Genomic DNA, 140,409 nt, shown 5'->3' with positions numbered 1-140,409 from the left:
TTGAACAGGCAAAGCTTTGTTTGGGGAGGATGAGTGGTATTTCTTTACTCCTAGGGACAGGAAGTATCCCAATGGAGTGAGGCCTAATAGACCAGATGCTTCTGGTTATTGGAAGGCTACTGTGAATGACAAACCCATTTTCACTTCCTGTGGGATGAAGAGCATTGCAGTGAAGAAGGCCCTTGTGTTCTACAAGGGTCGTCCGCCAAAAGGATCTAAAACAGACTGGATCATGCATGAGTATAGGTTGCATGATTCTATGATCTCGAATTCAAGGCAGAGAGGGTCCATGAGAGTAGGTCAATTGCATCATTCCAATTTTTCAATGTGGTGGTTTTTTGTGACCAATAGAGTAAATTATTGAGGGAATTCTCAATTGCATTTCATTGACACTGTATTGTACCTTAGTACATTTATAGAGTCTATTTACAACTGATCGATAAGAGATCAGATCTATCTTAATCAAAACTAAGTTGCAACAAATAGATAAGACCTACATTTAAATTACAGGATCAACTAATAGATAAGATACTAGTACATAAGATTAAGATTACAGCATCATGCTGATCCATTAGAGTGATAGTATGTAAGTTTTGACAATATCTTGTTTTTATTTGTCCCTTTGCATCAGCTGGATGAGTGGGTGTTGTGCCGAGTTCGACAAAAGACTATCAGCCCAAAAAGCATTTTGGAAGACTCAAATGAACCTATTTATGAACCAACAAGCCACTTTCAACAAATGAGTGTGAACTCAAATCCTGAAGCAGTTAAAAACTCTGCACAGTGAATATCCAATGTTGCCTTATATTCTGGCTTCTAAGAGTGCTCTGCCTAATTCTATTGGCATGACCTCGAGCTCGGGCTTTGGTTGTAATGATGATTTAGAAACATATGCTTCATTGCATGATGACAACTTAAATAAGATAATAATAGGAGCACAGTTCATGGCACCTGTAGCTGAGGACTTGTTTAATCCACTGAAGAGAAGAAACATTGAAGAGAACGAGTTGGACTTGTATGCTCCCCTCAATAAAAAACCAAGGGAAGTTGTTGATTTGGGGAAACAAAGACTTGAGAAAGATGTCAACAAAGGCTACAATTTCAATAACTTTGACCAGTGGACTTCCATCATGCAACCCCAAGAGCTTAATAGCTTGGCCTTTACCAAATATGCATGAATAGTTTAGGTGCATGTACATGCTTGTTTGTGTGAATACGTAGAACCTGTGGAGCTCTTTCTGCATGAGATGGAGAGATAGTGAATTCTATATATCGAAATAAGAAAGAATGCAGTTGGTTTTTGTTCGTGCAGTGTGTGTGATTATTCTTTTCAGTAAGCAGAAATAATGTATAAAGGTGAAATGGTAAGGCATTTGCTATACTTAGTTATAGGATATTATTTCATCTGTTTGCTTAGCAGTATAGGTGATGTATGAGAGGTAGAATAAAGTTCCATGCAACTGAGTTGGTGATTGTATCATGCTTTGAGATTAATTTATGGAATGAAGTATTTCTTGCAAATCCTTTCTTATTTTATGACCGGTAAAAACGTTATTTGTGAAAAGTGAAAATTTCCTGTACTAGAAAACTAGCGTTTTGAAAAATCATTATGTGACGGCTTTTTGGATCTGTCGCTAAGTTACCGAATCAAACTAGCACAATGTCTTGCGGAATGTAATTAAAATTACGCCTCCGCTTGAATACTTAAAATTAATTCCACTTTAAGAATATCATTGTAGTGAGGTCTGGGAATTGGAATTATTACTTACTTGTTAGCTTTTTGCTAATTTGTTAGCTTTTTGTTAGCAGGAAGATTCGAATCCACAACAGATTCATCTCTCTCCCTTCATCATTTGTCACCAAATTAATTTTATATTTTTCAATTTTTTAAATAGGTAATTTGTCCTTTATTCTTTCTCTTTAAAACACATCCTTAAATACCTTAATGATTAACCACGACGCCACCTTCGAACGGAAGATTTAATGGTTTGATAAGATATTATTATCAACAAACCATGAAACTACGAGAGGACCTGACAATAGTTACTTATTTTAAAATAGGACTATTGCTTCCTACACTTTCCAGTTGCTTCCTGCTCTCCCTTTTTGTCTTTTGGAATGACCAATCTAGAATGTAAAATTCCATTCTGAAATGCACTCCCTTTTTTACTTTTCACGATGTCCAATCAAGAAGGTTAAAAAAACATTCCAAAAAGAATGCAGAAAGAAACTTGGGGGATGCAAGAATCAACGGCCTTAAAATAGATTTAAACTACATCTTAACCATTCAAGATTGGGCTCTATGTTAAGCTCAATAAAGTAATGGGCCAATACTAGATTTTGAAGTGAAAGGGAGGACTAAAGTGGTAGTCTGGTAGAGAGTGATTGACCCATTTAGGTTACTTTTTTTAAAAAAAAAATTATTGGTTCATTTTAAAATAAATTATTCACATGAGTATGTTTTTGACTCAAAAAAAAGATAAAATAACTATTTTGACTTGCTGTTCTTTTTTTTACTAAAAAATTGAGAAAGACTTCCACGTAAATCATATTTTACAATTGTTGGTTCAAGAACAACAACTTTGTCATGTCCCATCAATGCAAAAACAATAAATTTATTTTGATGGTTACCATGTGTTGTTTCCTCGCACCAGGCCATGTCTGGTTGATGGAGAAACAACAAAGTTAACGAAGTAGCAATTTGAAATTGTTGGTTTGTCACGTCAGTGTTCAACAATTTGAAATTGCTAGTTCGTTGATACAGCAACCCGCAACTGCTAGTTCGTGTGCGTGCATCTCGAGTTTGGGATAAAAAATTGTAAAAACAACAATTTGCATTAACATGATTTGTAACTATAAATATAGCTTTCTTTCAGTCTTCTTCACACATTCAACAGATACATCAAAGGCTTGAGTATTTTCTTATCAATTCATTTTTTATATGTTAAGAGATAGATGTTATGCATTTGTATAATTAGATGAATATGTAATATATGTTTTTCAAATTAGCACTTATAACTCAATTAGCACCATAAAAATGTTTCATGTGAAAAAAAAATTTAAAAGTAATGTTTCAAATAAGAATAATGTAAGAACTACAAAACATGTACTTGACTTTCTAAAATCGCCAAACTTGATGATTGGTACAAAGAGAACCCACCTATTCTAAAATATCTCAAAGTATCAAACCACAAAAGAAGAAAGTTAAACAATAAAGTGAAAACAACACAATTGGTTCTCATTATTTAACATGTAAAAATTATTATTTTAACTTGCGGAATCAATATTTTATATTTGTTGGATCAAAGTTATTTTTATGGGACCTTCTGCATTGATGGAACACAACAAGTGACCTCAAGGCAATAATAACAAGACTACACAATTTTTAACGCATGAATTTAATTTCTATTCAGTTTAAGTTTTTAAGAAAAAAAATTAGTAGAGAAAATTACAAAAGATCAACTTATGAAAAAAAAATTAGGTACAAAAAAATTATTTTAGTAGTGAAAATAAATTTCAAATTTTAAAAAATGAATTTTTTTAACTACACATACTAAAATCACTTATAACTGTTGAGGGGCCTAGCTCAATTAGTTAAGTAGAATGCGTGAGTTGTTGTAAACTCCCTAACACTTCTCACACATACAAAAATCACTTATAATTCAATTAGCACCATAACAATGTTCCACGAGTGAAACAACACAATTGAATCTCATTATTTAACATGAGTAAAAATTATTTTAACTTGGAGAGTCAGCATTTTCCATTTAATGGATCAAATTCAAGAGCATTCTGCATCGACAAGACATGATCTGCTACGATGAGACAACACATGGTGACCAACAAAACATATTTATTTTTACTTAATCAACAGTTAAATATTTTTGTTCTTGAACCATCAATTCTAATAGTTGTTTTGTCATTTTTTAGTCAAAACAGACCCATATCAATCATTTGTTTTAGAATTAACCCATAATAAAATTATAAAAATGACCCAAATAGATCAATCACTCCAGGTAGAGAATTTATCAACCCATTTGACCCGAATGAGTGATAATTCCTTAAAATAGATGATGAGGTTTGTAAACCACACATTATTTATTTCAATGCCTGAATTGTTAGTTTATCACTACTAAATTCATATATAAACACGAGTTTTTTTTGCTACATATGAACATGATAGAAATGACAATGTGAATACATGATTTTTAATCAATATACATAGAAATGTGCAATGGAATTGTCCACACAGATCACACGATTTTACGTTAGAAAAGTAATGATCAGGACGAACAAATGACAGTAAAATTAATGCCAATCGATTTATCCTTTTTTAGCCTCATCGTGATTTTAGCCCGTTAATTTCAATTTTCATTCCACCTCTGGAATCCCCTTCTGTCTTCCGCTCTAAATGAAAATAGATTACTTGAAATATCCTCAAGGCAAACATTGAATTAGTATATTACACAAGTATAAATACAAATCTACACTGTTTGACATAATACGGCGACATATAGATCTGTTGATAAAGGACAAGTGCATCTCTCAAGTTGCAGGAACAAGTCCAAAAATATTGTTTTAAAAAGAAGCAGACACGAGTCACACCACGATATTACCAAGAAAATACAAGAAATACTGATAAGCCATACAAATTGATCTAATGGTCTTCTATGCCGTATCATTTCTTTAGCACGCTGCAATAAAAGAACGGCAAGTAAGAGAAGGTATCTCAAGAAGCATAAAGAAACACACAAGACAAGTAAAAGTCATCTCAATTCAAACTCATGCTATGATATTAAAGATCTCGACGATGCTATCAGGAAAGAAACAGGAAACAATGAATCTGTTTGATAATAATATATTTATTTTATTATATGATAACTATGAAATTTGAGTTAATTCGATAGTCAATCTTTGTTAAGAATGATTGCAATTTCTTTATTTTATTATTATTTTTAATGAAATAATAAATAAATTAATATATTTTCAGTTTTTTATTAGGAGAAGTTAAAAGAAGAAGATTTCAAGTGCTTTAGAGAAAAATTGATGCAAAAATTGAAAGAATTGAATAATCCGCTTAGCGTGCAATCCAGGCTTAGCGCACACCTTAGAACTCAGGCTTAACGTAAAAAAGAAAGACTCACGAGGAAGTCCTAAGACGCACTTAATGCGAGAGCCTGTGCAAGGTCGCATGGAAATTAAGCTACCTTAGACCTACAAAAGGAGTATCAAGCAAAGGAGCAAGAAACTCAGGGCTCTCTAGTGAATACATCCTAAATCTGAGTCTCTCTAATAGAGGAAATCCTCTTTCTATGTCTGTTATTCCCTTTTCTTCCTCTATCCATCCCTCTTCTTCTATCTACATCAATTCCTAAAATATAAAGTCTCCCATGACAATGAGAGGCTAAACTCACTTAGTTAGGGCCTGACAAGTCTAAAAAGTCAAAAAATGTATTATATGTTTCATATCTATCAATTCAAACAGGTGTTTTATTTCCTATTATCCTTTCTTATTTTAATTTCATGTATCATTCATCATTGCATCATCTTTAGGGGTTAGACCCTCAAAAGAGGATAATCCTTAATACAAATACAAAGAAGGTCTTATAGGCATCAATTTTAGGAATTAGTCGCTCAAAAGAAGGTAATTTCTAATAGAACTCAAAGGAAGGGATATCTTACTAAAATCATTGTTAGACATAGAGTGATTGCATTATGCCCATGCATTAAAGCAAACATCTAAAATTAAAACTTCATGAATTTTATCTATTAAGTATTTGCAAAGACATTTGAGAGATAGATAGATAAGATAGACTTCTCATCGTGAGACATCAAGGGCAATGTCATCGTGAGACATCAAGGACAAGTATATTCTAAAATAATACATATTAGACAAATAAGACATGCTAGGTCTCAATAGTATCAGATTCTGAATTTATCTTTTTATCATTGTATTTATCTTTTAATTTTCTTATCTTTTACATTAAAATTTATGATCTATTTTATCTTCTACTTTTTTTATCTTTATCATCTTTTGATTTAAATCTTTTATTATCTATTTTATCTTCTACTTTTTTTATCTTTAAATCTCATATCTTTTCTTTTAAATCTTTATCTTATCTCCTACCTCTCTTTATCTTCTATCTTAAATTCTTTATCTCTTGCTTGTAAATTGGACTTGCATCAATCTAAGTACAAACAAAGTCCCTGTGGATTCGACACTCGGAACTCCGAATACTTTATTATTTGTGACAAATTGGTACACTTGTCAACGAGTTAAAGTATAGATGTGACACTATATTTCAACAACACTGCATTTGAAAAATGATTCATACTGTAGTTTTTATTTTTATATTCAAAATAGAGAATATAAGTGAATAAATGGAAAATAAATACATCACCCCAAGGTTAACAAATCAAAAGATAACATGAATATGATCCCTGCACATGTAGTTAAGCTTTTTTATCTGTCGGTATCATTACTAACTTCTCAGAAGTCAGAAATTCATTTGGTCGGAAGGTTGCTAATAACCATTTCAAATTTTAGTTTTGGTAGATAAATTCTTATGCAGTAAGCCAGCAATGGAAATGAAACAATCGCACAAGTATATGATAGACTATTTATTATTAACTAGATCACCATCAAATAGGGTTAGAGAAACATTTATCAACAAAAACATATCATCAAAGCACTTATGTAGCTACGTAAAACTTTGAGCTTCTCCCCTCGGATGTATAAAATAAAGCCTTGCATAAACATGTATTGTACTCCTCTAATTTCAAAGAATGCCCAATCAAACTTAAAGCAGACCATAACTTCCCCCCAATTAAAGGAAAGAATTCTAGTAGAGTAAGGGAAACATTATTTTTTATTATGGCAGAGATAAGGGATATCTTGATATGGATCAAAAAGAAAAAAGATAAGTGAGAATTGAATTTCAGAAAACTAAGCAAAGGGGTAGTACTAGGAAGGGAATATAATGAGAATAATTTATACAGTGAAGGCTACATTGTCATGACATGAATACAGGTTGCGGAATAGATATTCCTTTGTTTGATCTAAGTTTAGAAAAAATTTATTCCCTGGTATAAGTCAGTCTCGGGAAAACTAAAAATAGGTTTCCAAGTGGCAATGGATTTTCATTCCCATGCGATAGGTCTTCAAAGATGCATTCCCATGTGTAGTAGAGAGAATAAAACTTTTATTCAAGAAGACGCACACAAGGCAGTCCTAGAATATGAACTGAGATATAAATCCACACAAGAAAAGAGAAGGAACTAGCATATATTTTAATCTGTAGAAAAGAGATAAGAACCTTACTTGTACAAATAAGCAGCAATTCCCAAAATTATAATCAACAAAACAATATCAATACAAAAGTTTCGACTGGATCGAAGCTGAACGAGAACCAAAAAACCATATAAGATTCAATATAAAATCTGTCACTGATGCAACTGAAAATTGATGAGAATCTAAGACTAAGAGTTGCAGATAAAAAACCTGGTTCACTGTATCTCTAAGTCTAACATTGGTATTTTTAAGGTCAGAAGATGCCCTGTCCACCTGTAAAGACAACAAAAAACAGTGCCCTATTAACTTCAACTTACTAATTCCAGTTTTGAAGACTTTGATTTCCTTTCCATGTATTTCGGCTTAAGGGTACAGGAAGAAATTGACAAATCTCACCTTAGTATCAATCTCGTCCATCAGTGGAACTTGTCTATCCAGTTCCTGTATTTGGTACATAAATAATGAACTTAAATGTGTGTGTGGGGGGGGGGAACACAAAAAGAAAGAGAAAGACAAACACAACAGGAATCTGACCTCATTCATATCATGTGCCATGTTTTTCAAAGTATCCAATCCTTCTGCGATCATATCCAAACCTTGATCCTAAAGATAGTTCATATAATTAGATTTGAAACCATGTCTAGAACAACATTCAACATATATATATATATATATATATATATATACACATCATGCAAAAGATGATAGCAAAAACTGTCAGTCTTTCTGGTTGCAACTGCTAAAAGTTACTTGCCTGTTTCATTTTACGCATTTCGTACTCTTTCCTGAATCCACTTGATTCTTCAGTTTGTTGGAAGTATTCATCATCGAATTTCCCATCTGGAATTGACAAGAGACACAAAAATGAATGGATGACCATCAATTAAAAAGTCTTCCATTGATAAACTTCTATGAGACATGGATAACTTCAATTACCTGTATCAAATTTAATTCCAGGACGTGAGGCTGAAGCTGCCCAACTTCCAGTTTGTTTGGATGCTGCAGGGGTCCCATCTGGGATAGCTTGAATCCTATCCGGCAATGCAAGAGCCAAATCATTACGGGCAGCAAATTCTTGTGATGAAAGCCCCTTTACCTGCAATAATACATTGTACCATGCATTGGACAAAGGTATAACCCCATTAATTTTGAACATTTGCATGCCAGTGCCATTAAGTCATTAATTGTTAAAAAAGACAATCAAGCTATTGAGAGAACATACATGCCAAATAAAATAAGTCAACAATTTCTGGAAATAGTCAGAACTACATACAGAATCAACAACAAATCCACTCCATTCCTAGATGGATAGGTGCAATTGTAAAACTCGAAGTTGAATTTATTTTTTTAACTTGTCTTCTCATTGCCAAATTTTATCATAAAACTCAACAAAAGTAAATAAATAATCTTTTCAGATAACATGTTATTAGCTAGATATCTCTATTACTTCAAAAATCATGAACTTTCTCTTCACTTCAGTTGAAAATGCCAGCTACAGGATTTTTTGACAATTCACAATCACAATACTTTACGAATTCAATCAACCAGAGCTAAGACAGATATCATATGCAATGACTGCAATTCATAGTTCCAACCTTTTTCATAGCCAATTTCTGCAACTTGGGAACCTCCTCCAACAACCTAGCCTTGGTTCGACGAATCTCGGCATTGATCGCCACAGTGGATGCCTTACTTTTCTCCTTGGAAGCGGTATCTGCTTTCTGCACAAAATTGACTCCACATACTATCACACATGTTTGGGAGATGAATAAAAAAAATCGATAATTCTCACGAATTAGGGCACAAATTCCCTCATTTAGTAATGAATTTGAAAAAAAAAAAGTGAAGGGAAGTGTGACCTGAAGTAAGGCCTCAATGTCGGCGTCGACGGAGGCGTAGAGTTTGGCGAATGCATCGTCGGAGGAGAGATTGGAGTCCCTTTGGCTTTGGACGTCGTATTTGTCGTACTTTTTGCAAATGGAATCAACTCTGGTGAGAATGTCGATGACGCTCATGGTGTGGTGTGGTCTTGTTAATGTTCTGAATATTGTTGTTGTCTTGTCGAGTCCACCACGGTTACAGATCAGTGGACAGCTTGATCCATTTGTTAAACTGAACACACACACAGACACAGACTGTTACACCGTCCAGCCTGTAACAACTATGTCTATGAACACCAACTTCTTTCTTCCTTGTTGCTTCATCATGATCGTGTTTTTTTTTCAAAATTACTGGATTGTTTAATTTTTTTTTAATGGTGAATTAATTCTCTAAATTTATGTTTTACTGTCATTTTAGTATATTTAAAATTTTAAAAAATAATAAGTCTTTGAAATATTTTAAGATTTCATTCAATCTTTGAAATTAACTTTTTTTTAAAATTTTAATCCCTAAACTTATATTATTATTATCCCTCTAAATTTTTCAATTAGGAATCAAAATGAGAAAAATAAATTATTTTCAAGGCTTAAATGAAATTTTTAAAAAAATTAAGGAATTAAGTAAGTTTTCTTTGATTTGAAGAAATAAGGGCCATTTGTTTCACAAATAAATTTTTTAGTTTTGGGAATATTTTTTCCTGAAAATATAATATGAGAATGTTATTTCTGAGTATTATTAAAAAAATATATGATTAATTGTTAAAATTGATTGTGATTCTTTTTTATATTTTTAAGAATGATTAAAACATATGTTTAGTTGAGTTATTTTTTTATGGGAATATATATTACTTAAATATCTTTATTACAAAAGCTATTGTTATACTCCTTGTTTCCTCTCCTATGTCTTGACAAATATGATAATTGAGGTAACATAAATTAAACTAAGTTATTTACATGAACATTAATGGAGATGCTCTAAAATAAAGAAAAATATATAAATACAAAGATACTTAAAAAAATATGAGTATGTTTTTTAGTTGACTTTAAATTTAAATAAACAGACAATAAGAAATTAACTTTTTTTTAATCTTTGAAATTAACTTCTGCTGACTTAAAACAATTGAATAAGCCTTTGAAATATTTTAAGATTTCATTTAATCTTTAAAATCAACTCTCTTTTTTCATTTTAGTCTCTAAACTTAAATTATTATTATCGCTTAAGTTTTTGAATTAGGAATCAATGAGAAAAACTAATTATTTTTAAGGACTTAAATGGAAATTAAAAAAAAATCAAAGGTACCTAAATTTCTTATAGTATGATTTGAAGTACCTTCAAAACAGACTCATATCCGTCAAGCAAGTGCACAGAACAATGCAGAAGGAAATGACTAGGAACAAGAGGCTTATTAATTAATAAGCAGGCATAAATACTAGGATCCAACCAAATATATGTACTAGAATTCAAGTTTGCAACTTCTTGCTAGCAATCACTCCCTCTCAACTGTCACCTTAAAACTAAAGTCTAAACACCAAAGTCATTTGAAGACCGGAAACAGGTAGCGTAACCATTCATTGGCATAGGATTCCGTAACAAAAGGCACAACAATTGTTTTTCCAACAAGAAAGGCATCCACAAGTTGAATAACAAGTCATATAGCAATTAGCAACCAACCACCCCCTCTCCCTTACAATAATAATCAAGATTAAGAGATTTATCTAACTCATAATAGCATTCACCTATATAACACTACCAAGTCCAATGGTGGAGGGACCCTTCTCCCATTGATCGTGCAGCAATTTCTCGTGATCTTGTTTTTACCCTACCCTCTTTATGGTCATGATCTTGTACCAATCTCTTCTTGTCCTATCACCATACCACATCAACTCGAAGGTCCACCAAATAGTATTCATGAAAGGGATTAGAAATTGAATTAGTACTGTGTGTTTATCTCAAACAACCGTCGTTCAAGCAAAAATAATAAATTGTTACTTCTCACAAAATAACACTTCGAAATTCATGAAACATAAACCTAATGGGTTCACAAACATGCCCTTATTGTTGAGAAAAGAAACTCTTGAACGTTCCCAGGAAAACGTGTACGAGCCGTTCATGATTATCATTGCACCACATAGTCAGAAATGGTGTCACAATTAATAGTTTCTACAAATTAACATTTCAGACAAAATTTACATGTACGATCTATGCTAAAATAATACCATCAAACCTTATTTTATTTTTAAACTTTTTGAGTTGTAAATTTAGAACAAACAATATATATACTAATAATATAAATATTTTTGTACCATCGTCGAATCAAAGGATCGTTGGATATGATAAATTTTTTTATTTTTATAATAATTAACTTAAAAGTTATATTAATAATAATTTTTAATTGATTGAAGGTATGAAAAAAATTATGTTTATAGTCAATAAAAAGTAAAAACTTAAGTTTATTGAATTCAATATTATAATTAAGCAATCATTATAACATTACACTTTTATTAAATAATATGATTAATTCATTCAATTTATCTTGCAATATGGAAAGTAAGAACCAAACTTTAGAAGGACAACAATATCATTATTAACTTACCAAATACTTCTATGCAAAGTCAATAGATTCAAAGTTTCACAACTAATCAATGTCAAGTCTTAATTATAACAGAATTATATATATATATATATATTTCAATTTGGTTCTAATTATAAATCAGCATAAAAACATACATTACAAGAAAGACAAAATTTTCAATTGCTTTGTGAATTGCCCAACAAAATCATCTCAATAATATTTTCGCAAGTAGACACATTTTTTAAACTTTACAACGAGACAGTATATAAAACACACAATGGACATTAAATAACACAAAATTGCATAATTAATCAACTTCACACATTAATTTAATTCTAAGTGTTTAGGCTTAACCTATACTATGATCCAACACAAATATTATACACACGAGTTCCCAACACGAGAGAAAAAAATACAAAAATATAGAAGAGTGTATTAAGAAAGAAGATGGTGTAAAAGAAGTTATTGTCACTTCTAAAACCGAATAAGTCACTCATAAAACAAAGTCCAACGATTTTCATGAATTTGGCATTATAAAAATTTCTAATAATTAATTAATGCTGATTCATTTAATAAATCGATCTAACATTAATCAATCTAACAGTGGACCTAAATTAAAGCACTACTGCATATGCTCTCGTTGTATTGTTCTTTGTGAATTAGGTCCACTGTCAGCACACATGTATGGCCCTTTGTTTCTGTCTTTTCCTTGCAGTGCAATAGTGCATCATATATTATTTATTTACCACATGCTAACATTTTTGTCGATTTTTATCAATGTTAAAGCAACTTTTGCGTTTCTTCTGCTTTCCTTTATATTATTAAGTATTAACAAAAAAGAGAGGATTTTACTTTATTGAGTTAAATGCTTTAAATTTTTTCTTAATAAGAGATAAAGCGTTATGTCCACATGCCATGGCCATAATATTGCTACTAAAGAACGTGTCGATCATTGTTAGGGAAGGTAGACACACACTAATTAAACTAAAAAATTTAATGTCTATATATTAAGAGTGTTAATTTTATATTGTTATTTATTTAAAAATTACTATTTAATTTTTAAAAAAAATTAATAAATTTATCATGCATAATTTTGATTAAATGTGTCTATAAATTTTTTTACAATGTATAACCCTTCTTCTCCAAATTAAAACCCACAAGAATAAACTTTCACCCGCGACTCGTTCCCGTCAATTATATCAATAGGGCCTTGAACTTTTCTTTTGTTAAAGTCAACCAGATATAATTCGGAAGATACATTTATATTTTTTTATTATGGGAAAGATACATAAATATTGAACACGAGGACCATGTGCTGAATGTATCTTCATCTCCGTGTTTTTATTGCTCAAAATCACAATTTAGTGAGCATGTATTGTTAATGTAAAAGTAAAAGTTTTATGTTGTTAATTAATAAGAATATTTTTTGACAGCAAATTTTTAATGTACTTTACATGTAGATATTATAAAAATTAATAAATAAATTTATTATAAATAATAATTTGTAATTAAATAACTTAAACTGACAGTGCATGTATTGTTATTTTTAATCATGCAGACTTTATACTATAACATTATACTTGACATGTAAGAGTGGTGCGTTAATTGTTTACCTAAAAGCAAGCTTGCATGCATGGATTACTTATTACTTATTAGGTGAATGTAATTTTATCCATCCCTTTGATCCGGCTCAGTTAGAAGTAGATTTTAACATGTTTGAGTTTTGAAATTAGATTTGTATTTTTAAGCAGGTTCAAATTATATTTTAGGTCATTATTTTGGGTACATTTTTTTAAACAAATATTTCAGGTCATTTTAATTCACTTTAGTATTTAATTGCACTGTAAAACAATTTTTCACACTGTTATCCAATAACCACTTTTTAAATTATTTTAGTTAATAAATTTATAATACATGATAATAAGTCATAATTAGATGATTGTTTAAAATTTTTTTATATTATTAATGTATAACATTTTTTTCATTTTTATATGTTTTTTTTTAATATAAGTTTTATCAACGATAGCGTATCTTATCTTAATCTTGATATACAATAGCAACAAGTTTTTTTTTTTTAAAAAAAAAATCTACCTAAAACGAGGATAATTAAGTAATTGTTGGATAACCATTAATTATTTAATTGGTTTTATTATTTTCATATTGTTGTTTCACGTTTTGTTTAGTGCTCAAGAGAAGTACTAACAATACATTTTTTTACTCACTCTTTTAAGCACCTACTTTTTTTTATTATTAGCAACCTCTAAATTAACCCAGTATTTATAGTCATAATTTATATATTTGTGTACTACTTCAATTTTAGCATGAGTAATATGCTTATTATTTTATATTCTAAGCCAAATTCACTTATATTTTTTATGAGCTAAAAAGTACATTTCACAATTTCACATATTGCATGAAGTACTGCAAACTATTTATAGGTTTTTTTCTTCTTCTATTATCAGCATATTTAGTTAATTACAAACATTTAATTTCTTTAGTTTACCTCTCTTTAATGTCATAATTCATTTTGTTTCGGTCATAATTCATTTTGCCAATGATTTATTAATTTTGATTATGTTATTTATATATCTATTTATTATATATATATATATATATATATATATATATATATATATATTTAACATAAGTGTGTATTGAATTTTTTTATTCATATTTAATATATATTAAATTTATTCACTTTTATGTTAATTATCTCAATAGTCATACCAATAATATTTTTTATAGATTAATAATGATATTTTTTTACACTAACAGTAGGTACAAATTAATCTCTTGAAACATTTATTGAAAGCTTAAGACTTAATGGCATATTTTACGATCAAATTTTTATAATTTTATAAATTTTTTCATTTAAGTTTCAATTTTGCAAATTTTACCATTCCCTTAAAAATTTTCCACCATTTCTACTTAAGACTTCTCTTCTTTCTTGTCAAATCATACTTCTCCATTTTTTTATTATATTTAGTGGAATTCTTTCTCCTTTGTTGTGAAACATAATGTTCTTCTCCATTATTGTTATCCTTCGTTGTCCTTGTCAAAGGTTTTAAATCCCAAAATCATTTTTTCCTCATAAAACTTGTTTAAATCTTTTTTTACAGATATTTTAATTAGAGTATTGCTGTCTTAATAAAATTTTATAGATTCTATCATAATTTTCCAGAAATTGAGTTCACTCTAACATCAAACACGAACAAAAGATAATGCGACAGGTAATTTTCATATAATTATGACAAAAAAATTGTAATTATTATCTAAAATTTGTAAAATTGACTCAACGCCTATACCAAATAAACGAGTTTGTAACCATTTTCATGATTTAATACTTAATTACCTACAGTTTTTGACATAAACTCGATGGAGTGGTAAAATTTAAGAAAATTGAATAATACAACAAAATTCACAAAATTGAAACATCGGTGGAAAATTCACAAAATTATAAAATTTGTAATTAAGTCAAAGCTAAATCAATAAAGTTAAGACATGATATAAGAAAAAAATTCATAAAAAACAATTAAGTAATAAAGAAACTACGATAAATTATTTAAACTCAAGTTTTTTTTTCTTAAACAAGTTAAACTTAAACTTTCAATTAAACTTGTTTCAATAAATAAGTTAAACTTAAATAATCTACTAGTATTATTTCTAATAGCCAAATCTAAACAACAAATATTCGACTCATATAGTCAGTGAGTGGAGTTAAAGGAAAAGCATAAGCAATTAAAAATGGAAGCATTAATTATTATGATGAATGGAGTAGTTTAATAAAGAGGAACTGAAAATACAAAAACTAATTTTTAACATGAATGAATGAAAAGAGTTAATATAACATACGAATTGCATCGGTAAGCGGTAAGAACGTGGGAAGGGAATTTCTTCTCCTCCCCTCCTCTTGTTTTTTTCATTTCTTATTGCCGCTTTATTTCATTGTCTCCTTCTCACAACAAACAAACACCGTTCTTCTTCTTCTCTTCTTCCTCTGCAACTCTCTCTCTCTCATCTTACGTGTTTATCATCGTCACTCAAACGACGCCGTCTCCTCTCCGATTCCTAAGCCACGTTTATCAGGTTGATTCTCCTCCTTTATCAAATCCGTATTCTTATGTTTATTCATTTCCTTGCTTCTGTTGACGATCACACGCTTTCTCTTTCTTTGGTTTTCTGTATGCACTCGCTTCATCACTCTCGCTCTTTCTTCTGATCCTTCTCGCGTGTTGTTGATTTGCTTCTGATGCATCCTCAAGCCGATTTTGCAGTTTTTTAAAGTTTTATTTTCTCGCGTGTGTGCTGTTGTTTGTTTTTGCCACGTGTTTGTTCATCCTTGGATTGTTTGTTTGCTTGAGAGTTTTAGATTTCCTTTGGCAAAATTCTATGGTTTATCGGTTTTTTTTTTTTTTGATAAAAGAGTTGGATTAGTTTTTTTTTTTTTGTGTGTTTGCCGTTCCTTGGTGAGAATGGTAGAAAACCCCGTGAATCCACTTATGTTTCATCTTAACATTGATGTATCCACTTCTTATCTTATATTGTATATAAGAGGAAAAAAAAAAGTGTATATCGTTGAATGTGGTGGCATAACATAACTATTGTTTTGCAGGTGTATCCATGCATGCTCTCTTGTTTTAGGAAGTCATGTGATTCTGAACCCATCCTAAAGGAATCTTATCGTTGTAGTAGAATCTTTCATTGTTGATGTTTTTGTGTGCTGTTGCATTAAGTTATGTTTAGCCTATTTGAAGTTCCCCTAAAGCCCTGTTTGGATCAACTTATGTACTTAACTTTTATAAAAGTTCTCTCATCTAACTTCTCCAAAAGTTGAGGTGCATGAATTGATTTTAACTTATGGGAGAAGTTTAATTCATTCTTCCTTTCTTTCTTATTTTCTTCTCTTACAAGTGCTTATGAAGAAGTTAGTCTAAACCGGGCGTAAATCACCCTTTTTACCTGATTTTGCCGCTTGATGATGGATAGATGTCGCAGAAAGCTTTCTTACAAAATATCTCTTTGTACCAGAAGGGAAAAACAATGAATTGTTGATATTTGCTTGTATCACATGATGTTCATAATTTTTTCTTTTGCATGTGTTCATATCTTGATTTTTAGTTAGGATTTCCTCCCCTGCCTTGTGTAAGAAAGGGAAAATCTTATCCCAATGCGTTTGTCTCATGTTTGGTTGTCTGTATATGTGCATCATAGGGGGTGCAGTGCAGTTCTTGTCTTCCAGTATATTGGTTATATCTTATATTTTTTATATATTTTTTGATATTTGTCTTTGCAACTTAAGCTAACTTGCTGAATACTAATTGCCTGTCAAGAATTATAGTTTTTTTTATACTGGATGCTTTGGCAGATATTGTTGTTGATCTGGTTTTTATCAGATTTCTTAAGAATCAATTGGGTTTTGATGGTTTTTTATTATGCAGGTTTCTTGGTGCTGTTTGTGCATTGTACATTATTATTTCTACATGTTCTGGTGAGATGTGCTTCAATTGGAAATTCTCCTTCATTCCCTCTCTTTCCTACTTTGTTAAATAATAATTTACTCTTCATAGATCTTTTCAAAAATGGTTTATTTATATACGCACTTATACCTGTGGGTTTAAAATTTAAATTTATTATTATTGGCAAAAATTGGAATTGCCTTTGCATTTGCATTATGCAGGTTACGGAAGTGGGTGATTTCTTCTTTAATTGGTCTATTCCATTACATTGTCTGAATTGCAGATGGTGTTGTAGGTGCTTTCCAATCTTGGATTAATGGGGAGACAATAGAACTGATGAGTGACGACTTTGCATGTTCTGTTTTCTCAGGATGTATTAGCATGATATGCCGCAATTATGGAGTGTTGTTAAGCCATAATATAGGAGGAAGGTATATTGTGCCAAAGAATCTCTGTTAATTGGAAGAGTTGTATAGGCCTTGTTCAGCTGCATTGTGTCCTTTAGATCATGGTCATCCTTCTTCTGGGATTGGATGGTTGTTTGGCGTGAGATGGCTTAGCAATTGTTCTGAGGGTACTGTGGCAATAGACTGGTCACATCCAATGTTTAGTGATGCGAGATGTCATTGTGAGCTGTTACAGGAAATTTAGGGAGGGTCATGAAACTTTTCACATACCATTGTTATAGTTCTAATCGGTGCTCTGAGGTGCTAAAATGTGGATGTTGGTAAACCTCAGTACTAACTTCCTGTAACTTCTAAATTTTCTTGTCAAAAGCTTGTTCTCTTAAATATGGAATCTTCCATGGAAGTGGTGCTGTTTAGTAGGGGCTGGTATCATGAGTTTAGGAGTACAATTTCCATAGAGCATTCACAATACATTAACATGCAGTATGCAGACTTCCATTTTGAACCATTAGGGCATACCATAGATGAAGGAGGCTGCTGTAGTGGTATGCATCCTCTCTTAAATGACATAGGTTGCCCTCTATGTCAGTTCAGCTTCTGGTTCAGCAAACAGTTGGTTTCTCCAATAATGCAACAATTCATAGCTAGGATTGGTGTAATGCTAATGATTCTTTATTTTGATGTGAGCCTATGAGTTCGTTGACATGGAAGCTGTTTGATAGGCATGAGTTGGTTATATCATCTTCCCTCATGGTTCTAAATGAGGAATGAAATGAAACTAATGTCAAGGTGTTGATAGCCTAACCAGATTGCAGGCATTCTTCCTTTGGTTTACCTTTTTATTGGGGATGGAAAATATTATACATCCATGTTCAAGCCTGTACATCCTAATTTAATTGTCATGCCTTACTGGGGGCAATGGATGGTCTTAACAAGACAAACAATTATGTTTGATTGTGAACAAAATTGATTAGAATTGGATATGGCAACATGTTTCAATTGTTAATGTTTTGGTAAACCGAAAATTTCTATTTGGAGATAGCCATAAAGCTTCTGTACTTATTTGAAATTTTCCATTTTTTTAAGTAAAGCCAATATACCCCATGATTATAGCTTGGAAGAAGAACATAAATAGGAATTTGTTTGGTAGAAATAAAATATCTTGTGAAATATTATTTAACATACTTTGAAAGATTGTCTGTTTTGATGTTTGGATATCATTTAGTATTTGGATTTTAGAGAAGTCTGAAACCAAAGTTTAATATTAAGTGAGGCCTGTCTAATATATTATTTTCTGGTGTTTAATGTCTTCAATAATTATTAGTTTAATAATACTTCTCCATTGAGTTTTTATCATTTTTGTAGTGTGTTTGGATTTATCTCACTTTGTGTTAACAAAAGCTTATAATAAAAAATTCTCAAGACAGAGCTTTTCACTGAAAAACTATTTTTTCGTAAAAATTAAGCACAACCAAACATGTCAGAACAATGACATATAATTAAAATTATAAATATGCATTCTGATATTCAGCTGCCCAAGCTATTTTTAAACAAGTTTATTTGATTTATCATGGTTTATTAAAGGTAACAAATTTTGTGAAGCCTTCTCTGCTTTCCCTGAGGAAGCTAGGTTTTGATTCTTTTAAATTTCTGCTTATAAGATAATTTTCTATTTTGTATTTAATATAATAAAAATTAATGCTAGCGTTTACAGCTGTGCCTATGTAATATTCTCTTCTATGATATTTCTTGTTGTAAAAATACCGGCTAGTAGTAAACAGTTTTTTTCAGACTGTTTTATATGCTCTCATCAATGCTTTCATCTACCTTTTCTCCCAAGGTATTAGATATACATCTCTCTCTATGTCTCTTTTGCTCTCTCTCTCTCCACCGTCTCTACTAGAAACAATATTTTTTTTTTTGTTCTTCCAGCAAATTTCACTATAAATTGTTTAATATTTTTTCCCATCAAAAAGTTGTGGAGTGAAATATCCTGTATTTTTTAGGGGGTTCCTAGGATTTACTTTTTTTTTTTGCTTCTTTGGTCTTTGTCTTGATTGATTAGAGGGCAGAGCTAGGAGTATTCCCCCCTATGTTCTCAATGTGCATAGTTGATTATTATTTTCAAGTGCAGGAAAAGATTAGAAAATGCTAACACCTTCTAATACTTGCTAAAACTTATCCAGGTAATATCTGATACGTTAGTCATCCTATTTTCCAATCCTTCCTGTTTTTATTAAGTCAATCCTAACTCTTGCTGCCATTCATGAAAAGCTAGAGTGTGGATCCATCAACTAACTTATATCTCAGCGATGTCATTCTTTTTTCTTCCTTGTGTTTATTTTTTTCCATCCTCTTTGTTTTCTTGCCTCAGACTAGAAGGTGCTCTTTCTGTATCAGTGGATAGAGGCATGGGTAAATGGCTTCAAGTGAGTGGACTTATTTGGGGAAGTTGGTAATTTATTACAGTTAAGGAGACCATGAGTGCCAAGTATTTAGTGTTTACTGGACAATTCTTTTGGTTGATTATGAATTCCTTCCCTCCTGAAATAATTGCTTGTGGTGTTTCTCCTCTTTGGTCAAATTTGAATGGCCGTTTTTTATGATTCAATTTTCATGCATGCCTTTGGGTTGCATTTTAACTCACCCAGCTTATAACCTTCATCTTTCATGCAATTTTTGGCAGTGTCAATAGATTGGTATCGTAGATATTAGTACATGTTGTGACTTGTGAGCATTGTCTTCTTAGCTGATTAAACACATCATCTTGAATCTTTGTATCAAATAAGCATATATAAACTAGTTATTTGTTTGTTCAAGAAAATTAAATTGTCCAGCTGGAGATCATTTTGTAAGCCTAGAAAGTATTGAATGGAAAATGGTGAAACCTGATGAATAATATATGAGAAATTGATGGAATTTTTTTTTAATGATGTGGAAGTGGTTGTATTATTGTATATTCTGGAAATGGAAAAAGAAAGTCTGGCTAGATGTAATAGTAGTGTAGTACACTTTTTCTATTAGGAAGGTCAAGGATTCTGATCACACACATCTAACATCAACTCTAGGTATTGTTCCCTGCTGTGCTTGTCAGTAGCTACTCTTCCCAGTCATGTCGCCCTTGACATGCTACTTGCAGTTCACGATAATGAGAGCTAGTATTAACTTTTACTTCAAAAAGAAAGAACCTGTGGGAGTTGTGACTTCTGACCCTTCTCTCTTTCACATTCCTCATCCAAATATCTCCAAATGATTAAAATCATGTTTGGTTTCATGATGAAACCACCCTAAACCTTGCTTGTGTGCAAAAAGAAAACCTCAAAATGGTGCAATCCTGTTTGGCACAGTTTCAGGTAAAATTAAGTTTGTTCTCAAATGTAGTTTTGACTCCTTAAATGCTGAAGCAACATTTTTGCATTTGGGGAAAAAATGTTCATTTATGTTTTTGACAAAAATACTTTTACTATTTAGTATTATATCACCCCATTAATATTTTATTATAAGATTCATATCTTTTTTTGTTATTACAAATTCCAAAGTGATTTTGATTTATATCATCATCCTAACAACATTTGTTTTGGCAAATTCACACCTGAGATAAAAGTATCTAAATATAAATCATGTTACTCCAAACACAATTCTGACCAAAATAAAATTTGCAAACTTTATCCAAACGTGTACTGATAAATTATTTTAAACTGTGCTTGATTCAACATATCTGCTATTTGTTATGGTTCTACAATATATGGGTTGTGCCAGCAGTGTCTGCATTGAATTTGGCATCTAGTCAAGTCTTGGGATTTTCCTTTACATTATTATTTTGAATAGGTTTGTATAAGTGATATGTATGGTACATATTAATAAGACAATGCAAGGCTGACAAGCTCAATTGAGCATTTTTAACCAGACGCCACTCTGTATTATTAACAGTTATGTTTTTGTTTTAATATTATTGCATACACTGCAATCATGATAAAGCTTTAGTCTCTTGCAAATGTTTTCTTGGATTGGAAGCAGCTTTGCTTGATTGTTAATTTTTATTTTTATTTTTTTTATATTGAGTTTCTTCAGTTCAGATGTTATTTTGCCTTGCAGGTTGTGAATTATTTGCAGATCTGATTCAACTACAGTGTCTATTTTGACACCCAAGATTGCAAGTGGCAGTTATGGGGCATAGACAGTTCCATAACACATCTTCATTGTTCGAGGGTGAGCCTGACCAGAACTGGAATCATATGCATACTGATCAACAATGTGTGCACCTTGGTAATGTTAATATATATGCCTCACTTCTTTTATTTCGGTTCATTAGTCCTTTTATTTTTGTTTAGTTATAACCAACTTAGAGGGCGAGCCCTGGTGCAGCGGTAAAGTTGTGCCTTGGTGACTTGTTGGTCATGGGTTCGAATCCGGAAACAGCCTCTTTGCATATGCAAGGGTAAGGCTGCATACAACATCCCTCCCCCATACCTTCGCATAGCGAAGAGCCTCCGGGCAATGGGGTACGAAGTTTTTTTTTTTTATAACCAACTTAGTTGATTGCATCAGCACCATATATTACTTATATTAGACAGGCCTCTATTGCAGGTAGGACTAGCACTTCAGAGAATGGTTCATTTATTTATCCTGCTGAAAATATGTCCATAGATAACATGTCTTTCCCTTCTCATTGGAATTCTTCCACAAGGTCAAATGGATATGCATCCTCTAGTAACAACATTGATGTACCTCCTCACCAGTCAGATGCATCAGGAACTTATAATGATCATTTTGTGGATTTGTCTAGTGCTGGACCATCATTGTTTATACCGTTGGAAAATTATGCACACCAACCTTCTTCCTCCAATTATGACAGACAAACATTTCATGTTGATGGTGGTTTTATTGATCTTACAATGGGAAGTGGACAAGGGCATCACAAGCGTAAGAGCCCTGGAATTCCTTCAGTCTATGAGGCAGGCAGTACTAGTAGATACTTTAATGCTGGGAGTTCAACTGATCTTCCTATATCTTCAGAATTGTGGCAGGAGAAGCCAAATATTGATTGTCAATATATTCCCTGGGATCATTATTGTACTATGACACCCACATTGAGAGGTACTGGCCTTTCAATAAAGGGTGAGGGTTCTTTGCGGAATGTGAGGAGCCGATCTACACTTGATTTGGATTCCAATCTGGCTAGGACCCATTCATCAAGTAATCATTCACACAATTCCTACCCTACTGTCCCACCAGTTGACCATTCTAGCACGGTGGATCTTTCTGGTCAGACTTCTGTTACATTGACAAGGGATTGGAGCCAAATGAACATATCTCCAGCTAATGGAAGGGTGTTATTATCAGGTTAGTTTTCTGTTCATAAATATTAGTATCAATACACATTCCATTCTCTTTGCCTTTATACGTAAAAAATCTGACATAAATTGCAGATACAGGTGCTTTTGGTCTTGAAACAAGTCACTTCCTTGTTGGAAGTGGTGCTACTGCTAGCAATGCTGCTTCTGTAGATGTTGGGGGATTCCATCATGAATTTGGTACAAGCAGAAATCCTACTGCTCCTCAAAGTTTTCATAATACTCAAACTCAGACTGCTAGGGGAATTAGAAGCAACTATTCTCAGAGATCCACACCAACTTTTAGGGCTTCTTCAAGCTTGCGCTTGGGACAAGTGACATCTGATGATGGATTGCCTATGGTAGCTGAAAGTTACTCTTCTAGACTTCCAAGGCCATTGAGCACCATTGGCAGGAGGAATGGTGATAGAAATGGGAGGTCAAGAATTTCTAGTGAAAGATATCGATCATTGGCTGAGAGTGGTCTGCATGATCGTTTTTCCTCTGAGGTATCTTTGCCAGTATATCAAGGAACTCTATTTTTGTGTCAGTATTAATGGAAGGATATATCTGTGTAACTTCTGGAATTTGAACACCTGTTTTCCTTTTTTTGATTGTAAACCATAGTTAACCAAAATAGGGATGCTTTGTTTATTTGCAAAATCTAAGCAAATTACTTACAATATATTCTTTTGAACTAGTTGCGCTGTTCATTAAGAACATCAAAATTGTTCTTTCTGGCATTACTACCACTGGCTGAGACTCATTTACTTTTTTTCTTTGTATTTTTTGTTGGCTTTCAGGGTTTCATGGTTGTTGAGCGTGCATCAGTGTATGGTTCCAGGAACATGCTAGATCAGCATCGAGACATGAGGATGGACGTAGATAACATGAGTTATGAGGTGATTATTAATTTATTACTGTTTCTAGCGTTGCAATTAATATTATGCACTCAGATTTTTTAATTATTTTGATGACTGGTTTGACCAGGAACTACTTGCACTTGGTGAGAGGATTGGCTATGTGAACACAGGAATCTCTGAGGATTCGCTTAACAAATGTTTGACGGAAACAATATATTGTTCATCTGAGCAAAGTCAAGACGAAGGAAACTGCGTAATATGTCTGGTATGTATTTATTCTTCCATACATAATAAATATTTTAGATGTCTTTGGACAACATTAATCGGGTGCTTACGAGTTTTTGTTGAAATTACAGGAAGAGTACAAGAACATGGACGATGTTGGAACACTTAAAACATGTGGGCATGACTACCATGTGAGCTGCATTAAAAAATGGTTATCTTTGAGGAAATTATGTCCTATCTGCAAAGTATCTGCTTTGCCTGAGGATACGAAGGATAAATAACTACTCTAGTATAAAATTAATCTCATTTTGTGTTTATATTTGAACATCCCTCAAAATTGAGGAAACATATTGCTTTTGGAAATGTTGTAACAGGAATACTGCTTTATGTCAATGAATTTGTTTCCGGCTTCGATCTCAATTACGCGAGCCTTGAAATTATGTGGGTTTTTTTTTTAATGGATTTGATTTACTCATTTCATACGAGAAAATGTTTAGTTTTTTTTTTAATTTTTTTATAAATAACTATAGTTATAGAAATGTTAAATTTTTTTTGTCATTTTCCTTACTTTAAAAATGTTATTTTTATAATTTTATATAAAAATGATGTGATAGTTTTTATAATTATTTGTAAAAATATTTTTTTTCTGTCTAATTAAGCATTTAAATAACAAAGAGAAGCAATGCGAGAAAAGATATAGATTTAAATACATTAGTGGGAACTTATATTTCATTTTTGATGCTTTTTTTTCTTCGGCTCAATTTACACCAATTTATGATTTTTATATTAAGAATATTAGTGGGAACTTATATTGCATATTTTAATCTCTAAAATTTATATCATTTTTAATTTACCCTCTAATCTATATATCTATATTTATATTTTATATTGTTAAAAATAGATCAAATAAAAATAAAAAATGTAAATTTTCATCATAAAAAGGACTAGATATTTTTAAATTAAAACACCGTAGAATAAAGAATAGTTTTTCCTTTACAATATGTATTAACCATTAGAAAATTGATGGAAAATATAACAAAGCTGCTGGTTATGTGATATAGGTGTAACTGTGTAAGGTACAGGAAGGTAAAATGTCTATTTTTATAATACAGACAAGAGATAAACTATTTTGAAATCAGAACACGAAGAAGATATTAAGTGTACTTTACCTAATCAATTATTAATATCGTGAACAAAAGCAGTGTCTTATAAATGGGTGTACAAGTCAATTAATTGGACTGGAGGGGCCTGAAGGCCCATATAAACAAAACCCTAGCAAGAACGCCTTTATAATGACTACCACAAGCGTAGTCGAGTGGAACAATGTTGTTGTGTCTCTGCTTTTCGTTGTTTGATTCTACATTTTTTCTTTCTAAACTATAAAGATTTTTGTACAAAGCAAGATCAGCTTCTTGATTGGACCTCGATGACTCCACGGTTCAGTCAATTATATTGTTAACCTTGTGATATCGTTTTTTATTTTTGCAGTGTCACTCGTCTGAATTTGATTTTTTGTGATATTTCAGGCCCTTTATCACTGCAACATTTCCCCTTTTTTATTGCTTTTGTCTTGGTCTCAATTTTAAATTTGGTATTTAAATAAGTTTGTTAATTTGATTTGAGCAAACGTACTCTATCCCCAAAACCGTGTGTCACTAATGTTTTGAGGAAATTTCTTTTTTACGACATTGTTGGGTTACAATTTCGAATTATCTCGTTCTTGAATGTTTCAAGGATGTTCAATCTCCCACAGTGTAAACTTATAGTTGTGAATCATCTAAAAGATGGATTCTTTTTTCATTATTTGAAAATTGAGACGGTTGGTATGGTTGTGGCTTGATAAGACCCTAAAATCCCAAAGATGAATTTGCAATTTCATTGTTAAAAATGTCCAAGAACGTTCAATATTATTCAGACCTTGTATTGTTGATTTGAACCCTGCAAACTTAATATTGCAAGCAAAAAATCTCCATATTCCTACTCCAGATATGTATATGTTTCTCCCTAGACTTATGGAACCATGGAATCTTTTCTTAGACAAAAAATTCATATTGTTCCAAAAGTTGTTCGAGTATAGAAAAGTTATATAGAATCAATGTTTTTTAAGGTTATCTGAATATCATGCAAACAAACTTCGATCTTATTTTTTCTAGCAAAAATATTATCCAAAACATTTTCATTTTAAACTAAGGAGTCCCCATGATTTTTTTGTTAGTAAAAATTATTTTTTATTTTATTATCATATTTATTATTTTATCAAATTATTAATTTGACAAATCCATTAAAATTAGATGTTTGTTATCATAATAGAGATTATCATATTGAAAATAAGTTTTTTTATAATTTTAATCTAAATTTTTCTTTTCGAATAGATCAATGTATATGTAATGATCTTTTTTAGTTGACAATAATACTATAGAGCTAACTTTAAGCTCTAAATGATAGAAGAAAATATTACATTATTTTTACATTATACAAAAGAAAATAATTCATTTGATAATTAAATTAGAGAATTTAATTTATTTATCAATTTTGAATTGGAGCAGTTATGGATATGTTTTGAGTTTAGATATTCCAAAAAGATAAAATTGTACTTATTTGATTATCGAAAATACAATAAATATAAGAGAGTTTTTTGAAATTCTTAGAGTGATAAGATTTATAAGCACAAATATGTGACTTATGAGACGAAATTCTACTTATTTGATGCTTGAAAGTACAATCAAATATGATAAATGGTTCATCTTATTCGATTTCAAACTTATATTTTATGTAAGTTTATTTGGCATCATAGAAGATAATTGTTGAATGAATATGACATTTTAGGAAATGTATTTGGAATATGAATGAGAGTTTGATAAATATTAGATGAAGTATAGTGGTGTTGGGTTAAACTAAAATGTTACGGGTACTTAAAGTATGCTGCTTGTATAGTATTGATGGGGAGGCAATAGACTTGTTAAGTAAACTTGATTGTGCCATCAAAAAATTTCCTGGGTTACCTTTGGAGTTATTCACGATTGAAGGATGAATTTATAAAGTATTGCTATACCAAACTTGATATTTGAATACAAGGCTTCGAATGTGATAGAAAAGTTTAAGATATTGTATGGAGAATATGCAAATAATTTTTTGATTCGTTTCTCTTTTTCAATCATCTAATGAATCCATCTAGTTATCTGATTCATGTGCAAAAGAGAGTAAGCCTACAAAATCAAAGGTTATTAATGTATTAAGAAATATTAGAATAGTACTAGTAGAGAGGATGAGTGAGAGGGAGAGCGGCGAATACACCTAGGAGAGAGGAAGGGATCGGGAAACCAATACTGATAACTAAGGTGAGGGATAGGAATCAGGAAAATGGAAGAATTACATCTTTTTTCTTCTCTATATTTCCTGGAACTTTCAATGAAGAACATTTGCGGAACATATCTCAGAAATATAACACGGTGTGGGGGGTTTACATAGCTAACAGAAGAGGTAAATGGGATAATCAATTTGGATTTGTGCGCTTCATTGGTGTCCAGAATGCGAAAAGTCTGGAGAGACAGCTTCATCAAATACGTATAGGGAATACAAAAATGAATGGCAATCTTCCTGAGTAATGGAAGTGGAGGCGAAAACAGTAGGAGGATGATGAGAAACAGTGAGAAGCCACAAAACATACCTAACCAGAACACGGTGCTGAATCGCGGGAAAGGGAAGATGGAAGAAGCATTGTATGTCCAAATGGTGAAAAAACCGAAACTGATACATGGAGGACTATGGGTGAAGAAACAAGGTCTGGACAGGGCGGAAAAGGAAACAAATCACTGTGACAGAAAATAACTTGCAGTGGTTGCAGAGGTGCTGGGTGGGAAGACTGAGAGATTTGACTTTGTTTGACAGAATGGAGGATGTGTTCATCTCAAACGAAAAGTATTTAGCCGATGACATGGTGCTAATAGCTGGCATCCTCAGATTTAACAACTTTATTAGTGGGAGGGTGTGGTGAGAGGTGTGGATGATGGAGATGATGAGATGGATGAGTTCAACAACTTTATTCATATGATGGGTTGGAAGATTTACCTTTGGTTGGAAGTTAAAAGAAAATATTCAAGTTCAAGATATATTATACCTTTGATAACTTAATCTTATGGTGTCTGCAAAACCATTGCAATCTGAATTGAACTTGAGGGGTATTTATTATATAATTAAATATAATCTTTGATTATTGAAGAAAAACATAGCGAAAGGTGGAGTATCTTGACTATCCATTCCAGTCCCCAATATTTGAAGGAAACAAATTTATAATTAGAAAAAATAACTGCTTTGTGTAACAACTCACATAGAACATAGAGCAAAATTATATACCTAAACATATGAGATGGTATGAATTGGGTTTAGTTTGCAAACTTTGAGTTGGAGGTTTTTTTGGAGTCATTATTTTTGTCTCTACCCTCAATCCTTCTTGGATTCCTTCACTTCCTTTGGCTTTACTGTCGCTTTCTCTGCATAGAGGAGGGATGATACAATACATAGGTCAAACAACATATCAAACCTCTTGAAAGAGGAAGAGGAAAAACCCTAATGAGTGGTCCCTTCATCTCATGATGAGTAAGTTGACAACATCATAACTTATTATCTACAAGGCAACACCTATTTATTTTTTTTTTGGGGGGGGGGTCTTTTTTTTTATTTATCAAATACACCTATTTTTGAAGACATTGACAAATATACAATTGGGACAAACAAATCTCTCACAGACTCACACCATGTCTCGTTTACTAGTGAAGACTATCAAAAGTCTATAATCACATGGATGATTAACCGAATGAAAACATTTGAATAATCATGTACAACATGTGTTTAAATGAAATATATTTCACTTTGTATATATAAAGTTGCAATTCATAACTGAAATCCAAATTATAGAACTAGGTCAAACTATTCTCTTCGTATATAAAAGAACAATCATACCTTCAAATGAAGAGACAAATGGAGCCACAACAAGAGCTTCATGTCTACCACTTTTGGCTACTGAAGCTAAACAACCTTTAGAAGTAATGCATCAAGGCTCCCTAGCGGGAGTGATTGAGAATAACTTTCAGAATTAGTGTGATAAGAGTTTAAGACTTATTTTTGCTTCTCTCTTTTTCATTTTAAGTTTTTTCAAAATAATAATAATAATGTTGAATCAATAAAAAATGTCACAAAGGCGTGTGTTGGGTGGGGGTACATTACTATAAGGGTGTATGTGTATCACTTCTCTCTCTCTCTCTCTCTCTCTATATATATATATATATATATATATTAGTTAATTAAAAAACATTATTAATGTAAGTTTTTATAGGATTAAATATAATTTTGATTTTCCTATTTTGTCCAATCTATAATTTTGGTCAATTTATTTTAGATATTTGTTGCTTTTATTTTAAAAATTTATAATTTCGATCCAATTCTTAACTTTGCCTAGGTTTTATTTCTTTTATTTTGTTTAAATTAAACTCTAGATCTAACATATTCATTTTAGATACCATCAATAAATGATTTAATTAATTAACATATAAAAACAAAATAAATAAATGTGGACAAAATTAAAAATTGAACCAAAATGTTATATTTTCTAAAATATGGGACCAGAGATCTCTCTTTTGAAATCGAAGAACAAAATTATGTATTTGATAAAATATGAAAACCAAAATTATATTTAAATTTTTTTATACTTAGGGTTTCATTTTTTTTGTTTAGATAATTATTAATATATTATACATTGCAGGATTTTAAAATCTATGAAAATGAAACTAAATCTATCATTGACAAAGGGTGAAATAGATATTTATTTGAATGAATCAACAATAAATGATGATGACGTGGAGGAATTTAATGTACTTCAATATCATAGGACTAAATTTTTTTTTAACAAATTGTCTATAATGACACGAGACATGCTTAATATTCCCATTACTATAGTGAAATTAGAGTCAGCTTTTAGTATGGTGTGTACTTACCAAATAACCTCCACTCTCCCTTAACAAGTTAATATAAACAAATGTTAATTTGCACTCATAAAAGCCCCCTTCCTACTCCATAAGGATCTTTGCGACAAAGTAGTCAAGGGAATAAAATATTTTTAGAACTTAAAGCTACTAATTAAAGTACACCTTCAAATTTATCCAGGTAACTAAGAAATTATAAATGTTAATCATATTAATCCTTAAACATTAGATGCATTAATTTTAAAGATTACCACGGCTGATATTTATGATTCCTTAAAAATCGATGCAGAATTTTTACCTTCTCAATAATTAAATATGTTGGCCACCAAATTTGATCGAAACGGATCCAATGGGCTGAGTCTTAATGTCGTTTATGACCGTGTCTCTTGCGATTCCTTTCGGAACGGAAATTCATGATTGATATTGTAGTCAATCTACTCGTCCTGATCTGTTTGTCTTAATGCTCAGTTGTATATTGTAGTTAGATGTTATGTTCATGCTCATTTCTATCCTATTGCCTAGCTAGAACAAAGACTGGTAAAATCTTCTATCAGTTTTGCAAGATTGAATATTGTAGTTAGATGTGATTATCAACATAATTGGATGTTATGTAACTTATGTTAGTGTTTGCCCTCCCTTTTTAAAAAAAGCACATAAACTTTTCTTCTTTTTTGTTTTATTAATTTTTGTCTTCTGGTAAAAAGTGTTACTCAAGTAATTTTCTTTTATTTGTGAGTAAATTACAGGGTACATTCTGTATTTTTTTTCAAACTGCATTTGATATCTCTTCTTTTTTGCACCCTAAAAAATATTCATTAATTATTTAACTCACGTTATAATCTTCCCTCCTAAATAAAGTTCAATAATTTAATAGAAAATAGACATATGAATCCAATTTTTTTTTACGTAAATCACCTTGTTGCTACACATGTGTTAATATCCTTCATTCTTTTTTTTCTTTTTTTTAGTTCAATTTTGTTAGTAGATGTTGAGTCGTTTGATTGCTGTGTTTTTGTTGAGCGTGTTCCCAACAATGCCTATTGATTGAATATGATCATTTGCTTTAAATTTTAGTGTTTTGTTCCTGCATTTGTTTTAAACTCATTTCTTTGACATGTTTATTTTTTTATGGTTAGGTATTTGATATAATATCTCAATCAAGAACTACAACAATGAAATAAGAGTCAAATATTAAAGGAAAATTGTTATTGGCTTAAGAAAGATCCATTCACATGGTCAATTGTTATTTTGTTATTGAGTATTTAACAAAAATGTTAAGACAATTTTATTTGTTCACATATTTCAATTGATGTTAGTTAACAACGTTAAAAGAAGGAAAGTAAAAGTAATATAAAAAAGGAGGAGTATCATGTGTAATTTGAAAAAAACATAGGGCTGTGAGTATAATAAAGATATTAGAATAATTTCGTTAGGATAATTTCGTCTGCTTACATATTTGAATTGACATTAGTTAAAATGTTAATAGAAAAGTGTAAAAATAATATAAAAAAATGGAGAAATATTAAGTGTAATATGAGAAAAAATACAAGAGGTACATGTATAATTTATTCTTTATTTTTTAATTTCTCCGCCACGACGATGGGAAATTGGAAATTAAGTACTTAAAAAGGAAGAAGCTGAATAAAGATTTTTGTTCTTGATTTAGCACATCTATCATCTGTGTATTATTATTATAGAAAGCAGAATGCTTAAGCTAAGTATTATTATATAAAATTGTGTTTACTGAATTAGAAGTATATAACAGCATTAATTGTTGAAGTAGTCTATACATATAAAATAATATAAAAAGATATATTTATATATATTTTTTACATAAACTATATTTTTATATTATAATTTGAGCCATTTTTATAAATTTGAGCATTCTAATTTCTGATTTAAATATTGGTTTGCGATTAGAACTTTTAGAAAAGCGCATGTTCTTTCCTACATGTTAAAGCATGCCATAGTTTCTTTTAGATTTTGGTAGAAACAATTTCTTATGACATAACTGTCTGTAGCACTCGGAGTTTACGTGAGGAGTTATAAGTGCACATGTAATGTTTTAATTTTTTATGTGCGTTATATATTTATGAAAAATTGTATGTGAATTTATGTATTTTTATTAGTGAAGATCGAGCAAAGATCAATTAATACGATGTTGTTTGACATATAGGATGTTGAGCTGTGTGTTGGTAATTTAAAAAAATAGTCTATCTGTAGATATAGATATATTTATTAATCAATTTTAAGATGCTAAAACATTACATTTAAGAATTATTGTGATAAATGATTTAAAAATAGTCTAGTAGTTCATAAGTGATATATAATGTATATTTTACTAAAGACTATTTGAGTGGTGGGGTGGGGGTTTAAATTCCACCTCTACCACTTTGTGAATTTTTTTAAATTTTTTATTTGTCATGTTAACACGTTAGTCGGTTATTATATCAATATATATATATATATATATATATATATATATATATATATATATATATATATATATATATATATATATATATATATAAAAGTCAGCATTACATGATGTTGATGTCAGCAAAATTTAGTAGTTCAATTAATGAAGAAAATTTGAGTGGCAGTGTGATGGTTTTCACCATTTTGTATATTTCCTCAATTTTTGCTCATAACTTTAGCATGCCCAATCGACCATGTCGGCATGTGTCAAGCAAACACATAAGTGATGACTTTATGATTGTTTCAGTAAAGTCTATTAAATGTTTAACAAATAATGAACAAAAGAACTTGATTATAAATCTTTAACATCATACCTCTGCAAAATTCTCAAATTTTGCTAATTATATCAACACGTCCAATGAATTATTATGTTAACATATGGGTGTTGCATCATTATATCAACTGTCACCTGTGAGTTACCATGCACGTTAGTAAAATCTATTAAATATAAATTATTGATGAAAGAACTTGATGTAAATAGGAGGATAATTGGGAGACTCAATTTTTACTTTTGTTATAACTGAAGATGACTGAAGAACCAAAGTGCAATTAAATCTAGTTCTTTTATAAGGAAAAATATTTTTTCAATAGAAGAGGGATTTTTGAGATTTGTATAGATTGAAAAATAAGGAAAATAAAAAAAATGTATACTACACAAATAATTAAATATAAATGCGGCAATAATAATATAATATTTAAATAATAGAACTACTTTTTAAAATATTGGTTTTGCCTTTTGGTATAGCTCTGGGCAATTATTATAGCTTTCGCGTTGAATTGGACTTGAAAGATTTATTGTTGAAAATTTGTCTTTTACAAGCAGAAAGTTCCTTCCAATTAGTTTCCTCTGTTGACAGGAGTCTTGAACTGAACCGTGTTAAGGTGTTTCCATGGAAAAATTCTCAGAGAATGACAAAACGGACAGGAATTAAAAAAAAGGCAAAAAGTCACGTATACACATCACTTAATGATTTTAGATATCGACAACATTAATTATTCAGGAAAAGACTTGAGTGGCGCATATTAAGTAGCATGTGGGTAGATGGAAAATTTGTCCACCCTTGAAAACTAAGGAGAGTGATATATATGAGAGAGACAGAATCATGGTCCCTTAAAATAATTTTATATATAGTTTCAACTGTACGAATGAAACAACAAAAACGAGAACTAACTAGGTGAACATGGCAGCAGGGTACGCATCCGGTTATTCTCTAGAACACACTCCAACATGGGCAATTGCCCTAGTTTCTTTCATTCTTATCTCCGTCTCAATCATCTTGGAGCATCTCATTCATCTAATAATCAAAGTCAGAACCTTATATAATGTTCCTTATACTAATTACCTTTGCTTTGTTACGTTATAATCTGATTATTTTTTTCATATACAGTTAGCTAATATCTATCTATCTATCTATATGCTTGTAGTGGTTAAAGAAACATCGGAGGAGCGATTTGGTTGAAGCAATTGAGAGGCTTAAATCAGGTTAATAGAGGAATAATGATTTATCATTTATTTGTCTAAATGGGTATTATGATATATGAATAAGGTTTCCCTGCTTTGTTTGCTGCAGAGTTGATGATCTTAGGATTCATGTCGCTTTTGTTGACAGTAACTCAAGACGCTATAATAGAAATCTGCATACCAGTGATGGCTGCAGATACTATGCTTCCATGTCGTAAACGAACTAACAATGCTACTTCAATTTTGGATTCTTGCAGTGCCAAAAATGTATGTGTATATATAATTAATTAATTACGTACGTGATCAATTAATCATTTAAAACCTAAAGTAAGAAATGTATAAAAAATAAAAAATGATAAATACTGTGATGAGTCGAACCGATTTTCTTGTCTCTTTGATCAAAGTGAACTTGGTTTGCCTGCAGGCCAGTAAAGTTGCTTTAGTATCAAAACATGGAATCCATCAACTTCACATGTTCATTTTTGTCCTAGCTCTCATGCAAATTGTGTACAGTTTTCTCACCGTGTCTCTGGCAAGGGCTAAGGTAAGTAAGAATCACGGACACCAAGTTCCTGAGTTCTGATGAGTTCTTAGTTTCTTGTATGCTTTCTGAAGGTTTTTACGTCTTCTTAAGTCTTAACAAATAGTAACTAATATTTTCCGAGACTAGGGGTGACTGTGGAATGGGTTAGAATGAGTTCATTTTTGTCTCAATATAACTAGAAATTTTGTTAAAGTCATTAATTTGAACTTCAACTCAAATTCAATTCGATTAACACTCGAAATATTTAGAATAAAACTAGGTTAATCCGTTGTAAATAACGTATACCAATATTAACATTTGTATAGTTAAATCATATCATATGTGCGTGAAAGATGGTGGATGCTTCCAAGCAGCAAAAGGAATTTCAGTGAGAAGGAAAACCTGTAATCAGATGCACCCAGACACTCCAATAGTTAGAATGTGTAAAGATGTATACTTAGATAGATATATAAAATATCTAATACATCAGTATTTGACAAGTGAAGTAGTTAGATAGTTGTTTTGGGTCAAGGATCCATGTGAAAGCTCAAAAAGGAGATCCAAAACAACTGGGAGCCTAAGTCGATATTGCTTTAATTAAACAATATCAACTTAAAAAGTCTAGAAGTGGATATATCTTTTAGAATAGTTATCTTCAAGCTGATTGTTTTGGTTTAAGCAATATCAACTTAAGTCTAAAAGTGAATATATCTTCCGAATTAGTATATATAACTAATTAGTATATATAACTAAGATATATTTAGTAATATATTTTAGGTTTAAATATATTTAAGATTTTTTATAAATGATCAAATTTTGTTGTTGGTGTTAATATCTAATATATTAAAACTTTTATTTTGAATTTTTATTGTCAATTAAATGATGATGTAACACTATCACAACCGTTGATGGCATTGGAAAAATCAATTTATAAAGTGATATGTTATCTCTTAATTGATGGTAGAAACTTAATTAAAACAAAACTTTTAATATTTTAGGGATTTAAAAACAAAAAATTATTAAGAGCTCAATACAAAATTTGTTCATTTATCACAGACTTTAAACATATTTATCTTATATTTCAAGATAAATAATATCTTTAATTCAAAAGATTGACAGAATAATATAAGGTCTCGTTGTGTTCACATAAATAATAACAATTTATTTAACGGGAGAGAATCTATGTTTGATTCTCGTCAGATACAAATTTTCTTTGACTAACAACAATCATGTATCACGAGTAAAGTTAATATTTGATCTAAATACACATCCCTGGTCTCTAGAAAAAAAAGATAAATAATATCTTTAACAATAATAAATAAGATATCCCTATTTCATCTTCACTTCTATTTTAAGGCTTTTTAATCCTTTAACTGCTATTAAAAATTGCTCCACTATTTTCAACCTCACACATTAGTTAAATTGATAAAAAAAAAAAAATCCGCACCAATTACCTATACACTATGCAGCAAATCCAATTCAAAAAAAAAAAATGCGAATACGCATGCACAATATCAATAATGTCTGTCTTTCCGCTTGTCAATTTAAATATAATAACATGGCATATAAAATATTATTTATTAAGTAAAAAATACTAAATAGTATTATTAATATATAACTATTTTAAAAATATACTTTTAAAAGAATATTAAATTTTGGACTGTATTTGGATGACTGAAAAGATAACACAAAATTAATCTAAAAATACATTGAATCAAATTTTTAAACTCGAACTCGTCAAAATTACCAGAGTTGTGTCTTTGAGATAGATCAATGGGATTGCTTGAGTCGTGAACATCTCTAAACTACACTTTCTGATCATTTACTTGAAATATAATAAATAATTTTTGCATGAATATTTAAATTAAATGAATTGTGTCGGACATTTATTAGTAAGATATAAAGTATTTGTTGTTTTCACTCAACGACAACGTAACTTAGAGATTAATTACTGTCTATCCGTTCTTTAATTTAAATAAAACTTAATGCGTGTTAGTCATAAAATTATTTATGTGTTCTTACTTAAACTTAAGCTTATGGGATAGTTTGTTGATGAAAATATTCACATAAAATCAAACTGTAATTCATAAATATCCATATTTTTGTATCTGCCAATTAATTCATCTACTACTTTCCAATATCATTTGAATGATCGTGCAGATGAGGCACTGGAAAGCTTGGGATGAAGAGACTCAAACAGTTGAATATGAAATTGCCAACGGTAAAGTTGTTTTTGAACAAATAACCTAGTTAAATATTCATTTAATAAGATCATATTACATGAGAGTTTGTGACTTGTTTTGATAATCTTTATCATGAAAATATTAATATAAGTTTTAAAAAAAATTATATTCATATATAGACTTAAACCAAGTAATTGCTTTACTAAAGAAATTTAGTTCAATTAGTTAAAAAAATGTATAAGTTTTTTTATAAATTCTTTAATATTCATCGTCATTCTTGCCAATAAAAAAATCAAATACTTATTTTTTAGGTATATATGAACTCCCCCCAACTTATATAGCATTCTACATTTGGTTTTAGCAGCCTTGATTTAGCTCCTTAACTATTTTGATGATCATACTAGTTATGAATTTTGATGCTTAACATTTTACTTTGGGGGTGCAATGCCTGATCATGAGCCAATCAAATTAATTAGTTTTTTTAATATGATTCTGAATAACTTAACGTACACACTTATTCGTTATTGATTGGAAAGATAAATAAATATTGATTTTTATAATAGGAAAAAACATTTTTTTTTGCTTGAGCTGTGCATTCTTTCCAAACGGTTTCTCATGAATATCAAAATACTAGTATTATTTCCTAAAAACTTATTATTGACATACAAAATTATTATTAAATTTTTAGTTATTTCATTTTTAGTATAAATTTTTAATAAAGATTCTGTAAAAAAAATTATTATATACATATTCACTTAAAATAGTAGTAATGCGGTAATAATTTATTCAAAATTTAATTAAAATGATATATTGAAAATATATAATATAAAATATATTTATTTATTAATTAAGAAATTTATAATTAATCAAATATATAAAGGGGTCCCCAATTTAATAATTATGAGTGAAAGGCTCTAACTTCGCTGAATTTGTCTTTGCTACGTGTTTGGGGCCTAGTCCCTTTTCTTCACCAAAAAAATTGTCATTACTAAGTACAATTCCATATTTTGATTTTCATTGCTTAGAAACAACAAATGTAAGTTGAATGGATTTATTACCAAAGTTCCGTCATTATTTTTCATATTTAATTTAATCCTCTCCTCCTATTCTTTTTTTTTCTCTTTTATGTTGTGTTTTTTAGTCAAATTTCTTTTATAATTTTATCTTCAAGTGTAACAAAAAATATTATCTCCAAATGCCGTAATAGATGCGTTGAAACTTGAAAGTACTTATGAAATTACCTATGGACCAAAGGTTTTAATGGCTCTGACTCGTTGAGACGCTCTTTTTTCAGAATTCCCACTAATACGTTGTTGTCAAGAGTTGACGTTGAATGAGTGATGATAGGGATACTGATTGCTTTGCATCAGGATAATCATCCCAACAGAATAATTGAATATTAACTAGTCATAAAAATGTTATAAGGACGGATGATAAAAGAAGGGAGGGAAAAAAAAGAGTCACAGATTTGATTTTTTATTAAAAAAATTAATAATTAAATAACTAATATTTATTGATAAATAAAAAAATAAAAAATATTATCAACACTTCTTTTTAATACTTTTTTCTCATGGATCTCACTAGAATAAAGCATGTTTTAAAAAGTTGACTTGAGATTTCACCCATAAATCAAAGAATTATTAAGTTCCGCTAGCATTCTTAAAATCAACTTTCAGTTACGTCTTCCAATTTGTGATTTGTTTCTACTATTATGTTCATGTTGTGAATGTATGTCCAGGATTCCATTTCCTTTCCGGTAATGCTGACTATATTTGATTTGCAGTATAGAATAGACAACGTGCTATGACGTTTTTGGTTGGAAAATTGACCCTTTTAAAGTTTATGGTTCACGATTTCAGACCCTAATAGATTCAGATATACAAGGCAAACAACATTCGGTAGACGGCACATATCTACTAGTACGCCATCACCAGTATATGTTTGGATTGTAAGCCTTTTTTCTTCTTCTTCTTCTTTTTCATGCTACAATAAAAAAACAAGCTTCTGATTAGACACATTTGCACCATTTCTATAATTCTCCAATTATATCAGCGGTCCTTAAATTAAATGTGACGAGGAAATCACTAACTTGGTTGCTTTGGTTTCAAATAAATAATTGATAAAATCAAGGATATGGAGCATAGTTTTTTATAGCTAACGTTGTTCATTAATTTGTGAAAATGGGACAGAAATGTTTTTTCAGACAGTTCTTTCACTCAGTAGAAAAAGTTGATTATCTCACCCTGAGGCATGGTTTCATATCAGTTGAGTAAACATAGCATATAATCTCCTATTTCCATAACGTCAAACTCTATTATTATTATTATTATTATTATCATAGCTAAACCTTTCATTAAGATGTTCCATATGCACCTCTCAGGCTCACTTTTCAGCTAGGAACAACGACTTCGATTTCCAAAACTACATTGAACAGTCACTTGAGGAAGATTTCAGAATCATAGTGAGCATTAGGTTGTTACTTGCTTACTCAATTATGCATGTGTTTTATCAATTAAGACACTTTACTCACCTAATCACATGTTATGTGTGTTCCCTGGCAGCCCTGTGATGTGGTTCACTGTTGTTATTTTTCTGCTGGTGGACGTACACGGTTAGAAGAATGTTGCCCTCTTTCATTTCCATTCTTTAAAAAGTTTTTCTATGTCTAAGTCACTGGTTATTTTTCTCTGTGTGAACTATATTAGGTTGGCATGTGTATCTCTGGTTATCCTATGTTCCCCTCTTGGTTAGTAATAAACACGTTGCAGTTTCTTTCGTTTGTCTTAATGAATATGCATGAGCATGGCTTCTAATTCAGCTTTCCCTGCATTTTAATTACAGCTGGTTCTGGTTGTGGGAACTAAACTTGAAGTCATTGTCGACCAAATGGCTCTTAAAATGAAAGATGTCAATAATGTGACCAAGGGGACCCCACTTGTTTGTCCAAGTGACGAATTCTTCTGGTTTGGCCATCCCGGATTTGTGTTAACACTCCTACATTACACTTTATTCGTGGTAAACCTTTTATGTACATGAAATATGACAAGAATAATGTTTGTGATTTCCAATTATCCATGATGACATAATTAATCACTTATTAAACTAATTTGATCCTGACAGAATGCATTCGAGCTTGCCTTCTTTATATGGGTATCAGTAAGTTGTCTTTCTATTTGCTTCCTTTTCTTAAAAAAAAAAAAATTAACATTAGAAATATTGATCCAATATATGTATTACCTTAACACGCTTCTCTTTATTTCTATATTGTTTTTTTGATTGCCAGACACAGTTTGGAATAAATTCTTGCTACCACGAACACAGAACATTTACAATCATAAGGGTGGTGATAGCGTAATGACAAGCATACAGTTTATTATAAATTTTTTAGGCATATTGATTTTCCTGGGGTGAATTTTCTTTTTAATCCTCGGTGACATTTTGATTTACTATTTCTTCAGGGTGGCAGTTCAAGTCCTGTGCAGCTATGTTACTCTCCCCCTCTATGCACTAGTGGCACAGGTAAACTCTATTTAGACATTGATGTATTTGTGTGTTACTCTGTGATGGGTGAGCATTTATAAAATTGATTTTGAAATGAAGTGATTTTTATTTATATACTTTTATCCTAAAAGCAAGTTTATTGTAAAACTTAAGTGTAAATTTTTCAATTTAATGCAAAAGTCACTTTTTATTACTTCTAGACATACTAAGATTTGGAAACAAAATTAATTTTAACTAACAATAACTGTACATCTGTATCCTTACTGAAATCACGTTTGATAGAAAGCAAAATCAACTTTGATACTTTCCATTGTGAAACCAAACAGACACTTAGCACTTCCTATGTCATGTGGGAGTGTCTTGACATTGGATTGTTACAGATGGGTTCAGAAGTGAAGTGCAAAGCATTGGCTAAAATGCTGAAGCAGTGGCATGTTGAGGTGAGGGAGAGAAGGAAGAACCGAGAACAACTCAAGTCTTTTAGTTTTAGGCACACAAACATGTCCTCAGAATGGAGCCAAGTAAATAAGACTGCCCCTGATTTTTCTTCCACACTATGTGAAAGCATTCGTTCTTCTGATGAAGGAGAAATTGTAGAAGAATTGGAGCATATGGATAAAACAAAGGCGTGCTCATCAAGTGATCCACCTGGTGTTGTGTAATTAGTCAAGTGATCCACCTGGCTTTGTGTAATTAGTATTGCCAAATATGAGGGGTACATAATGAATTAGAACTTCAATTAGTATTGATTCTATTCGACGTCTTCATATTCATTTTGGGTATATAATTAATAACTTCCGATTTTAGTAGTGTAAGTTGCGTTAATGTTTCAATCTCTTGCATCCATGCATTAATTTGTACTGCTTATATAGTAAAATCTGATGTGACTACAATCGTACAATATTATTTTTTTTAATTACTATAATTGGATATGTGCATCCTGCATGAATTTTTTAGATATTTTTATAAGTTTTGATTTTTTTTTTACATAAGTTATGAAACTAATTTTTTATTTGAGATTTAATCATACTTAAATTTATTATTTTTCTTTAAATATATGTGAAAATTAAACTTAAATCCTCTTTTATAAGCTCAAATGTGTGTTTTCAATTAAATGGCACTGATAAGATAGAAAACAACTTATATTATCCCGTCTCAAAACCATAACTCTAGTTGAAAATTAAACAATAACCAAACCTTATTCCCTTAAACGTTTTTCTTTTCTTTCTTTCTTTATTCTTTATTTTGTTGAAGGGGATTTTAAAAGCATATAAACAGGAAAATCCTCTTGTAAAGTTAATTTACTTGTGTCGTATCTGGTGAGGACAGGGAGTCATCATATGCAAGGATATCGATGAATTTACTTAATAGCTTCCAAAGATCAATAAGCATTCACCTGAGCACATCCAGAATGAGAAGACTGTTGCAAGTGGTAATAAAACAATTTTCTTTTTTGTCACTATTACTTGACTAAGGTCTTAACCCCATAAGTGGTGTCTCTGGGGTGAAACCAATCATGCAAAATTAGTAGTACTTTTTCCATGTCGGTATACCCCATCCTCACTCTATATTGAACTTAACCAGCTTGCATATCGGATTTTGTTGGTGTGACAACTGTAATGTTAAGATGCCCGAATCCATATTTGGATCGATTATTCCCTTCATGTATTTGCTCTTTTTTACAAACTTTAAGAAACTTTTGGATTTGCTGACAATAAACAATTTATTTGGGGTCCTTGGCTTTGCGTTAGTCTCTTGCTTGCTAGTGATTATTTTTTTATCCCCAAAAGTTAGTTATTATTATTAGTTCTTGGGAGCGTGAAGATTTGAAACCGCCACATTTCTTTCTTTTTCTTCTTCATTCATCACTACACCAATCTTATACCCTTTCTTGTTTGCTAGTGATGAATCATGAACCCACTCTACTTGGTTAGATCTAACTTGTTCTAGCATATGATTTGACATGCAAGTATAGAGCATTGTATTCTCCTTTTGAAGCATGGACATAAGAGTCATTTTATGAGCACTGAAGATGTGGAGTTTAGAATCCATGTCCATGGTGACCACACATCCTTAATTAGTTGTATAAGGTTGTCCCACACACTTCTCCACGTTCATTTGCCTTCACTCGCTTCTCTACTTCTCTTACTTTTCACCACCACCACACCTGCCGACAGGCCTCTACTACTCCCTTCAGCCACCAAGTGTTAAGAAAATCATTCTCTGTCTCTCTCTCACACACACAAAAGAAATGGCAAACAAAAACTTTCTATGCATTATAGAAGAAATGGATAGGCTTTGGTTTCACCATGCTATTCTTTTCTCAGAACCAACAGCATCATTTCTTTCATTACCATCTCCACCAGATGAAGAAAAACCTATTCCCACATCAGAATCTGTGTCTTGCTCATCATCCATTCTTTCTTCACCACCTCCACCAGATGAAGAAACTTCAACGGATGAATCACCCTCTTCAGAGAAACAACTCTCATCAGAGTCAATATCAGTGCCTCTTCAGGTATATAAATTCAAAAGCAGTTATTTTTATTCCTTCTATCAACATTCTATCTATTCTATTTATGTGCTCAATTTTATGCCATGACCATTCTTTCTTCTTCTTTTGCTTATGTTATTTTTTACTGCCACAAAGGATGGTTCAATCAACAATGAAGAGGAAACGAAGGAAGGGTTGACTAGAATGAACCAATCGGATAACAGAACTCGTTCACATTCATCCTCACCATCAACTCAAAACCGTCACAGAAAATTGAGGAAACCAGCTACTACTACTTGTGCAAGGAAACTGCAGAAATCCATAAGCTGCAGAACACTTGGGGAGCTAGAACTTGACGAAGTAAAGGGTTTTATGGATCTTGGTTTCACGTTCAAGAAAGAATATCTTAGTCCAAGAATGATGAGCGTTGTCCCAGGCTTGCAGAGACTTGGTGTAGTGGATGCCAGAGAAACGGTTGAAGGAAATCATATTGAAGCAGAGGAACAAAAGAGAGACATCATGAGACCATATTTATCGGAGGCATGGCTTATAAAGAGACCCGATTCACCGCTACTAAATTTGAAAATTCCCAAATGTTGTTCATCTTCCAACATGAAGAAACATCTTCGGTTCTGGGCTAAAACAGTGGCCTCAGAAATCCACCAAGAATGAGTTATGGCCATTGGTCAATACTCAAAAATAGTCACAATTCACAAACTTAAGGGAAAAGCTCTATAGTAATAGTTCATAATAGGTTTTTTTAATTGCGTGAGTTGGGTCCAAGGACTCACTAGACCAAGACAAATTTTAAGGTTCAAGAATGCTTATAAAGATACTTACAAATTATCCAGCAACAAAGTTCTTAAATCAGTTGCAAAAATTGAATTCACATTTTTTTTTAGATATAAATTCGTTTTTTATCAACTTGACCATTGTTTATTGGCAACAGCTGATAATATGTGACCAGCAGCCACGTGATATAGTATATGCCATGGCTGAATAATTGTATGTTAATAAAATCAAGCATAATGATAGAGGTAGCTAGCTAGGTGGTGCAATGAAAATGTGATTTCTGAATTCTCCCGTTTCCTTTTTGTCTGGTAGGCAACAAAAGGGAAGAGTTAGGAAGGTTCTTATTGGAAGCAAATATGGAGGCTTAGTTAATGAGTCTTGTTGTCGTGAGGAATACGTTAGGTAGATAAGGCAGCAAAAAGATAAACACACACAACACAACTGAAAGGAGGGGGACCCTACTGTGATGTGTGTTGCCTCACAAGTGGGGTTTCGGCATTGCACAAGCAATCGATAGCCCCATCAGACTGTTCCATTGTTTTTTGTTCGCACATATGACCGGAGAAATCGTTATTCCTGTCATGTCTGGCTTCTTTGTTCTTATTACATGAATAGAGCAATGATTTTGCACCTACTTCAATCCTATTCTGTCCTATCTATATTTAGCTTCTCCACACACTACGTTTGGAAACAAAAGTAAAAACAAGTTATGAATAAGAAAATTAACCGTTTAATATTTCTTACATGTAAATAATAATCAGTAAATTATACTCATCACTTTTGAGGTCTCCTTAAATTACACAAATTCTTCATATATTTTTTTTTACATTTATCCTAATCTCTATATTTTTTCAAAAATTAAGGAGAATTAACGTAAAAGAAGATAAAAGAAAGAAAAGTTTGTATAATTTTACAAAATTTAAGAAGTAATTATAATTTACTCAATAATGAATCATCAACCACTTGACATGTAAAACAATTCTCACGGATTATTCTAGTCTAGTTAATTATCTAAAATTTGATCATTGAATTTACGATATTGAGAGAGAGTGAAAGAAAAATTTGTTCTTCATAATAATTTTATTTGACTTAAATATAATTATTTCTGATAGAAAAAACATGTGATCTTCTATAAATAAAAATAAATAAATAATTTGCTAAAATCAACAACACACTTTTAAGGAAAGACAAATGACTTGAACTGAAAAATTAGTCACCAGATGAATAAAGTTTGGATAAAATATTACTATACTTCTTATATTCAGGATTTAAAAAAGTTTAAATGAGTTACGTCTTACTTTATTATATTTAGAATAAGTCTTAATTAAGAGTAAAAAATACTTAAATAAACTCTTTTTTTTTTTAAAAATATAGGCTGGTTTCTTATTATTTGGATCAACTTTTGTTGTTAGGAATGAAAATTGAGAAACTAAATTCTTTTAAAATAAACAAAAACGCGCCTAAAATCAAACCTAAATTTAAGGTATCTCATGTGCACCTTTAAATTTGATGACACTTGTTTTTTCAGAAACACTAACCTTAGAACAAATTTGTCAAGCTTTTGCATATTCGAGAATTAATGAGTTGAACTCGATCAACATTAACAAATGATCCTAAATGTGGCCAAGATCAAATAGTTCCATAAGTTGGCCCATAGTCACAGGCTCACAGCAAGTCCATGACCTTGGTTGAATGACTCTACACCAACATCCACTGGTTACCCACTCACCCCAGCTATATTATCACCATCACCATTTACCCAGAAATATATATTATAAGTACTGCAACACTGTCGTTTTCTGGGCTATAAATATCTTCCATGATCGCATGGTTAAAATAGATATCAATAGTACCATTTTTGTCTCTCCTCCAAGGTGAGTGATACTTCAAAAACAAATTAAATTAAATGTGTGTTTGAATTGATGATGATAAAATTAATTTTACAAAATTGATTATTGTAAGAATTGATTATGAAATAATGTGATTTTTGTTTACATATTTTTAATTAATGTTGATTTTGAGGTTATAATGATCAAAATGACTTTTAATAATTGTATACAGTTTTATCTATAATTAGATTTACTATATTTTAAATAAATAAATAATAAACATATGTAGGAAGGCATTGATGTGAGGCCGTGAGAGCTAAATTAGATAAAATATTTTTTAATATGATTTATCACAATATTAAGGGTATGAATGTGATAATAAATTAGATAAAATGAATTCAAAATTAAATAAATATTGCCAGACTTTTAATTATATTTTTATTTTTTCAGATTTAATTATATTTTTAAATCAATAAATAAATAGTAAACATATAATGAGGGTATTTAAGTGAGGGTAAATTATTCAAAATTAAGGTAGAATTGATTTTGGTAAAAGTAAAAGCTATTTCTACTTGTTTTAATTTTATTATGATTTTTTTTCATCAAAATTGATTCTATAATAATTTTGAAAACAATTCAAACATGTAAAATTTAATCAAAAATAAATTTAACTCACCTCACAATAGTCTATCATGATGTTTGAGGTTATCCAAATACCCACTAAATTAGTCTTCCAATTTTTAAAAATTTATAAATTTTAGTTCAATTTTTATTTTTTTTTATTTTTTTTCTTTTTCTTACATTTTAATCAATTGAATTATTTTTTTATGATACCTTAAATAAATATATTAGAAATAGAATCAATTGGACCAAAATAAAATAAAAATTAAAAAAATGTATAGAAATTTAAAAATTGAAGTAAATTATTAATTTTTTAAAAATGATGACTAAATATATTTATTTTAAAAAGAAGGAATCAAAATTGAGAATTAAAGAAAATAGATGGAACAAAGTTTTATTTCACCTTATTTATTAGTATTGTAAAAAAACTGAAATTTGAAACACATTTAAGGATTGGAGAAATAGATGGAGCAACATTAAAATTTTCTAAAAACACGTCTTCACACATAAGATGGTTTGTCCCAACTTAAAAATATATGTACTATGAACACTCGATTATATTTGGATAACTAAAAATAATAATGAATAAAAAGTTATTATTATATTAACTGTAAAATTAAATAATTAAAAAGAAGGGGCATTTATTTAATAAAAATATAATTATCCATATATATATATTTTAACTCTTTATACAAACGTGAGGCCGCAGTAGTATATTTTTTTCAACTAAAAAAAAGGCACTGCGTATGGATTTGGTTTAGGGTTTAGGGTAAATCCGTGGCTGGTTTCTGGAACTTTTGCATCCGAATCTCCATTTGTTTTGGCAGAAGCACAGGTTCTCCGCGTCAGCCATGGCCGATGACTTCGACTTCGCGGATAAAGTTCCTCCTTCATTCGATCGCGTGGTACACTTACAAATTCCATTGCAAACCTTTTATTCTATTATCGTTTATTACTTAGATCTGATCTTAATCAATTCCTGCACAATGTTAAATGCTCCTCCTTCCACGTTTTTCATGAATTAATTAGGTCTTGGAGTTATGGATCGAACCTTGCATGTGCTCCTGCCGTGTTTTATTTTCAGATCCTTGGAATCATTAACAAATTTTGCTTCTTTTTTTCTTCTTCTATCTTCCTGATGAACATCCGTCCGAGTTTTTCAATGTTACAAATTCTTAGCGATTCTAATGTTATGGATTCGGTGAAAATCAACTTAGCAATCCTCTTTTATTTTTTAATTTACTGTTCAGCTTTAAAGCTAGGATTTTGATCTGGTAAAGGTTCATGTTCAGATTTAACGATTCAATTATGATTATTGAATTGTTTATTTTTATGGCTATTATATTAGGCAACTTAATTGTTTGTTGCATTACTATTGTGAACCGATGGAGCAATGGTTCGTAGTGTCAAGCCTTGTTGTGTAGGTTAAAATTTATTATTTTTATTCAATGCATATGCTGATGCCAATCCATGTTTTGGATTTTAGATGATAGCGATACTACAGAACTAATGGTTTGTGGTTAGGTTCAACTTCAAACAACACATAAGAAGACGAAATGGTTTTAATGATTTACACACCCACTCATAAGTTCATTTTAGATATTTTGTTTTGGTCTCAGATCTCAATGAAATGGGATTTTCACACCCACTGATAACTCCAATCATTTGATTGTTCTTTGAGCAATAATTCTATTAAGATCAAAAGAAGTTGCACATTGTAGTCAGTCTTCAATTGTTCAAATGAATGGATTGGAGACTCACCCTTGAAGATTGATGTTATTGTGTAGGATGACTGACTCTGAGTACAATTGCTATTGGTGATGAATTGCATTTATATTTTCCTCTAAGTGCATTTTTGTTGTTTTTTCCAATTCCTTTTTTGCCAAGTGCTTCCTGATATGGCCATATTTAAGTGCCTTTTTTTTGTACTCAGGGAAATGTGATCAAGGATTCTGGATCCAAAGGGTTCAATCCAGGATTAATTGTCCTCCTGGTTGTTGGTGGATTGTTGTTGACATTCCTCATTGGAAATTATGTGCTCTACAGTTATGCACAGAAGACCCTCCCTCCTAGAAAAAAGAAGCCTGTTTCAAAGAAGAAGATGAAAAAGGAGAGACTGAAGCAAGGTGTCTCTGCACCTGGAGAGTAGACTTTGTACTCAGTTTTTGTTCTATGTTTAAATTGTACTATTTAGATTAACTTTCTTGTTCTGTAGTGGTGTGTGCATTACGTTGATTTTCATCGGTTTATACTGTGTATTACTGATAGAAAGCTTAGCCACATAAATTAGTGCTTTGGTAATATATGGGACGGGCTATTTAATGGTTAAATCATTATTTTGCTTCCCCACTGATTATTCTTACATGATGTTTGGATGACGAGCAATTGAGAAAGTGAAAGGAAGTGAAGGGAAGGAAAACACGTTTCCTTATTTGGAACTTCGGAGGTTTAATAAAAATAAGAAAATGCCAGATGTTACTAATTGAAATTTATTAAAAATTATAAAATTATTTAAAAAATACAAAATTACAAGAACTTTATCTCATTTAATGAGTCTTTATTATTTTATAATTTTTAATAAATTTTAATCAATAACACAGTATTAGAAGAAGAAGAAGAATGGCTTCTTCGAGATTGTGTTAATAAATGAGAGTATTAGAGTATTTAGCTAACACATAGTTTCTTATCTACATTTTATATTCCAGTTTGATTTTTTATGTTTAGAAAGTTGCATTTAATTTCCTTACAGTTTTTGTTAAACCAAAATAGTTATTTTGTCTAGATAAAGGAGATATTTAAGCTTCAATAAATACTGACGTTTTAATCCATGGAAAAATAAAAACTATTGGTCAGGCTTGTCGCACATTTAAAATGGTTATATACCAAATAACGGTTAAAAAATATATATTTTATCATTTGAAAACCATTTTCAAAGAGAGGAACCACCGGGCTCTCACGTCAAAATTGGTTCCACCTAAAATTGAATGGAATGTGAAAGAAGAGAAGGATATTTTTAACTAAAAGACAGAATTGTGTAATATGTCCCTCCTTGGACCACCGGCTCCTTACTCTCACATCCATTTGCATTCTCTTCGGATGCTTTCTTCTCATCTACATTAAATTCTTGTGTTGCTTTTTAAGAGAATTGCATTCTTGACATGTATATTATGAACTCAAATTAAGATTTGCTTAAAAAAATTATGTTCACATATTTTGAAATATGGGACAAAATCAATTGAGATCAGATGCCAAACTTTCACATTTACACCAAACTTTTCATATAAAATACGAGTTTAATTAATTTAACCATTGAATTATTTAATGTTATCTTTTTTTTATTATATATATCAAATATCATGTAAATGAGACATTTGTTGGGTATATTATTTACTTATATTTTAAATAATATATTACTCATCAAAATAAGGTGGTGCGTTTAAATAACAATTAGTTTTTATTTATATAAAATTTTAAAACTTAATCTACATTGTAAGACCATTAAATAATATTTTTTGAAAACCTCTTCATCTGTTTAGAAACTTTATTCAATGTTATTTCTCCTTGAAATAAACTTATCTTTCAATTTTTGAAAGATAAAATGGAAATTTATCACCTTTCATTTATTTTTATTTTATTTTATTTTCTGCTTTTTTATTTATTTTATATTTAATTTTATTGGATATTGACATTATTTCATTGTATTGTGTTAAGTATATAGTGATAAACAATAAATATAATTAATAAAAAAATTCATTGTATTGTTTTATATCTTTCTTTTATTCTGTAAAAGAAAATATATCAAAAAAATTATTTATGTACTCACAAAAAACTTCTAAATATATTTTTTACTGAAAAGATTAATTGCATTCCATTCCATAGTATTTGTCATTTTACATACATGCTTTTTTTCCTTCCTTTTTCTTTCTACACAATCAATTAAGAAAGAAAAATTTAAACTTTCTTTTCATTTTCACTCCTACCAAAAAAATCATCTCACTTTTCACTTTTTTCCTTCCACTTTCCTCTCCCAAACTAAGCACAGCCTAAAAGTAAACCACTAATTCTCCTGAGATTGATGACCACAGCCGGTACATGTGTAGAAAGTAGTTTGCCCTTCATCTGCTGATCTCATCTGAAATTAGAATATTTAAAATAAATAAATTTAGGCTATTAAATAAGCTTCAAATTGAATTGGCAAACCTACGTGATAAAGTCTAAAGATACCTGTCTAGTATAATAGGTAGCTTCACCATGGCCACATTTTTCACATTTCTTGCTGACCTGTCAAGAAACAATAACATTTAAACATACAAAAATCAGCAAAAAAACAAGCTACTTTTACATAGTATTGCAGGATGCATTACCTTAGAATATTCCATCACCGCATGTTCCTCAATTATTTCCATTCCAAGCTCTCTTCTGATATCCTGCCAAGCACAAGGTTACATAAGGAACAATTGCAAATAGTCTACATAAAGTGAAATATGTTCATGATAATGATGAAATCACAAATTTGGCTTATTAAAGTAACTAGTTCATATTATATCAACTAGAATCTGTCAAACACACTCGAGCTGGTCAGCTAAGCTGTTGCAACTATAATGTATCTGTGATCCTATTTGAACGATATTAATTAATTTTCATAAATATTCAGAAACAAAAAACACTCAAATTATTAAGTTCTCCCGCTTGATTTTTTCTCACTTTCTCATTCAGCTCTGCTTTCTATCTTTGCTACATTGATATTATAATTCTAAACCCAGGTCCAAAATTCAAAATGGCTAAACTACTCAAACTCTCATAAGGGTGTTTTCCTCACCAATTCCCACCTGGACAGAGAGTAAGTGTGCGTTTGGATTGGCTTTGATTATGCACATTCAACTATGAATTGACGTCAACTCTTCAAAACTCTTCAAAAAGGACGCAGAAGCTACTTTAAAATACATCAAAGTGACGTGCGTCTTCTCCTTTCAATGCATAACCAAACGGGCATTAAATTAAGGTAGGTCTAAGAGCATGTATGAAAACAATTGTTTCTAAGGAAACAATCACCTATTTTTCGAAAGCTCTCTTAGGATTTAGGAAGTGGGCAAAAATAAGTGATTCTCTCTTCAAAATGAGCCAAACCAAACACACACTAAACCTGTCATTTACTTACACTAAAGCTATCAGTTTATCAAGGATTTGTGATTCTTGTGTCAAAGTTATAGTGGAAGTAGGCATATTCATGTTTCTTTGATAAAACATTAAACATAAGAACATGAAACAGAACATTGTTATATATGCATAATCATATATATTAGGTGACAGAAGTAAAACATACCTCATCAGAAATTGTGAAACTTATTTCCTTATCACAAATATCTGAAGACAAAGATATTCCGTTACAACACATAAAACATCAAAAGAAGAATGTTATATTTATGTACCCATACATAATATAAAAGTAAATATCAGTAAATATGAAATCAAGTTATCAATGAAAAAAACAAGCATGCGAAATAATTTGAAAATAATAAGAAGAGGGTTTGACCTTGTATGTCTCGGCGAGTTTTGCACAGTGGGCATTGTGCGTACTCAGTGGAAGGGACAGTGAGCATTGTCCCACACAAATTACAGAACAAGAAATCGAGCCGAGAAGAAGCCATCGATTTTTGTGGTTAAAAAACGCACAGTTTAGTGTGTAGTGCAGGAGATGAAGCAGCAACTGCAAAAACCCTAACTAATGTGAAGAAGGAAGAAGCATTTTTTTTCTTTTCAATAATGGACCTAAAAACTAACAGCTCGTAAATGGGCTAATCCGGCAAAGCCCATAAGGTGGGGTTAAAAAATCACTCTAATTTTGCTAAACTTAACCCCCGCCCCCTTTTCTCAACTAATACTTGAACTAAACAAATTATAATAGTAAAATATTCTATAAGATACTCCTTTAAATATATAATTATTATTAGTTATTATAAAATTATGAGTAAAACTTATAAATAAGAAATGAATTCTACAAAATTTTGTAATATCTAAAAAAAATTAATCAATAATAAAAAGTGTGTTTAAGAGTGTCGCGTTAACATTTTTTAATCAAACTTTTATACTTTTATGCACAAAAGCTAGCCTAAAGATACTGAAACAAGCCTAATAAGAAGAATACTTAATTTTTTTTTAATGTCTATGGCGTTTTTCACTTTTAGATACTATAAGATTTGTTTTTATTTTTTTCCCTGTAAGTTCTAAACATTTCATTTTAAAGTTCTGAACACTTTTAGATGCTATTCCAATTCCCAGTATAGCAGTAAGAGATTTGCTGTTATGGAAGCACACTGAAAATGGTGAGTATAATGTGAAATCAGGCTACTATGTGGCTTTGGAAAATATGTGAGCAGGTTAGGAGCATCTGATTTCATCCCCCTTGTCTATCGAATTGATCTTTTGGTAACAAATTTCGCAGAATGGATCAACTCCTGGTTATTTTCAAAGGAGGAGGAGGAGGCAACAGGTATGATTTTTTTTTTTTCAATACTCTCTGGGCTATCTGGAAAAGAAAAAATCTATGGATTTTTTAAAATAAGAAGCAACAACTAACAAGGATCAACCTCCTTCCCCAACCCGCGAAAACAATGTGCAGTAACAAAGAGGAGTGGTCATGGCCAAGTTATACTTCTCCATCTCCACTTACCCAACATGTATTACAAATTTCTCTATTTCTTTTCGTCTCATTTTTTTATTATCAATCTAAACAACACATTTTTGCCGTAATCTTCAATTTTTATACTTTTTTTCTTCATTTATTTAGCTTTTAATCCGAAAAAAAGCATTAGTAATTAAAATGTTGCGATCTATTCATAATTTCTCATATGATATACATGATTTTATTTTCATGAGACAAGTTATACTCATTTTTTTGGTGTAAGACTCTTAATAGTTAAAAGTCATTTTAGAAGACGACTGATCAAAAATTCAAAATTGAGTCGATAGGTAAGTAATAAAGTTTCTAACACTTTTTATTCATGATATTCAAACACGAGATATTACACAGAAACTCAAGTTATTTTCACTTGATTGTCCTCAATAATTAGTGATAAAATGTCACAGTCACCAATAGAGTTCGCTAATGTTTCGTTAAAAACAGAATTAAGAAAGGAGGTAGTTAGGAGAAAGCAGAAGAGACCGTCAAGTAATGACTGTTACTTTTTAGCTGTCTAATTTTAAAAGAAAAATCCATTTCTTTTTATCTATTCATTTAAAAGTTCAAGATAATATTAATTACAAAATTTTCATAATTGAAAGAGAAATAAAATTGTAAGTTATATAAGGAATGTAATTACGCATAGACACTAGGAGAAAAATTTCTCCAATATCATTTCAAATCCATATATGATACAAAACAGTAGGGAAGCAAACAGAAATTATGATGATGTTTGATGTTCTTATTTATATAAAAAAAAAAAATAATAAAGGGCCCTCTTTTAATAAAGTCATCACACGGTTCGACAACATCAAGTTATATAATATAGAGCAAGACAACGGTAATATACGCACGAATAGCACTTCCAAGATGAAGGAGAAAATTTTCAAGCCTCACGTCCCATGGTCTGCTCTCCTGGGGGAATCATAACCAGTACTGGTTGAGCATTAAAGCCAGGATGAGGTAACCTACGACGGAGCTCACGACCTTCTTGACAAAGAGCACATACATGACAGAAGACATGAGTTGCCAAGTCACATGCTGACTCACAATGTTCACGCTGCACCTCATCTTCCAAAATGCTTCCGCAGCACCCGCATGATCTATTAAGTGCTTCGCAACTTCCCTGAAACCCAAGGACAATAAATAATTCATACAAAGATTTGATTTTTTTTTCATAACATGGGAATGTGATTTTTGTGTTTGAGGGAGTGGCAGATTCTAAGCAAAGGCAAATCTCACTTACACATACGCAGGCTTTTCATTTATCAAGCATGGCATCATATATGAAATACTATAAACCAAGTAATTTTCAGCAATACAAAGTTGATATTGAATACACCAGAAGTTAAATTGAACAAAACTTCAGGCATAGTAGCATATAATTTGGCTGACTATCAACTCCCTACAAAATTTACATACAGAATACCGAAGAGGTTTAAAGTGCACAGGTTGATCAATTAATAACCATGCCACCTAACCCCATTCTTGGGACCAGGAGAGTCACATTATCCAATCTAAAATACTTGTGATATAAACGGATCGGATCACACAGAAAAAAGGTACGAACTGTAACATCTCATCATAATCCCTGGTGTCAGTGTCATATTAGCAGAAACATAGATAGATCTACAATGGGTTACAAGACTGAACAGAAGGAAAAAAGATACAGTAGCATAGGGTGTTTGAGATACACCCTCATCTCTCCTATGCACTCCTTGGTCACTACTTCCTTACCTCCCCTCTCTACTCTGCTCTCGTTTTATTTTACTGTAGCTTTCTACAAAATTTCCCTCCGATTTCCCCCAACATCCACGCTGGCAGTTAATTACCCCCAGTCATGCTGCCCAATTAGGACTGTGATCGCCTACAATTCTTCTTTCTCGCATACACCCTCACAAATAGGAGGTTTCTAAACACATCACTAGATTATAAGGAGCATAGAATAAGAAAGTAACATACCTCTAAATTGAACCTGCGACGAATAGCCGTCCGGCTAGGATAGGAAAACCAGGGTGCAAGGAAATTCCAACCAAAGCAGGAATTTCCAATTATATACATTCCAGAATAAGGCAAGCAGTGATTGGCAAATGTCCCACGAGCAGATCCAAGTCTCTCAACATTGCTTCCATACAGCACACAAGGAGCCACACTCCCAAGAAGACCTATCCCATGACATCAGTTCAAGTATAAGAAAAGTGAATAAACTTTCTATGGATCCAAATCGAAAACACATCAAAAGGGGAACGGGAGGCTTATAATCCACAAGCAATTTTTCTTTATAATTATAGCACTTGTTTTGTTTTTTTGTTTCTTCCTGATTTAAAATTTAAAAACAACCCGATACAAGGTAATAACACATGATTTCACCGGTCATATACTCATATCATAAAGATTTAGTTAAGAGAAAATTACAATCTAGATTCAACTAAACAAACTACTCATAGCTGATTCTGATGTTTCCGCAGCTGAGCTCACATACACACACACACACAAAATCCTAAATTCCAATTCTAAGGGAACCAAATGGAAACCTAACACGTGCCATTGAAACATTCATCCGAATCAATCCTAAATTCCAATTCTAAGGGAACCAATGTAGACTCTAACTAATTAGGTATTTTTTGTTTCGCTCAGGATTCAATTGCACAAGGTGAAGAATGAAAAGAGGAAAAATAATAGAGAATGGAAATGGAGCATAAGTTAGGTCAAAACAGGAATGTGAGATGAGAGATGGAAGGACTGACAAACTTCGAGATCGCTGCTGCAGAAGTGATCGTTTTGGCCGAGACAGGCGCAGATGGAGGAGTTCCAAGGGGCGCGGCCCATGGGCTGGCCCACGACACTGGCGTGGGCCAGAGGGAGCCCATCAGCGGTCCAGCCGAGGAGAAACTCGGGAGTCTCAGGTGGCGTTGGTGGTTCGGATTTGGGTTGGGGATGGGGCTGGTGGAGAAGAGGACTTGCCTCCTCGTTATTCGGTTGCTCATTATCGGCCATTGAGATTTTGAGATTGAGCTGAACGGAACGGATTGGAATGGGATCACAGGATTTGGAAGAGAAGGGATGTCGGTGGAGACCGGAGATTCCCCGCGTCGTCGTCTCCTCCTTTTATTGCCAAACACTCCAACACGCGTCAAGCTACTATTTCTCACTTCCTTTAATAAGATACCAACACACAACCGTTGGCTTGGATTCAGATCATGACGTGGAGTCCTCCACCTCTTCTATCAGATACTATTATATAATGTATATTTGTTCCCTATATTTTTAGTCAATTTTAGTTTTAATTTCTATATTTTTAAAAATATCAATTTGATACTTATACTTTTAAAAAAATACATATTTAATCGTTGAACATTAAAAAAAAACTAAATCCATTTATTTTCTTAATATTCAAGGACTAAATTCATCTATTTTTTAAAATATAGAAATTAAATCCACCAATTTTTTTAAATGATAAGAGTCAAAAAATTGATTTGACAACTATAAGAAATAAAACAAAAATTATTTAAAAGTACATCATGAAACATATTTATCCTTAAAAAATATATCATCTTGGCTTCATTCATACTCATAATAAATGTAGAGTTATTCCAAGAAAAAATATATAAGTTTTTTTTCTCGTATTCTATGTTTACTAGAGTTTAATAGTTTATACATGATGGTGGTGTAAAAAAATTATGCCATTAATCAATTAAAATTATTATTAGTTAAATAATTATTATAAAAATTAATAAATTTATTATACATGATAATTTGTGGTTTGATGTTAGTATAAAATTATTTTATATTATTAGTGTATGATTTATTATCTCTGTTTATTATTCCCATTTTAATGAAAACAATTCATTTTTAAATATTTTTTATAATTTAGTAAAATAAAGATATTACTTCTAAAATGTCTATTTTGAATTAAACCAACATCTTCTTTCCTCAAACCCATTCCCGATTAGATTGTCTGCCTCAGTCACGGAAGGGGCGGGCCACTATGCAGATTAAATCTAAGGGTTTGGGCTGATGCATTTTTTGGGACTCATGAGTCATGACTAACTTTATTATTTTTTGAACATGAGAATTGCTATTAGCATCCTACAACTGAAATTTTAACCCCCAAGTTTCCATTTTTATTTTTTATTTATCAAAAATACCCTCGATAAAAACCAGTTCATGTTGTGTTAGTAGGGAGGTGAATTCAAAATGCATAATAGAAACAAGTTTTTGTCCTATTAAACTTTTTGAAAAAAAATAGTTGTGTTAACATTTTATGAAAAATTATCATAACAATATTTTTTCCATTATGTTAAATTTAATCAATGAAACATGTTTTTGCCAGTCAAAATACCAAAAGGATGTTTTTGTCTTCTTCACTTTGGTTGGGAATTTTAGATGGTAACTTGGGGATGCCAATAGCAGAACACTTTTAACAATTTTAATTTTTTTAAAGCTTGAGTACTTCATAGTTATAGAATTCGGACATTAAAAGTTTTAATTCCAATGACCCAAAAGCCTAATTACAAGATTTAAATATATTTTAAATTTTTTATAAATTACCAAATTTTATTTTGAGTCTCTAATTAAAAAAAAACTTTTGCGTTGAGTCTTTAATAAAATAAAATAAAATATTTTATCCTTATTATTTTATTTTATTCTTTTTAATATGTCTATTTTTTTGTTTTTCTCCCTAAAATACGTAGACCATTTGTCTTTAGTATCTATCAAAATATTTTTAAAAGAGACTAATACAAAATAAATAAAATATTATAAGAACTCAAATGAAAAAATAGGTAAATTGAAAATGACTAAAACAAAATAACAAGCATAAAAAATAAATAAATTGTTTTATTAGGAACTAAGACAGAAAAAAATTATCAGGGACTTAAAGAAAAAATTATTAATTTATAACTTATTAGAGATCTAAAATATATTTAAGTCATATTTTAATTAATTTTAAATTTAGAATCTCATGCTCTGGTAGCTTATTTGTGAGATATTTTATTTTATTTAATTGGTCACTGGTTGTAAATTAATTGGCACTCAGGATCATCACTGAAGTCACTTTAGGGTGAATAAGGCCTTTTCTTTTTTTCTTTTTTTGACGGAATAAGGCCTTTTCTAAATTATACAATTTGAGCTTATTTGAATAAACTTTTCCAATAAGTACTTTTAGAAAGAAAAAAAAATGAAATAGTGACTCTATAAGCTAAAAATGAAAAAAGTTTCACCCCACATAAAATAGAAACCGTATCAAGACATTTTGTCCTGAAATGAAATTGCCATTTATCCACAGTAACTCACATTGGCGGTTTCTTTGTATTTTTTTTCCTTGGCGTTTTGATCAGCTGATCGCTGGTGCTAGAAGGTTTTAGATATTAAGTGGTCCCAAATCCGAGATTAGTACATACCCTTCTGGGACCAATCTCCTTGATCATGACATTTCTGTTTGACAATATATGCAAATACAATCTTCCAATACCTTCCCAAAATCTGTGAAGTTGCAATTCACTGCACCCATTACGCTTATAACCATAGTACAACCTTGCTGAAGGTTTGAAAGCTGTACAATAATTGCTTTCAGGAACAATTTTGTTAGATTTTATCTTAAAACTAATTGGCATTAAGTGAAGTTGCCCAACAGATATATAAGCTGCACTCCAAGGATTGAGGCAGCCGATGTGAGACTTAGGTATTTTCCAATACACCCCCTTCACGCCCAGCACTTATTGGGCTTGGTACGTGAACCACAAATGATGGATGTTCGTCGCAACGGAAGGGAAGGCGAGGTCCCAGGTCAGAGCCTGGGATCATCCCAACTCACAATTTCTTAAATCAGATGAACGTCGTTCCTAACTAGATAGCGTCGTGCCATCGTGGGGAATGGCCCATGGGGTATCAGGATAAAGTAGTCACCTCTAGTTTTTCCATGAGCTCACATAAAGTTGAGGAATAAAATGTGTACAATAAATTTTGCTTTCATTTTTTTTACAATCTTTCTTCATTGTTTCTGTAACAAAAGTAGTAAAATGGAAAAATACTCTCTATTTCAGTATAGATTTTCTCTTGGGTTTGAGGCAACCCTGTCAGAACATTAATTAAGTGTACTCTACTTATTTTTCTAGTCTCATTAGGTCTTTCTTTTTCATTATTAGAGTTGGGAGTTAGTTTTTACAATTATGGACAGAAAATCAATGAGTCTCTAAGATTCTATTATATAAGTAGCATTTCTCAAGTTATTAGAACAACTTTCAATCACATAGCGAAATCTGACATCATACTTTAACATAAAATTCTAAGACGGGTTTATGAATTTTCTCCTCATTTATATGATATTTAACTTTTTCACTTTTATTCGATGTGAGACTTCACTCACACACTTGTACTCCAACAACAGAATGAATTTTTGTGCAAAAACTCTCTCTCCCTAAAAGCAAAACAACAAAACACCGGAGAAAAATAGAGACCAAAAAATCGGACAGAAGGAGATGAAGAAGAAGAAAGTAAAATATAAACAAAAAGTAGATGTACTGGCGTAAGGGGGTCGTGACGGAGAAGGGGGAAGCGGGTGAGATGCGGAAGAGGAAAAGGAGATGGAGGCAGAAGAAGAAGAAAGAAAGAAAGAAGCACCTGTGAGGAGAGAAGGAAAAAAAAAGGCAACATGAAAGGAAATGGAGGATAAAAAAATATTTAAATTTTTTTAATGAATATTTAATTTAATAAATATTTAAATAAAATATTTAAAAGTGAGATACACGTGAGATTATAAAAAATTATTTAAAATCTCAAAATAAGATTTATCATTAAATAAAAAATAAAAAAAATATTAAAAAATCTTCAATTCTAGATAATGTTGTATGATCTATTATAAAATAGTCTAAGATTTCAATTTGAAATCTAGTAGTAAAGTTACTCTTACCCTTTATTCTAGTTCCTTAACCCTTATGTGCTCGTGCGTAATCAATTAACGATTGCTTATTTTCCATTTTACCTTTGAAAATTCGCCCTACGCGTTAAAGAGAAGAATATACTATCATGATTTTTGCACATTATATTTCTGGACGTCCAGAGGAAAAACCATCCTAATTTCATAATTGTATCGGAGAAGATAACATCTTAGAAGCATATCTCTCACACTCTGTAAGATAATAATACGTGAGGGAATGTCTACATCTTTGAAGGGAACATGAATGATGACATATTTCACATCTAGCCATTCATTTTTCTTAAAGAAATGCAACATCATGCATATGGATCAAGGCCACAAAACACATCACAGACAAGCTTCAACGAAAATAAACAATCAAGGTTAGAAAGTACATCGACTGTTGGGGTTAGATTTAAACAAGAGAATCTAAACTTATGAAATTTAAAAATAATCGATTTTACATTTTTAAATTTATTGGGGTGTGATAAGGTACAGTTGTATGGTTATTGTTTTGCAAATCATTATATTTTAGTTATTAGAATGAATTTTGCAATTGCAATATTCTTATTAATGCTTTTCATTTTTTTTCGTCAACAAGTGCCATGTTAACTTTAGAGCAATTGTTAACAAGACTTGATTAATAATCAAATCCACAAATTTTAGCCCAATAAATAGTTTTGCTAAGAATATAAATCAATTCAGTAAATTTACTTTTGAATTTATTGCTTGCTTCATCTAAAAGTACTTCTTTGAATTTCAACAAGGCTTCGTTAGGTTCAAATATTCCGTTAACTATGCCATCATAATACTAGAAATGAACGAGATTTTAATGCAGTAACAACAGAAGCAGGGACAAAGATGGACCACTCGTTGTCAACTAGTAATTATCAAGTTTGCTGTCACTTCATCTTATTATAAATGCTCTTCTGAAGAGTCACATGCCATTAACAAACGGAAAAATTCGACAACAATTTAATGTAACTGAATCACTGTCACATACGCATTTTACTTCTGTGGACCGCGGAATATAGTATATGCCTCCAGCAGAAAATAACAACTGTGTGCATTTGAGTTTGTGAAAAAAGATGTACATTGTACAGGTGAATCTTAGGTTCAAAATACCCTTACACATCCATTTTGATTTTCTTTTCGTTCTATATATGAATATTGAAATCACTTCGAACAATAAAAATGTAATACATTTTTCGTAACGGTTTTAGTTTACATGTGCCGTTAGCAGACTAACAAACCCATTCCCATTGTGACAGTATCCTCCTAAAATCTGAGTTGGAAATTTTAGAGGGAAACAATTCAAACAAGTTATGGAATTTGGTTGAACTAAGTAGTAACTAGTAAACCATTTGTGAGCTGGGACGCCTAAGATGCGTGTTCAAACCTGATTAGAACTACCATCTTCGAAGTATTCTTCCCCATTACATTTATTCTTTAAGAAATAAAAATCCATCATATAATTTTCGTGTAAAAATGTGAATGGTGTGAAAGTTGTTTAGTGGCTATGACTATGTTTGCCTGTATTTTTTTAGCAAATTTGAAATGATAAAGGTCATAATAATAGTTGCAGACCAAAGATTATAGTAAAAATATTTTTTATCAGAGAATTTATACTTGTTTTATCATAGAATTTCAATATAATAATGCACAGATCTAAAAAAATAAGTGTTAAATGACCAATATTACGTATATATAACATGAAAAGTATTGAAAAATGTACTAAATAATTATTTATTCAAACAGAGCAGAGACCATGTGTGTATTTTTTTTATGGCCAAAGAACAAAAACAAAATTGATATTTGTTTCAGGATTAAAATAAGGAAACACAGCTATGGGTACTAGAGTTGTAGTGGTTGTTTTATTAGTATTATTTCTAGCGCTTAGTAATTAAAAAAAATACATGTTTTAATAAATATTTATAACCAATATTAATTGTTAAGCACATGTCAATTTTCTAATGAGTTTAAATAATTTAAAGTTAATTCTATCTAAATCAAATTTATACAATTTAAAACAAATGAGCAATCGTTGAAGTTAGGTAGTGTGCGCTCCCATTGCACATTTCAAGGCTCATTGCAGTATACTTTGTGAAGGAATTCTGGTACTAGCTGCTATTTATCCAATAAATTAGCGTTCTCTGTGCTTATTAAAAATAAATATTAGAAACAAGATGGGGCTCACGGCAGAGTCCTAAATAGTAAAGATACAGAGTTCCAATCCAAATTAACTTTCCACTTTGCACTTTCCACCCAGTTGGAAAGTTGGTCAGAGAATCCAACGATAATCTAAATAGTTAAAATTAAATTGAACAACGTTGGGATGAGTGTTATGCTGTTTTTGATGGCAGCTTTAAAAAATAACTTCAAAATCTTACTCCAAACAGTATCTGCGCATTCATTAGCGTAAATTAATTTAGAAACAAAGGCGAAATTATTAAGAAGAAAATTACGCCTAAACCCCATTTTCACCTTTTCTTTAATATTATTTTTGAGATTAATTAATGAACTCCGCGAAGTTCGATAAGTGAAAGAAACAAAAAAAGCAGCACATGAAAGCAAATTGCAGAAAGCAGCGAGTTCAGGTTCTTAACATGGTTGGCAGAGAAAAAAGAAATTCAGACTTCAGGCTTGTGTAATGTAATGACAAGAAATGCATTAACTACTGAGAGGACCGAAAACAAGTACCTGAACTCACTTCTATACTTTCCTCTTCCTTCGTTCTATTTACAATTACTACACGCTCACACCACCTTTTTATGTTACCAACGAGCCCCACCGATTAACGCGTACACTCCAGGTGTCAAAGACTCAAACATATTCAATTCAATTAAATAATTACATATAAGAAAATAAACAAATAAGACTATATTCAAATGAGTAGTAGTAGTAGGAAGGAAGGAAGCAAAATATGGAGATAAGATAATAATTAAAAATAATGGATTAATGATTAATCAAATTCCAACCTTCTTTTATTCAACAAATTCCTAGTATTATTTACCAGAGGGTCAAGAAGTCTGTGTCCGGTTCTCGCCGGTTCCGATTTGCACCTAGTGAGTACAGTAGGACGTGATGATGCAGACTCTGTTTCTGTTTCAACTTCCTCAACCTTTTCCGGTTCGGTGAGTGAAGCAATTTTTTCTCTGAGAAAACCTAATTCGGGTTCCGTTTGGGGTTCCTCGGAAGTGTGTTGTTGTTCCGTCGTGTTCGGAATTGGAAACTCCGTTTCTTGGTCCTTAACGGGAGAACTCCAGAACCTACTAGCCAAAGAGGAAGATCTGTACGGCGCGGATCTACAGCGAGTTAAAAGCAAAGCGTTTCTCGGGGGCGTGCTTGAATTGGAAGCAAAATCACTATCCTTATCGACATTCACTCTCTCATGGAACGGTAATTCTGATTCTTGGTCGTGAAAATTGCGCTCGGGCTCGGAGTGATGTTTGAGCGTGGTGGGCTTTCGGCGGAAGAAGCTGGGCCAGTTGGGCCAGAGGGGTTTGCAGCGGCAGGGGTGGTTGTTGGGGCTTCGGATCCAACAGCAGTAGCAGCGGCAGCGGCAGCGCGGGGGAGCTAAGTCACGTGTGGTGGTGGCGGCTTGTTTGACTCGGACCTGGCCCATGCACGTGACCTTGGGGGAAGAGGGTTCCTGGGTTTGGGTTTCGATGGCGGTGGTGTTTTTTTTCCTTACGAACATTGGGCTTGATTTGGACCTTCTGGTGCTTCTGCTGGCAGCATTGCTTCTGAGAAACCTCATGAGTGGGGGAGGGAACTTGTCTGTGCGACCCGGACTCGAAATGGGTTTGGCTGATAGCTTCATGGTTTGTGGAGAAGAAAGGAATTTGAGTGCTGCTACTACTCACTTGTTGTCAAACGCAAACCAGATTATGGGGTGTGTCTGGGGCAGCTTTGCTTTCTGCAAAATGCTTTTCCCATTTTTGTTTTTTTGCTGTGGACTTTTTAAATTATATTGCATCTTCGCACGGATGGCTGAATCCGCTTTACTGTCAAGATCTTTTTTTATATATTATTATTATTTCCAGGTCCTCAGCTTCTCTTTCTCCTTCCTCTTTTTTATTTTTTATATTTTAAATATTGTTTTAAACTGTAAAAAATATTATAAACGATACAAAATAATTTTATTTTGTAATTTTAAGAATGAAAAATAAAATAAACACATTTTATAAAAATTTAAATAAAAAAAGTTATAAACAAAAATGAAAAAAAAAATCCTAAACAAGAACAAAAATATATCTAAGTTTTTTCTTACATTTGTTATGTCAATGTTGTTTTCATACTCTTTATGCTATAATATAGCTTTAGTCATTAACTTTATTTCCTCTTTAAAAACATAATAATAATATTATTGAAACGTTACTTCATAAATGGTAACATTTTGTATCAGTATATGGGCAAAATTACATTATCATATGGCTATAACAACCAATCTTATTTAAGGCCTCCTCATCAATTTGAGCCAATCGTTGTCTTTTGATCTCCCTCAAAGCGTGCGTGTTACATTTGTGTTCCGAAAAATGAATTAAATATAAGATAAGCGGTTATTTTTATCTTTAGATGTGCAATTATATGATATAGAGGATGAATTTGTCATTACGCCACAATCTTTATTTATCAATATAGAAATATATTTATCATATAATATTTTGTTAATTTTTTTATCATCTCTAATTATCAATATAATGACATATTTGTTATATAATATTTTTTTAACTTTTTATCTTCCCACTCCCTAGAAATATGGGTAAATAGTCACTTTTATCCCTAAATGTGTAATTCGCTATTAAATGTATCTTTAAAGAATGAAAACACAAAATTTAGTCTTCGAAAGTGTAAAAAATATGAAAAATATATTTGGCTGTTAACTTTTGTTCATTACCTTTAATAAAATAGTTAAGATTCGAATAAATAAAATATGAGATATATTTATCTTTTAGGGTAATTTGAAAAAATTTGTAATGATTGATATTTATCTTGGATAATTTTTATTGTGACAGATAAATTATGATTGATAATCAATATTATCGTTATTATTATATTTGTTTTAAATTATGTTTGTCAATATATTTTTTAAAGTAGTTGTGTGTAATGTTATGTTTGTAGTGATAAAAAATGATAAAAATTTATCTTAAAATTATATTTTACCCTTAAGTGAAACGAAATTTTGGGTCTATCAAATCAAATTAGTCCAATAGAAACATATTGATATTTAGGTTCAATAAAAAATTAATGACATTTTCGTTCAATAATAGTAACTTATTAACATTTTTTGTCCAATGAAATGTACTAACATTTAGGTAAAAAAAATACTGACAATTTCCTTTAATAAAAAATATTGACATTTTCGTCTAACAAAAAATTATTGATATTTATGTCAAAAAATAATATTTTATTGGCATTTTTGTTCAATTTAGTCAACATGATCACATTGACATTCATTTCAATAAATTTGTCTTTTTATGTCATGTAAACTATTTTATTAATAGTGACATAAAAGTTAATGATCGAATATATTTATCGTACTTTTTACACTTTTAGAGACTAATTTTATATTTTTATCTTTCAAAAATACATTTATCAACGAATTACATGTTTAGGAAAAAAATGACTATTTATTCTTAAATATATTTCTTTTATTATGCAATTCAATTGTTTTACTGAACTTCATAACCAATGTCTGTTGCATGAGAACAAAACTGATGTTGGGGGTGTTAACTAAGGAGAGTATACGCAAGCATTATTATTGTCACTTTTAAAACATGTTTGGATTAATTTTTTTCTCTACTTTTGTGAACTGAACTTCTCAATACACATAAATATAATGTCTTTGTTGAGAGCAATCCTATAGACAATAGAGTTGAGATTGGATCAATCTTCAAAGTTGAGTTTGTAAGGAGACAAGAAAATAGTGACCTTTCATGGTTGCTCATAAGCTAGCACATGCATGCAACTATATATATAGTTTCTATTTTCTACAAAATAATCTTTTTTGTTTAGCTTGGTGCACACATATATTATGGCTCAATATATTTTAGTCAGTAAACATCTATATCTATATAGATATAAATATAAATATAAGTATATAGATATCAATTAACATATATTAGCATCTATTAAATATTAAAAAAATTAAGAACCATAATTCAAATTCTGTATAATATTTATGTTTATGGCGTGTGATAAAAAATACTACGTACATAGAACTAAATATATATTGATTTACCTATTTCTATTGAAATGAAAATAGTTTTTTCTAGTAATATAATGTATTATATTATTATTAACTCGTAATATACTTATATTAATAGATTTTTTTATTTTCAAATTAGATAAAATCATTATAAACAATAAAATTATTCCTCTTTCTTTTTCTGAATATCTAACGTAATTATGGGCATGTCACAATAACTCAAGATAATTTGTTAAATTGAAATTACTCCACCCCATTTGATAGCTAAGTAGATAATAGAAATCAATCTAAAATTAAATCATTAGTTATACGACATTTTTTATACTATATTGTATATTCACGATACCTGTTATCAGTCACCTTGTAAGACTTTAATTAAGCCGTTTTTATGATGATAAAATATTTTAAAACTACCCTTACGATTATGACCTGATATTAAAGATGCTAAAAAAGATTGCAGAGCATAAATTTTATGTGATTTTTTAAAACTTTAAAGCAAAGAAATAATTAGGGTTTGCTTAGTGGCATAGTGGTAAGAGGTCTAGGTAGCATAAACTAGATCATTAATTCTAATTTTAGTTTCTGCAAAAAAAAAGGAAGTTATAATTTGAGTACAACTTTTTTATACCAAAAAAATCATGATATATTTATCTCAGCATTTTAAATTAACCCCTAAAAAGCACTCTTAATTAGTTAGTTTATTGTTTTCTTTATGATTACTATTTGTCCTGTTACGATTACGATTACGAGGCAACTATTCTGGACTTGAGACACACGGTTTGCTTTGATAGGTGTAGATTGATGGATGAATATTATCTTGTAAAATACGTGCATTATGCAATGGGACAGTCGGGATCCAGGAAAAAAACTAGAAAGTTATAAGAAAGAAAGAAAGTAGTAAAAACAGAAGGAACAAGGCAAGTGTTTCAGACAATCCAGTCCACTCAGTCAATCAAAATAAATTTATTATTGGATTGCTTCTTATGCTTTTCATTTTTTAAACTTGTTTAATTTTGGAGAGCTATTACTCATGGACAGGGGTGTGAAAAAAATGGATTGAATCGTACTCTAACTTTGAATCTAAATCAAATTAATTTTTTTAACTAATTTAAAAATTTGAGTATACTATTTTATAAAATAAATTCCATAATTTTTTTTATAAAATCAGCTCGATTAATTAAATTGATTTTTATTTAAATATATTTTCATTTAAAAAATAGTTTAAAAATAAATTTAAAATTAATTCGACTCTTGTTTAAAATAAATTAGAAATTAATTTATTTTAATTTAATTTTAAACCAATTTTTAAATTGAATTGATTATTTGGATATAACCCTGAACAGATTAAAATACTTTAAAATTAATTTGATTTAATTTTTTTACCGAACTAATTTCTCTTACCCTAACGAACGAGAAAGCTCCTACACTAATCAGATTATCATCCAAGAAAAATTATAGACATGATGTTTCGTGCTCCCACCTCCTTCGTCAATCTCCCCGTATATAGGATGAATATGAATAGGGCCAGTTTCCAAGATTTTGTAGTAGGCAGCACAGTGAAATTCCTGTATGTATAATTTTTTTCTATTTACAAAATTTAAACTTTAAATTTTATTTAAAAAATCCAAACTCAGTACTTATAATATATATATATATATATATATTGTGTGATAATTTATTAGAGTACAAGAGAATATTTTAAAATTTAATTAATAATAATAAAGTTTAATTTTTGTGTATTAATAATGTAAAGAATTTTTATACTATCAATTAATTAGAATTCAGGGTAAATATGGTGTTTAAATAATTTTTATAAAAATTAATAAATTTATTATTTATCATAAATTTATATTTAATAATCATATAAAAATTCTTTACAATAATATACAGACAATTTTCTCACGAAAATATATATTTCTTATTCCCCTCACAAACCTTTAATAGTATGAAATATGGTGGAATGATATTGAATTATTGATAGAAAATCAATACTATCAAGTAAGGTGGAATGATATTTTCTCATGAAAATGCTAAATATTTTTATAAGTTAGAATTTCTTCAAAATAAATTGATTTTGGTATTGACTCTTGGATGCACGAGTGATTGACCTCACTTTAGTTTATTTATTAACCTTCTTAAATTTTAAAAAAATCCTGAATAATTTTTTTTAAAATGTGTAGCAATATCATATCAATTCGTTTGCAACAAGAAAAATATATTTTTTTTCACGGTGATTATTTTGTTTGCTATTGGACTATAGGTTGTACCATGTACGCCAAAAGAAAACAATGCCAGTGTGTTATGGACTCATGGAGTTGTTTGTTTAAGTTTTTTTTTTATATAATAAATAGTATATTTTTTTAATGTGTTTCTCTAAATATTTAAAAAAAAACACTTTTTTGAGAAGCAACTGTTATTTATTTATGAAAAAAAAATATTTTTTTTCTTAAAAAATTTAAATAAACTGGCCTTGTTCTCCAAAAAATAGTGTTTTTAGAAGTGAGAAGTTGACAAGTTGAAAGCCGAAGCCTTCTCAAACGCCATTTCCAACATCGTGGAACCATAGTTTGTCGTGATTTTCTTTTGTTCAAAACATGTCCTTTTCATGAAACACATCTTAAGAAAAATACTTATTCCGTACTTTAGTCCTGCTTCTATTCGGGCATTGCCTCTTCAGATTAAAATACATTCATCAGAACGTGAATGTCAAATGTTTTGCTAGCCCTGGGAAGACAACGAATAGCCATCTGCGGCATTTTTTAATCAAAACCACTTATCATTTAAGGAAAGGGGACAAAAGGGGTGGTGAAAAGTGCTTGCAAAAATTTGAACAAGCATCAGTGATTGGTTATGGGTTGCCATGAATTATTTTTTCTTATAAGAGAAAAAAAACGCAATCCTCTAATGCATGCTGGCCCCCAATACCATGTTCTCACGCCTTTCCGTGCTGTCTCTCACAACATAGTGAGTCAACCCACACTATGTTCAAGATTCCGTCAATAATTTCTTTACAATCCTATTCTTATGTGGATGCAATTTAGTTCACAGAACCACACAAAATGTGGATGCAATTTGGTGATTTCAGTGTTTATATCTCCCAACAAGAGAGCATAGAAAGTCAAAAGTATTTCAGTTTCAGCAGCCTCAGTTCCTTGTGCGACTCGTGAAGATAGCTTGTGAATCAAAAAGCAATGGCATTATTATGTTATGGCCCCCGAGACAAGAGCAAATCTGAGATCAGTCTATGGAAAATAGACGTTGAAATATGAAATCCTCAAAGATCAATTACAATATTCACATGTCCATACTGCAAAGTACATCACTACATGGGTTGCAACTTGCATGTATTAAAATTTAAAAATATGAATATGGGTCATCTTGAGATCTGCTACCTGTAGAATTAAATGATACATCTAACACAGTAACTTTATAAGCAGTTGTTCTATCAGATTTTAATTTTATCAACTTGCATGTGTTAGATGTATCATTTAATTTTGTGAATGTACTTTGTATGCTCATATACATCAACACTAGGTTCAGAATATATAGGTGTTTTCACATCACCAACTGATAGCAGTGACTTAGAGTCCAGAGTGTTACAGTCCCAATCGCTGGTTCCCTTGTGAGCCTCAGTTTCATGATCTGAGAACAATAACCGATATTAGAGATACAGTTTTTTTTGCTAATAAAGCATAGTAATGCAAAATGAATGAAATAAAGATGCAGTTTCAACCAAACAAAGCAATCATTATGAACCTTGCCCGAAACTGTGGATAGAGGGAGTTCGGAAAGGAGTGTGATGCAGTTCTTTAGTGCCTGGAGTTCAGCTTCCTTTTCTTGGAGTTTAGATTGAGCCACGTTAAGTTCAGATTCCAATTCCGCAATCTGGTTTTTCTGTTGTTCTATCAGCAATTGAGATCATGAGTAAAATCAGATATATGGTGTGGCTACAAATGGGACTATATGTCATATACTTGATCACAACATTCAGGCAGTAAGCAGATTTATAAATTTGATCAGAGAAGACAAGAATAAGAGAATTCTTGTTACAAACAGAGGACAAAGCTAGCTATGCTAAACTACACTAATGATTACCTTCATAATTATTCCTTCCTTCTTATTTCATCACTGTCATATTTATAATGATTTCAACAAAAGATAATATATAACATTCCAAATGGCCATAACAGAAAGGAAAATATCCTAATAACAACCGAATGAGATGAAGTTTGTTATAACAAAAAGATATTTTGGGGCAATAACAGAATTAGTGGAGTTAGTGGTGGAATATCCTAAAACGGGTGCCCATGCTGTTTTGTTAGAAAATAAAATAAAAGAAAGAAAATAAATACGAAGAAGATGCACAGTCTTGAATTAAATAACAAAATAACAGTAACGAAATAAATTTAATTGACAACACATGAAATTAGGGAAAGAAAGATATAGCCTGGGTTGAAGCGCATAAACGCTATCCTTAGAGAGAAAACGCTCCCACGGGTAAGAAATTCTTTGATTGCGCTCCTCTCCCAAGATACGACAACCCGTTGATTCCGATCGTGTGCAGCGAAAGGATTCCTTATGAACACCAATGCTCTTACTCTCAAGAAATAAATTATTTTATAAGAGAAGAAATATAAAATTTTGAAAGAAAGGAATGAGACGGTAGCTCTGTTAGTATTCTCTCCCTAGAGAGGAAGAAAGATATATATTGGAAAATATGTCGTTAGATAACAACTTAGAGGTATCAAAACAACCTTAACAAATTATTGACTCATTAAAACAAAATCTTAAGAAAATCTAAAATAAATATTTTATTTTATAAAATAGAATTAATATAATTAATATATATTTATAAATTTTAAATTAAAACACAAATATTTATCAACATGTTTATCCTACACTTCAGTCATTGCTATCAATTCTGCTGCACAAAAACAAATCTAGGAAGACAAACCACCAATTATCTAAAGAAAATAGAATATTCTACATGCAACTTGAGTTTAGACTAAAGTATATTAAGTTATAAACAACTTGAATGCCCACTTTGGAAACAATAGAAATAAATAGGAATATGGGATGATACTAATTGAATTGTCACGCCTCAAAAAGAAAAGGCCAAAATAGTATTAAAAAATGCGATAACTGAAGAAAAAAAGATGAAAATTTTCTCGTACAAACAAAAGAGAAGATACTCATGAAGTTCATCTCGTCTAATTTAGGCCTTATTTCTTCATGGAAATTAGTGTCTACAGGATGCCCAAGAAGCTTTTGGAGTTGATCAAACTCAAGTTCTGCTTCCAGTTGATCCATTTCCAGTACCAGCGGATCCGAGTCTTCTGTAAGAGCACTAGTTTCACATTCACCATTATCATTTACTGGGAGATTCCAAAATTTGACATTATTGTCTCTGAGTTCACTCTTCGTCTGCTTGAGCATTATTTCATCTTCCCTGCCACTCATTTTGCAACACTCCATACCAATATTGCCAACATAATCCAAAACTTGATGAGCACGTGATGATTTTCTTATGATGAGCTCAGATTTTAGTTCCTCAACGGTTTTTGCCATTTTGTCCATGGTGTTATTGTTGGGAAACTCGAACATTCTCGCTTTGTGAAGTTAAGATAGACACTTAGTAATTAAAGGTAGTAATGAAAACACACGATTATAATTCTTCAATATGAAGATTTTTCCACTATAAAAAAATAATAGTAGGGTTATAAAGATGTATTTACAAAATTGACTCACAATTTTTTATGGGGGTAGTAACAAACTGACACCTTGACAACAATTTTTTCCTCGAGGACATCTCGGATCCAATGATACCTTATGTCAATGTGGAGGAGAGTAAACATCGAATAGATTTACATCGATGGACCACGAGTCACCATAGAAAGGAACTTGACACCACACTTTAACCCAAAATCTTAAAGCTCAGATTTATAGGTCTTTCTCACTTATATGGTGCTCCACTTTTACATTTTTACCCGACGTAAGACTTCATCTCATACTTGTAACCCAACACTTGATTAGTTCATTCATCTCAACTTTTCCGGCCATCATACACATCATTCCAAATCTAACTCCCGAATCAAATAAGGCGCTATCTGAAAAAATATATATGATGTTAAAATTTATTTTTTGCAAAGAACAAGGAAAATTCAACTTAACAGAAGTCCTTATCTTGAGGTTGAATTATGTTATAGACTAGAAGACATATTATGTTTGAAGCAAATTACTAATTTAGCTGTCATGTTGTTATGTAAAATGATACATTATCACATGGTGCGGATTGCAGAATCTACAGTTCCTTTGACTAGTATAGTCAAAAGAACAGTGAAAAATTTAAAATGAAGTAGCACAAAATTATACACTGAAAATTAATAACATTGTGACTTAAAACACTGAAAACTGCGCAGTTTAAGTCCATTAAGCACTGCCTTCCAGATATCCTTAAGCGAAGCCATTTGCAAGATCATTAATGATTAAACACGTGAGGTATAGCATCTTAAACATTTTATAAACATCAAATAATAACAATTACAGAATAATTGGATCAATCCCATAAATTGTTGCTAATTGAAAATTAAAATAACCAAATTAATTTTTTATTTGACTAAATCAGGTTTTAAGTTTAATTTTTTAAACTGATTTAATTCAATCCAAACTAATTTTTTCTACATATATATAATATATTTTTTCGTAAAATTAGCATATTATTATACTTTTATAAGTATATATTTATAAAATTACAAGATTTCTTTTTTCTTTTTATGGTTTTATTCTCTAGATTATATTTTATTATTTTAATGTATTTATACTTTTTTTTTTAGATTTTTGATAAATTAAAAATGTGTTACTGTCATTTAAATTATATCTTAATATAGAATTGAAATATTTTCCTTCTTTCAAAAATCTGATCCAATTCACACATATATCCAAACAATCCAATTTCTCTCCATTTCTATCTAGCACAAAATTGTTATCCATAAGATTCATTAGTTCCATACGTTATTTTGCACCAGCAATGTGTCAAATATGATATATTTGCTACAAAGGTTACTAACCATTTGAAAGCAATCTTGTTTCAAATTTGAAGTTGAGAAGGGGAGAAAAACTGTTAACCTTTGAGAGGAAACGATTAAATGTTTATTTGATTCCTACATACGTTCTTATGAGTACATGTTGGGCCTTGTTGTTATTGTATTTCTTACTTGAGTGAGTGTTATATGTAAAAAATATTTGTAAGGGATGGGAAAAAGAGAATATTTGTAAGAACAGAAGACAAGTAAGTATAAGTGTGGCCTTTGGAAGAACAGAATGCAGTATTCCCAGGTATATTCTTGATGGGTTTTCTCCTCTTGAAAGATAAAGATGCAGTTTTGCCAGGTATATTCTTGACGGTGGCGAAACACGTGGATCCTACTGCTACAACAGGCCACATTGAGAGTGAGACAAAGCAATGATGATGCAAACAGAACTACCAAATCAAATCAAAATGTGCATTCAGACAAGAAGAAGCTAAATCTCATGAGATTACTTCCTGCTGATTCTATCTTGGAGAGGAAGGCATGGTAATTTTTATCGTGTAATTCCTTTTTATCGGGTCATCTCGGTCTTTCATTTTTTTTCTTCTTTGTTTCATTTTTCACAAATCAGATGAAAACTAATTTTGTAATCTAAAATTTAGATTATAGGAACTAATTTCCATAATATATTTAGTTGTACTAGGTTACACTTTTCTAAAATTATATTTAAAAATGGAAAGAGTATGTTTTATCAAAAGAGTTAAAAAGAAAAAGAATAAAACTAGCACAAGTATGAAGAGGAAAAGGGAAATGTGGTAGCCACTCCTTGGAGGGTTGAAGGGAGCTATGCAAGGCCCAAATATAAGGTATGGGCCGAAAAAATGTTTTTTCTTTTTTTTTTTATAAAAAAAACACTTTGTCTAGTTGGGTTTGGTTGCCTTCCTTGAAAAGTTGCAGAACACAGTGGCCGGCCGCCGCGAACAAACGAAGAGTGCAAGTGTCCGCAAAGCCGTTACTCTTACTCATCACATGAACCCCTAAATCCTAATTGCTTTGTTTTCCCCCAATTCCCAATGGCGAACGACTCGTCGTTTTTGTTCGCCGGCATTCGTTTCGATAGAAAGAAGTTCGGCGCCGATATTGCCAGGTTCCAGGTACCAATCTCTTTTCCTCTTCGTCCAATTTACTCATTCATCTATCCACTCTTGTGCCACATGCTAACAACTGTTATTTTTCCATTAAATTTGAAAAGAAAAAAGACAGTGATACTGATTCGGCGATGATTTTGAGCGCCGCCGAAGACGAAGGCGAGAAAACAATAGAACCTCTGGAAGAAGAGAAAGTCGCGGCGTCAACGACGAAGAAGAGGAAGCGCAAGGGAACCTCTTCCGGTAATTCAGATTCTCTTACTACACTATGCTATCTCTTGCATTCAACGTGATGCATCTCACTTTTGCTTCATTTTCGTAAACGCACAAAAGAAACGGTCGAAGGATTCAATGTGTTCAGAAGTTCGACGTCTGTGGCGCAGTCGAATGATGAAGTCCGAGTCATTGAGGAGTCCGTTGAGCTGTATAATAATAATAAGAAGGAACAAAATAAGCAACTCGAGGTTCCTTTTCTGTTTTGTGCAATACGCGTAATTCTCAGTGTTTATGCAATGGCTTCATATTTTGATCTGTTTTCAGCGGGACGCAATATTCAGAAAGCAACACAAAATTCATGTCTCTGGTTATAACGTGCCGTCTCCGCTTCAAAGCTTTGATGAGTTGAAATCAAGGTATCTTCCATAAGAATATTATGTTATCTCATTTCTGAGAACCACCTTGTATTCCGTTTGCTTCTCATTCTGCTCATTTTGTTTACAAGAAAGGGACTATTCTCAATCTTAATAAATTGTTTGCAGATATAACTGTCCTTCATATTTGTTGCGCAATCTGAAGGAACTTGGATTTAGAGAACCAACACCTATCCAAAGGCAGGCTATACCAGTACTTTTACAAGTATGGATTTTCTGTCTGTGCTATAATTGTTCTGCTTTTAATTTTTTAGTCTTGAGAAAGTTGTTACTGTAGTTTGATCATGATTTTATATGCAAATTATGTTGTCCTTGAGTTAGGCATTAAACATAATATTGTTTTCGCTGTTGTATTTCTTCAATTATTTGGATAGGGTCGTGAATGCTTTGCTTGTGCACCAACTGGCTCTGGGAAAACCCTTGCGTTTGTGTGGCCAATGCTTATGAAGCTTAAGGTATTGCTCATTTTCTCCAACTGTGTTTGCAGTTCCCAACTTCGGTGTCCTTGGTTCAAATAATCAACTGTGTTTTACAGGATCCGGAAAAAGGCAGCATTCGAGCTGTGATCCTTTGTCATACTCGTGAATTATCTGTTCAAACATATCGAGAGTGCAAAAAGCTTGCTAAAAGAAAAAAAATTCGCATTAAGTTGATGACTAAGAATCTTTTAAGAAATGCTGATTTTTCAAAATTTCCATGTGATGTACTAATATCCACACCACTTCGATTACGCTTGGCTATCAAGAGGAAGAAGATTGATCTCAGCAGGTGTGTGATGATGAATTTTGTCTCATTTTAAATTTTAAATTTTAAATTACTAATCATGCAATCATTAGAGTGCATGCATTTTTTATCCACCAGGAATACTTTGATTGCAGTTTTCTGATCATAAATAATTGATTGAACTATACTTTGTTCATTATCAATCAATTGCATACTTGATATTAAATTGTTTCCTGGGATGGCAGGTATGATAAACTTGATGGACATTTTTCCTTTTAGTATTTATTCCCTTGCTGTTTTGTTACGCAACATTTCTTATTTTAAGCAACTTGTATAAGCAATTGCGTTGTAGATGCTCTCATTTGGTGTTGGTTTTGCCCCTCAATTAGTTATTATATGTAAGTAATGTAATGTAATGTCAACTGCAGTAGGTGTAGCTTCACTTTATAGATCAACTACTTATAATGCTTTGCACATTATACACTTTTGCTGGATGCTTTTAGATGTATGATTTATTACATAGTTCAATGCATTGATTTTTTTTCCAATTATTTTGGGTGCTTCAGAGTTGAGTATCTTGTCCTGGATGAATCGGATAAGCTATTTGAGCCTGAATTATTCAAGCAGATTGATTCTGTTATCAAGGCATGCTCAAATCCCTCAATAATACGCTCACTGTTCAGTGCTACTTTACCTGATTTTGTTGAAGATCGAGCTCGAGAACTTATGCATGATGCTGTTCGTGTAATTGTTGGCAGAAAGTAAGTTTGTTGCAAAACATTTACAAACATGGTGCTCCTAAGCATTTTGTTAGTTAATACAGTTTTCTTCACATTATTTAGTTGATGTCTAATTCTTTTATGTGCATCAGGAATATGGCTTCTGAAACAATAAAGCAAAACTTGGTTTTTACTGGAAGTGAAGAAGGAAAACTTCTAGCAATTCGTCAAAGCTTTGCCGAGGTAAATTGCTAATAATAATGCTTCTGATAAATAACACCAGTCTCAGTCCAATTTTCTGTCAGTATATCTGTTTGAAAAGAAATTAGAATTGTCACTGCAATTAACTATTAATATGTATTTCCTATTTTGAAGCCTGATGTTTGTTTTACTGATTATGTGCTGCATATACTATATATAATTAAACATTCTGCTTATTCTGGGTTTGGTGTTAGATAATGTGTCATGTACATGATATAAAAAATGACTTGGAATGCTTATTGCTGTATCACTTTTGGCTTCACTTTGGAACTTGCGGAAAGCCTATAATGTTGTATTCCCTCCTGAGTCATTCCTATTAGTATTTTTAAGTTTGTTTCCTTTTTTGACCTTTTTATTTACTGCAACATCTTGTAGAGTCTAAATCCTCCGGTATTGGTTTTCCTCCAAAGCAAGGAGCGTGCCAAGGAGCTGTGCAGTGAACTTGCATTTGACAGCATTAGAGTTGATGTTATCCATTCTGATTTGTCTCAAGCAGAGGTAGTTCTCAATCCATTTGAACAGCATAAGATATTTATTGGAAAATAAGAAGAAAATATGAAACGTTTCCCCTCACCTCCAAAAAAACACCAAAATAAAAAAGAGATAAGGTATTTGACTAAGAAATGTCAAATTATGATATTCCTTTTGACCTCTGTTCTTTCATACTGCTTACTCTGATTATAATTATTATGCTTAATGTCTTTTAATCATCACCAATAGGTACTCTAATGCTAAAGCATACTTGTTAAATTAGCAGTTTTTGTGGTTTCCTTAATTCTGATCTCTTGCATTGTGTATAGCGAGAAAATGCTGTTGATAACTTCAGAGCTGGAAAAACATGGGTTTTGATTGCTACTGATGTAGTTGCCCGGGGCATGGATTTCAAAGGTGTGAACTGTGTGATCAATTATGATTTCCCTGATTCTGCTGCTGCATATGTCCACAGAATTGGTACGTGCAGTTATATTAATGTTGTTTTAGATTTCAGAAAAGATATTTATGGGATTATAATTTGTATTATTCTCTCATGGAGCCTCTTGATTGCTAGATTAATGAATTATTATTACTATTATTATTTGCTAATAGAAAATGTTGATTTTTCATTAGGTCGTTCTGGCAGAGCAGGGAGGACTGGAGAAGCGATTACTTTTTACACGGAAGATGACATTCCATTCCTTCGGAATGTTGCTAATCTTATGGCAGCATCAGGCTGTGAGGTTCCTTCCTATCTCATGAAGTTGCGCAAAAAGAAGTGGAAGAAGCACCGACCCAAAAGAGATTCAATCTCCACAAAACCAGACCTATAGCCCTGTAATAGCATAGAATGACAACATGCTTTTAACCTTGAAATTTCCAGTGGTGTTTAGTATTTCTTAAATAGGCCGGGCAGCCTAGTGTCATGATTGCCCATTCCCAAAAATGCAACACGATGGAAAGGGAAGGGTGAGGCTAGGCAATTGCGACCAAGAGAGAATTACGTTTTATAGCTAATGCAAGGCAGTGTTGCCTAAATTTAAACCATGATTGTCGTCATATACTCCTCAGCCCTCACTGTAAGCCCCCTAAAGTGTAATCTCATGTGAAATGGGAATTTTTGTGCCTCTAGAAACTAGAATGTTTATTTGAACAACATTTAGAAATTTTTGTGCCCCCAAAACCATTATTTTTATATGCTTATTCAGCCCTCTCTACTGTGTTGGCTTTCCTCGCTGTACAATGATGATTGTCCAAATGCTAGGGCATACATTGCTATTAGAGTGGAAATGAGTCGAGCGGTAAAAGCTAACCAAACTTGTATGTCTGAAAAAGAAAACAAATGGGAACCAAGAATGGTGCTAATTGAAGGATGGGAGGATAACGGTGACGCCCTGGCAACTAGTGGATGTTTACCAGAATGGAATATTAAACAAAAAGGCATAAAACCAATTTATCAGACCTACAATTAGTGCCTTAGTGGAATCAAGACCTAAGTGGCAACAACTACAATGCATTACACAGGATAAATCACATTTTGAATTGAATGATGGGAGGAGATTCCCTTATTCTTAAAGTTACTTGTGATGCTTATCATTCATTTTCTTAATATCAAATGGTTGTAACAAGTAATTAATCTTAACCATTAGATCTCAAGAAAATGAATGATGAGAATAAAAAATATTTTAAAAGAGTTACTCTTGAAGTAAGTAAATTCTCCTCTTGAATTATTTTCAATTCATATATTATCTTCTTCCTATATATGTTTTAGCTTTCTATTTTTTTTTCAAAACAATTGATGTTTTAGAATTTAAAAGTCTAATTAATGTTTTCCCCCTCAAATATACCCTTATTTAATGCCTAGGGATACAATTATTAAAGGGTAAAGTATTAAATGAGTGTATTTTAGTCTAAGTATATCAATTTTTAGTTTTATTAAATGTTTCTTAATGTATGTGTAATAAGCTTAAACACCAAAAGATATGGGAAGGAGGTAATACACGTTTGTTCCGTATTTTTTTTAAAAAAAATACATGTTTGTTACGATGTGGGGGAGGCAGAGAGATTAGAGTTTACCTTGCCTTAGGGTAAGTAACATTCAATACAGTATTAAATGCATTATTCTGCTGTTTACGCCTCCAATACAAAGCTCATTAGCACATAGACACACTTTTCTCCTCACTTCAAAAGCCACATTTGTTATCCTAAGCAAAAAATAAAACTAAAACGATCAGTTATGAATCGGGTTTTAAAGCTCAGAATAAAAGTATAAGAAATGATTATTAATAGATAAATCACACACAAAAAAACAGCGCCAATTACTATTACATAAAATGGGAATAATGATAACATTTTACATTTTAAAATTAACAACGTCAATAACCCTTGAGATCTGTCAAAACAAAAACTTGTATTTCTGCATCAAAACTATCTAGACTCTAGAGGTAGTTCATAATCAATATAGACTTCGAAAGGGATATAACATAACCATTGGTTACTGCCTACCAAATGCTAATGTCTAACCTCTGACAAGGATCATAACCATCATCCAGCATCTGCAACCACAAATCTTCAAGCATTGTGTAAATGTCGCCCCTCTGTTGATGGGAATTATCTTCTGAGAAGAACACATGGATCTGATCCTTAACTGCTATCCAACTTTGACCAGGAACCTTCTGTACACCCATTTGTTTCATCAAGTTCCTTAATCGGGCAACTTCTTTCCAATTGCCCACAGAAGCATGTATATTAGAAAGTAGCACCAGAGCAGCAGAATTGGAAGGATCAAGTTTAAGTATATTCTCTGCAGCCCGCTCTGCAATGTCAACATTACCATGAGTTTTACAAGAAGCAAGTAGAGTTTTCCACATAGTAATGTCTGGGTTAAAACCCATCTTCTTAATAAAATTCTCAGCTTCATACAAGCATCCAGCACGAGCAAGCAAATCAACCATGCAAGAAACATGCTCTCTTGTTGGTGGAATCCCTAGTTCTATTTCCATGGTGTTATAAAAGTGCCAGCCTTCCTCCACCAATCCAATGTGACTGCATGCACTGAGAACCCCCAGATATGTGACCTCATTAGGCTGGACACCAAGATTCTTCATCATTCTAAAGAGATTAAGAGCTTCATGCCCAAGTCCAAACTGAGCATAACCAACAATTAAACTACTCCATGAGACAATATCTGGGTTCTGGGTTGAACCAAAAACATCTCGAGCATGTTTAAGTGAACCACACTTTGCATACATGTCGATCAATCTATTGCTGACAGAAACATCAACTACCAGTCCACTTTTAACACTAAAGCAATGGACTTGATTGCCAACTTCTAGAGATGCCAATTCTGCACAAGTTCCTAATATGGTAGTAATGGTGATATTGTCAGGCTTATTTTCAGAAAAAAGCATTAGCTTAAATAGTCTGAAAACCTCTCCTGCCTGTTTGTGCTGCAAGCATGCTGATAGAATTGCATTCCAAGAAACTAAATTGGCATTTTCACTTACATCTTTGAAAACATTGAATGCATCATGTAGGTTTGAACACTTTGTGTACATGGTCAGCAAAGAGTTACATACAGCTGCTTCCTTATCCAAACCTATTTTGATTATATAAGAATGTATTTGTGTGCCTTGGTTGATTGTCACTGGGCTCCCACAAGCACAAAGTAAGGAGAGAAAAGTAATGCCATCTGGCATCAACCCCGTATGCATCATCTGACAAAAAAAATATATGGCTTCATTAACATCACCACTGTCAGAAAATGCTGCAATAATTGCATTCCATGACACTAAATCAGGGCTTTCAATTTGATAAAAGGCCCTTATTGCTGAAGGTAAGAATCCAAATTTTGCATACATGTCACAGAGGGAGCACCCAGCAAAAACATTCCTCCCTAAACCAAATTTAGCACACATTCCATGTATTTGCCTTCCAAATTCTGGTTCGAGAAGGCTTCTGCAAGCACTGAATACACTGCCAAATATAAACTCATTTGGTTGATAAAAACCTTGCCTGAACATATCTCTGAAAAGATATAAAGCTTCTATCTCATAACCAAGTTGGGTAAACCCCGTGATCATGGAAGCCCAGGATATTAAATCCTTTGTAGAAATCATAGTAAACACATCTGAGGCATGTACAATTTGTCCAAACCTTGTATACATTGAAATAAGAGCATTTTGTGCAATCAAGTGATGATCATACCCTGATTTAATGACATGACCATGCAGCTGCCTACCTAAATCTATATCCCCCGCAATGCAGCAAGCCTTAATTATGCTTCCAAAGGTTAACGGATCTGGGAAATAACCTGATTGCAGCATTTGAATATACATAATGATGGCATCATTCTCTTGACCATTCTGCGAGTATCCAGAGATCATTATAGTCCAAGAGACCACATTTCGCAGCTGCATTGTGTCAAAAGCTTTTCTAGCATCTTTCAAAGAACCACATTTTCCATACATATTAAGAATATGATTTTGGAGAACAAGGTCTGGTTGACAGTTGGACTTTAAAATATGATCATGAATTTTTTTGCCATATTTAAGAGATCTAATGCTGGTGCAGGCCAAGATTAAATTCCCATAGGTGCTTGATTCTAGCTGGATACTTGAATTCTTAGGATGGAAATTGAATGTATCAAGCGCTTCTCTGTAATGCCGTTGCTTGCACATCAAGTTGATGTAACTGTTGGTTGATAACTCTCTACTGAGACAGGAGACGATTCTTGTTGGTAAAATAGGTCTTACACAATTATATATACATCGAATTTGGCTTTGAATGGTCATGGACAAGGAATATTTAGAAAGCAAGTGAAGTAAAACTCTTGTTATAGTTGAGAACCTTGTTGGGTGATATGGTGTCAGGACAGTAAAGTGGTCACAAATGAGTGTTTTTGATTAATGAAACAAAAAATCAATAATTGGATGAACCCATTGAGAGTACTTCTGTAAAGCCAGGTATTAACTGTAACTTAAGAAACTGCATAATTATGAAGTAGTACCCTTGGCTAAAACCTCCTTCTTGATCTACCATCTCTATCTATATGAATTAAGGAGGTAAAAGCCACCAGCCAGCCAGCCACTGGAGTTTCATGTTCTCTTGTCAGAAATTCATTGCTGACAACAATGATATAAAAAAATACTATAGGGAATCCATGAATCCGAGAACATCATCCATGAGTCAAGCCACACCGATAGTCAAAGATGTTACCTATGTTGTTTGATTAGACAGACAAACTGACATGGGATTTCGTCCAATCCATCACTAAAACCAAGTGGAGAGATTCTCCCTGCAGGAACCAAACAAAAGCATAAGATTATTCTACTTAGACATTGTTACATAAAAATCAGAGACCCGTCAATCTAAAACGGTCAATTAGCTAATGTACCTCGTTAAATTTCTGCAACTAACCAAACTATAAACTTCTCAAATGTTAATGCGTGAAAGATGGAAATGAGCCATGTAATAGACTCTGCAAAAATATCTTCCTAGCAGCTCTTGGTGACCATTTTTCGAACAGTTGGTATGCAAAAAAATTGCATTCTCAAATTCGAAATCAAGGAGTTTGGAAAAGCGTGTATGCGCACAAGTGATACTAACACAGATGAAAATAGTTTAATAAAAAAAACATAGAGAAAATTCATCTTCCAAGTTTAATTTTCCTACAACAAAACAGTATAATGGAAAATAACGTACCTCGAAACAAAAATCTCCAGTCTCTGTATACAGACAGAGTAATAAGCAACTCTTCAGAGTGCACTCAAACGTTAATTTATTTCTTCTTCTTTTATTCCTGAAAAAGGAATTCTTGACATTAGTAAAATTAAGGGGGAATATTAGATTCGGATTTTAAAGAATTTTAACGAATTCTAGTCAATGTTTATTATTGCACCTCATTTAAACATGTTGTTAGATTTACCATGAAATAATTATAGTAATTTAAACATGTTGTTAGATTATAACCCCAAAAGTAAAAATGAGAAGATATTATTATAAGAAATATTAGCATATGAGAATATAAAATTATAATTAATATATCTATTAAAAGATTAAAAAAAATATTGATTTTACTTTTTTTTTATTTAAATCTCATCATTTCTTATTATTTTTCTACTTACTCTTGTACTTTTGAATGCGTTTTTAAAAATTCACATAATACTTTTAAATCTTATAAATTTACAAATTACTTTCAAATCTTTTAAATACTTAAAATATAAATCCATTAAAATCAAAACTATCACAAAAATTTTGAAAAAAATATATGATAAATCATAATATTTTTATATAATCTTTAAAATTCAAAAGACTTTTTTATGTTAAATTAATCTTTTAAAATCCTAATTCAATACACCCTTAAATGATATCAATTAATTTTATTAATTAGTATAAAATTAGTTTTTTTTATTTATATATGAGTATAAAAGTAATATATTTTAATATTTTTTGTCAAGTTGAGTTAGCAATGCTCTCATGCAAATATTGTAATGGGCCTAAGTGAAAGATGATCCTCAACATGTACTGCGTCAGTAGCCCAAAGTATGATTTTGTGGAAAAAACACAATATTTCTAGATATTAGGTAACAATGCCCACAGGTTTGAGGCATTCATATTCCACACCTCCAAAAGACTCCAACAGATTAAATTACTCCTTTGCCAACTATTTTCATTCCGAAACAATTATTTCATAATATGAAAAATTATATTTTAAAATATTTATTCTGAAATATGAAAACTTATATTTTGAAATAATTATTCTAAAATAAAAAATTATATTTAAAAATATGATACATTTTAAAATAATTATTCTGGAAACATATTTCGGAATTTTGTATTAGAATAATATTCTAAAAACATATTTTGGAATAGTCTGGAATAGGTGGCAGAACCCCCGCATGGTTTGGGCCACGGGGGAGTTCACCAGCACCTGCAAGGCCTGGCTGCGATTCAGCTTCTCCAGGTCCTCAAAAACGGTGTCGTTCTGGCAGAACAAGGTTTGGGAATTGGGAGTGAGAGGGCACGGAGTGGAGGACGCGTGACTCTGTCTAGAGGAACTTCACGTATTTTTAAGCTTCTTCCAGAAGCATCGCTTGGTCCATTTTCTTGTCCCACGGCATCAGCTTCTGGAGACACCGTCTTTTCTCGCTTAGCTTCTGACGACGTTGGCGAGCCAGGTTGCTCTGCGGGATCACCGGAGGTCATTACGACTCCACGCGCTGCCACTTCTGCTCCGGCTAGCAGAGGGGAGGGAGGCGGAGGTGTATCTCATTAAGGGTATTTTTGACTTTCAGAAAGAAATGACAGGTGCAAGATACACTATAGGGAGTGTAGGATTCAAAACCCCAAGTTTGAAGGATCCAAATCCACCCACTATAAAGGTTACTTTTCACCCACCCAATTACATTAATTTTATAACTAACTACCAAAAGATTCATTATGCTCATAATAATTATTTTTATAATCCATAATTTTTGTCCAAAATCACAATTATTCTGACAAGAGATTCCAAAGTTTATTGTTAATTTTTTTTTCTTTAGATTCCTTATATTGGACTAGTCAACCTCAGATTAAAAATTAAACTCCTAACACCACGAGCATGATTCCTAGTATTAGTTAAATGGCCTGGTACAACACATTCTTTATAGATGGATGTGTGCCATCCCACCTGCTATTTGGTGTTAGATAACAACTCATGGTCTCACACTAGCTTTTCCTTATGTTTATTTTTATTATATTACTTTTACTTCAAGGTGCAACCAAGTGAAGCCACCCTCCTATGAAATGCCTTCAAACGAAAAAGCTAAGCAGTCAGTTTGGCAGTACCAATCATAATAGGCTCAAATAGTTGCAACATTTTCCTTAACAAAAATGTGGTACCCTTAAAGCATCTAAGTTTAGTTTATATTACATTAATTTCACAACCCCTCCACTTCATTCTGTGCCTCCAACTTGTCATTCAATTCCACCCTGAAGATTGTGCTTCAGGTGGTTCAAAGAAGATGGGCTCACTAGAAAGATCAAAGAAGAAAGTCCTTCTATGGAAGAAGGCCATGCTCCATTTTTCTCTATGTTTTGTGATGGGGGTTTTCACAGGCTTGGCTCCAACAGGTAAATCTTCTCTCTTTTCCACCACAGTTAGTGTCTCAAATAGAACAGAATTTGCACCACAACCCAGTGAAATGTTACACCTCACAACAAATGTCAATAGAAGTTGGATAGCTCCAACCCCAGATTCCATGCCCGTGAAGCCTAGAATCCTTGAAAATGAAAAGAAAACAACAACAAAAAAGTTGCATGTAAAAGCACAGCCCCAGTTGAAGCCTAGAAGACTCCTAATCATTGTAACTCCAACAAGCACAAAACTACCCCACCAAGCAGTGTTTTTGAGAAGGTTGGCAAATACTATAAAGCTGGTTCCTCAACCGTTGCTGTGGATTGTTGTGGAAGCTAAAACCAATTCCACAGAACTGCCAGAGATACTAAGGAAAACTGGCATCATGTATAGGCATGTGGTTTTCAAGGAAAATTTCACGGAATTAGAAGCTGAACTCAATCACCAGAGGAATCTTGCGCTTAAGCACATTGAGCACCACAGGCTCAATGGCATTGTACACTTTGCTGGCCTTTCCAATGTTTATGATCTCCAATTCTTCCATCAGCTTAGAGATATTGAGTATGATTTTCCCCCCTTTCTGTTTGCTATACTAATTTTAGTAAACTATTATTTGCATTATTTCTTTGGGGGCCAATTTTTAGGGGCGGAGAGAATGTGCTAGTGTCTAGTCACCACTCACTAGTGCTTATTCTACATTTTCTACTTCTATGTAGTAGATGGTAGTTTTAAACATAAACAATTTTGAGGGCAAGTGGATTTCATCTTTTGGCATACCAAACATGGGTGGTAATAACAATCATGCATCATTTTTCACCCCTCCAAGGTGGTTTTTCTAACTGGCATTTCCCCTTCTTAATTATGGATTCATTTAGGGTCTTTGGAACATGGCCAACAGCTTTGTTAGCTGCACACAGGAAGAAAGTGAAAATCGAAGGACCTGTATGTGATTCATCACAAGTCATTGGTTGGCATCTTAGGAATATGAACAATGAAACTGATACTATCACTCCCCCAATTCATATTTCAAGTTTTGCTTTTAATAGCTCCATCCTTTGGGACTCTGAGAGATGGGGTCGCACTTCCTCTGTTCAAGACACTTCTCAGGTAAACATTATAATTTTATACGTTATGAGTGTCCAATACTGTTTAAGAAATATTAGTTACTTGACTTGCCTAAGTAATTGTCCCATTTTAAGTTTTACTTTCTACAGAAATTTCTATAACCTTAATATTACTGCTAGAAAGTTTTTGTGCAAGCTTTAGTGTTTTACACTATTAAAAAGTTATCTCTAATGTTAACATTAGGCACACAACTTATTTGTACGTGCAGGCACTAAAATTTGAGAAAAGATTACCATTTTCTTTTTTCTTCATTTCTTCTATCAGATAAACTTTTTGAAAAAAATAAATAAAATAGAGATGATACCACTTTATGAAGAGTGACATTTATTTTCTCAAAAGCTTAATAATTAAAAAATAAAGAAAAAAGAAAATAAAGAGGATATGTTCTCCTCAAATTTAAAATGGAGACAAATATAAGAATCAAGTAAATAGTTTAACAAAAAATTATATTTTCTTTTAATTACTTTAAGTTTAAAAATGCATTTTATATTTTTTTTAGCATAATCAATATTTTAATTTTTTATTTATTTACATCAGTATACTAATAATGTGTTAACATTCCCCTAATCATTTTCACCCGTAAAAAACTAGCTCCCACTAGATTCCTTACCGTAATGCTTGAGTACATATAAAATTGGATTAGGTATCTTCGATATAAAGATTTTGCTATGTTACTTAACGTTTGGCCAACCTCCAACTACTTCAGAAAGAACAAATCAAAGGAAAAAAGAGAGTAAAATATTAGGTAATATAATGACACCTTGATTGACTAGTTGAACTAATCAAAATACTAATTATGTATTGTTTTCTACTCCGGCATAATACCATTGATAATGCATGATGCTTCCTTATATTCCAAGATAGAATCCACTTTAAAGTTTCAATGTTATCTCAATTAGAAAACGTGGTCCATTTGAAATACTAACTGACAAGATATATGCATCATTATCACCTAGAAATAATCTCTAACAAGGAGTTTTGTTGCTTTTAATTTTTGTCCTTATTATTGTGCCTTTCTTTTGTGGTTCTACTAGAATTCGATCAAGTTCGTGAAGCAAGTAGTTCTAGAGGATGAGGCTAAATTAAAGGGAATTCCACCAGAGGATTGCTCCAAAATCTTGCTCTGGCGTTTCAATTTTCGTGCCAGAACTCATTAATTTCTAGATTTTAGTCCAAGGCAAAGGGGAAAGACATAAAATAACGAGTGATGAAGCAATATAGAAATTGGCAGTACAGAAATTACTTTCCTACTACTATATAGAATTTATTCATTTTTTTTTCTCTTTTTCAAATTTATCTTATGTTTAATTGTTTATAGTTTTATTGGTTCTTCCTGTTTTCAAATTTTTGTTAGCTTATGTAAGTGAGAGGGTCTTCTGCTAAGAAGCAAAAACATTTAAAGCATATATGAACTTTTTCAAAAAAAGCTTCCCGAGTTTATGGCATTTTTTTCTTAATTGGAGAAAAAAATTGTTGTATTAATTGTGTACATGCTAATGATTTGTTCATGAAACAACTGGATCAAGGTTGAGTTTGGGCCTCCACTTATGGACCTGATTAGAAGTAAGATTATATGATGAAGCCCGAGAGAGGACAAAGCTTTCCCTTCATTCCTGTTTTGGGTGAAAGTATGTAGCTAACTTTTTGGGTGATGGTGTTATTGATTTGAAATATCATCAAGAACTTAATTAATTATTTTTAGTCAAATTTTTTCTTTCAAACATATTTTTTTTTATCTGTAAGACTCACACAATATCTTATTTAAAGATTTCAAGTCCAATACACTTGCACTAATGACTTGTGACATATAAATCATTTATCTTGCGGATAATACTAATAATCTTCTAATAGAAAAAAATAGTGTCTTTTTCTACGGTGAAGGTTTGAAACAAATGGGCCAAATGCCTAAAGACAGAAAAATAATGTAAACAATATTTGGGTACTACTCTGGACATAAAGCTTCATACTCAAAAGTAGCACGGAAAATTTGTCCCAAGAAAATTAATAAGCCTGGAATAGGCGAAAAGCCAATCACTGGAACATGCAACTCCTCGAAGATCAAGGTCAAATTTCCTGTGAAAGGAATTTGAGTTTTATTTTTGAAGAAGTGTGACTATGATCCGGTATAGATTCTGGGACGAATTTGAGTTTTTGTTTCTATAATTTTTGTTACAAGTGTAAATTACTTGAGCTGAACAAGACTTTGATTATCTCAACTCAAAGTAAACTTATTTATTAATAATATACTTCACCGAAAAAACAAAATTAATATACAAGTGGTGTTAGATCATTTGAAAGTTTTTATTCACGTAAATTAAGTTTTTCCAGTGAAAAGAAATTAAGAGAGAAGAGAAAATGTTGAAATTTAAATTAGAAAGAAAGTAAAATAAATAAATAATTTTTTTTATTTCTAGAGATTGTTGGTCTTTCTTCTTCTTGTTTACTGTCTTTTTTCATCATAACTTTTACTTTCTGGCTAATCAAACAAAGAAAATATGTTTTGTAAAAAAACATGTTTTCTTTCTTTTATATTTTTTCGCCTCTCAGCCAAAAATACCAACAAAGTCCTCATGATTTGAGATATTTATATCGTATCCGAATATTATAACCAATATCTTCACATGATTCTGTTTAAAGAATTTTATATTTTCTCGTATTCGGTCCTATTTAAAATATCGTCTATCCAAAAATATCATAATGGTCGTTGCTGTGGGGTATGATTATTGTTCACTATCATCAATATGTGAGTGGAAAACTTTCTAATAATCTGATATATTGAGAAATATTCATATCTGTTCGAATTTCCATATGCAAACTTCTGTCTATTTATAATTTAATGTACTGAATACTCATATTTTAAAAACATAATTTTTTTAACAAAAACGGAATATGGATAAAAGTCAAAGATAGTCGCATATAAATAATTGAATTTAATGATTGTATAAAATAATTTATCATTTATTTTTTTAAAATAATTTTGTAAATTCTTATAAAAAATTATAAAAATCAATAGATTTATCATAAATAAATAATGAGTTGTAATTGGATGATAATATAAAATTATTTTGCATACTTAATATATAACTTTTTTTTCTCTACATAATTACTATTATTATGCTTCTTTTTTCCTTTTCTGGTGAATACATTATGATGCTGAGTTAGTGAACGATTAATTAGCTAGTTGTTAACCAATCGAAGGTTCTATCTCGTTGATTTTAACATCATACATAAGTTGTTGTAAATATATTTTTGCTTCTGGAACTTGCTATAAACATATGATATTATGATATTTGTGTTCGATATCTAGGATTAAAAAAATAGCTATATAGCTGTTACGTAAAAAAAAAAACCAGTGATGGTTACCGTTGAGGGGTATAGTTCAGTGTGGCGTTGCCTAGTGGATGGGTATGATGTATTGGGATGTTCATGTATGATATGCAATATGCATAAATAAATAGTAAATGAAGTTACCGAATAAAAAAAATGAAAGAGAACTGAAATACGAGCATAGCTTTCTAGTGGTCGTTCACGTGACTACATATTGACCTTATAATGCGATTCACATGTGCTTAGCCTGAAATTTTTTTTATCAATTCCCTTAATAGTGTACATTATTATTTTTTACGATTTTTGCAGATTATATTATTGTTATTATTAACCTAGATGAATAGTGGAAAACATGGTTGGGTTAAATAATAATAAGAATAATAAAGATCTAGGACTCTAGGTTAAACATATATATATGTTGAGCGGGAAAGCATACTTGCAAGCGTGTTCAAGAACTCGTTAGCGGTGACATGCAGCTTGTTGTTGCTAAGCCAACAAGGTTTGTCTTAAGTCAAACTAATTAAAATTCACAAATACAAAATTTGCCCACAATTTCTTACCTACTCCAATAATAATAGATTGTTAGATGCAAGTACTTTGAAAACGAATATTGGACGTGAAGGGCACCGAATTTGGTCACATGGATGTTCTTATATCTTCCCATATGTTTTTTATTTTATTTTTCTTTAGATATTTTTTCTTATGGGTATTTAGATAATTGTCAGTCTTTTAGTTAAGTTCTAACACAGATTATGAGTCCGTCGTGTTTCACACTACTTTGTTAATTGACACGGTTTTTAAAATCAGATTAGTCATTAAATAGATTAAGAAGATAAATTATAGTTTAGTAGTCTAGTAGTAGTTGAATTAATCATAATTAAATGATACTATTTTAATTTTTAATATAATATATTAAACAAAAACAATACAATATTTTAATTTCGTAATATTAATAAAAGTTTCACTTATTTGATGCCATCATTCATAAACATACAACATCCAAAATTAAGTATGAAATCAAATCAAGTATGTCATGACATTTAAGTAAGTTGAACAATACACAATTCATTATAAAATAGACCCGAAATAGTATAATTGATATGGTTGTATTTGGAAATTTGTTTCCATCATTACAAATAGGAGTCACACTTTCAAAAGCATAAAATGGAAAGCAAGTTTTTATGTTTTTTTCTCATAGTTAGTAAGTTTCCAACTACAAACCAAACATACATAATCATCATAATATTGAACTAAAATTGTATTAATTATTATAATATTAATTTTTAATTAAAAATAAAAAACATTTTTCCAACTAACCAAATTGTTTAGTTTTGAATTAGTCTAAACAACTTTTGTCCATTCTTTACAAACTTGATTTTTAATTAATGTAGCGATCTAGTGTTTTATTGTCGGTCTATCTTCTTGGTTAATTCAATTTTAATAATTATACTTTTGATATAAAAAAATTATTTTAATTTTTTAAAATTGTTTAAATAGGAATTAAAAAATTATAAAAAATATTTTAATTTTTGTAAGAAATTGATAAGAGTATTTTTACAATATTTGAAAAAATACATAATTTAAAAATCATTTTTTAAACATAAACTGGCTTTATATTTATGGATAACGAAAAATGAAAATGGATTGCACTTGTTAGTTGAATTAGTCAGCACCTTGTGTCCCACTACTATAATTGAAACAAATTAGTAGTGTTAACTTATATTTATTAGGCCTAAAACATTCAGCTAAAAAGTTAATGCATAAATAGGAGATACCTATAAAATTAACGAGAAATAAAACGGTTACCGGTAAAAGATAAATAATTTGAAATGTTTTTTTATAGGCAAAATAATTTGAAATGGTGATGGTTTATCAGCTCCTACTATAATTTGATGACGTACTTTATTAAGTTGTCACAAACTCGTAACGGTGGAATTTGCAATTTAGGCACTTATGTTTAAAACCTTCTTGCTACCATATTTAAAAAAGGAAATTGACTTGGCTAGGCTCGATTACCAACTTCATTTTATTTAATACTGCTTAACTGGTTTTCTGCATTAGTATGCACAAGACTTGATGCGATTCAAGAAGTATGAAAAAGGATGTGGTTCAGAACTTCAGACACGGTTGGGCTTTTTGCACCTGCTAGTATATCATTCATCGTTGAATTAATGCACAATTTGCAGAACCTTCGCCAAATTCAAGTTCAAAATTAAGCTTAAACTCACTTGTTAAGTAAAATAAATTAATTTAATCAAGCATTTAGCCTTTGTTTGATTTGAAATAAAGCATGGAAAGAAAATGGGTTTAATAAATATAGTCAATGTAAAAAAAGTTTAATATGATTTTTTATGATAGTTATTATCAAAATTAACAAATTTATTATACATAATTATTTATTAGATGATAATATAAAAATTAATTCATATATTATTTTCTATAAAAAAAAATGTTAGTTTCTGCTCTTTTGTTAACAAGAGAGAATTCAGTGTAGGAAGTAGGAACGTGTTGTTTCTTTTAAAAAAAATAAAAATGCCCCTTAAATAGATAAAAACTGAAACACCACAACAATTCAATGAAAAAACTATTTTTGGTTATATATGGAGCCATCGCCCTATTCAACAAAAGTTTCTCCCTTGTTATTCAACAAGAACCACAAGTTATTTCTAGCATCTTAGGCGAGACCATTACTCAACTTGTACATTTTGAAAACAATGAAGTTCTGAAAGGGATCTAGGTTATGGATTCAATCCTCAGGGAAGTTAATAGTGTTTAAACAACTTTTAGGAGTAGACTTCAATTATATCATTTGATTAGTTAAGTGCATTACATTCATAGCATCCGTTTTTATCTATTGTGAGTTTGACACATGATTAGTTAAACACATTATTCTTAATTTTTTAGTTTTTAACTAATTTTGTTAAATATAATCTTATTATTGATATTAAGTTAAAAAAATAATTTAAAGCAATTTTTAAAATTTTTTTATACAATTAAATTAACAATAATATTAATTAGCTTTTTCTATTCATATTAGAGAGAGAGAGAGAGAGAGAGAGAGAGAGAGAGAGAGAGAGAGAGAGAGAGAGAGAGAGAGAGAGAGAGAGAGAGAGAGAGAGAGAGAGAGAGAGAGAGAGACTCCTAACATTTCATAGACATCTTAGCCAAGTCTTTAGATCGTGTTCTTATTTCTCATTTTTTCTCCAAGCTAAAAAAAATACTTAGATATACATTCTTCAACTTGTAAAGAGATATTAACCTTAAAGTTTAATGATTATGCATTAATAATATAAAACAATTTTATATTATCATTCAATCATAAATTACCGTTTGAATTATTTTTAAAATCAACAAACTAATCACACATAATGAATTATGATGAGATGATTATATAAATTTCTGTACACTTTCAATGCATGATTTCTTTTTCATTTTATAAATTTTAATTTAGAATTCAATAGTCCAAATAATTTATATCATAATATAAGCTTTTGAAAGAATGCTATAGGTAAAATGCTAATAGTTAGTTTAGAAAAACTAAATAGTCAGTAAAAAAAATATTTTTTTTTTTATCAAAATATGTTCTTACACAAAGTCATAGACTAATTTATTAAAGTATCAAGATTTATTTAAGATAGTGAACTTTTCTAAATACATGTTTTTTACACACAAATTGAAAGATCTAATTTTTAGACTATTATGTTACACAAAATTAGTTAAAAGTTGTAAAATTAATTGGTAGCTAAAAAATTAGAAGTATGTAGTAGAACTAATTATTGAAGTAACTTAAAAATACAAAATGGAAAAAATTATAAATCATGATTTGTTTAAAAAATGTAACAAGAAAAAATGAATAAATATATTAAGGATAAAAATAAAAAATATAAAAAATTGAAAGCTATCATTTAAAAAAATAATAAAAGCTATTAAATTTTTTTATTTATTTAACAGTCAAATAAATTTTTCAATTAATAAAAAAAGTTAAAAATAAACAAAAATATGTTGGCAAATGTAAAGTTAATCACGTATTTACATAACATAGCTGTTTGTTAACTAGTATATCATACCACTTTTTTTTTTACAATAAATACTCAATGAACTACTCATGTTGACATTTTCTTTCCACATCTCAACAAATAAGGTGAGAAAAATTTAAAAATGCTACAAGGCATGAATGCGAATTGTCAGCACCACATTGGCCATCATCACCAACATGATTTACTCGTGAGTGATAATATTGATAATAAATTTTCATACCACATTTTACAACTTACTGTTAAATTTACATGTATATTTCTCCTTTACCTGTCTTATTTTATTTACTAATACTCTATTTATTTCCTTTTTCTATCTTTCCTAAGTTATAAAATTGATTTACTGCAGCATTATCCTTCACATATTAGTGACACCTTGGTTAATTTGATTTGAATCTTTGAACTTGATAAAGCAGCTCAGGGCCCACTGTTACCAACCCAAGTGGCAAGGTCTCAATATTAGCCGAAACAGCTGGTCCTATAATTCAAACCATCCTCTCTTAGCATTTGGCAAGATCTGATTTCCCTCTTCACAAGGAGAGAAATAGAAAGGCATATGATCTTCTTCAAGTTGCAATCTTTTTAGAGAGAGAGGGTTAGAAGAACAACATACTTGAGATCTGTCACTTTGTTTGAGTTCAGGTACCTCTCTCATCTTACTTCTTCATTGGGCTCTAAATTTTTTTAACCTCATCTTTGCTCTGTTTGTTATATGATATCCCATCTCCCACTTTCACTCATTCTCTCTATTCTCTGGAATTTCCTCTCTTATTCTCTTGAGTTACCTCTTCAATTTCTTATCTTTTTTTTTTCATTTGGTGAAAACCTTCTAACTTCAACTTTGGCTAAAAGACCTGTTCCAGCTGATTAAACCACTTGAATATGAATTCTCGTGTGTCAATTCTATGTGCAAATGCAAAGGGGAGAAATTATTTGACTACTTTTCTTTTTTGTTTTTGACTTTCGGTGCACTAGGTCTAGAAAATATAGATGTGGTGTTTGTTTTTCCAAAAGCGTGATTTACGTCCATTTATGTGGTACCCAGATAGAATTAATGTAGAATTGATATACAACTAGGATTATTAGGAATTTGGATGGATTTTTAGCATAAAGCTTTTTCTTTTTTACCTCTATTTCCCCATTATGTGCACGATATGTCTTGGAGAAGCTTACTGTTCTTTTCCATCTTATGTTTTTTAGAAGGAAGAAATAATTATGTTGTATTACAGAATTATTGAGACTCTTTGCTTTTGCCTGTCAAGTTTGGTAGTGCTAATTATGACATTTAATAAATCATCAAAAATAAAATGATGACATTTAATAATATCATAGGATGCCATTGGATTTCTGGTGGAAAATTAAATTGTTTTGCTCTGTGAGGTTTTAGATCTTCAAAGTTTCCTTCCTTGTTCTTTTGGTGCAAAGGATCAAATTAAGGAATGCCAAATGGGGAGGAAGGGGAATTGGTTTTCCAGTGTGATGAAAGCTCTCAGTCCTGACTCAAAGGAGAAGAAAGAACAGGTTTGGGTGAAATTTAATTCAACTTATCTCAATTTTCTGGGTTGTTTCTTATAGTTTTATCAATTATTTTTGCAGAAATCAAGTAAATCTAAGAAGAAATGGTTTGGGAAGCAAAAATCGGAGACTTCAGTCTCATACTCAGAAGCTCATAAAGCACCACCACCACCGCGACCTATTCCTCCACCAGAAGCGATTAAATTAACTGATATTGAAAATGAAATCAGTCATGATCACGACTATGTTGTTGAAGTTGCAACTGCCATGGATGCCGAGGAACCTGTTCCTTCTGTTCAGATAGAACCTGTTAGGGTTGAAGCTGCCCCAATTGCTCATTATGCTGGTAAACCAAAGGATGAAGTGGCAGCTATCAAAATTCAAACAGCTTTTCGTGGATACTTGGTACGGGTTGCAATTTTGATTCAAAGCAATATAAATTAATTAATTATCCCCCCCTTCCTTTTTTCACAATTCATTTTTTTTGGTTAGTTTTCACAATTCATTTAACTCAACATTCAATGAGAGTCATTTTACTTTTTTTAAAAAATCCTACACAAAACTCCCTTGTATTTATTAGAGATGATACAATTAACTCTAGAATGCCAATTATCAAGCAGAAAAGAGTTGTTAAAGGACAAAACTTAGATATTGTTCCATAAGTGCTTTTGGTGTCGTTCTTCAATCAGAATTGGAATTTTGCCTTGGTAATCTATGTTGACCTTTGATGCAAACCTTTATTATGAGCACCCCAAAAAGTATGTAAGAAAATGCGTCTAAGTTTTTTTCCTTTTTGAAATTGGGCCATTAACTCATTGTTTTGTAATCAAATGCCATTCATATTCTTATGGAGCCTTAAAAAAGAACATATTTGTTTAGTGCAACTCCACCTTTAATTGATTTAAAGTTTTACTGTAACAGTAGATTAAATTTTAACTCTTTAAAGTTATCAAAACAAAAAAATTAACTTTTTAAATTTGAATCCATACAATATCTTTGTTAAATGTACTCTTTATACACAGTTATTATGCTATCTATCAATAATTGCCACAAAAGGAATTGTTATTTGAATTTCAACCTACACTTTCTTTTGCAATCTTTTAGGCAAGAAGAGCATTGCGGGCTTTAAGGGGGCTGGTCAGGTTGAAATTATTGATGGAAGGGCCAGTTGTTAAACGCCAAGCCACAAGTACCCTCCACTCTATGCAGACATTATCTCGCTTGCAGTCTCAGATTCGTTCAAGGAGGATCAGAATGTTAGAGGAGAATCAGGCTCTGCAGAGACAGCTCTTACAGAAGCATGCAAGAGAGCTTGAGAGCTTGCGGGTCTGGGTTTCATTTCCTAATTTATTTTGAAATTTTAATCTCATTTGACTTTTTAACATATGGTGTTTGGAATGCTTTTAACTTGCTACAAATTATGATAATAGATGGGAGAGGAATGGGATGACAGCCTACAATCAAAAGAACAAATCGAAGCCAAGTTACTTAGCAAGTATGAAGCTACTACGAGAAGAGAAAGAGCGCTGGCTTATGCATTCACTCATCAGGTTTTTCTATTTTTCTCAACAATTTATACATGCGAGGAAATGAATGAAAAATTTAATATGAACCGGAAAATCTTTTAAAAAAATATCATATTATAAACTCTAAAATGAGAAGTCAAGCATCCTTATTATACTACATACTCTTCATTGTTTCTTTATCTCTTGAATCTGTTACACTTTTCCATCTGAGACTTAGTCCTGATAAGTGCATGAGTCCTTCTCTATCTTGTCACTATCTTCAGAGCCATATCCTCTGCACTCTCCTTTTTCAATGATCTTTTGCATAATCCAATGATATGCTAATGCTTTGTTAAGTTGCAGCATAAGTTCTTCCTCAATTTTGTCAATGGCAGTATTAGTTACTGAAATAAAGTGGCATGCTATATTATGTGCCTAACATATTTTGAATGAATAGCATTCTGCCTATGATATAATTTTCAACCATAAGTGTAAGTTCCTTGATGCTTTGAACAAAATCAGTGTTTGACATTTGGCAGCAAAATTGGAAGAACTCATCTAGATCTGTAAATCCAATGTTCATGGATCCAACCAATCCAAGCTGGGGTTGGAGCTGGTTGGAACGATGGATGGCAGCCCGACCTTGGGAGAGCCGTAGCCATATGGATAAAGAGTTGAATGACCACTCATCCGTAAGAAGCTCAAGCCGCAGTATTACCGGTGGAGAAATCAGCAAGTCATTTGCTCGTTTCCAGCTCAATTTGGAAAAGCACTCTCCAACAGCCTGCCAGAATCCTGGCTCACCTAGCTTTCAGTCCACTCCTTCCAAGCCAGCTTCAATATCTGCTAAGAAACCAAAGAAGGTAAGTCCAAGCCCAAGGGGCAGCTGGGTTACAGACGAGGACTCCAAAAGCTTGGTCAGTGTACAGTCAGACCGGTTCCGGAGGCACTCCATTGCCGGTTCATTGGTGAGAGATGATGAGAGCCTTGCTAGCTCTCCAGCAGTTCCAAGCTACATGGTGCCAACTCAATCTGCAAAAGCCAAGTCCAGGACACAAAGTCCATTAGCCCCAGAAAATGGAAAAGCAGAGAAAGGTTCCTTTGGGAGTGCGAAGAAGCGGCTTTCTTTCCCAGCTTCACCTGCCAGGCCAAGGCGCCATTCAGGTCCACCAAAGGTAGAAAGCAGCAGCTTAAATGCAGAGTTAGCTGTGGACAAGGGTGTGGACAGTTGATCATACAAGTAAAAGGATGGAAAAACATTAAAGTAGGATTGAAAATATATCACTGAAGAAATAAAACAAAAAGAGTTTATTTAAATTGAGTGTTCCATTTATTTATTTTATTTTTATGTGTATCCTAACGTTTCTTGGAGGCTTTTGATTTGGGGTGAAAATTGTTTTACTTACTTTTTTTTATCAATTTGTATTTTCGTTTACTTTCTCACTAGTTGCCCCGAGGGGAAGACATGCGATTCATGAATCATGTTGGTCAAATGATAGTACAAATGAACTGTCCGAATCCTTTCTGTGCTTCCCCAATCAAGGACAAGTATCATTCTGGTCAAAGTTCCTCATTCTTGATTCTTAGTTGTGATATAAATGTAAATTTGATTTCATTGTCTCATTTCTTTGATGCTACTATGTTTTGCTTTGAAAATTGTAATCAAGGAACTGATCAAATATAAAACAAGAACCTTAAATGAATAATACCCTTGTAAACGTGATTAGCATCACGGAATGGTCTGTACCAACATGCACTTTTATTTTATTTATTGCTAATTTTTCGACCTTTTTTTTTTCTTTTTGGGGTGGGGATACATATTTCATTAATCGGTGGTTAAATATTAGTACTCTGCTAGAAGCTCCCAACTCATATTAGTACTAGACTAGGCCTAATCTCTCCCTATCACAATACTTTTTTATGTTAACTGCCTCATTTTTTGCCAACTAAATTTGAAATTTTCAGTTTGTTTTAGAATATGTTAGAGGATAAAGTACACTGTCTGTTTTTCAGATACGGAATTTCAACTTAAAGTTGTAATAACAGAACAAAACAATCAAGCATACTTTTTATTTCTTTAAACAGTAGTGCATTAATTATTTCCTACTTTTTAAATTAATTCAAACACTAAATCTACTCATTTATACTATATTTATTTATCTTAATTTCACATAAAAACAATTAATTATCTACTATATTTATGTGTATTCTTCATAGTTATGAATGGTAATTTTGAATAATAACATAAAAATCCAATTAAAAAATGCCGTAATTGATCATATACAATTAAAATTTAAGATTATCACCATATAACAAATCCACACAAGAGACCCCATCACTCTGTTTTAACTGCTGAGCAGCTACCTAAGTTATAATGGAATCATATAACAAAAGCTGCACGTCCAGAGGTATGTTCAACTTGATGAGACCTTCTGGGGAAGGTTTCCAGACTATAAAGGTTTCATATCTACACTAGTTAATTATTAGAGAACTCTAACACCTTTGTAGCACCTCGGATAACTTTACCTATTGCTAGGAATCTGGTAAAATAAACCATGGTGTAGTGTTTGGATAAGTATAAACATGCTTTCCATAAGTCATCACAGAGCAAGGGTCCCATTCCCAACGGAAATGGAACCATAAACATGCTTCATCACATATCTTGTCTGGTGGGATAAGTATTTGTAAAATTTATTTTGAAATGAAATGATTTATGTTTGAATATTTTTTTTAAAAAAATAATAAAACTCAAGTATAATTTTTTTATCCAACACAAAAATTATCTGAACTTATTGTAATTAAACGTGTGAATATTTACCAAAAAATATAATCATGTTAGCTTTTATATAATCCAACTCTGAACCATAAACTACCTATGCTTTTTAGCTAACAAATTTTATCCCATGCAACTAAGCGACATTTAATTTCCTCTTGTCTGTGACAGATCTCCAAATAAAATTAGCATTATCATGGTATATGGAAATATTAATTTAATGGTATCATTACAAAATTATATATCATTTGATACGATTACAATATTTTCTATTCAAGTCTACTTACAAGGCTAGTAACCTTGATGGTAACAAGTACGTGATTGGCATGACTATAGTTTTCCTACATGGTAGTATACTAGTATGTCTAATGCCTAATGGAATTTCAGTGATATTTGAATTATTCTGAGTCAAGTTCTTAACAAATTATTTTGCTAAATTGTTTGCACGTGTTTCTCCAATAAATGTTTCTCTTGCCAATTTGTAAATCATCCCGATGCAGGTGGTACCATAACCTTGCATCCAAAATTAAAGAAGCAAAAGATAAAAGATAGTGTTACTTGAATACTTGGAAAGACCAAACAGCATTTTGAAGCTGGTTTAATCCTTTCTTCTGCGATCATATATCAATACCAATTTCAATAATTCAATTTTAAGGGTCTTAGGCCAGTATTTTTTCGTAGACTCGATTGCACACTACACAGTGAGAAAATTTAACATGCATGCAATGATGCAAATAAATACATTCATTGAGATGGGGAAGCTCTGTTATAACTTGACTATAGTCCTTTGATAGTTAAAAAGGCTTAAAACCAAAGCATTTTACTTTCATCATTACTATCACTTCCTCGTTCATTTCTTTCCTTATTATTTTGTTTCTCTCCTCTTTTGGTCCTCTAGTATTTACTTTGGTCTTTACATCTAGGAAGCATATTAACCGATTCTTTTTTAATTTTGTTTCTCTTTCCTTTACTTTTTAAAAAGCCATGATCCAGCTGAATAAAGAAAAAGTTCTTCCTCCGTGAGGACAGAAGAATTTTTCAGTTGACATGATGTTGGTATTTTGATACGCGTAAGGAATACGCCACATACCTTTTGTTTTCCCCACTTCAGGTACATTGGTACATATACCGTGTTATTTAGACGCAGAAAATAAAACAAAATGTTCCTTAAACTATAAAAATGGGACAACCAAAATTGTCTCATTTGATTTTAAAGCGTATTTTCCTCGAATGCAGTTTCCTCTTGTCGTTCAACGGGACCTTGTGGGATTCCAAAAAGAGTGGAAAAAATCTTCCTATGGCACACATCACAGAAATAGAAATAGGAGAAGTGGCCCTCGCTCGTTTAGAAGGCAATACCCGTGATATGTATTCCGTCATTCAGGGTGGGACCACTCTATTGTCCAATCCCTGTTTTTATTTATAATTGAAAATGCAAACGTAAGATTCACACAAGTAAATAAAATAAAATAAAAGCTAGTTACAATAGAAAGAACAAAAAGCATAATTTTATGATTCTGCTTTTTTTCTTTTCTTTCTCGAGATACATAATAAATTTGAAATATGTATTTAACACATAAGATTTAGATCGAATCAATTTAGAGGAATCATTAATGTTTGTGTGTGTGTGTCTATAATTAGTGAACATCATCACACTCAAACTTGAAGATGGGCTTGTCAGCTTGTGTCAATTGAGCTACGAGTTGATGGAATCTCTACAAAAACTCCTTCCTATTAAAAGATACCACTGACATGCAATTAAGTATGCTATTTATTTACTGATAAAAATAAAGTATGCTATTTATTTTAATGCATTCTTAATAACTTCCAAAATCTACAATTTAGCCTGCAAAAATGTCAGAAATGAATAGAGGAATGCACCATAAAGGGGTCATGTTATGTATCTCATAAGTAGTATCTGGCAACTAATAATAGAATATATTGTAGAAATAATGATAGAAAACACAGAACATAATAACAGCAATACACAAAGAAGATCGTATTCAAACCTGCCATATGTGTATATGACCAAGAAATCCTGCTAATTCACATTCTGCCTGACTGTACGTGGACTTCAACAATAGAAGTATGCCTCTTGTTTGACACTTCCTCTGCAAGTGAAGTTCTTCAATGTCAAAACCCCATTTTTATATTCAAAATTCAGCTTTACTCATACTTCAAATGACAGTTACACCAAGAGAGACAAAGGAAAGAGGACATGCATTTTAACACAGACTAACATTTATAATTATAACAAAACATTTGCTGTCAGATGTAGGTGAGATGAAGCTATAGCACATTATGGCCTATACAATTTAGAAGAATGATGATTATACAAGATATTCCAGCACACATTAACACGTCTTCTATCATAGTACTACATACTAAGGCCTTGTGGCTTTAGTTTCTTTATTAATAAAAGTAGCTTCAATACGTTGCCGTTGGATAAAGTAAATTTTAAAGAAGATGCATATATTGGATAACTATAGTTTCTTGAGTAACAGACAATTTTCACAATTGAAAGAGCATGGACAGGAAATTTGAACTGAATACCTAGCAACACTTTCCAGCTGACATTAATCCACTTCACTATTGCCAATACAGAAACAAAAGTCAGTGCTAACGAATACATAAAATCTCCTCTTAGTCATGTGCGGTTCATATGGATTAATCATAGGAGCTAACATTGCGGCACCTGCAATTTCAGGTAATCATGAATCACATCAGAATTTATAATGTGTTTCTTCCTCTTCTTCTTCTTTTTTAGGGGGGGGGGGGGGGGGGGGTGTTGTCAGGTAGAAAAGAGAACAAAACATTCACACAAGAGGAAGGCAACCAAAATTTGATGCATTACCACAATCCACATACTTTTTTTTTCAGTTTCTTTCCCAATAAATTTAGTGAATGCAGATAGTCACAATAATAAATTCATTCTTTCTTATTTTAGATTTGTATATTTCACAAAGAGGAGTACTAGCAACTAGCAACACTAAAAGCTTTCAAAAGGGGGAACGACCAGCAATTCTCTCAGGAATATATCTTAGTGAAGCCCAAGAATCCATCGCTGACGAGTTGAAATTCCGGTTGGGATGAGGATCACTCTCCCTAAACCCAGGAATATCATATGTGACCAAGCGACACCATACTCATCAAGCAATGATGTTTTAACTCCAGGTATACCTACCATTAGGGAATTAAAAAAGCAATAGAAAAGTATAAGAACTCAATTTCTAGGTGCATAAGTTCCTGAATAATAAGGATATATAGGATACGCTGCAATTCTAAGTAAGGCCAGTTTTTTCTGATTATCAAAACTTCTAGCTCTGTCAGCGGGAACACCTTGATCAGGATAAGCCATGTATCTACCATCTGGAAGTAATACGCGGCTAGCACTAGGAGGATGCATGCGCACCTTCACCACTTCAGTTAACCTGTCATGATTGGGATTTATACTTATAGCTGCAAATAAACTTATTTAAGGTCAGTAAATCTTGTGTCAGATTGGTATCAACAAGGAAGATATCATTTGTAAGAAATTAAACAATTTATTCCAAAATCCAAAGAATATAAATACATTTGAAGTGACTGAATTGGTTGGAATAGAGATAGAAAATCAATAAGAGAAAACATAGAAGTTCATTTGTGCTGCAAGGAAATGGGCTGAGAATCTTTTACTTGCATTATAGAAATTCAGTTATTATCTAATCTAGTATTGTTGTTCATTGACAATTGCAATCCTAAGTTAATACATTCATGCGCACGTACATTGTAGTCTCTTCATCAAGTTATCAACATATACAAACTGGAGAGACGAACAACAGAGGACACACTAATAAGACAAATTAGTGAACAAGGTGAAATAAATCATCCTTTCCAAAAGCATTCAATAATCAACTATGTATCCCGTGCAAATAGGTTCAGATAATAAGACAAGGAAATTGAAATATAACAACATTAAAAATGAAGAGTAATTAATTTATTTTATTGCAAGGGGTGGAACCGAGAAATGAAAGTTGTATGGTGAAGAGTACTAGCCAAAAAAAAAAATTCAATTATCAATTTGATCCTCAAATTATTTTAAATAGTTCAACTTGGTTTTTAAATTTAATTTTTTTTAATTTAATTCTCAAATTGTTAAAAATAAATTAATTTGATTCTCAAATTTAAAAAAAATTTAATTAAATTCTTAAATTCTTAGAAATAAATCAATTTAATTCTCAATTTTTTAATAACTTCAAAATCAAATTCAAGTATTTAAAATAATTTAGAAATCAAAGAGCCTTGGAGTGGAAAGAAGCGCGTGGAAGCCAAAGAGCGTAGTCATTAATGATCTATTGGCTTGAAACGTATTTTTGGTGTTGGCTCCTACTTTCGCCTCTGACACAGAAAATACAATGACACAAACTCGGGAACTGAGCAACATCACATAAACCAAACTCAACTCAACTCAACAACCTCTCACTCACCTTCTATTCTTATGCCTTCCCTTCCCTTCTCTTCCCTCCCACACTAGGGTTTACCTCTCTTCACACTTCACACTTCACCCTTCACACTTCACACATTGCCATTTGAACACTATTTGGGTGAGACTCCTCATAACTCATTACTATACTCTCTTTCGTCAACTCTTACTGCTGCTCCACATTGCTTCTTCTTTTCCTTCGTTCCACTCTCAATATGCAGTAATTTTTTCAAACAACATTTTATTTTTTTTCTCAAGGGTAATTTAGTTTAGCGTTCCTCGGTTTGCTGGTTGACGGGTTGGTTTGTGTTTGTTTTATTTCTCATTGTTTTGCTTCTCTAACTTTCTCCTAAGAAGAACATTTCACACTTCACTCTTACAAGTTTTTTTTTTTTTTGGTCTTTTGAATGTCCCATTCTCAAGTTGTGATTTTTTTTCTGGCAATTTGCTGGGGGCACTGGTTTTGAGATGAAAATTTTTGTTTTTTTTGTTGCTAAAAGATTATTGGTTGCAACACAACATGTACCTTGTTTTTACTGAGGTAGGTGCAGGGTCTCTGTTCCTGCTGTCTTCGTGTTTATGTTACTATGCCTTCGGATTAGTTAATAGTTATTTGGTTTTACCGTTTTAGAGTGCATGTTATGTAGATCTGGGTTTCTGAGGTCAAAGATTCTTGTGCTGTCATTGGACTATTCAACTTTGTGTCTTGTTCCAAACTGGAGTTTCACTCAACTAAAAAGTAAAAGAAAAGGGGATCAGAAAATGAAAAACTGTTCCTACTTTTCTCAGCTTCATCTGTCTTCTTTTGTTTTGAAAAGTTTGGCAAGGAATCTGGAAATTCACTGATAGCAACAAGGCTTCTAAGTTACATTGCAGAAGAGGAGCTGAAAAAAATGAAGAACTATTTCTGAAATGCTGAAACTTGAAAGTGTTTTGAAGCTTTGGCTGTCTGTGTGAACTTTGCCTAATAATTTATTATTACGGAATTTAATGTTAGTGCAGCATTATGTGTTTGTGGTATGCTGACGGTCACTGGAGTGGAGTTAATGATAGTAGTTGTTTAAGGATTTTGGTGCAAGATTTTATTTATTTTGCTTTTTTTTGGTATTTTTGATTTGGTAGGTGGTAGTGGAGTTAGTTTACTTGGAGTTTCTTTTAAGGGATTATATGCTGTTTGTTTGTTATGGGTTTTCACTTTTTTTTTGTTGTTGTTAAATGCTGATCCGTGGTGGGCATCTGCTGAGAACTATTTCTTTTTTGTCATGTTATAAATCAAATTCCTTTTCGTCTTTAATTCTTACACAGTTTCCTATTGCAGGAATAGTGGGTCAGGGAGTTTAAAGGAGTGGTCTTTTCGTTTTCCTTTGTATCCTTTACGACTTGGGAGATTATAATATGCAGACACCAAAAGCAAGGTAATATTGGATTATCTAAGATTTCTTGCTTTCTATTTTCTATGCCACCTATATGACTGTATAACTATATCTGGGGTCTAAATGAGGGATGTATTACTCTCTTTTATTAGATTTGGATGTGTAAATAAAGGATTGCTAGTTTGTAAAATGAAACATGAAAAAATAATTATGGAAGCATTTTATTTAATTGTAAAGTTGATTAGTAAACTTCGAAACTACCACATTATGAATGTCGTTTAAAGAAATTTTAAAGTAATTTTTCTGTTGCTGGGTGGAAAAATAATTCCTTTACCGGTTCTTATTGTGCTGGAGGCAATCTTCTATGCTTCTCTACTTCATTGCCTGATCCATTATGCTCATGTAGCCCTAAGTTTTAGTTTAGTTTCACTCAGTTGTTATCAGGATGCCTTTACAGTGAAGGTATTAGTATTAAGATGAATCTGAAGAAAGGTCTTTTTATTTCTTGCTACAAATATATCATTCTTGTGCTTTAGCAATTCTTATCAGGTCATGATCATAAAGTTATTTGGCCTCAACTTTAGCTATATCTGAATTTGTCACTGATCTATCATTGAGAAAGCAACACCTGTTTGAATGGTGATGTTTGAAATTAGCGTTGCATATCTTCATCCAATTAATGGATTCGGATGATTTGACCACTTCAGTGTTTTTTCTCAAGATGCTTTTTGATCCACATTCTAAATTCTTACATTTGTTTGTGCATATTAATTTGCTTATGGCTGACTGTAAGCAGAGTTGGTGCTTCAGAAGTGCCCCAAAAGAAATCTCCTGCAACTCCTCGAACTGCTCGTCAGTTGAAGACACCAAACTCTGATGCATACTCTGTCTCCTCTCCAAATGCTGCAAAAAAGACTCCGAAAGATAGAAGTCCAAAGGTTATTGAATGCAGGTCACCTCATAGTCCAATATCTGAGGTATTTGAAGTTAACTCTTGTTTGGAGCTAAATTACCCTATCTTTAATACAATTATTTAAGCACTTCATAAATCCATTGCCTATATGTATATGTATATGTATAAACTCTGAAACATCATGCTATAATGTTATTGCCAGTTTGTAATTTTTATTATTCACTTTGTGATCTCTCTCTTTATTATCTGCCTCTAGAAGAAACGACCTAGTAAGGTCCAGGAATTGGAATCTCAGATTGCTCGGCTTCAAGAAGATCTGAAGAATGCTAAGGATCAACTTAACTCATCTGAGTCATGGAAGAGAAAAGCTCAACAGGAGGCTGAAGAGGCAAAGAAGCAGCTTGTAGACTTGACGAAAGAGCTGCAGGAATCCCATCAACAGCTTTTGGACTTTTCGGCTTCTGAAGAAGTGAGGCTTCAAGAGCTCCGCAAAATTTCTCAGGATCGAGATCGAGAATGGCAATCTGAACTAGAGGCTGTCCAAAAGCAACAGGCAATGGATTCAGCTGCTTTGGCATCTGCCATGAATGAAATACAGAAATTGAAAATTCAACTTGAAAGAGTATGTGGGTCTGAAGCTACTCAGATCAACAGTTCAGAATCAGCTCATGCTGAAATTCAGGAATTGAAGATGGAGCTTGATAAAACTCTCTCTTTGGTAGAAAAGCTAAAAAATGAGGTAGGTGATTGCAAAGAATCTGAATCCAGGGCTTTGGAAGTAGTTGGTAAAATGCAAATGCAATTGGAAACAGCAAATCAGACTGTTGAAACTCTTAGGTCCGATGGGATGAAAGCAGCAGAAGCTTACAAATCTTTAGCTTTTGAGTTGGAGCAATCAAGAACTCAAGCAAAATCATTGGAAGAACTTGTGAGTAAACTTCAGGCTGATTTGCTTAGCAATGCTAACAAAAGTATGTTAGGTCCAACTCCAACCAATGAAAATGAACCTTCTCAGGAAAATGAGGAAATAAACCAGCTCAAAGCCGAGCTTATCTCTGCAAAAGCTGAAGTGGGGCAGTTGAAGTCCGTATTGGATATTTCGGAGGTAAGATACCAGGAAGAGTATATCCAGAGCACATTACAGATTAGATGTGCTTTTGAACAACTGGAACGCGCAAAGTCAGAATCTAGTCAGAGAGAGGTTGAGTTATATGAGGAATTGAGGAGAGCTAAAGCTGATACTGAGGAGCTAAGGGCAAACCTGATGGACAAGGAATCTCAGTTGCTTAGTTTGTCGGGTGAGAATATGGAGCTCAATTCCAAGATCAATGAAAACCAATCTACTAGAAGGCAATCTGAGCTTGTGATAGAGCTAAAAAAATTGGATGCTGATGTTGAAGAGTTGAAGGAAAATTTATTAGATAGAGAGACAGAACTGCAAAATATAGCAGCTGAAAACAGTATGCTCAAGATGGACATAAAGGAGGAGTTGGAGAAGAATAAAATCACCAATGAAGCCCTTGCTTCAGCTGAAGCAGCAAGGGCGGCAGAGCAAGAGGCTTTGACAAAACTTGGCAGCATAACAGAAGAGGCTGATAAAAGCAACAAAAGAGTGGTTCGGGTGACTGAGCAGTTAGATGCTGCTCAGGCTGCAAATTCAGAGTTGGAAGCCGAACTAAGGAGACTGAAAGTTCAGTCAGATCAGTGGAGAAAGGCGGCCGAAGCAGCCGCCTCTATGCTTTCTGCTGGAAATAATGGGAAATTTGTCGACCGAAACTGCTCACGTGAAAACAGCTTCAATTCTGTTACTGGCAAGATGAATTCACCTTATTTATTAGACACAGATGGAGAGTCACCTAAGAAGAAAAATACAAACATGATGAAGAAGATTGGAGTTTTGTGGAGGAGGAACCATCATTAGATGCGGCACAGGTATTGGTAATCATTGCCTACACTTTGATATCTTGGCTAAAATGGATTTAATTTTATATGGTTGGTTTCATTGTTACGATTTTTCGGTCAAGGTATTTTGTGTTATCAAGTTTCATGAGTCATGAACATTGAAGCAGTTCCTCAGGGAAATTGTGATAAACTCGTGACGGATATTGTGTTGTAGTTAGATATGTTGAACCTACAGTAATGGAGCGGCTTCTTAATGGCGCAGAGAACTAATGTAGACCACTGTATTTGTTTCTAGGAATCAAGTCTGTTTTCTTGTCTCTACATCATTATAGTTTACGAGATTATGGGTGGGAAGGGCAATGTGACCCCAAAAAAAGTGTAGGTTCCCTTGCAATGATGAATTTATTATCCGTCATATTATCATATTCTGCTGCTCAGATTTATCCGTCATATTATTCATTCTAAGTAGGTTCCTATCATCGTTTTCGTCTTTTTTTGGTCCGGGAATTGGCAGCGAAACGGGAGGAATGGTGAATTTTTCATTGAGCAAATATTAACTTTTGAGATTGTTTTTAAAAAAGAGGGCTATCATGTTATCACAATAAAAGGGTTTAAAATTGTGGTGATTCAAAATTGAAAATACTCAATTGCTTCGGAAAGGTAACACTGCAAATTTGAGTAAACATTTAAAATGATTTTTTTTTTAAAAGATGAAGAATCAAAACAAACTTTAATAATAAAAAAAGGGTAAGGAACTAGAAATATATTTTAGTCATTTGAATCATCATGATAGGTTAGGATGCGGATCGGTGAAGCTTCAAGAGCATTACAAATAAAGTCTAGAGCTAACTAAAAATTATGACGCTAAGTTGATTATGCAATCTATGTATTAGCCATAATGTCTGCAACTTGGTTAACTTCTCACAGTCATGAACCCTAGTAATATTCCCCCAATGCTTATGAATCTCATGAATTTCCTTAACCAAGTTGATTATAATAACGATGCCAAAGACAACACCCATTAGTAAAAAGAGTAACAATTCAAATTTGAGTAAACTCTGATCTTAGGTAAACCTCTTCCCCACAACTGGGCAGAAAATACAACTATAAATAAATCCAATAAAATAAAAGGACAAGTTCAACCTTTTATTAAGGTCCCTTACCCTTACCTTAAGGGCACTGACCTGGCAAGTGGGAAGTTGTAGGACAGATCCGTTCTTGAACTCTTCACATCCATTATTCAAGGCATATTACTATATACTATATTGTAAAACTATTGGTCAATGGCGAATCGCGATAACTCTTTGTTTTTAATATAGAGATAACCACGTAAAATATCATCTCGGAAAAACATGCATTAAGTTTCTCATAAGAAGACATGCAGTAGAAATCTTATAAAGGGGTTGGATTTTTTTTCCTCTATAATTATTTAAATGTCTCATTTTTAATAAATAATAATTTTTTAAAAAAATTACTATATTTACACATAAAATTGAAACTAATTTTTATATTTAATGATTATAACCTTAACTATTGTTATAATAACAACAAACTTATAAATAATTTTACACTAGTTATCTCTTTAATCATTGCAATAAAACAACAAACATAATTATTTTTACACAAATTTATACTAATTAATATTAATTATTATTATAATAACAACATACAAAAATAATTTTATACTAATTAACTGTATATAGATAAAAAGTTCGAAGAGAAGGGAGCTCGAATCCATGCTCGCCCCCTCTCGATCACTCCTTGAAGATAGGTAAAAAATTTAATGATTAGAAAAACAATAAAAAAATTATAGAAGAAAACAAAAGTTGAACATTTATGTGAGACAAAATAAAGCACTTGAATTTAAACTTTAACCAATTTCTTAACATTTTGGAAAGTACATTCCGAAAAAATATTTTTTGATAAAAAATTTACTTTTTTAACATTTTGGAAAGTACTTTTTTGGAACACAAAATAATATTTTAGAAAAGTACTTTCTAGAATGTTAAAAATAAATTCTTTAAGAAAATACTTTCGATAATGTTAAAATCGAAATATCGTTCCAGAAAATTACATTTCAGAATAATGATTTTGTATGAATGTTATGGATATAAAAGTTATATGTGATAATAAAAAATAGAAAAAAACTAATTAGGAGTGTGCTTAGAAAAAAGGAAATGGGTATAGCAAAAGTGGAATAGAACCAAAAGTCGTTTACCCAGACCTAATATGGGCACAGCTATGAGTAAGCCTCATACGGATCAAGAGCTGATCTGTGGGCCCAATTTGAAAGTTTTTGTTTTTAATTTTTTTAAAAAAGTATTACGAATTAATTTAAAAATTAATAATTTAAGTAAGAATTTAAACTTATGATCTGTGGGCCCAAGCTTAATTTAAAAATATGTGTTATTAATATCATATTCTAACCAACTAAGTTAATAAATGTTATAAAATAAATAATGTTGTTATACATAATAGTAAACTTTCTAATGTATATTTAATGCACATATAAATTTAAATGATAAATTTTGTGATAATTAATTTTGATATAACTCTTATGAATTATTTAATTCGTATAAGTTAAAAAAACACTTACAAATCACTTAATTCATAAGTGTTTTCTTTTTTTAAAATATATTTTTTAAATTTATTAATATATTAAAATTTTTTAATAGTAAATATTTGTTATTTATAGAAAAGTATATGAGGTGGAGCTTATCCATATCTTTCTACAAGTAGGGGTGGATAAACAGGCCTAGGTCCATAGAATGGTCTGCGGGTCCGCGGTCCGGCGGGTTACGGACCAATTTTTTTAAATGATCCATGATTATGTCATATTTTTGGGTCCGCCCCGTTTAACCCGCGGACTTTGCGGGTTTGACCCGCGGGGTCCGCGGGTTGCCCGCAGCCCGCATTAGATTTGATTTGTGTGACCCTGACCTAATTATATTAGGTTTGATTTTCTCTTTTTCACTTTAAACTTTTCTTTTAAAATAACAGATAAAGAAATATATTAGATACGATAAAAATTTAAAGATAAAAGTAAAAGATTTAAATTAAAAGATGATAAACACAACAAAGATAAGATAACAAAAATAAAATATTAAGATAAAAAAAGATAAGTGATAACATGCTAAAAATCTTCATTTTCATATCTGTAAGCTATAAATAATAAAAATATTAATTCTTATCATTTAAGTTAAAAATAATTGTTAAATAAATATTTTTAAAGATATTTCAATATATTTTTATTATAAAAAATAACTCACATCATATTTAGCCGTTATCATTGTAGCAGACTAAGAATTTTTTTTTTTCTCACGGTTTTTCTCCACCACGTAGTCACGCACGTGCAAAGTCCTACGACTTTTTTCCTTACAAAGAAAACAAAACGCAACTCACATGGAGAAGGCTCAAGCTACTTATGGAATCATTTGTTGTTGGAGATGTTTAAATTTCATATTTTAGATTTATTGCTTGAATTTTCTTTTATTAAGACATTATTTATTTTATTGATGTAATTGACTAATTATTGAGATTTTATTTACATCTGTATTAACTTAATTTGATTATATTGTATTTTTATTAAAATTAAAATTCTTTTAAAACTAGGCCCGTGGACCGACCCGTTTGACCCACAGGGTCCACGGGGGAGGGGAGACGGACCAATTTATTTGGTCCGTGTAAGAAGCGGGGTGGACTGGCCCAATCCGCTGTCAATGCAAACTTATGTGGACCGGCCTTACGCGGGACGGGCCGGCCCGCTTACCCACCCATATATACAAGAGGACAAAATGAAGAATTTACAAAAATATTGACTGAGTGCCCTGACATAATAGCCTTCAATCTTTATATAAACACCACGACACTCCTTTTTTAGGGTTAGGGTATTGCACTGCGGCTGCTACTTCGGCTCCATCTTCTCCGATCTCCTCAAACTCTATCAGCGCAGAACCAAGCCTCTATCACCATGGGGTAATGCAACCTTACGTTTTTGACAATTATTATTATCATTCTCCTTTTTATTTTCCTGAACTAATTCATTATTGCAAAATTCTCCTGGAATTGCTGCTTCTGGTTCAAACCTTTGATGTTTTTGTTCACATTGGAAATTCTTACTACCCTAGATCCTTTTGTTGCTCAATTTTGATTAACATTGGATAATTTGCATTTATGGTCTGTTTTTGTTTCAACAAGTAGCTTGTGCCATGTGCTGTGTGTGGTTTAGTTCTTGAATTTATTGTTGCTTTTGTGTGAATCTATGTCCAGTCCAATCTTCTCATGGCTTTTTCCGACATGAAAAGTTATTTTTTTTCTAGTACAAGACTTGTGTAGGGATTGTGCTGTGTGATTTACGTCCTAATGGTGTTTGTTCTACCACCTATTTTGTGGACGATGTTTTCCGAAGGCATCTTTTGAGCTTTGGTATTGCATTCACTAGAACACTGTAATTGAATTTTGTCTGTTCATTGTTTTAAGATCAACTGCCTAGTGGGATAGGACTATTGCTATGGTGTTTTAATATCAATAGAATGCACGGTTCATTTGTTTCCATTAACAATAGTGATTTATCCTTTTAGAGATGATATTCTTAGAATGTCGAGTGGGATATAGGACTATCGTTGTTAAATGCTATTATTCCTTTATGTTTGCAGATTGCAGACTACCGTTTATTTTTATTTTAAATTTTCATGTGAACACTGGGTTAGAAAATTAAATCTTTCTCGTTTCCAACTTCTACAGGAAGACACATGGAATGGGAGCTGCCCGCAAGCTGAAGTCTCACCGTAGGAGACAAAGGTGGGCTGACAAGTCATACAAAAAGTCTCATCTGGGAAATGAATGGAAGAAGCCTTTTGCTGGTTCATCCCATGCCAAGGGTATTGTTCTTGAAAAGATGTAAGATTAATTTAACTCATACCGTGTTACATTTACTTGCATACTTCCTCAATTAGATAATCTGATGTTAAGAAACTATTATGGTATTCTATGTGCAGTGGTATTGAGGCTAAGCAGCCCAACTCTGCCATTCGAAAATGTGCCAGGGTTCAACTCATCAAAAATGGGAAGAAGATTGCTGCATTTGTGCCAAATGACGGTTGCTTAAATTATATTGAAGAGAATGTAAGTGATTCATCAATCATATTTACTTTATTTTGCTGTTATGTTGGTGCTGATATGCTTATCCTAATGTTATGTGGTTGATGGTTGTAGGATGAAGTCTTGATAGCTGGATTTGGACGAAAAGGTCATGCCGTGGGTGATATTCCTGGAGTCAGGTTCAAGGTCGTGAAGGTTTCTGGTGTGTCTCTCCTGGCCCTTTTCAAGGAGAAGAAGGAGAAGCCTAGGTCTTAAGCTTGTGGGTCGTGTCCTCTCTATAGTCTATCCAAAAAATTATTATGAATTTTGCTTCTTGAGACTGGATGAGTTCTCTGAACAATTTTGTATCTCTCTAATAGTAATTTTTCTGAAACTTAAATTTGGTTCGTATGTCGCACTTCCTCTCCGTTTTTCTTATAGAGAAAGCTTTGTATGAAGTTCGGTCAATTTTACGTCATTTGGTATTGTGAAATATTCACTATGAATATGGTTTTTAAATAATTAAATTTTGATTGAATGAGAAATTTTACAGAAGTAATGTAATATTTCGCACAAATTTAAAATTCTCCAATAAATTTTGTTTGGATATTTTAAGCAACTATTTTGTAAAATACTGAATAACTCGTAACAGGGTATTTGAATTGCCAGATTTAGTGCGCATTTGGATGTAAATAAAAAAATGCAGAGTTGCACTCTTTTTTTTTGTCCCAACCCGAAGGTTTTATATTATTTTATTGTTTCTTTCTTTTTTTTCACCTTTCTCATCAAAAGAATGAGGTGTAATTGATTTGAATGATGAAAATAGATTTTTTTTTTCCTATTTTTATCCTCTTAGTCAAGCACATTTATTAAAAGACGAATGTATTGAACGAGTGTCCAAACAAGCTGGCTTCTAGAAGTATTTGGCCTAATGCATTATGTCCACCACCTTCAATTCTTTGTCGATTAAGTAGGAAGAATATTTTCATATCCAATTGTTTTTCTTTGCTTAGTTATGAAGTTCTTAGATTAATCTTAGGGGATGTTTGATACATGGGAATTTTTTATTTTAATGTTTGCTTTATTTTTAAAAAATAATATTTTTAGAAACAATGTTTAGGGTGATTTTGCTAAACTAGTCATATATTAGTGCATTATATCATAATTTAGCACTTCAAACCCTAACTAATATTAATTAAGCAAAATTATACTTAATTATCTCTCTAGTTAAGATTATGATTAGGTAAAGCAAGTCTAATTAAGCTATTAAAGTTAGTGTCTTTAATTGTAGACTTTTAGCTAATTGTTGTGTGATTAGTAATTCTAAATTTCTCTAAATTAAACTTAGAAATTGAGGTGCTTCCAAAATTAGGAGTTTTCAGTTACTTGTTTGAGGTGTTTCCTTATTGAAAGTTTTGAAATTTTCAATTTCTGTCTGCTAAACTAAATCTAAATGTGTATAAGTTTTTTTTTTTTTTTTGTCAAAGAGCTATATTCATTTCTTTCACCACATTTTAAACTAATGTTTGAATTTCTGAGTCAAAGTATTAACTCACAAAAGTTAAAAATACTAAAGAAGAATTACTTTTTTTTATTAAAAAATGAGATATGTTTTATTTTTAACTTTTTACTCGTTGAAATTTTTTTTGGATAAATAATTTTTCATGCATTAACTTATTTCTCCTTCTGGCTCACCGCAGTAGTAGGGAGGCCAATTCACTTAAATAATAAAAAATAGAAAAAAAAAGAGAGTAGATTAGCTGATTATGTAACTTAATTCAACGAGTTATATATATGTAATCTACATCCTACAGATAGAAATCGATTTCCCAAAAAAAAAAATATGACACCTTTAAAAAGACTTAGTTTAGATTTAGGTTTTTTATTTAGTAAACTTCAACTAAATGAACTAAGACTAAAGCCTTTGATTTGATTTATTTTATCCAAACTAGTCCTCGCCATTTATTATTTGAATGGTTATAATTTTATAATACTTAATTTAATAATTAAACAATATAATAAAATTAATAACATTTATTTTATCTTATACCAACAAGTTTGAATAATACTAGATTGTTCAAAAAAAAAAAACAGCTATACTAAATTTAGTTCCGTTAAGCAACATTTCAATTTCAAGGCTTATGAATAAAAAAAATATAATCAAGAGACAAAATCTCACAAAAAATAATCAACCAGATAAAAAATTAATCATCGATAAAGTCAGTAAATATTTGATACCACATGTTTAAAAAATAACATTTACTTTATGCATAGCTCAACTCAGTAATGTTGTTCAAGGTTGAATAAAAAAAAACTATTTATTTAAGTCACTTCCTTATATAATGTTGGCTTCTACAAAGCCATATAACAATGCTTAATGAAAATGCAAACGAATGCATCTCAGGCATTTAAATTCCCAATGGGAAACAGAACATGAAATCCAAAAGGAAACACAGCAACGAATCCATGAGTAAGAAATCTAGAAGACCCATCAAATTAAAGTATAAATACTAATAGTATAACAAGTATTTCAAAAATGATAAAGACTATCCATTCATGACTTGGACAGAGTACATCAGGATACCTTTTGCACAAAGCAGCAAACTCCACGAACATATAGTTCAACTTAATTACACAATCTCACTCGTTTTCTTTCATAATAATGCTCTCCGGCACAGGCAAGTGGGTCAATTTTGCCTCTGAAACTGTTGATTCTGTAAAGACAACACCATCCATGTTGCAAAAGGAATCTTTGACCGCAAAGGGTGTCCTTGTTGAAGCTGCCACATCAAAGCTGGTTGGGGAGACAGAAAGGTATGTAGTAGATAAACCATTAAATAATTCGTCTTTCTTAGGACAATCAATAAGCTCTTTGTTACTAGATAACTCCAGACCATTCGATTTATCTTGGGAGCTGATATCATTTTTGTTACTAGATAACTCCAGACCATTCGATTTATCTTGGGAGCTGATATCATTATGCAATAAATACAGGGAATCACCATTAAACTTTTCCCCTGTCTCAAAATTTATGTCCATATGTCCAACTTGTTTGCTCAAATGATCAATTTGATCGTCATGATGAGCATTTTCCTGGTTATTGATACCATTAAGTGGTGGCAGATCATGATGAGCTTCCTCCACTACATGGAAGTGTGATGTATTTTCAACAGCGCCCATGGATACGTCAGAAGAGCTTTTGACATTCTGCACACTATTAGATGTCTTAATTGCAACATCTAATGATCCATGAAAAGGATTTGGATGGGGAGCCTCCTGGTTATTGGGATTTGTATTATCAATTGACACGATAGATCTGGATGGTTGCAGCTTCCCGAGTTCTGCTTTGTCTTGGCCTTCTCTTGGACTTTCAGCTCCATGTTTTGGCAAGCCACCAGGTACAATAGACCCACGTGGAGTGCGCACTAAGGGCTTCACCTGCACAACAAATGCAGCGTAGTAGAGAGATCACCAAAGAAAAAGGAAAAGTAAAATATCATAAGTTGCTGAAGCACATATTCCACCTGGAAAACCCACTAAATAGTGTGTGACCAAAGTCATAATGATATGAAATTTGTATACTTTTCCAAGAAACTGGTACTAACCAACCACTAACCCACACGGTTACTAGCTACATCAAATATAAACAAAGCAAAACTCACCCCATCAAAAAAACCAATCTTTGGTGAAGGCAGTCGAAGGCCTGAAGCTTTCTTGGAAGCTGGAGGAAGAACTGCTGCTCCAGGTGCTGTCCTTTCCTTCTGACTAATAATCCCACTATGCCAAGCCTCTTGCCTTTCTAATAAGCTTGAATCACTCAGAGGAGTCTGAGGATGTGTACCTTGATCTGTATCAGTGTTCAATAAAACCTTTCTGCTTGACCCGCTATCAATGCTGGACCTTGAACTATTACACACACGTTTAGCCATAGAAGTTGTTGAGGATGACTCTGATGAAGACCAGTCACTGATAGAGCTAGCAGGTGAAATACTAGAAGAAAGCTTTGTGGCAGACATCAAGCTTGAAAGACTAGAAATCTCAGGTTCAGCTTTATTTCTTGAAGCAATTCTTGAAGGTGTTTTGACAACCGAGCAACACGAGGTTGGCTTATAACTTCTTTTTAAGTAACTAAAAGAAGATTTACCAATATTGTCAGATAAATTGTTACCGGAAGATGTGGAAGTCACTGATCTAGTCCTGGTTGATACTGTTGGACCAACAGGTGATTTGGATGGTAGTGTTGGCTTAGGCACAGAACCTCGAGAACCTCCAAGAACAGATGCTTTTGCCACTGAACTGACTCTATCTGAAGAGGTCAAAGGAAAATAAAAGTTAACTACAATTCAGAAAATGGAAACCATTATGCCAAAATGAGAAGTGGAAAAATGCTAAAGCAAGTTCTAACCACCAACTGTTTGTTTTGCCTTGTCCCTTTCACTTTTGACATGTAGATTGCCAAGTGAATCTCTCTTGGATGGAAGAGTGGAACTTAAACTAGACCTAACTGGTACCTTTGATTGCTTTAAAATAGATGACTCTCTCCCTGTAGCCACAGGCTTTTTCAAAATAAGAAATATAATCAGTTAATCACTCAAAATTTCACTGAACAAGCCTGAGTGCTTTTGCTCTCTGCCAATCATTAGCAAGCAAAATTAGAAAAGCCACTGGTTCTCTTCAGTGGTCTTACTTAGTTGCATACCTGTGGAATTTGTGGGAAAATAGGATTATTCTTCTTTGTCATTTTCCCAAACCCTTGCATGCCAGCAATTGGATTCTTAGAAGCAGGTGGGACCTTCATCTAATGGCAATACAAAGTTATTACAAAGTTTTTTGTTTAATTTGCGCGTGTGTGTGTGGGGAGGGGGTGGGGTTACAAAATGGGGCTATAGGAGGCAAACATTGTGCCCCTATTCACCACCGTGCTCCAGTAGAAATCCTCCTCATTTCTCATAGGAAATGCACATCTCCATTTCTCATAGCAAATTTCCTTTACACAAGAAACCATAGAAATGAAGATGTCCCTTTTCTATGGAAATATGGAGAGGATCTTTACTCACCATGCACATTTCTCTGCGGTACCTATGTCCCAAATTGATAATAGGTGCCTCTGAGATGGGATAACTTCGGGGACACATACTACACCCACAAAGTCTTGGTACAGCTGAACCAAACCCACTTGGGCAGCACCATAAACATTTTTTTTGAAGTATTCTTGAGAATCATTCAGACATACATTAACATTACAAAAACTTTCTAGTCATCACAAATGCTATTTACCTTCTTGCGAGAAACCATGCCAACCTTTTTCGAAGCTGAAAACAAAAACCAGAAATCAACAATTTGGCCAATTGGGTATGAATCAATACACCAAAATAAATTTCAAACACTCGCCAGAAATTCAGAATGCACACAGGCAAGATTATTAATTTTTTTTAAGAAGCATCTGAAATGTTCGTCCACTCATTCCATGCATCTAGAACCATTTTTTAATTACAACTAGAACTAAAATCACTTTCAAATAACGTTTATGAAAAACAAATCCGAAAGACATACAGTCATGAGTTCGGAACAATGGAACCGCGGGGGAAGATGGCACTTTGGTGTTTGAAGCTGCAGGGCAGGACTTTTTGCTAGATTTCTGAATTGAAGCTCTTACATCCTCAAACAAATCACCCTCCATGTCCACACTTTCAAAGGTCAAGCTATCACTCGCTAACGTAGATATAGACTCACACGACTTGTACACATCCTCTTGAATAGCCGGTAATTCGTGCTTTTCATCCTTCTCAACACCTTCAATTATACAAGTCAACTCCTCCGGATCCAAAACCCCTAAAAATCACTCATCAATTAAACGCAAAACTAATCGACATCCAATCAAACAAAACAAATTGAAAGTACAGAAAGGTACCGGCGCTGGTGAAAAAGGCACTGTCCCAGGCTAAACTCTTGCGCAGATTGCATTTGCTGTTTTTCTTAGGTTTTCCGTTTCCGGATGAATCATTGGAGTGAGGATCGTGCTCCCACTGTTGGAGTTTGGTGGCGGCGTCTTCGAACTTCTTCGAGTTCGGAGTGCACAATATATCTGAGTGCTCTTGATTCTCTGAAATGGAAGATCTGAATGAGTTTTCATTTGATCTCGAAGGATGCATATAAAACGGCAAACAATTGAGAAGAAGTAGTAGTGTCTTTGCAGTTAAATGAGAATGAGAAGATAAAGATAACCTGAATGTTGGTGGCTGAGAGGGTTTCCATCGAGAAGCGAATCGTCGGCGGAGGAAACGTCGATGATGCTGAGGCGTCGGTCTTGGACTTCCCTCTTTCTCAGGGAACTCGCCGGTTCGGAAATCATCGGAGGAATTGAGAGAGAGTGGTGAAGAATGAAGAAAGGAAAGGAGGGGGGAGGTTTTGGTTTCGGAAAATTTTGAACTTGAGAGAAGCGGCTAGTGTGTAAAGGGATTACACAACTGAGACTTGTTAGTTTTAAAATATTATAAAATATGGTGCAAAATTAAATTAGTGTTTGGAGACTTTGATAAAATTAATTTTAAATACAATTGATTTTTAAAAGTGATATGACTTATGTGTTTAAATATTTTTATTATAAAATTAAGTTAATAATAAAATTGTATAAAATTTTGAATTTAGCACATAAATTATTTCGTGTATATTTAAATAAACATTGATTTTAAAATTATGTAAGTTATACTTGGATAATTTATTATACGAGTGATATAAAGTACAAAATTTTGGGTCAAATGTATGATATATTCGAAGTTATTTAATTATTAATCAATTCTAAAATATTGTCTAACGTAAAATCAACACATATAAAAAATATATCAAAATTAATTATGGATTCACAATTAATTTTCATATGTCAAACTAAATACACACTCAAAGATATTTCAACCTAAAATTAAATATAAATTATTCTTCTCTAACCTAAAAACAAACATATAAAAATATATTTAAAATCAATTTTAAATTCAAAATTAATTTCTCAACATCAAATCAAATAAGCAAAATGGACAGCGTCAAAACGGGAGCATTTTGTGTAACATCATTTCGTCACCACGTGCGAGTGCCACTGCCATTCGATCAATTTTTGAGTTGGGTTGGATTTGTTTCAACTCTTCATCCAATTCGATCAATTTTTTGAGGTTGGATTTATGTGAATTTTTTATATGCCTGATCGAATTCAACCTGATGAAAAATATGTTGAATTAATTAAGTTTCAATATTTAAAAATTATTTTATATTTTATGAAAATTAATTTTTTTAGAATAATAATTTATTTTTGTTTAAAGTTTTGTAATTATATGATAACTAAATACACTTAAGAGAGGTCAAATTGTAATAATATTTGATTAAAGAATTAATGATTTCAATGTTAATATGATATTTTATTTTATGTAGAAATAATTTTTTGTATTAGCATGTAAAAATATAAATAAAATCAAGATTGAGATAAAAACAACAACTTTAAAAAGAAAAAAAAACATGAGTGATTTAATTTAATAATTTTATAAACTATATGAACTAATAATTAATGTGTTTTATATTTAATAATTAATTTATATATAATAATACATTTAATTATATGATATGAGTTGAGTTGGATTGGATTGGGTTAAAAAAATTTGTTATCCAACCAACATATGATCGAGTCTTAATGAAATTCGATTAGATTGGATCACGGGTTGACCCAAATCCATGAACATATAACAAGTTTTTTGTATTCTTTTTATTTAGTGCTTTAAAGAATAATGATTTTTCAAAAAAAAAATTAGGAAAGAAATTTATTGTAAATTAATTGAATTTAAGTTATTTAAACATGTAATTGATAGTTTTTTTATTATCATATTATTATTATATTAGAAAGTATCTATCGATTTTGTACAATTATTATTGTCGATAATTAATTTATGTCAGAGAATCTGATTTGTCACATTTGATGTGATTATTTTTTTTCAATCATATTTTTTAATCTAAAAAGCTAAAACCCCAAATATTAGTTAAAAAAGCTGATTACAATATCATTCTAAACCAAGATTTGTGAAAATTTTCACAAACTATGTACTTGATAGCTTAAGATTTTATAATAAATATTCTATGAAAAAATTACTAAAAAATCATATAAATACAGACAAAATCATTTGGTGGATATCGAAGACAATTGCCTACACTCCGTTAGAGATCCATTTGTACTCATTATAATTATCAAATATAATGGATGCTTGTCAAATGCTACTAGTATTGAACTATTTGACAAGCATACAATTATTGTAGGACTTAAAGCAAAAAATATAAGCCATCACATTTATATACTAGTAGCATAAGATATGAAGGTAGTAGACTAATGTGTAGCCCCAACAAAAATGACAAAATTTGGATAAACATTGTTATTGTCAATGTAACCTCAATGGTTATCTCATTCAACATTGTTTTAGAATCAGTAAGAAAGTGTCGCAATAAAGCACTAAATAATTGATATGATATATTACATGAAGTGATAAGAAAAAAAAAAGTCTCAGAAATACGACCATAATTTATGTATTCTCCAAGAGAAACAAAGTAACACGTGTGGGATACGTTTGATATGCGCAAAAAATGGTATTGAATAGAACAACTCTAGTTGTTTGATGTTCTCCTTGTGTTGTATTAAACACACCCATAGTTTCCTTCAATGGAAAAAAAGTAAATTTACATTACCTAGAAAGAGAGAGATAGGGCCAGGAGTTATGAAAAGCAGCAGAAGTAATAGTTTGAGCGAACTCCTTAAAGTTGATCATGTCATCGCCGTTAGTGTCGCGGTCGAACATTCGGAACAAGTGCCTAAGCTGCTCCTCTGTGTAAGGCGACTTCGCCGGCAGAAGCTCCGGCGCCACCAATGTGACGAACTCCGGCCACCAACCGATTATTGTTGGTATCCACCCTTTGACTGATCCTGACTCGGCTTCAGACCCAGCGATCGCAGAAGCAAACTCAGCTCCAACAGCGTCAGGCTCCCGTCCTTGTTTCGATCGAATGAGCGAAAGATTTCCCGCTATTCTGCAATTTGCTCCTCGTCCAATTTCACCACCCTCTGCTTTTTGCTCATTTCTTTTATCTTTCTAAAGGAATAATTCTTTTTTTTGCACGTGCACTTTCAAATCACCCTTCTATCTGCACTTTTTGTGTGTATGTGGATGAAGTTAGGCTTTCTTTTTGAGTGTTCCAAGAAAGAATAGTTGAAAGATTGATTTTCCAGAGATAATAATAATATAATTACTTGAGAAATATTTTTTAAAGTAACTTATTTAAAATACTAAATTTAATGTAAGTATTAATATAATATTTAATATTATTATAAGATTTATTGATATAATATTTAGTATCTAACTTTTACTATCATATTTTGATTTAAAAATTTATTAGCTTCAAAAGCCCAGAATTGGCACCGCATTCGTTTACTTTCTCAATTTTCCCGCCAAGAAAACGAAGCTCGCTCGCCAAAACTTGTGCGGAAGAAAAAAAGGGCGGCCAAGAACGTCGTCGGAAACGGGATGCACGGAACACCGGAAGAAGAGACGGAGCATCTGATCGGATCCGTATCCATGGATCCATTCGGGTTAATTGATATACTCGGCACTTACTTTCCTCAGCAACTCTTCACCGTCGATGACACCTGGCTCAATCTCACTTCTGCTCTTCTTTCCTTCTTCTCTTCACCGCCGGGGCAAAACCTTGTTTCTCAGGTATCGCAATGTCTCTTCCCTGTTCAACTCTTTCATTTCTTATCCTCGGCATTATTATTTTGAGATTGATTTGTCGAATCCATTCCCTGAGGCACTTAGGAATTTTAGATTTCAAATGACAGACCTGGATTAGGTTTCTGATTTGTGTTTGCGATATTGCATTCGTTAACTACCGCATTTGTTGTCGGTAACAAGATGTTAATGTGTAACGAACGAATGCAATTCTTAAGAACACAAATAAGCAAGAGGAACCTGTATATTAAAATGAGCATCAGAAGAAGCATCTATATCTACCATATATTAAAATTGTTTCTTAGTATCCTATGGAAAATAGTGAATAAAGTAAGAGAAAAATGTTACCAATACACACTCTTTTGATCACTCCCTCTCCAATTGGTTGTAATTTATTTAATGATTCTCTCGATTTTGTAGTTTATAATAAATTTCAACTAACAATGAAGTGTGCTAAGACTTGAGAGGAATGTGTTAGAGAATATATTGTTACTAGCTAGCACTCCTTGTAAGTAAGAAGAGTGGAATAAGGATTGAGTTTAATTTCTATGTACCACGAGGGTAACTTTTTTCACACTACCATCTACTTAGAAATCATCGTTTTTAAAATAATTATCGTAAAAATGAACAAACATACCATACAATCCATACAATACAGTTTGTGGTTGGATGATAGGGATTATTTTATTGTCTGCATTGTTAGTGTAAAGACTATTTATTCATACGGATTATTTAAATAGTGTATTTTTTTCTCTGTTAAATTAGTGTTTGGTAGCTTTAGTTTGTGAAAACAAAGGAAGGAGAAAAACTGAGAATCTTTACTCTTTTTGATTTTAAAGCTTTCTAATTAAGCTCCCAGGTTTTGGATACAGTGATAAATTTGACTGTGTTATCTTGGGGATGATTTTTGTGTTATGCTGACAGGTGCAAAAACTCGACTTCCTGCAGTTGCAACAAATATGTCATGTTGAGGAATTGTATAAAATGTTAACGGAGAAACCTAAAATCGCTCTCTTATATGAGTGCTGCTGTTCATAAGGTATGCTTGAAGTCCCGCCTGTTGTTGTTGCACAAACAAGTACTTATCTAGTGTTGACCCAGGTTTTATATTATTTAAATAATAAACTGGAAATAGGTTTTTCTTTCCAAATGGGTGAATGGCGATCTAGAGCATGGTGCAAAGGTAGATATTCGTCTTCATAACTGTCCTGAAACTATGATTGCGCTGAAGAACTTAAAAGCAGCTTATATTGGTATATCATATAATCATTGTAGTGATTTTTATAATTTCTTTTTTTTTGGCTTGCTTGCCAAGGTTGAAGCTTTCCCACTGTATAGGAAAGAGAGCCATTTTAATATTTTATCATCTTTCTGTTATTTTACAGACAAGCAAGTCTCAGTTCGTGGTACTGCTGTGAAAGTCAGCACTGTCAGGCCTCTGGTGGTGGAAATGAGTTTTTGAATGCAGTAAATGTAAACAACCAGTTACACGTATATTTCCTGATGGAAAATATTCTCCACCATCTATATGCAATTTGAATGGCTGCAAGAGCAAATTCTTTATTCCGTTGCGATCTACTGCTCAAACTATTGATTTTCAAAAAATAAGGTCAGCCTGGTGCTTGACTCATTATCTCTATTCTCTCACATACGTTGGAGCATCAGTCCATTAAACCCTTTTCTAATGCATGTGCTGCACTAGAGTTCAAGAATTATTAAAGCCTGAAGACCACGAAGAAGGACGGGTGCCTCGAACAGTGGAATGTGAACTTACCCAAGATCTTGTTGATGCATGCATACCTGCAGTGGCATATCATGACCCTAAATCAGTGTGAACAAATTATAAAAAATAAAATTAATGGATTTAATTATATAAATATAAATAAAATAAAATATAAAAATATAAGATTTTATTTATAAATTTGATAAATTTTAAAAAATAAGGAAATATAAGTGCACCTCCTCATTTGAAGGTAGATCCGCCACTGCCTGGAGATGTGGTGACTGTTACTGGAATTATAAGAGGAATTAACACTTACATGGATATTGAAGGAGGTATGCCTGAGCTTGCATGTCTTTGTTATCCAGTACCATATATGGTTCCCTGTTTTAACACTTGCTTGGATGTTGAAGGGAAAGCAAATCCAAGTTTGTTAGTCAAAGATACCTGAACTCTGAAGTTTTACTAGAATATATATCTAACACCATTTTAACACCATATATGGTTCCTGATGTTGACACTTTCATTGAAAATTTAAACAGTGTTGGTTATCTACTCAAAAGGACCAAAGACATACCAGGTATGATGGCATTTTCACTCCCCGGTCTTTTGTGGTTTGTTTGGCTACAATCTCATATCATTGATTCATTTATAATTTTGTATGATGGCTTTACACGTTGTTTGTATGTGTCTTTTTATTTATTGTACTATAAGCCTATGACTTAACGACAAGAATCTTCACCAAAATGCCTTCACACTCCAGCCACCTCTTTAAGTGGACAAAAATTTAGGATTTTGCCTTTTTAATTTAAAAAAAAAAAGTTAAATTAACTATTTAATCTTTTATCTTATTTTTTGATTCATTTTAGTTTTTTATATTTAAAAAAATTCGATTTCATCCTTTATTTTATTTTTAAATTAATTGTTTATCTTAATTTTTTTTCAGTTTGATCCTTTAGTTTAATCAAAATTGATGTTAATAATCATTTAAATATAAATTTTTATTTAATTTAATCCTTTAAAATAATAATAAAAGATCAAAAATAAACATTTGACCTTTAAAAAATACACTAGAACGTAGAATGCAAAGTTGTAATTACTATTAGTTAAACTTAACAAAATATATTTTTTAACAAATTCATAATTTATAATTTTATTATACTGCATTTTATCACAATCTTGATAATTTTTCAATCAATGATTATAAGTTGATACTTACCTCTTTTTGAAAAAGTCAAATCCAATTTTTTTTCTTTTTGTGACGAGCATCTTTTTTAACTTTTGCAGGTATTATCCTCTTCCTACGCACGAAGCCTACCGTTTAGGACAAGGAGCTAAACTGAATTTGAGTGTTCTACATTTTCTCCTTATACTGAAGATCCCCTGCCCAAAAATACTAGGATTACAGTCTACAGTAGTACTGTACTAGCTTTTGTAACGACTTCGTCCTATGATTGTTAATATGCCATGTCATGTACGGGGGCAGGGTAACTAATCCCCCATGGTGTAAGTTCTATCTAACTTAAAGTTTGTAGTAAAAGTATAAGATTGCGTTACAAGGCTACCAATCGTTACTAGGGGAGACAAGAAGAAAAATCCAGTGGCAGTGCACAATTAGGACAGAAGCCGAATCACTTCTCATCTCAGTTTCTTTTGCTGTCAATATAAAATAGCAAAAAAAATATTATTATTAAAACAACATACAATATAAAGGGCCAAGATTTGGGGCCGATGACATAAATTTGCGAATATATCTTAAATTGTATTTTTCTTTTCTGATAAAAATAATCATCAATGATTCACATATTGATGTTGAATTTTTCATAATGAACAGTTGATACCTATCTTACATTTTGTTTTTATGGACTGGGGAGGAAGGAAGTTCAATGGCGAGAGGATTGTAATATGAAAGAAATAAAAAAAATCAACTTTTTTCAAATATACAACATGGGTTCTAGCAATGCAATATGATTGAACTCTCATGTCAATTTAAATGAATCATCATTTCTATGGATGTAAATCTTTGCTTGCTAAGCAAGAGTATAACAAATTACAAATTCTATCTTGATAGGACATGTATTTTTAGTAATGTTCTCGATCATAAATATAATGTTATTAAACTCAAATTGATCATTATATACAAATTTCTTGAAATTACAAATAAACATCCTATTTTATTTACCATTACAACAATCTCCCTTGAAGGGATACATATTGTAATATTTTTCAAACAATTAAGGAGAATTAATGTAATGTTCTTGGAGCAATTAGCTAGTTTAGTTTAGAGCAGGTATAAAAAAGGAGGGATATTATATGTAATTTCAAGAACCTCAGGTGTTATATTACTATAATTTGCTCTAATTATAACAATCATGTTGATGACGTTATCAAGAAATTGCACATGACAAATCCAGCACAATGATAAATACATGCGTTGATTTCAAACCCTTACCTAATAACACCGTCTGATAGAGCCTATCAACATGATGGAATACAATTTTAGCGACTCGTTCTTTGATAAGCATACTACTATATTCATATTTATAGGCCAAATTTAACTAGATTAGTAAAGAATCATGTTGATAGAAAGATAGTGACAAGAGACATTAGAATGGGGTTGAGGAAGCCATGCATATTAGATAAGGCGTTACATATTTCAACTGCTATGCCACTTTCTCTATTTGCCTGCAAAACTATTAATATCATATGATAAAGCAAGTTATTTACTTATTGCCATTTTCGTGATGCACAATTTATATTAGTTACTGTCCAATAGTTAGGGAGTTTAAATTCTAAAACAATGAATAACACTCACTGATATGGAGTATGAAAAAAAGAGGTGGCGTGAATGGTAAAATATGAAGTGCAAATCAGATAGAAATGGTACAATTGACCAAATCATATCCACCAACTTGTGTTGTGTTAGGGAAGTAAAAGGGCCACACTGATACACGGGTGCACCACGCTACAAATATAAAAGAAGCTCGAGCCTTCTTCATACATTATTGTGCAAAGAAATTAGGAAAAGAATATTCGGATTTATGCTTACAATCAGTCCTAAAATCTCGGTCTTTACCAAGCCGCCTGATGGATTCAGACAACAGGGCTCTAGGATTTACAATATAATAATAACTTTCAAATAATAATTCGAATCCAAAGATAATATACAAACCTTAATTTAAAAAAAAAAACGGACACAAGAACCAACATCTCCTGTCAGTATTCACATAACATAAAAAGACATTCAATATGCCGTGAGCACTTGGTAACTGGCGTAGAAAACATACGTTACAACAAGAGGGTCAATAATAAACTTGATACCTACTCCGGGCCTTGCATTGGAACCATCATATGTTGACCCTGAGAAGATTCAAAAGAAGAAAAAAACAATTAACATCACAAACTCATCATCTGTAAGAGTTCTTTTACTTGTGATAACATCAATTCCTAAAATTACGATATAAAATTTGCAAACCACAGCGGAAAAAACATGTGTATCATAGATAACTATGTAATCTGAATCATCAAATCTTATGTTCCTTACTAATGGAGAGGTTCAACGGACACTTAAACCACAAGGTTGTCCACCAATGTGGCATCTTTAGGGATCAGTTGTGCACTTAGGTAGAGTGAGACGATTTGTACTTCCATTGAGTTGGCCAGCGACAAAGGGGCAAGGAAAGGATAATTGCCTTTGAAGGGTCAAAGTGAAATCAATGTTGTTAAATAACTGTTATGGCACCGCCATAACATGGCATTTTTGGACTCTTCTGCCATTTGCCATCTGTTATTTGCCGCTTTTAGTCTATGATTCTGTTGTTTTAATTTATTATGCTATTTTTTGCTGTTTATTTTAGTTTTTATATACACATACACAGGTTTAAATAACCTTTTAGTCCTTAATTTTTTTATTTTAGTCCTTTTAAAATTTTGTTTTGTTTTAGTCCCTAGTCTCAAATAATAACGTTAAATGATGACTCGCAAGTCGCAACCCATTGACTTGCAACGTCATAAAGAATTTGACAGGACAGTCACATGTATGTTTTTTTGGTAAGTTGTCTATCCTCATTTGTTTAAAACACTTGATAACATCAAACTAATTAATGTGCGATTTCAAAAAACATTTTATAAAAAAATAACATGTAATTGGCTTGTCAAACTCTTTGATGATGTGACAAGTTAATGGATTGCCAACACATTGTTACTTAACAACAAATACTAAAAAAAAAACTTATTTTATAGGGACTAAAAGGTTATAGGCTCCCCCCACCACACACATATATATTATCTTTTTTTGTCCACCATGGCTTCCATCAAAGGCCGCCACACCATCCACTATATGTATATGGCAATCCATTCCAAGTGGGCTATATTACTGATACCAACAATCAAAGACATTATATCCCACATTGAGTAAAGACAACAACTTAAGTCATGAGACTCTGCTACCCAATAAACTAGTTTTATGGGATGGGCTCTTATAAGTTATAACATTCATGATAACAACAACCAGACTAATAATATATCACTTATACAAAATGCTGATTGCAAATCATCTTATTACTACTATGAAATAACATCACCATTTTCACCCTTTATTAGTTGGGTAAAAACTAAGTTACTTTTGGATTTTTTTATTCAAGCACTGAAAATTTAGCTTTGATATTAAACAATAACTTTTAAACTTCTGAAGAGCTATGATAAAATGATTCCAGAGTACTTCAGGAAATCCAGTTCTTACATCAGTCACAATTTAAGGATCAGGTACCCTTGTAGCTTAAAATACTTCAATGAATTTGTTTCATTCACTCAGAATTCACTGCCAGAAATATTTTGAATTTAAAATCATGACCACCAGCATTCTTTTGTTACACGTTTGCAAGAAATAAAATACCTATCTTAAAAACAAGGTAAACTTAATGATATTTTAACAAAACCACAAAATAATGTCCCATTTGTTCCTAAAAATAGTCCTGGGAAGTAGGCTCTAAAAAACCTATATATAATACTTCAATAAACAAGAAGGTGGGGAGCAAAGCTTGAGCTATTCAAGCCAGAAATTTCAGCAATCAAGCTTAAGAATAAATCTTAAAGATATATAACTAATAACCCTTATCCATATTCAATAGCATGGACCAATCCATGAGTGATGTACTGATGCCAAAAGCATCATTCACACACACCAATGCAGATTAGCACAAAAAACTATATACATAGGGGTCTGAACTGCTAAGAAACCTCCAGCCAACCACCACCACAGGATCCACAAAACCTCATTCAATCCTAATGCATTATGTAAAAGAATTTTAAAGAAGCCTCGTGCCACAGCAAATTTACATTTATTATTGTGTGTGATTTGTACAATCCATTAAGGAAGAAGAATTTTCAATAACACTCAGTGCCCTAACAAACTGAGAAGGACTGCCCTTCAAAGATGGACCACATATTAAATAACCCCAAATCAACCAAAAAAATGTTAAAGTAAGTGGGAGACACTGAGACAGTATCAAGAGATAAAATCATTGAACCTAAATAAATTAAAAAATCTGCAATTCACACAACTTTTTATATAGGACTTTAATGGGTGAATTGATTGTGCTACCAACCAAAAGTAGCTGACGCATTGACAAGTAACATTAAGCACTAATTCTAAGATGGATCTTTTACATATGCAGTGCAAATATGTTTTCTAAATATCAAATCAAAATGGTATTAGAGCCAGTATCGTGTGGAGTATTTTGACTAAAGTAAGATTAAAAGATTTTCCGAGGAAAAGGGATTAAAGTTAGTTCTGCAAATGGAAGTATCAATGAGTCACATTATTTCTGTCACAAATTCATAAAAATATTTTTACACTTTTACAGTAGTACTCAATGTTGGAAACAGAAAGTTATACAGTACTCACAATTCAGAGTTCAAACAACCACCTTAGAACCTTCATTTAACATTCAACATTGACAGCTCGGAAGTACACAAAGAAAGGAGACATAGCATCAAGCAAAGAGAGCAGAGTTACCTGAGAATTCGGGTAAGTAACATTTTGTGAGAAAGAACCTTGATGAGCAAGCTGCAGATTTCACAACAAAAAGACGCCAAAATCAGATGTTATTGTATTCTGCGCATATTCCCACAAATGCAATCAAGCATGATTCGCGCGAATTCTACCTGAGCATTAGGACTTGGCTGAACATCTCTCTTAGCAGATGAGTCTCCACCCTTGGCAGAGCCCTTCGTATCACCCTGAAATACCACATTGAAAAAACAGTAACATAGAGGTGTGCACAATGAGATTCAACAAAAAAAAAAAATTACAAAGCAGAGTAGTTATTCAATCATTAGAATAAAGATATTAAAAATTACCTCCATCTGTAACATTTCCAATCCGCCCACAACAAAGCCATAATCAAAAATAAAAAATTACCAATCAGTAAAATCCAGAATCCAACAGCAGAAACCCGTAAAAAATGTTAGAAAATAAATCACACACCGTAGACAATATTGTTTCCGGGGGCCAGAAAAGCTTTTGAAATTAAAAAAAGAAAGAAAGAAAGTGAAATTGTGTAAATTAAAATTACCTCTCGGTATCTAGTGAGGTAAATTTTAAGAGGATCCATATAATCCTCGAAACCGAGAGTGGCCATCGCCCAGAGCAAATCATCGCCGTTAATAGTCTTTCTCTTTTCTCTCTGACACTTATCAGAGGCCCTACAGAATTCAAGGAATTATAAATTAAAAGCAGGCGATGATAAATAAGAAAAACGGAGGAGAAAAGAATCAGAAGAAAAAAAAAACACACTAACTCGCTGGTGATGAAGCTGATGAACTCGGAGACGCATTCCTGAACGGTCTCTTTGGCGTCCTTTGCGATTTTACCGTTGGCAGGAAGTGCCTTCTTCATGATGCGGCTTATGTTAGCGATAGGGAGGTACCTGTCCTGCTCGCGCACGTTAGAGCGAGGGCTGTGGTCGCCGCTCTCGTGGCTGCCGCCGCCTGGGCTAGCCGGACCGTCGGCCATGCTCGCCGGAACCCTAATTTGAGAAAGGAAAACATGGTGAAAATGAAACCCTAGCTAGAGAAGAGGGAGGGGTGTGTTGGGGAAGGGAAATGTTAAGAAGGATACCTGGGTTGGGTTGACACGAATTTGTATTTGGCGCGAGATCGGTGAGAGAATCGGACGCTGGAGAAGAAAGCAAGGTGGAGACGATTGAGATCTAGACTGAAGCCTATCACCACCGTTCGTTTTCTTTTATTAAGCAACACTGCCCTCACTCGCTTTTCGCTTCTTCCTCCACCTTTTTACTTCTCTCTCCTCTCTCTGGATTATTTTATTCGTTGACCCCTCAGGCTCAGCCCTCAATGTGCTTATAAACATATTTATATATTATCTATTACATCATGCCAAAAATTAAACCCATCTTCTTATTCTTATTCTCCTGTCATATAAATTATGATTTTCTTTTATCAAGTTAACCAACCTTTTTTTTTTTTTTTTAATTTCTGGATTCAGCTCCCCTTTTAAAAGGGACGACTAACGACATTATTTATTTTAGAATCTTATTAATAAGTGTTTTTTCTTATGTTACTGAGAAATTAAAAAATATATTTATTATGTAACATAAAGAAATTAAAATAAACATAATTTTATGTATTTTAATAAAATATTATCTTTTAATTTTTAATTAATATTGTAAAAACACTTGTTAATATTTGTTGATTTATTTTAAAAGGTATTACTGAGATGATTTATTTTAGAGATTACATTTATTTACTTATTGATTATTGAAAGGTAAAAGCCTCTCATCCAAACACAGTTGAAATTATTAGTTAGATAAGGATACTCTTGTGCTAATTAGTGTAGTGCTGTGATAAAGATAATGAGATAAATAAAAATTAGCTTATTTTTCGAACGTAAAATATAATATATTTTTTTTAAAAAAAAAGTATGATTAAAAGATGTTTCTGGTGGTTCCTTGGTGAATGTCATAAATGATTCTGACAAGGTGCATGATTCGACCACGTGTTGGGACTGTGTAATGTACTCGGAGTCCCTCCTTTCTTTGCCTTTTCCTGTTTGTGCGGTTCCTTCTTTAATGCTTTCCTAATTGCTATCAGAACTCGTTTCCTCCTTTATATTTACTGGGAAACTACTCAAACTGGACTTTTGAAAAACGCTTATTTATTATAAATAATATTGTTGCGAATTTTGTTAATACAAAACTCATATACGAATGACATGGGATGATTAATTTCTCTAATTTAACCTATCTACGAACCCTTAAATGATTATCCAATCAAAAGTAAACAAATAAATTCGTGCAAGTATTTAGGAAAAGTTTTCCTAACAAAAAAGTAATGTTGTTCTACCTCAATCACGATTAATCAGCCTGCTATGGAACAAAGAATCAATATTTTTTCAAAATTGACATCCTGCTATGGCAATTCAATGTATACAATGCCATCAGTGCTTGCAAAGGCAGAAGACATTAACTCCAAATACATACATATAGACTGTTCATTTGTTTAGGAGGTGGCACCAATCATTAAATCGCATATTAACAAGGCCTCCACATACAAAGAAGTAATGAAAGAAAAAATAAAATCCGAAGAAGGAAAATTTGCTTTTGTTTACAAGAGAGATCTATCTTGCTGTGGGCTGTGCAATTGATTCATCAATTGACAGGTAACTCTCAGCTCCACCTAGATCCATTGACCCCATGTTCATGGAAGAATGAAAAGAATGTTTTGACATGTCATCTGAATTGCCTTCTCTTAATGCTTCTGCCTGTCTCTCAATAGATATTGCATCTTGGATCTCCTTTATAACTTCTGAAATCGTTGGCCGCATATGTCCGTGGGGCTGAACACACATCAATGCTTTCTCTGCTATTTTCCACATCGATTGAAGGTCATAGTCATTCCGCAGCAAGGGGTCGATAATACCCTGTATATCTCCACTCTCAATGTGTAATTTTGCCTGTGAAAACATTGATGCAGGCAACCAAATTTAGTTGATGTAAATGTAATTTAACATAATGTGGCTGGTCTTCATGTCTTTATAGTTCATTCAGTGGTACCTGTTGCACTATTACCTCTAGTCTGAAAATATTGCTAGGTTAATTTTAGGGGAAAACTTACTTTTGTTTTAGTAACAAGCATACACAGAGATCCAAAAGAATCATATAGCTTGCCAACTTGATAAATTTACACGTGCAATCTTATGCATGTTAAATGTTAATATGACTTTTTTCAGCATGCCAAATTAAATACAAATCATTTCATTCATTGGAGGGGAAAAAAACTTTGAAGACTTCCTTGTCACCAAGCTTACCCATTGGACTATGTTTCGGCAATTTACACCAAAGCTTTCATTCGATATTGCTTCTTGACCAGATATGAGTTCAAGAAGAATTACACCAAAACTATAAACATCACTCTTGTCAGTCAGCTGCTGGGAAATATAGTACCTGTCAAGAACAGGTTTCAAGGACAAGTTTGAGATTACTTGGAGCAAAGGGAATTTGAGTTTAGTCATCCAACCAAGATCAAGGCATAATAAACTTTGTGCTTGAACACACAAATTCACTGAAAATAGATAAGGCCTTACTCAGGATCCAAATATCCTACTGTCCCCCGAACTATGCTTGAAACATGGGAAACTCCATCAACAGCAAGTTTTGAAAGACCAAAATCTGAAACCTTGGCTCTCATGTGCTTGTCGAGAAGAATATTGCTGCTTTTTAAGTCTCTATGGATAACGACAGGAATGCAACCTGTATGAAGATATTCAATTCCTGAACAAGCATGAGAATATATTATAATGTGATTGATCATAAGAGGCGGAACATTCAATCAGAAAATTAGAGGAAAAATAATTATATATTCTTAAATGCATTAGCTTAATAATTCAAAAATCATAAACCTTTGGCAGCATCTTCTGCAATCTCTAGGCGCTTAATCCAATTGATACTCCGTCCATGCACTAATGGGCCTACAAGAAGTTTGGCATAATTACTGAACATATGGATTTCTGCTCCATGATTTAAATCATGCGGGCTTACCATAAAGATGTTCCTTGAGAGTGCCATTATGCATGAACTCATAAACAAGCATACTACTCTCTTCATCTCGGCAATACCCAAGCAGCTGTACCAAATTTCTGTGATGTATTCTTGAAAGAAGGGTAACCTGGATCAAAGAAAAACATCAATTCAATTACAATAGAATGGAAAATGGAAAACAACATCTGCAGAGTAAAACCATAGAAGAGTTGATTTCAATTACAATTACAATAGAATGGAAGACATGCATTATTTTAAAGTTCTCTGCACAATTTCAGTCAATATAAATTTACTCATGCAACTTTGTAAAACCAAGTTGCCACTTTGGGACAACAGTTGGCCTCAGATGATAAATACCAAAAAAAGATGTTGCAATTTTCTGCAAGGACAACCTTCTGTCCTGTTCAAGAACATGGTTTTACACAAGGTTTTTATTTATTTTTAAATAAGCTGTTTTAAGATGATTAGTGTATGAATATTAGCCAGTATATGCATTCACTTGTTCTTTTAAATTAAATTAAAAACATTTATGCCAATTAGCCACAACAAACTTTTATTTCTCAAGGGATCGCTGCAACAACTTTCTGTTGGTCCATGCATTATTTCCATTATTGACAAATCTGTTTTACATCCATGAAACAAAGAAAAATCTCAAAGAACATAAAAAGAAAATGCCACAAGCAAAATAATAAGGGACAGTGCTATGCTGGAATACTTAGAGAGGTTTATTAAATGCAGGTTACCTCGTTGGAGAACTCTCGCTTGCCTTGATAGGAATTACTGGTTAAAACTTTAACTGCTATCTCTTTTCCATCTTTTAGCTTGCCATAGTATACAATTCCAAAACCACCAGAACCAATTTTTGTCTCAAAGTTATTTGTAGCATTTTCAATTTCCGGAAAACTGAAGCAGTGAGCAGCTTCTGCAGGATCATCGCTCTTCCAAGAAGCCAGCCTTTGAGTAGGGAGAGAATCAATGCGATCTATAAAAGTGTAAGCATATAAAGCATGTTTTATCATCTCAAATATCAAACAGACACGATAAATAACTGTTTAGAATTCTACCTTGCTCATGATATCTTCTCTTCCCTTTACGCATATACAAGCAAGATATAATAGTAGCCAAAAGTAGAACAGAAGCTCCAACTGATGAACCAATAATAACATACATGTGTCCCTTTATTCTGCTTTCTCTGTGAAGATTAATGTTTCCAGAGTAGCTGTTCAGGAAAAAAGAGTAGTGATTATCACATAAATATGGTGAAGAGATAATTAGAAAATTTGCAACAAAAGAATAAACAGTGATTTACAGGAAATATATTATTAACTAGATTTAAAGCAATTACATTCTGAGAGAAAAAAATTATGCATACTAAAGTAGAATATTACTAAGAAGATTAGCTCATAGATACTAAATATTTATCTAAGCAATCAAAGAAATATGACATTCAGCTGAAAGTCCAAAAGAAAGAGATAAGGATAAATATACAACAACAACAACAACAACAACGCCTTATCCCACTAGGTGGGGTCGGCTACATGGATCAACTTCCGCCATAATGTTCTATCAAGTACCATACTTCTATCCAAATCATTAAGTTCGAGATCCTTCTTGATAACCTCTCTTATAGTCTTTTTGGGTCTTCCTCTGTCTCGAATTGTTTGCCTTCTCTCCATCTGGTCTACTCTCCTCACTACAGAGTCTACCGGTCTTCTCTCTACATGCCCAAACCACCTAAGTCTATTTTCCACCATCTTCTCTACGATAGGCGCTACTCCAACCCTCTCTCTAATAGCTCCGTTTCTAATTTTATCCTGTCGAGTCTTACCACACATCCACCGCAACATCCTCATCTCCGCTACACCTACTTTAGTCTCATGTTGGCTCTTGACCGCCCAACATTCTGTTCCGTACAAAATACAAGTAGGGTAGGGGAAGAAAGTGTGATTGGATATTTAGCCCATTGACATGAAACTTAAACATTCTTAAAAAAACACACTCTAGGCCTTTCTCCTAAATAATCTTCACCTTAATGGATCAAACGTGGCTTGTTACTTTTTCTAGTTACATAGCAGCCAAATTTGTTTCATGTTGTTACAGATATCAACACTTTACATGAACCAGGAAAATATTATAACATCTAGAAGAAAATAGTTAACAAGATAGAAATGTTTATCAATTATCGTATAAGACGAAACCTGCCAATACTTTCCTCCATTTTCTTATATAGTAATGTTGCATGGTCCCAACTTATGTTTAAGATAGAAAGTTAAAACTGTACTCACTTCAAAACCAAATCTTTGCTTAGAAGTTCTGATGGTATTGTTCCTGATAACATATTATTTTGCACATACCTGCAAATATCATAAGCATTACATAATTATCTCAAAATAAAACAAAAGCACAAACCATAACAACTTAAGTATTATTTTAAACATGACTACCGTCACCAGGGTCATCAACAGAAATACAGATTTTAGGATTTTGGTAGAGGTATATATTGTATTTAAGATCATAACTGAACGTATCAGAAGTATAAATGTTTCCAATTTGATAAAACAATTGATATATAAGTTTTAGAAATCTTACAGTTCTCTCAAGCTAGGAAGGTTTGTCAAAGAGGTTGGGAGCACGCCTGTCAATTGATTGTTTTCAAGATGACTGCAAAGGAAAAAATTGCACTTAGGTAACTATTACATAACTCCATAACACGACAAGCGGAAGAAGTTATCAGGGATTACATGATCTTTAAGTCCATGCATCCAGTAAAATCTGGAAATGGACCAGTCAACATATTTCCATCAAGCCATCTGCATTAAAGGATTAAATCATATAATGGATCAAACATGAGGCATTGACAGCTCAGTACCAAAATATTATAAATTAAGATGATGAAACTTACAGTTCAACCAAACCAACCAACTTGGTGATATCCATAGGAATATTTCCAGTCAAGTTTTTATTGGATAACAATCTGTCACCGCCAGGAAAACAAATTAACTATATATAAGATTCCTTGCACTTCTCTTTCAAGTTTTAAAACATATATAAACTGAACTTTTCCTTTCTCTTTTCCTTTTTGGGCTAGAGAAGGAAACCATACTTAAGCAAAACTAAAACCTAAAAAAAATTAACCTTTACATTGAAACTATTCTTGGTTGTGGATCAGAGTTACATCGAACCCATGACCATGGAACAGGCAAACATGGATCACCACCTTCTTGGGCCCAGTCTTCTGCAGAGTAGTGTGAAAGTATATTGGAAATAGTTGCTCCTACAAAACATCCCATCCACATAGTGCATAAATTAATCCACACGGTACAACAAATTTTCTAAATAGTTATTATACACTGTTGCAAGTTAGTTAAAAAGGAAAAAAAAAAAACAAAACACATGTAATTTCTTATTAAAGAACTAACCATCTAGAGAACCATCATTTTTCTCCAAATACATGTTTATCTCCATGGCATTAAGGAGAGGTCCCCTAGAAGAATCATATGTCTTGCCAAATCTAAAAGAAAGCACAAAGGGTAAAGATATATTGGTAAATCCTGGTTCATAAAGACGATATTTCCCTTGAGCATTTTCTTCAATATTTACAACAGCCTTGCTAATATCTGGCTGACCCGGAAGTACTAGCCTGAATTTTCTAGATTCATTGGGATCCAAATCTTCAATCTCTGCAAAATAGGTGAATGCCCAACCAGTACCCGGAAAACCATCCAAGTTCAACCGGTAAGTTAGAGATCCATTAGTACCCACTACAGCTGTTTGCATCACTTTTACCGGAGGCATTTCATCTCTGTTGACATCGATTGGTACTGTTGTAGAAATTTTCTCAGTTCCAGCAGCAACATCAACAAGATAATTAGCTTTCTTCACAGAATCTGACTCCCAAATTCTATCAAAAGGGTCATCAGGATACCTGAAATTACAGAATTGTGAACTTCTTAAACGAAATGAAATAGTTATATGATTTTACCTAGTCTGCTAGTCAAGATGGATATCAATATGTAAGGGACGTGTACATGTTGAACAATATGGTTCATTGACCACGTAATACTCTTACATACTCAACCCATCAAAATTAATCCATATCCACACACTTACAAAAAATTCTTTCAAATGTTAATGTGTAGGAGAACAGACTATGAAGCAACATATAGAATGACTTAAGTACCTAATTGGAGCATCACTCTCTGCACCAAAATTTATCCTTGCAGAGACACTAAGATAAAAGTGTTCCTCAAATTGTGTATAGTAAACTGAACCGTTGAATTGCCGAAGTTCTAGCGTAGATATGAATGGTTGTCCTGTTGTTGCATTCGATAAGCATACACTTACTGTAGGACTTGAAGCCAAAAATATAAGCTCTCGCATTTCTATGCTATTAGCATCAGATATAACAATAGTAGACCAATGCGTAGGCCCAATAGAAATGTCAAATTTTGGATAAACATTGTTATCGTCAAAGTTCCCGTATAAGAAGCTGGCCCTCAATAGGTATCTCGTCCTGCTAACAACTTCAAGAGTATAACAGTATTTCCTGGAATCAGCGGGAAAGTGTCGAAGTGTTGTATATTGCTTCCTTGTCTCATTTACAACTGATATAGTGCTTATTTGTCCATAAGTAAGTTTATCATCAGGAGTCCAATGAAGACCAATTTCATCAGCAAATTTTTCTGTACCTCCACAGTCCAAACTTACAAAACCTGCTAAAAAAAGACATTTTGTAATTCGTAACAGCCTAAATAAATGGAATTAATTCCTAACTCTAACAAGTCAAATGAAAAATATTACATAGAAAGTCCAAGAGATTAACCATCATAAAAGATTTCTAAACAACAATAAATAAAGCTTCATATAAAGATTCATTCTTTAATCATCATAAAACTCGATCTTAGCCGATCTCATATCCAACTGAACCAGTATGAATCAATTTATCAACTGTCATCGAGGCTTAGATCTTAGTCTTTTTTTTCCTATCCTGTTTATCGTTAATGCGTGCACTGTGCAAAAGCGTCAATAATCACCTCTATCTATCTAAAACAGGATGGCAAATAAATTTATTTTGCTCCATAGGATTCATAGCATAAACCAAAAAGACATGAAATTTTTTAAAAGCAATGAAGAAGAAAATAAAAAGCAGAAATGTTAACAAACCAAAAAAAGCAGTGGCAGAGAACAGAGAACTACAGCAACTGCTAAAACAAGGCGTCCTTTGCAGTGTAAATAAAAGTGGTAGAGCTGAAAAGGTTTGGTGTTGAGAAAAGACAATCAGAGAATTAAATGAAGAAGAAAGAAAGGTACCTTGCATGATCTGAGCAGAGGAAAAAGGTGAGTGGAGTATGAGTGAGAGCGAGAGTGCGAACTTGAATGATGAGAAGAAGAGTAAGATACTCTCCATTTTTGCCTAAGGTGTGTGGCTTTGATAAGATGAAACCATGAAAGTGGCAGAACCCAATACAGAAAGTGAACTACTCTCTCAGTTTGTTTCTAGGCAGAAGAAGAAGAAGAGCATACCAGTATAGAAGTTGGTATCGCTTTTCGCTGTTAGTCGCATTCTAATACACTAAATAATAATAGATGTTGATACTTCCTAGTATATAGATAAAAATAAAGTAAAAGATATTTTTTAAAAATTATTGTGTCATGCATTTAAAGACTAAAATATCAATAGCTATAACTTACAACTCGACAGAAAAACTTGTGTTTATTTTTTTATTTTAAAGGTTTGGATAAAAAAAATTGTTCAGAATCTCGTATTAATTTTAATATGATTATCATAATGTTTTTAGAACGGTAACTTTAGAGAAGTTTTATTTAGTTAATGTCCTCGATCTGTGGATTAATAATTTAATATCACAGATTTTTTGTCATAGAAAAAAAATATTAAAAAAAATTAACTTTCAAATTTTATAACTTATAGCGATATTATTTAATCTATTATTGTATTATTTTCCATGCACAATAAATTATTGAAAAATTCATTATTACTATTTTATTGTAAATAAATTTTAATTTGGAATCTTTGTTAATGTTTTGTTTGTGAAAGTT

At 32.0% G+C, this 140,409-nt stretch overlaps 17 protein-coding genes, 1 long non-coding RNA gene and 2 pseudogenes across 43 annotated transcripts; 10 read left to right on the top strand and 10 right to left on the bottom strand.

The window, feature by feature from the left end:
• The window catches only part of LOC114405284, a 1,756-nt pseudogene extending 297 nt beyond the window's left edge, over positions 1-1,459 (top strand).
• Positions 1,460-4,408: 2,949 nt separating this feature from the next.
• On the bottom strand, positions 4,409-9,480 carry LOC114407069 (syntaxin-71-like). Its single transcript, XM_028370026.1, has 9 exons — positions 9,151-9,480; positions 8,887-9,012; positions 8,228-8,387; positions 8,046-8,131; positions 7,826-7,894; positions 7,688-7,732; positions 7,502-7,564; positions 7,322-7,398; positions 4,409-4,694 (listed from the first exon to the last, which is right to left on the bottom strand). Exons 1-9 carry the CDS (start codon positions 9,304-9,306, stop codon positions 4,679-4,681), a joined length of 798 nt encoding a protein of 265 aa, XP_028225827.1. The 5' UTR covers positions 9,307-9,480; the 3' UTR covers positions 4,409-4,678.
• Positions 9,481-15,602: 6,122 nt separating this feature from the next.
• LOC114407068 (probable E3 ubiquitin-protein ligase HIP1) lies at positions 15,603-24,448 on the top strand. 11 transcript variants are annotated; one of them, XM_028370019.1, is made up of 10 exons: positions 15,604-15,830; positions 17,183-17,232; positions 17,484-17,631; positions 19,982-20,036; positions 21,703-21,873; positions 22,195-22,950; positions 23,037-23,449; positions 23,744-23,842; positions 23,931-24,068; positions 24,160-24,448. In XM_028370019.1, the coding sequence occupies exons 5-10, from the start codon at positions 21,774-21,776 to the stop codon at positions 24,307-24,309; spliced, it is 1,656 nt and encodes a 551-aa protein (XP_028225820.1). In that variant the 5' UTR covers positions 15,604-15,830; positions 17,183-17,232; positions 17,484-17,631; positions 19,982-20,036; positions 21,703-21,773; the 3' UTR covers positions 24,310-24,448. The 11 variants fall into 11 exon arrangements, with proteins under 11 accessions (XP_028225826.1, XP_028225820.1, XP_028225818.1 ...); XM_028370017.1 differs by having other exon boundaries at positions 19,982-20,075; XM_028370025.1 differs by having other exon boundaries at positions 15,603-15,830; positions 17,484-20,075; positions 23,043-23,449.
• A 9,203-nt stretch (positions 24,449-33,651) lies between these two features.
• Positions 33,652-41,078, top strand: LOC114407066 (MLO-like protein 3). Of its 6 annotated transcripts, none has more exons than XM_028370010.1 (15): positions 33,652-33,791; positions 33,910-33,967; positions 34,056-34,213; positions 34,371-34,490; positions 36,630-36,690; positions 38,512-38,600; positions 38,842-38,916; positions 39,033-39,124; positions 39,214-39,263; positions 39,358-39,398; positions 39,494-39,667; positions 39,773-39,808; positions 39,936-39,992; positions 40,111-40,171; positions 40,534-41,078. In XM_028370010.1, the coding sequence occupies exons 1-15, from the start codon at positions 33,666-33,668 to the stop codon at positions 40,566-40,568; spliced, it is 1,233 nt and encodes a 410-aa protein (XP_028225811.1). In that variant the 5' UTR covers positions 33,652-33,665; the 3' UTR covers positions 40,569-41,078. The 6 variants fall into 6 exon arrangements, with proteins under 6 accessions (XP_028225811.1, XP_028225809.1, XP_028225808.1 ...); XM_028370008.1 differs by having other exon boundaries at positions 39,936-40,003; XM_028370007.1 differs by having other exon boundaries at positions 39,936-40,003; positions 40,480-41,078.
• Positions 41,079-41,533: 455 nt separating this feature from the next.
• LOC114407067 lies at positions 41,534-43,527 on the top strand. The gene is made up of 2 exons (XM_028370013.1): positions 41,534-42,671; positions 42,804-43,527. Exons 1-2 carry the CDS (start codon positions 42,405-42,407, stop codon positions 43,317-43,319), a joined length of 783 nt encoding a protein of 260 aa, XP_028225814.1. The 5' UTR covers positions 41,534-42,404; the 3' UTR covers positions 43,320-43,527.
• Positions 43,528-46,587: 3,060 nt separating this feature from the next.
• LOC114407065 (DNA-binding protein S1FA-like) lies at positions 46,588-48,238 on the top strand. The gene is made up of 2 exons (XM_028370006.1): positions 46,588-46,794; positions 47,823-48,238. The coding sequence occupies exons 1-2, from the start codon at positions 46,741-46,743 to the stop codon at positions 48,036-48,038; spliced, it is 270 nt and encodes an 89-aa protein (XP_028225807.1). The 5' UTR covers positions 46,588-46,740; the 3' UTR covers positions 48,039-48,238.
• Positions 48,239-49,715: 1,477 nt separating this feature from the next.
• On the bottom strand, positions 49,716-51,633 carry LOC114407064 (DNA-directed RNA polymerase I subunit RPA12). The gene is made up of 5 exons (XM_028370005.1): positions 51,423-51,633; positions 51,213-51,253; positions 50,254-50,316; positions 50,114-50,170; positions 49,716-50,021 (listed from the first exon to the last, which is right to left on the bottom strand). Exons 1-5 carry the CDS (start codon positions 51,535-51,537, stop codon positions 49,947-49,949), a joined length of 351 nt encoding a protein of 116 aa, XP_028225806.1. The 5' UTR covers positions 51,538-51,633; the 3' UTR covers positions 49,716-49,946.
• A 1,568-nt stretch (positions 51,634-53,201) lies between these two features.
• LOC114407063 (cell number regulator 8-like) lies at positions 53,202-55,725 on the bottom strand. Its single transcript, XM_028370004.1, has 3 exons — positions 55,316-55,725; positions 54,531-54,733; positions 53,202-53,694 (listed from the first exon to the last, which is right to left on the bottom strand). The coding sequence occupies exons 1-3, from the start codon at positions 55,563-55,565 to the stop codon at positions 53,455-53,457; spliced, it is 693 nt and encodes a 230-aa protein (XP_028225805.1). The 5' UTR covers positions 55,566-55,725; the 3' UTR covers positions 53,202-53,454.
• A 6,721-nt stretch (positions 55,726-62,446) lies between these two features.
• LOC114405282 lies at positions 62,447-63,307 on the bottom strand. The gene has a single exon (XM_028367884.1). It carries the CDS (start codon positions 63,305-63,307, stop codon positions 62,447-62,449), a length of 861 nt encoding a protein of 286 aa, XP_028223685.1.
• A 10,345-nt stretch (positions 63,308-73,652) lies between these two features.
• LOC114407062 (DEAD-box ATP-dependent RNA helicase 57-like) lies at positions 73,653-77,915 on the top strand. Its single transcript, XM_028370003.1, has 12 exons — positions 73,653-73,877; positions 73,976-74,114; positions 74,205-74,335; positions 74,412-74,503; positions 74,630-74,726; positions 74,896-74,976; positions 75,057-75,289; positions 75,811-76,005; positions 76,116-76,206; positions 76,600-76,722; positions 77,025-77,175; positions 77,332-77,915. Exons 1-12 carry the CDS (start codon positions 73,797-73,799, stop codon positions 77,529-77,531), a joined length of 1,614 nt encoding a protein of 537 aa, XP_028225804.1. The 5' UTR covers positions 73,653-73,796; the 3' UTR covers positions 77,532-77,915.
• A 733-nt stretch (positions 77,916-78,648) lies between these two features.
• On the bottom strand, positions 78,649-82,501 carry LOC114407061 (pentatricopeptide repeat-containing protein At3g53360, mitochondrial-like). 2 transcript variants are annotated; one of them, XM_028370001.1, is made up of 3 exons: positions 82,402-82,501; positions 79,222-81,994; positions 78,649-78,902 (listed from the first exon to the last, which is right to left on the bottom strand). In XM_028370001.1, exons 2-3 carry the CDS (start codon positions 81,489-81,491, stop codon positions 78,797-78,799), a joined length of 2,376 nt encoding a protein of 791 aa, XP_028225802.1. In that variant the 5' UTR covers positions 81,492-81,994; positions 82,402-82,501; the 3' UTR covers positions 78,649-78,796. The 2 variants fall into 2 exon arrangements, with proteins under 2 accessions (XP_028225802.1, XP_028225803.1); XM_028370002.1 differs by lacking the exon at positions 82,402-82,501 and adding an exon at positions 82,094-82,289.
• A 1,081-nt stretch (positions 82,502-83,582) lies between these two features.
• On the top strand, positions 83,583-87,483 carry LOC114407060 (probable beta-1,4-xylosyltransferase IRX9). Of its 2 annotated transcripts, XM_028370000.1 has the most exons (4): positions 83,583-84,080; positions 84,688-85,375; positions 85,690-85,921; positions 86,974-87,483. In XM_028370000.1, the coding sequence occupies exons 2-4, from the start codon at positions 84,702-84,704 to the stop codon at positions 87,094-87,096; spliced, it is 1,029 nt and encodes a 342-aa protein (XP_028225801.1). In that variant the 5' UTR covers positions 83,583-84,080; positions 84,688-84,701; the 3' UTR covers positions 87,097-87,483. The 2 variants fall into 2 exon arrangements, with proteins under 2 accessions (XP_028225801.1, XP_028225800.1); XM_028369999.1 differs by lacking the exon at positions 83,583-84,080 and having other exon boundaries at positions 84,087-85,375.
• Positions 87,484-93,781: 6,298 nt separating this feature from the next.
• Positions 93,782-97,952, top strand: LOC114407059 (protein IQ-DOMAIN 1-like). Of its 4 annotated transcripts, none has more exons than XM_028369998.1 (6): positions 93,782-93,942; positions 94,726-94,821; positions 94,897-95,220; positions 95,920-96,141; positions 96,246-96,365; positions 96,860-97,952. In XM_028369998.1, the coding sequence occupies exons 2-6, from the start codon at positions 94,747-94,749 to the stop codon at positions 97,550-97,552; spliced, it is 1,434 nt and encodes a 477-aa protein (XP_028225799.1). In that variant the 5' UTR covers positions 93,782-93,942; positions 94,726-94,746; the 3' UTR covers positions 97,553-97,952. The 4 variants fall into 4 exon arrangements, with proteins under 4 accessions (XP_028225799.1, XP_028225796.1, XP_028225797.1 ...); XM_028369995.1 differs by having other exon boundaries at positions 94,688-94,821; XM_028369996.1 differs by having other exon boundaries at positions 94,633-94,821.
• Positions 97,953-100,135: 2,183 nt separating this feature from the next.
• On the bottom strand, positions 100,136-101,845 carry LOC114405539. Its single transcript, XR_003665261.1, has 3 exons — positions 101,647-101,845; positions 101,103-101,204; positions 100,136-100,503 (listed from the first exon to the last, which is right to left on the bottom strand). It is a non-coding gene; the product is annotated as an uncharacterized LOC114405539 (long non-coding RNA).
• Positions 101,846-103,451: 1,606 nt separating this feature from the next.
• On the top strand, positions 103,452-108,193 carry LOC114407058 (interactor of constitutive active ROPs 2, chloroplastic-like). Of its 3 annotated transcripts, none has more exons than XM_028369994.1 (4): positions 103,452-103,676; positions 104,874-104,970; positions 105,725-105,905; positions 106,101-108,193. In XM_028369994.1, the coding sequence occupies exons 2-4, from the start codon at positions 104,951-104,953 to the stop codon at positions 107,760-107,762; spliced, it is 1,863 nt and encodes a 620-aa protein (XP_028225795.1). In that variant the 5' UTR covers positions 103,452-103,676; positions 104,874-104,950; the 3' UTR covers positions 107,763-108,193. The 3 variants fall into 3 exon arrangements, with proteins under 3 accessions (XP_028225795.1, XP_028225792.1, XP_028225794.1); XM_028369991.1 differs by having other exon boundaries at positions 106,098-108,193; XM_028369993.1 differs by lacking the exon at positions 103,452-103,676 and adding an exon at positions 104,190-104,572 and having other exon boundaries at positions 106,098-108,193.
• A 3,368-nt stretch (positions 108,194-111,561) lies between these two features.
• LOC114407057 (40S ribosomal protein S23) lies at positions 111,562-113,280 on the top strand. The gene is made up of 4 exons (XM_028369990.1): positions 111,562-111,718; positions 112,487-112,642; positions 112,741-112,867; positions 112,958-113,280. Exons 1-4 carry the CDS (start codon positions 111,714-111,716, stop codon positions 113,096-113,098), a joined length of 429 nt encoding a protein of 142 aa, XP_028225791.1. The 5' UTR covers positions 111,562-111,713; the 3' UTR covers positions 113,099-113,280.
• Positions 113,281-115,272: 1,992 nt separating this feature from the next.
• On the bottom strand, positions 115,273-119,284 carry LOC114407056 (mucin-5AC-like). Of its 2 annotated transcripts, XM_028369989.1 has the most exons (9): positions 119,048-119,284; positions 118,734-118,925; positions 118,376-118,654; positions 118,100-118,134; positions 117,522-117,620; positions 117,228-117,378; positions 116,485-117,128; positions 115,771-116,260; positions 115,273-115,716 (listed from the first exon to the last, which is right to left on the bottom strand). In XM_028369989.1, the coding sequence occupies exons 1-9, from the start codon at positions 119,172-119,174 to the stop codon at positions 115,463-115,465; spliced, it is 2,271 nt and encodes a 756-aa protein (XP_028225790.1). In that variant the 5' UTR covers positions 119,175-119,284; the 3' UTR covers positions 115,273-115,462. The 2 variants fall into 2 exon arrangements, with proteins under 2 accessions (XP_028225790.1, XP_028225789.1); XM_028369988.1 differs by having other exon boundaries at positions 115,273-116,260.
• Positions 119,285-121,533: 2,249 nt separating this feature from the next.
• LOC114405281 lies at positions 121,534-121,925 on the bottom strand (annotated as a pseudogene).
• A 5,339-nt stretch (positions 121,926-127,264) lies between these two features.
• Positions 127,265-131,640, bottom strand: LOC114407054 (nuclear transcription factor Y subunit B-10-like). Its single transcript, XM_028369987.1, has 7 exons — positions 131,415-131,640; positions 131,095-131,322; positions 130,870-130,999; positions 130,655-130,660; positions 130,460-130,534; positions 130,311-130,361; positions 127,265-127,654 (listed from the first exon to the last, which is right to left on the bottom strand). The coding sequence occupies exons 2-7, from the start codon at positions 131,307-131,309 to the stop codon at positions 127,616-127,618; spliced, it is 516 nt and encodes a 171-aa protein (XP_028225788.1). The 5' UTR covers positions 131,310-131,322; positions 131,415-131,640; the 3' UTR covers positions 127,265-127,615.
• A 1,044-nt stretch (positions 131,641-132,684) lies between these two features.
• LOC114407053 (probable LRR receptor-like serine/threonine-protein kinase At1g67720) lies at positions 132,685-139,913 on the bottom strand. Of its 3 annotated transcripts, none has more exons than XM_028369984.1 (15): positions 139,663-139,913; positions 138,533-139,067; positions 137,772-138,277; positions 137,494-137,626; positions 137,255-137,326; positions 137,094-137,162; positions 136,942-137,013; positions 136,638-136,706; positions 135,417-135,571; positions 135,096-135,334; positions 134,353-134,479; positions 134,214-134,282; positions 133,899-134,085; positions 133,623-133,758; positions 132,685-133,268 (listed from the first exon to the last, which is right to left on the bottom strand). In XM_028369984.1, exons 1-15 carry the CDS (start codon positions 139,757-139,759, stop codon positions 132,933-132,935), a joined length of 2,802 nt encoding a protein of 933 aa, XP_028225785.1. In that variant the 5' UTR covers positions 139,760-139,913; the 3' UTR covers positions 132,685-132,932. The 3 variants fall into 3 exon arrangements, with proteins under 3 accessions (XP_028225785.1, XP_028225787.1, XP_028225786.1); XM_028369986.1 differs by having other exon boundaries at positions 133,899-134,064; XM_028369985.1 differs by having other exon boundaries at positions 138,533-139,064.
• Positions 139,914-140,409: the final 496 nt, after the last annotated feature.

This window comes from Glycine soja, chromosome 3 (genome assembly GCF_004193775.1).
Source record: "Glycine soja cultivar W05 chromosome 3, ASM419377v2, whole genome shotgun sequence".
In the NCBI taxonomy this organism is placed as follows: domain Eukaryota; kingdom Viridiplantae; phylum Streptophyta; class Magnoliopsida; order Fabales; family Fabaceae; genus Glycine; species Glycine soja.
Note: the sequence above shows the minus strand (reverse complement) of the source record. Positions and strands in the feature narration are given on the sequence as shown.

Excerpts from the sequence above, each read along its gene's own strand:
- LOC114405282 (XM_028367884.1), bottom strand. The coding sequence starts at position 63,307 with ATGAAGCTATCAGCCAAACCCATTTCGAGTCCGGGTCGCACAGACAAG.
- LOC114407068 (XM_028370021.1), top strand. The coding sequence starts at position 21,774 with ATGGGGCATAGACAGTTCCATAACACATCTTCATTGTTCGAGGGTGAG. Across the intron at positions 21,874-22,194 it reads TCAACAATGTGTGCACCTTG|GTAGGACTAGCACTTCAGAG; the intron begins GTAATGTTAATA and ends CCTCTATTGCAG. Across the intron at positions 24,069-24,159 it reads GAAACTGCGTAATATGTCTG|GAAGAGTACAAGAACATGGA; the intron begins GTATGTATTTAT and ends TTGAAATTACAG.
- LOC114407065 (XM_028370006.1), top strand. The coding sequence starts at position 46,741 with ATGGCCGATGACTTCGACTTCGCGGATAAAGTTCCTCCTTCATTCGAT. Across the intron at positions 46,795-47,822 it reads CTCCTTCATTCGATCGCGTG|GGAAATGTGATCAAGGATTC; the intron begins GTACACTTACAA and ends TTTTGTACTCAG.
- LOC114407058 (XM_028369991.1), top strand. The coding sequence starts at position 104,951 with ATGCAGACACCAAAAGCAAG. Across the intron at positions 104,971-105,724 it reads ATGCAGACACCAAAAGCAAG|AGTTGGTGCTTCAGAAGTGC; the intron begins GTAATATTGGAT and ends GACTGTAAGCAG. Across the intron at positions 105,906-106,097 it reads CTCATAGTCCAATATCTGAG|AAGAAACGACCTAGTAAGGT; the intron begins GTATTTGAAGTT and ends ATCTGCCTCTAG.
- LOC114407057 (XM_028369990.1), top strand. Across the intron at positions 112,643-112,740 it reads GGTATTGTTCTTGAAAAGAT|TGGTATTGAGGCTAAGCAGC; the intron begins GTAAGATTAATT and ends TTCTATGTGCAG. Across the intron at positions 112,868-112,957 it reads TAAATTATATTGAAGAGAAT|GATGAAGTCTTGATAGCTGG; the intron begins GTAAGTGATTCA and ends TGATGGTTGTAG.
- LOC114407064 (XM_028370005.1), bottom strand. The coding sequence starts at position 51,537 with ATGGCTTCTTCTCGGCTCGATTTCTTGTTCTGTAATTTGTGTGGGACA. Across the intron at positions 50,171-50,253 it reads CGGTGATGGAATATTCTAAG|GTCAGCAAGAAATGTGAAAA; the intron begins GTAATGCATCCT and ends GTTTCTTGACAG. Across the intron at positions 50,022-50,113 it reads CTACCTATTATACTAGACAG|ATGAGATCAGCAGATGAAGG; the intron begins GTATCTTTAGAC and ends TTCTAATTTCAG.
- LOC114407061 (XM_028370001.1), bottom strand. The coding sequence starts at position 81,491 with ATGACCATTCAAAGCCAAATTCGATGTATATATAATTGTGTAAGACCT. Across the intron at positions 78,903-79,221 it reads GGTTATGATCCTTGTCAGAG|GATAACAAATGTGGCTTTTG; the intron begins GTTAGACATTAG and ends TTTTTTGCTTAG.
- LOC114407060 (XM_028370000.1), top strand. The coding sequence starts at position 84,702 with ATGGGCTCACTAGAAAGATCAAAGAAGAAAGTCCTTCTATGGAAGAAG. Across the intron at positions 85,376-85,689 it reads CATCAGCTTAGAGATATTGA|GGTCTTTGGAACATGGCCAA; the intron begins GTATGATTTTCC and ends GGATTCATTTAG. Across the intron at positions 85,922-86,973 it reads CTGTTCAAGACACTTCTCAG|AATTCGATCAAGTTCGTGAA; the intron begins GTAAACATTATA and ends TGGTTCTACTAG.
- LOC114407066 (XM_028370007.1), top strand. The coding sequence starts at position 33,666 with ATGGCAGCAGGGTACGCATCCGGTTATTCTCTAGAACACACTCCAACA. Across the intron at positions 34,491-36,629 it reads TGTCTCTGGCAAGGGCTAAG|ATGAGGCACTGGAAAGCTTG; the intron begins GTAAGTAAGAAT and ends ATGATCGTGCAG. Across the intron at positions 39,125-39,213 it reads AGAATCATAGTGAGCATTAG|CCCTGTGATGTGGTTCACTG; the intron begins GTTGTTACTTGC and ends GTTCCCTGGCAG.
- LOC114407069 (XM_028370026.1), bottom strand. The coding sequence starts at position 9,306 with ATGAGCGTCATCGACATTCTCACCAGAGTTGATTCCATTTGCAAAAAG. Across the intron at positions 9,013-9,150 it reads ACATTGAGGCCTTACTTCAG|AAAGCAGATACCGCTTCCAA; the intron begins GTCACACTTCCC and ends AATTTTGTGCAG. Across the intron at positions 7,399-7,501 it reads TTAGAGATACAGTGAACCAG|CTTCGATCCAGTCGAAACTT; the intron begins GTTTTTTATCTG and ends GTTCTCGTTCAG.
- LOC114407054 (XM_028369987.1), bottom strand. The coding sequence starts at position 131,309 with ATGGCCGACGGTCCGGCTAGCCCAGGCGGCGGCAGCCACGAGAGCGGC. Across the intron at positions 130,362-130,459 it reads AGCCAAGTCCTAATGCTCAG|CTTGCTCATCAAGGTTCTTT; the intron begins GTAGAATTCGCG and ends TGAAATCTGCAG. Across the intron at positions 127,655-130,310 it reads TTACTTACCCGAATTCTCAG|GGTCAACATATGATGGTTCC; the intron begins GTAACTCTGCTC and ends GAATCTTCTCAG.
- LOC114407062 (XM_028370003.1), top strand. The coding sequence starts at position 73,797 with ATGGCGAACGACTCGTCGTTTTTGTTCGCCGGCATTCGTTTCGATAGA. Across the intron at positions 73,878-73,975 it reads CCGATATTGCCAGGTTCCAG|AAAAAAGACAGTGATACTGA; the intron begins GTACCAATCTCT and ends AAATTTGAAAAG. Across the intron at positions 76,006-76,115 it reads CGTGTAATTGTTGGCAGAAA|GAATATGGCTTCTGAAACAA; the intron begins GTAAGTTTGTTG and ends TATGTGCATCAG.
- LOC114407063 (XM_028370004.1), bottom strand. The coding sequence starts at position 55,565 with ATGGCCGATAATGAGCAACCGAATAACGAGGAGGCAAGTCCTCTTCTC. Across the intron at positions 54,734-55,315 it reads CAGCAGCGATCTCGAAGTTT|GTCTTCTTGGGAGTGTGGCT; the intron begins GTCAGTCCTTCC and ends GTCATGGGATAG. Across the intron at positions 53,695-54,530 it reads GTCGCAGGTTCAATTTAGAG|GGAAGTTGCGAAGCACTTAA; the intron begins GTATGTTACTTT and ends CTTGGGTTTCAG.
- LOC114407067 (XM_028370013.1), top strand. The coding sequence starts at position 42,405 with ATGGCAAACAAAAACTTTCTATGCATTATAGAAGAAATGGATAGGCTT. Across the intron at positions 42,672-42,803 it reads CAATATCAGTGCCTCTTCAG|GATGGTTCAATCAACAATGA; the intron begins GTATATAAATTC and ends ACTGCCACAAAG.
- LOC114407059 (XM_028369998.1), top strand. The coding sequence starts at position 94,747 with ATGGGGAGGAAGGGGAATTGGTTTTCCAGTGTGATGAAAGCTCTCAGT. Across the intron at positions 94,822-94,896 it reads CAAAGGAGAAGAAAGAACAG|AAATCAAGTAAATCTAAGAA; the intron begins GTTTGGGTGAAA and ends TTATTTTTGCAG. Across the intron at positions 96,142-96,245 it reads GAGAGCTTGAGAGCTTGCGG|ATGGGAGAGGAATGGGATGA; the intron begins GTCTGGGTTTCA and ends TTATGATAATAG.
- LOC114407056 (XM_028369988.1), bottom strand. The coding sequence starts at position 119,174 with ATGATTTCCGAACCGGCGAGTTCCCTGAGAAAGAGGGAAGTCCAAGAC. Across the intron at positions 118,926-119,047 it reads TCTCAGCCACCAACATTCAG|AGAATCAAGAGCACTCAGAT; the intron begins GTTATCTTTATC and ends CTTCCATTTCAG. Across the intron at positions 116,261-116,484 it reads AGATTGGTTTTTTTGATGGG|GTGAAGCCCTTAGTGCGCAC; the intron begins GTGAGTTTTGCT and ends TTTGTTGTGCAG.
- LOC114407053 (XM_028369984.1), bottom strand. The coding sequence starts at position 139,759 with ATGGAGAGTATCTTACTCTTCTTCTCATCATTCAAGTTCGCACTCTCG. Across the intron at positions 137,627-137,771 it reads AAATGATGGTTCTCTAGATG|GAGCAACTATTTCCAATATA; the intron begins GTTAGTTCTTTA and ends GATGTTTTGTAG. Across the intron at positions 134,283-134,352 it reads TCTCAAGGAACATCTTTATG|GCCCATTAGTGCATGGACGG; the intron begins GTAAGCCCGCAT and ends AACTTCTTGTAG.